Source organism: Eptatretus burgeri, chromosome 3 (genome assembly GCF_056783735.1).
Source record: "Eptatretus burgeri isolate ZD-2024b chromosome 3, Ebu_testis_v1, whole genome shotgun sequence".
Lineage (NCBI taxonomy): Eukaryota > Metazoa > Chordata > Myxini > Myxiniformes > Myxinidae > Eptatretus > Eptatretus burgeri.
The window spans coordinates 49,375,370-49,519,548 of record NC_140963.1 but is presented as its reverse complement, the minus strand read 5'-3'; the positions used below and the strand labels follow the sequence as shown (position 1 = coordinate 49,519,548).

At 46.0% G+C, this 144,179-nt stretch overlaps 2 protein-coding genes across 3 annotated transcripts in view; both read right to left on the bottom strand.

Moving 5' to 3' along the window:
- The window catches only part of LOC147029840 (mucin-13-like), a 77,852-nt gene extending 73,630 nt beyond the window's left edge, over window positions 1–4,222 (bottom strand). Inside the window, exon 1 of the mRNA XM_085873219.1 lies at window positions 4,203–4,222. The gene's annotated coding sequence lies outside the window, so the exon portion shown is untranslated. The remainder of the gene's footprint in view (window positions 1–4,202) is intronic.
- Window positions 4,223–71,674: 67,452 nt separating this feature from the next.
- LOC147029839 (protein HEG homolog 1-like) lies at window positions 71,675–143,683 on the bottom strand. Of its 2 annotated transcripts, none has more exons than XM_085873218.1 (13): window positions 143,564–143,683; window positions 130,194–130,333; window positions 120,898–121,182; window positions 114,746–114,871; window positions 109,850–109,956; window positions 106,802–106,860; window positions 102,186–102,286; window positions 95,833–95,970; window positions 95,692–95,734; window positions 95,413–95,450; window positions 85,360–85,444; window positions 81,047–81,161; window positions 71,675–78,714 (listed from the first exon to the last, which is right to left on the bottom strand). In XM_085873218.1, exons 2-12 carry the CDS (start codon window positions 130,264–130,266, stop codon window positions 81,050–81,052), a joined length of 1,167 nt encoding a protein of 388 aa, XP_085729344.1. In that variant the 5' UTR covers window positions 130,267–130,333; window positions 143,564–143,683; the 3' UTR covers window positions 71,675–78,714; window positions 81,047–81,049. The 2 variants fall into 2 exon arrangements, with proteins under 2 accessions (XP_085729344.1, XP_085729343.1); XM_085873217.1 differs by having other exon boundaries at window positions 81,068–81,161; window positions 143,564–143,681.
- Window positions 143,684–144,179: the final 496 nt, after the last annotated feature.

Genomic DNA, 144,179 nt, shown 5'->3' with positions numbered 1-144,179 from the left:
AAAAATCCTCCAAGTACCGCGGCAGTCTCCTGATCCGCCCCGGGCGGACAGCGCCACCAGACGGCCCAGGCTCAGACGCCTCCTGGCTAGGTTGAGGTGACACCCTCGCCGGACCTCGCCCCATCTGCAACATCAAGCGCCCCCGGCCGACAAGCTTGCTCGTCTCCCTAGGGCAGGACTGCATCAGGTAAACATCCCGAGTCCGCTAGCCCCGTGGGCGCCGGCACGTCTGGCCTTGGCGCTGCAACGCCCGGCCCCGGGGACATCAGAGGTGGGGGCTCCATGTCGCTCGGCACGGGGGTTGACGCTGAACAGTGATCATACATCTGGTCCACGTGTCGCTTCCACACCTTTCCATCATCAGTCCGAACCAGGCAATTTGCCGGTCCGAGCATCACCGACACCACGACCGACACCCATTCGGAATCGTAGTGATAATCACGCACCATCATTCGCTGCCCCACAACAAAACTGCGCACCAGTGTTGGGCACGACACCGCCCCAGCCACCGACCTCCCAGGTCGCAGAAAATCCAGCCTAGACCTTAATGCACATCGACACAGACGAATGGCAGGGGTATCATTAGTAGTCGGATGAACAGCATTTCTACACTGCAAGAAGAATACATCAATCACTGTCTGCAAAGATGCCCCCTCCCGCGCAGGGCAAGTTTTAACATTTCAACAAATGATTCAGCTTGCCCATTCGTTGCTGGATGGTATGGCGCGGACTTCAGATGTTTTATACCGTTGTGGCGCATGAAATTATCGATGGCGATGCGCCATACCAATAAACGAGTGCAGCTGCGTCTTGTCGCGGGGTGGAGGCATGTGTTGAATCGCCTCCACCTTCCGAGGGCCTTTCAACAGCCCCTCCGGCGTGATGATGTACCCGAGGTATTCCAACCGCTGCTTGAAGAACTCGCACTTGTCTCTGTTCAAGCGCAGGCCGCACGCTTCCAGCTTCGTCAGCACTTGGGCACTGTTCGCCAGGTGCTCATCCGCCGTCTTCCCCGCAATGAGCATGTCGTCCAGATAGGTTTGAGCGGGCAGACCGATGCACACCTGATCCATGGCTTTCTGCCACAAGGTCAGGGCCGATACGATCCCAAAACAGTGCCGGGTGTATCGATAAAGTCCTTTACATGTGTTGATCGTCAACAGACCGCTACTCTTGGGCTCCATCTCCAGATAAAAATATGCATCACGTAGATCAAGCTTCGTAAAGTACTGACTCCCCGCCAAACGTGCATATATCTCATCAATCGATGGCAGCGGGTACTGCTCCACGCTGAGCCCGGGGTTAACCGTGGTCTTGAAGTCCCCACACAATCGGACGTCCCCATTCCGTTTCAGCACCGTGACGACCGGAGTAGCCCAGTCTGAGTACGGTACCCGTTCGATCACTCCACAGGCTTCCAGTCGATCCAGCTCACCTTTGACCTTGTCCCGCAGGGCATACGGAACCGGTCTGGGTTTACAAAAAGGAGGCACCGCCCCCTCCTTCATGAAGAGCTTGGCCCGCATGTCCTTGAGCTTCCAAAGGTCATCGCAAAACAACCCTCGATGCTTTTGAAGCACCTTTTCCAACTGATCCTTTAATCAGCTTGGAGTGGTTTGTACAAGGTGAACGGCTACCCAGTCTAGCCTGATGCGGTCAGCCAGTCCCGACCAAGGAGAAACGCCCCACACCCCCCTCACCACATACAACTTGAGCGCGGCGTCCTGGCCTTGGTAGACTACAGATACGTCTGCCATCCCCACTGGCATTATCTTCTCGCTGGTGTACGTGTACAGCGTGAGATCTGACCTGATAAGCTTCAGGCCGTTGAGTCTCCGTGCGGTCTGTTCGCCTATGATCAACACAGCCGCTCCTGTATCAATCTGAAATATGATCGGCGTCTTGTTCACCTCGATCTCCACCGTCATCGGTCGTGTCGCCGCAGGACCAATCGAAAACAGGCTTATCATCGACTGCAGGTCCCACCCCGGGTCGCCGGGTTCACTTCGCCCAGTCTGCCGGTCGCGCTCTGGGTCGTCCTGCACCCCGCCGTCCATGACCTTAACGGTGGCTAATGCCACCCGGCACACACACTTCAGATGGCCCACCTTGCGACAATGTAAACATACGCTGTCTTTATATGGGCACACACGCCGCAGGTGTCTACCTCCACACCCCCAGCATACCCGCGTGTCCATCTCGCCGCCCGGCCGGCCGCGTTGCGACGTCTAGCCATGGTCCGCACCGAAGGATGCTCGTGCTGCCAGAAGCGCACGGGACATCGCGTGGACTCCCGGGTCACCTGGCATGGTCTAGCCGCAATGGCTCGTACATCCCTGAGGGTCCGTTCGAAAGCGACGGCAGTTTCTACGCCGTGCTGAACGTAATGTCCTTGTACTTCTGCCGTAGTATCGCCGAAACCATTTTCGAGTCTTGCAATCCAGAAATAAAACGATCTTTGAGCCTGGCCGGACGTTCATCCGCCGTGAACTTGCAGGCGACCGCTAGATGTTTCACCCGCGCGATGAAATCCGCGCCGCGCTCCCCCGGGCTCGTCACCAGGTGATCGAACTCGTACCGCGTCAGCTGTGATGACTTTTCCGGCGTTGTGTGCGCCTTCATCTTCTGCACAATGTCACCGAACGACAGCCCGGCGCCTCTCGGCTTGTCCGGTGCAACCAGGTCACCCAACAGGCGGTAATTGTCCGGTGACAGCAACGCAAGCAAGATTGACTTCTTCGTGCCCTCCTCCACCATGCTGTTCGCGTCAAAATAGCACTCCAATTGCTCCAAAAACAACTCGGTCATCGCCGATGAAAACAGGCACTTTGCCATGCGCGGTGACCCGATTCTCATCCATCGTCGCCAACTGTGGTATCCGCGATTCAGACAGACAGACAGACACGAGAGCGAAGTAGTAACTCTGCTTTATTGCCTGAGCGAATGCACACAACGAACACCCCTAGCGGGCGAGTTATGATATACCCTCAACCACGTGACTACAAGCGCCCCAAGGCACCCAGCCCCCATACAACACAGTGCCAGATCTAAAACAGGCAAAAGATAACTCTTACCCATAAATATAACATACATCATCTGCAACGACACGCATTACATTTTCAAATTTATAATCGGGATTTTAAGGTTACTTATTGACTGGCCCTCGTATATATCTACCATATAAAACACAACATGTGTTTATGTATTTGTTTGTGTGATCTGTCCCCCTTCAAAAAGACGATTTAAGAAGGGGTCTAAAGACCAATCTTTCAACATGACTGTGTGTTCACTGCGGTCTATTATTTCAGGATTAAAAAAACACTCGAAAAACATTTTCTATTAAAGAGTAATTACGTCTCTTCTTTTGGAAATGTAGACGGTGACTTGCAACCGGGCCTCAATGGCGGTGTACAGAAGCTTAAAAAAAATTACAAAAATAAACCTTGCCAAAAGGTGACCACGTGTGACTTCTTTAAGGTCACACTGAGGTGAACAGAGCTGCTATCCACCAGGAGCGACTCCTTGAGGAATATCTGCCTACGAGAGATTCCGATGAGAATCGTTCTATAGAGTAACCATGAAAAATATGTATTTGCCTCATAATGTCACCAAATGACGTCATAATGTCTCAAGCTTGACATATCTAGAAAGCACTCATCGAGGTGTTCAATTTGAGGTACTCCACGATATGGTTCCTAAAACTTGAAAATTTGACCTTGGGGTCAAATATGTTTGACCTCAGGCGCTAACCATGAAGGTCAAGGCCAATCGCCACCAAAAACTAATCAGCTGAGTGCCAGACCATATACTACATTCCCATAAAGTTTGGAGACGATTAGATTAAAATTGCTCAAAAATAAGGGTTTCGTCGACTCCCCTGATTTGCGACAAAGTGACCTTGACCTTTGACCTTGACCTTCAAAATTTAATGTGCTGAAAGGGACCTCTATAGGCCTCTGATATGCGAAGTTACAAAAATTTCCAATGATAACTGTGCTCTGCAGAATTTTTTATACGTGATTACAGACAAACAAAAAAAAAACAAAAAAAACATACAAGCTGACTAACATATCTTGCAAAAACTTGGTTTTGGCAAGATAATAAATACAAGGCGCAGGGAGGTGAAATTTGCTGCACGTGACGCATAAAAAAAAACATTTTAAAAAATGCGTGCAGAGTAAAACGAGTGTTCATTTACGTACGTGTGATGTCGAATAAATAAAGAAGGTAACATGGAATAGGCAAAGCCGAGAAGCGAACGTAGAATTCTTCTTAAATACATCAAATTAAAGTCTTTTTGCGATGATTTTTCAGACATTTGTTCATACAACTTGTTCACAACTGTGTACTTGCCAACTATACCGTGGTACATGCCGCACAGCTGATGATTTTGATAGATCTGAGGTCAGTCAGGTGCATAGCAGCCGATGCTGCAATTTCCGGCTACTTCGGCCTGGATTCGGGATCAGCGATCAAATAATGTAAATCACGATTAAAAATTATTTTTACCTCAACATTACCTTCACAACAACAACTACACCGCCTAGAACAGGATCTCATCTGTAAAAATAAATATTACCTCAACATTACCTTCACAACTACATCGCCGAGAACAGGATGTCATCTGAAAAAAAAAAATTTCCTCAATATTACCTTCACAACAATAACTACACCGCCGAGAACAGGATCTCATCTGAAAAAAAAAAAATCCTCAACATTACCTTCACAACGACAACTACACCGCCTAGAACAAGATCTCATCTAAAAAAACATATTACCTCAACATTACCTTCACAACAACGACACCGCCAAGAACAAGATCTCATCTAAAAAAAACTAGTATTACCTCAATATTACCTTCACAACAACTACACCGCCAAGAACAGGATCTCATCGAAAAAAAACTAGTATTACCTCAACATTACCTTCACAACAACGACACCGCCAAGAACAAGATCTCATCTAAAAAAAACTAGTATTACCTCAACATTACCTTCACAACAACTACACCGCCAAGAACAGGATCTCATCGAAAAAAAACTAGTATTACCTCAATATTACCTTCACAACAACTACACCGCCAAGAACAGGATCTCATCGAAAAAAAACTAATATTACCTCAAGATTACCTTCACAACAACTACACCGCCAAGAACAGGATCTCATCGAAAAAAACTAATATTACCTCAACATTACCTTCACAACAACGACACCGCCAAGAACAAGATCTCATCTAAAAAAAACTAATATTACCTCAACATTACCTTCACAACAACTACACCGCTAAGAACAAGATCTCATCTAAAAAAAACTAATATTACCTCAACATTACCTTCACAACAACTACACCGCTAAGAACAGGATCTCATCTAAAAAAATTAATACTAGAAGCGAACGTAGAATTCTTCTTGCATTCCCTTCTGACTTTACCTATAACTTGTTCACAACTGTGTACGCAATTTCTGGTTACTTCGGCCTGGATTCGGGATCAGCGATCAAATAATGTAAATCACGATTAAGAATTAGTTATTGATGATGCGGGAGATATTGGTTCACGAAAAAATATTTTCACGAAAAAAATAAGTGACCACTATATTCGTTATTGTTGTGTGTCTGTCTGTCTGTCTGTCTGTCTGTCTGTCTGTCTGTTGGGTCGTCGATAAAGTCGAAAAAAAAATGTTTGTTTTTTTTTGATCGACCCTTATTATCACTTTTTCCGTCAATATGTTTGTCTGTCTGTATGTTGGGTAGTCGATAAAGTCTAAAAATTTTTTTTTTTTTTTGATCTACCCTAATTCTCACTTTTTCCGTTGATATGTTTGTCTGCATGTCTGTCTGTCTGTATGTCTGTCTATTCGTTCCAGTGCTCCGATAATACAATGGCGATTTCAATGAAACTTGGTTGGTAGGTTCATACCATGACCTAGTTGTGTGCAAATGAACACACAAATGCAAATGAATGGTGGACACCACCGTTGCCTAGCAACGGGACTTTGAAAATTTTGAAAAAATCATAAAAAATTAATTTTTTCGAAAATCAAAAATCGGGCCACGAGCGACTGTGGACAGTACATTCAGCCATATTGTCAAAAATTTCCAGCCGGATCCTATCAAAACTGTCGGAGAAGATAGACTTTGAATGAACCCTGGTCGAAAAAAAAAAAAAAAGGAAGTTCGTTATATCTCAGAGACGATGAGTCAGATATACATGAAACTGGTATGGTAGGTTCATGGCATGTCTAGTTATGCGTGAGAAAGAATCATTGCTATGGACCCCTCCATTGCCTTGCAACGGCTGAAAAACCTCTAAATGTGGGGGTATTTTAACGAAAAAACAATCTGCAGCATTAACCCATGCGGCAGGGACACGAGGAGCCCGTCCGGTCGTTCCACGCCCGCATCAAGGGGCAGGCGGACACGTGCAAGTATGAAATGAAGTGCACCAAGGCAGGGTGCGATCAGGTCAACGACTTCACGGAAGAGATATTGCGCAACGTGGTTGCCCGTGGCATCGCGGACCAAGCAATACAACTTGACCTACTCGGTGAGAAGAACCAGGACATGCCATTAAAGGACATGATAGAGTATATCGAGGCCAAAGAGTCTGGAAAACGCTCGGCATCGCGCCTGCTTGATACTCAGAGCACGGACGCGATCAGTAGTTCGTATCGGCGGGGAAAGCTGTGATGTACTGGATAGAAGATGCTTAGCAGGCAGACACGAGCGGGGGAACAGTCGAGCCGGGCTGTGTTGCACAAGCGCGAGCGCGGGCGTACTTTGCCCGCGGCTCTCCTTTATTCCGTATTCAGCACACTCACAAGCCGGGCGACTCCAGCATTACTACAACGCCTCAGGCGGCGCGTACACCTTATATCCCTGGCAGACACGATGACCACCACGACCACTCCTCCCCTCATCATGCCCCGCCCTGCATGCCCGCAGGCTATACCACACTCCTCCCTCCTAAAAGTATGATTATTAAATGATCACCATCATAATAAGCATAAACAACACGAAGGACTTCGGTATAATAGTCAACAAAGCACAAAAAATGAAAACAGCGAAGTATAACAGCACACCACATCATATAATGCATGAAAGTGAGCTAATGGAGCTGCCCCGGCCAGATTCCGAAGACACAGCACCTCCCAAATTCTGGCCGCGTTACCGATATGAAGCAGCAAGGCGAAAAGCACAGCAGCCCTACACAGCGGAAACGCCCCCAGGCGGCTCATGCTGACATGGTCCTCGGCGAGGCCGTGGCGATCTCCCGAGCAAACCTCCCCCGGCACCATCAAACGCCTCCGGCCCACTCCCCCCAGGCAGACCCGACGAAGATAAACATTCCGAGGCCGGAAGCCCGCTGTCTGGAAGCCGTGGCGCCAGCGCCAGCCTTGATCGACCTTGCCTGGGGGCGCTGAACAGCGCCGCTGGCTGTATGCACTTAATGCTCCAAAACAACCCACGCACCATAATCAGTTGAGACACCAATGCCCGTCTAAACGGCCTTGAGCGAACACAGAGAGCTGCGCTCGCAACCAGAGGTGGGGGTAACGCCGATCAGCGCACCAGTCTTGGTTCCGAGTCGATCTCCGAGACCCACACGGCAGCTAGACGGTAGCAATTCCATTTAAACCACACTTCAATCATAGGCTCGTTATAAATCACTACGAACATCATTCGAACCATTGCAAACTCATTTTTCCGTACAGCGCGTTCTTTTGATAAAATCCCAGCACATGACAAAGCAACTACCCGCGGCCCGGGACAACGGAAGGCCAACCCAACCTTTTTATTCGCCACCACCGCTCCCAAAGCCACCACATCACATTGATCATAATACAAATCCCATTGATTGATCTCCGCCAAACTCACTCTCACACGGGAACTGCTGGCATTTATTTCAACAACGTTAAACTGCATCACTAGAGCAAGGAAAAACACATATGCAATGAACAGCAACCCACAACCCACATCACGAGTCCGTCTCTTGGTTGTCGACTCGATGTTGTGACTCGCGACTTCCTTTAACGCCACGGGCTCACCGCAACCTGTCGAAGCTGCCCGAACAACACCGGCACGCCTTGCCTCACGAACGCTGCCGAAACGCGAGAACTCATCGCGAGAGCTGATACGGCTCTCGCCGCTCCCGAACCGTACATCACCGCCGCAGGCAGCAACGAACGGCCGCTCCCGTTGCATCGACGCGGCTCCCGCTGCCAGAACCTCACCCTCGGTACTCGACGAAGGCATCGAAGAGAGCACCGGCACACCTGGAGGTACGAACCGGAGATCCAGCCCGAGGTGCGCCAGCCAGTCCCGACCCAAAAGGACGGGCCCCTCCCCTCGCCCCACGAACACCGAGAGTAGGGCGCTTCGCCCCCGGTAAAGCACCGAGACGTCGGGCGCTGCAAGCGGCGCAACCGCTTCGCCGGTGTACGCGCGCGATGCGCAGGCAGCACGAGTGGACTCAACTCGACACCCGATCAGTGCCCCGATCACTTCGACATTCACTGGCATCGGTCCTGTCACCGTAGGACCAACTGAAACCAGGCTCAACATGGGCAGCATCTCCCGCTCCGGGTCGCTGGAATCTCCGTGCTCAGGCTGCAAAACTCGACCCGGGGCGTCACCGTGCACACCATGCACTGAACACCATACCGGCGGTAGGCCTTGACCCGGGACAGAAGGATCGCTTCGCACACCGCCATCTATAACTGTAACGATGGGCGATGACCCTCGGCCCACACACCGTAGACGACCTCGAGTGCTCAGACCGCCGTCCGAGTGATTGCATTGCAACGCTCGCCCACGACCCGCGCCGCAGACCGTGCGCGTGGCCGTGCGTGCCTGGCCCATCGCGCTGACCCCCGGACCATCTGCTGTGCCCCGACCATCGAGACCCCGGACATTCTTCAGAGCTCGCGCGACGTCCCACGCCGCGTTCGAGCCGAACCGCGTGTCCTCGTTCTTTAGCCGTGGCTCTGCAGAAATCATTCCCCCGATCTGACGTGCCTCAATAAAACGAACACTGAGCGCGGCCGTTGCCCACTCGACGTGGCCGAAGTCGATTCCGACGAAGGCGGGCACGCGTTCGTGCGCCGTGCACCGACCTTCTGCCATGCTCGTGCTGGCGAGACCCTTGGCTCCGTAGCCTGGAACCGCACGGGGTATTTGCCGCCCTGCACACGCCGATCCGAAGATCCTCGTCAGCCAACTGTGATGTACTGGATAGAAGATGCTTAGCAGGCAGACACGAGCGGGGGAACAGTCGAGCCGGGCTGTGTTGCACAAGCGCGAGCGCGGGCGTACTTTGCCCGCGGCTCTCCTTTATTCCGTATTCAGCACACTCACGAGCCGGGCGACTCCAGCATTACTACAACGCCTCAGGCGGCGCGCACACCTTATATCCCTGGCAGACACGATGACCACCACGACCACTCCTCCCCTCATCATGCCCCGCCCTGCATGCCCGCAGGCTATACCGCAGACAGGACGTCCGCGCCAGAGTAGGAGCCAGGCCGGAAAAACGGAAGGCCAAGCCCGAAGGAGTATGCATCTACTGCGGCGAGGTGGGCCACGGCAAAACGCCTCAATGGCGCGCCAGACGCGCCGAGTGCCCCGGATACGGTAAAAAGTGCCGGAAGTGTGACCGCCAGAATCACCTCGACAAGGCGTGCCTGGGCGGCCGATCGGCAAGACCCCCATCTAAGGAGACCGACGGGATGTACGACGAACAGACGGCAGCCTTCGTCGAGCTATGCACGGTCACCATGGCCAGCACAGAGGACAAAATACGCACGCTTCCCCTCGCTCACCACCTGTACGATGATATGTGCGATAAGTGGATGAAACGCATATCCGACCCGCAGTCATACGTCAACCTCGCTCTCACCAACAAGCGCGAGGATTACAAAGCGCTGGGTTTTAACCTCCTGAAACACACCCGCGCGGTAACCCTACCCGCTATGGCAGACACGGGGTGCCAGAGCTGCCTGATCGGCATTAAAGTCGTCCAACAAATGGGCCTGAGTACCGAGGACCTCATACCTGTATCCATGACCATGAAGGCCGCAAACAACAAAGGAATTCGTATCCTCGGAGCCGTGGTAGTCAGATTCGCCGGTAACAGTGACGACACTCGGAGATTGGAGACGCGCCAAATCGCGTACGTGACGGACTCTTCAGACCGCATATTCCTCTCCCGCGCGGCCTGCATGGACCTGGCAATGATCTCGGACAGATTCCCGACACTCGTAGAGGTGAATCTGACGACCTCGGAATTGTGCGACTGCCCGCGACGCGCGGAGCCGCCGACCAAGCCGACCGCACTCCCCATGCCAGCGACCGAGGCCAACAGAGAGGCACTACAGTCACATTTACTCAGGATGTATGCTCAGAGCACATTCAACACGTGCCCACACCAGCCACGACCGAGAATGACCGGCCCACCACTACGTCTTATGCTCAGTGAGAACGCGACACCGGTTGCCCATCACACTCCCATCTCCGTGGCCATACATTGGCAAGATGAGGTAAAAGCAGGCCTCGACCAGGACGTTCGGCTCGGCGTGTTGCAGGAAGTACCCGTCGGCACGCCGGTGACATGGTGTCACCGCATGGTAATTTGCGCGAAAAAGAATGGCAAGCCGCGACGCACCGTCGACTTTCAAGCCTTGAACAAGCATGCGTTCCGCGAGACCCACCACACCCAATCCCCGTTCCACCAGGCGAGACGCGTACCTAACGGGAAGCGCAAGACTATTCGACGCATGGAACGGTTACCATAGCGTCCGCCTACACGAGGACGACCGCCACAAGACGACCTTCATCACTCCATGGGGGCGCTACCGGTACCTATCTGCCCCACAAGGGTATATGGCATCGGGGGACGGTTACTCACGACGATACGATGAGATCGTCGCGGACATTGATAACAAGACCAAGTGCGTAGATGACGCGCTACTATGGTCAGACACGATTGAGGGGAGCTACTTCCAGGCGGTCCAATGGCTGGATATATGCGGCCGGAATGGAATCATCCTCAACCCGGAGAAGTTTGTCTTCAGCGCACCCACGGTGGACTTCGCGGGCTTCACCATCACCATGACCGACGTGCGACCGTGCAGCCGCTACCTGGAAGCAATCCACGATTTCCCACAACCACGTAACATCACCGACGTCAGATCGTGGTTCGGGCTTGTCAACCAGGTGGCATACGCCTTTAGTATGGCCGAACGAATGCAGCCATTCCGGAAGCTCCTGAAAAGTGGAGAACGCTTCCAGTGGTCCATGGAGTTTGAGGACATATTCCGCGAGTCGAAAGACGTGATCGTACAAGAAATCGAACACGGTGTCCGCATATTTGACAAAACTAAGCCAACATGCATCGCCACGGACTGGTCGAAGGAGGGAATCGGATTCTGGTTGCTTCAAAAGCACTGCCGATGCGTGCCAGTTAGACCATTCTGCTGCACTGATGGATGGAAAATAACCCTGGTCGGCAGCAGATTTACACACGCGGCAGAATCCAGATACGCGCCCATAGAGGGCGAGGCTCTCGCAGTCGCGGACGCCTTGGACAAGGCGCGCTACTTCGTACTGGGCTGCGAGAACCTGATCGTTGCGGTAGACCACAAACCACTGCTGAAACTCCTTTCGGACACAGCACTTGACGACATACCCAACCCCCGCCTCAGGAACCTCAAGGAGAAGACCCTGCGTTATCGCTTCCGCATCATACATATCCCGGGCATGAAGAACAAGGCGGCAGATGCCATGTCGCGCAGGCCGGTTGGCACCACGCGACCTCCACTCATGAACCTTCCAGATGACAATGCCACCATAGCAACCCACCTCCAACCAAGCACGCACACCGACGTCCTGTCCCTCCTACGCCAAACTGAGCCGGAGTATGACGATGACGTCGAGGAGGATAACCTGGCATGGTGTTCCGCGGGCCTCGAATCATTGCGATCAGTAACATGGGATCGCATCAGGGAAGCCACCAGCAGCGATGGCGATATGCACATATTGGAGGGAATGACAATGAACGGCATCCCCGACTCAAAAATCGAGATGCCAGAGACAATTCGCGACTATCACCAGTACCGCGAGAACATTACATCGACAGATGGAGTGATCCTATACAAGGACCGAGTAGTCATACCACCCTCACTCCGCGGCGATGTGCTGAGCGCCCTACACGCTGCCCACCAGGGCGTATCAATGATGACCGCCCGCGCAGAATCCTCTGTATTCTGGCCAGGCATGTCGGCCGACATCAGCGCCACTCGGAAAAACTGCGAACACTGCCACCGGATGGCACCATCACAGCCTGGAGCATCACCAACTCCACCTATTCCGGTCGTTTACCCCTTTCAGGCAGTGTGCTCGGACTTCTTTGTACACAGGGGTGCACACTACCTTGTGACGGTGGACAGATACTCGAACTGGCCGATCATCTCAAAGTCGACGGGTGGCGCCGCCGGACTCATAAACCACTTACGTCGCGCCTTCGTGATGTACGGGACACCAGAAGAGCTCGCGTCGGATGGGGGACCGGAGTTCACCTCCACCGAGACCAGGTCATTCCTGCACAGATGGGGCGTACACCACCGCTTGTCATCGGTGGCCTTCCCTCACAGCAACTGTCGCGCGGAGATTGGAGTTAAGACAATGAAACGACTCATCACGGACAACACCAGCCCGTAGGGAGAACTTGACACTGACGCTGTGCAGAGAGCGATACTACAATATCATAACACGCCTGACCCTGACACGAAGATCTCCCCGGCAATGTGTGTCTTCGGCCGCCCGATACGCGATTTCATCCCAATTATCCCCGGGAAGTACAGACCGCACGACACTTGGCATGAGACCCTGAAAGCGAGGGAGGAGGCCCTCCGCAAATGTCATATCCGCACAGCCGACACCTGGGCAGAACACACCAAACGCCTTCCGCCACTTGCTTTAGGGGACCTAGTCCACGTACAGAACCAGACAGGATTCCACCCCAAAAAAATGGGACAAGACAGGCAGCATCGTGGAGGTACGCCAACACGACCAATACGTGATCAAGATCGACGGCTCGGGCAGAGTCACACTTCGGAACAAGAAATTCCTGCGCAAGTTTAGCCCAGTTTGCAATGACCAGCTGCCACCCTGGTCTATCTATGATGATCTAGCAACCCGCATCACTGTACCTGCACCCGTTGTAACACCGCAACTGCCTGACCTCGACAGCGAACCCGTGACATCTGCGACGCCAACGGGGCCCACGCCGGCACTGACGTCAGTATGCACACCCCAGCGCAAGACGACACCCGTTTCAGACACGCCAGCAGCACCAGGACGAGGCACACCGAGGCACGCGATCCTTCAGACGCCACCATCGGCCCCTGAAACCCTGAGAGCCCCATCCCCACTGGGGCCCGATGTGACACCACCAGCACCAGCAATAGGTCAACGCCGATCCACCAGAGCGACCAGCGTGCCTGCCTGGCACAAGGACTACTCCATGGAATAGTCACACGATGGGCGATATAAACTTTTGTTCATTCATTAAACTTAATATTTTCTCAGCCTTTATCTATTAACATAATAAAGACTTGGAGGGAGATAGAGAACATTGTACTTTACGGTACTTCTACATATCGACGGTCCCCTGTGCCAGTGCGCATGCGCAGCCTGAGCCGGAGCCAGGGATGTTGTGGGTGTTTCAACCTGTTCAATACTTGTTTGATTATTGTCGTTCCACGCTAATAAAGTGGTCGAACAAATTGAACTCTGTTCTTATTTAATATGCAACAAATGAATAATGATGAAATGAAAGGGGATATGCAACAAATGGAATAAATGAAAATGCATATAGAATGGAAAATAAAATAGATGGAGTAAATAAACAAATGGAAACAAGCACGAATGAAATAAAAACAAATGCGTGCAGGATGAATAATCACATGAATGCGAATATACAACAGGTGAAGAACGGAATGAAAGGAATGTGGGGTGAGATACAGCAAATAGGCCGTGGCCTGCAGGCAGGCAAAATGGCATTGGCGTGCAGCGAAACGCGGACCGCGAGCGAGAAAATGGCGATGCCACGTGCTGGGGCGAACGAGCTGAGGGGGAGTGCAGCGGCTGTCAGGCCCGCAATGGAGGCGGGTGAGGACGAAGTAATTCGGGGGACGTGTTGGGCGAGACTTGGAAAGGTGACGGAGAGAGCAGCAGTGACGGTGACCGAGACATGTACGATAACAAGGGAAGAGACAGAAATAACAGAGACGCGGGAGATGGGAATGATAGAGGAGAGACTACACGATAAAGACGGGGTTAAGGACGAGCACACACACATTGAGGTAGTGGAGGACAATGGGGGCGAGCTAGCAGAACGTGTTGGGACCCGGTGCAAGCAGCTGGATGGCCTCCTCCAGGAACGAGGGGACGGAGTATGCCCCCTTGAGGCGATTCACGACCAGGTGAGTTCGGTCGAGCTTTGCAGAGTTGAGGGGGCGAGTGCTGTAAACGGGTGCACGCGAGGCTTGGGGGGTGTGGAGGCCCCGGAACCCCTTGTGGAAACAGAGACCACGCGAACCCTCAGTGTGGTTACGAGTGTGGTCCCGGTGTGTGTGGTGTCGAGGTGTGTGTACACGAGTGTGGTAAAATGCGTGCTGAAAAGCACGCATAGCGGGGATGAAAGGCGTTGTGTGAGAGCGACCGCGTGTGTGGATGAGACCCCGTGTATAAAAGAGACCCCGTGTGTGGATGAAACCCCGTGCGGGAGTGAAACCCCGGGTGTGAGTGGAGTGCTTGCGAGTGTGCCAGAATGCGTGCTTCCCAGCACTCCGTGTGTGGATGAAACACCGGGCGTGAGTGAAACCCCGTGTGAGGATGAAGCACCGCGTGTCAGAGAGGCCGTGTGTGTGAGTGAAACGGTCTGTGTGGATGAAGCACCGTGTGTGAGTGTCCCTGCGTGTGTGAGTAGTATGGTGGGTGTGAAGGAAAAGGTCCGTGAGAGTGAAGCATGGTGTGTAAGAGGAACAGCGTGTGTGAGGTCGCTGTATGTGAGGGAGATGACGGTCGGCATGCGCGAACATGCAGCCGCGTCTCCGAGTGTGAATGTAATGGAATGGTGTGTCAGCGTCGTAACACGCAGGAGTGCGTGTGTTGAATGGAGATGACGACGACGACAGATGGACAAGGGCCGAGTAGCGGCCGTAGTTGTATTGGGAACTGCACCGGGTTTGCACGGCAGTGAGTGCGAGGTTCGTGCCGTGCAGCGCACGAGGCCGCCGCGTGCTCGCTTGCAGGAGTGAAACCCAGTCCGGAAACGCCCGGGGTGAATGTTGCCGATCCCGCGACGGACAAGAGGTAGGCTGGTAATGGATTCGGAATGGATGGGTTCTCCAGGCGGGCGTGTGTGTGAAACTCTATGTGGCCTGCGCAGGGTGATCTGTTCGCAGAGCGCACTGCGCAGGTTACGGAGGGGCAGAGCACATGTGCTCGCGTGGGGAGCCCCTCAAAACACGAGGTTTGCTTTGAATGCACAGGGTGACGTCATGGCTGCACGTGTGGTTGGAATCCGGCAGGAGGGTGAATCCCTGCCGCATGGTACCGTCCGAGACGGGACGAGGTGCGCGAAGCGCGAACGGCCGCCATGACGTCACGCCGAAGGTGCGCGGCTGTGAATTGCCACGCTGGTGCGCAGGTTGTGAGTTGCCGCGCTGGTGATGCACAATTGAAAAAAAAAAGCAAGCCTCGTTTCGGGTGAACAGGATTCCCAGGCAATGGGTGGAAGACCCCCTTACATGGGGCACAGGATACCACTAGTTAGGGGGATGGGTTAGTAATAGCTAGACCGGTCTCTTGGGGCAGGTAAGTCCTCATGGGGCCCGTGGAATGGATTAGTTAGAGGGATTTAGTTCAGATTTAGGATGGGAAATGATTTTTTTGACATTTTGGAGACGGTGACAGACTTTGAATGTGTAGAGGGGACGTAGCTTAGCTACGCAATGTTAAAAGGAACGTGCTACTCATTAAGGGATGACGAGGGAGCACGAGGTAGTTAGGGGATGTAGTGAGAGAATGGAAGAGTTCAGTGGTGTGAGTTGGGAAATGAAATGGAAAATGTACTTGTTGAGTGAGTGAGGCCAGCAGGTCTGTGTGTATGGAGTGATTGTGGAATGCATGGTGCGATGAGTGATTGGGGGGAGGAGTGATTCCCGCCCAAGGGACCCCGGGGTCAGTGTAGGGTGAGTTAGCGGGTTCGACAAATTGACAAAATGGAAGTCGTTTTGCTGTTGGTGGGGAAGTAGGCTCGAAACCCGCTTGAGGGGTGTCGGAGCCCTGTTGATGGGTTGGGAGCGTGGCTGCGAAAGGTGAGTATCGCTGAGTGGGTACCCCGGGCACCGGGCCAGTCGGCCAGGGTAGGCCAAGGGCCCATGGGGGCTGGGATAGCGTAGTGGGCACGGGTGACCCGCTGATGCGGGGCCCGGGGGCGCATAGGCCGCGTGGGCACGGGAGACCCTCGGAAAGGGGCCCGGGGTGCCAGCCTGCCACGTGAGCGTGGAGGGGGAGTTGCCAGGGAGGGCACTCCCCATTTTCGGGAGCAGGTAGGCTCGGAGGCAGTGTAGTGCCCGGGGGTGCCATTGTCAGAGAATCGGCAGAGGGTAGTTCCTGCCAAGGGAGCCACGCGTCCCAGCCACGAAGCCGTCTGAGGGCACGGAAGGAAAATTCGAGGGCAAGGCCCGAAATTGTGAGGACACCAACACAGGCGACGGGAATGTTGGTTGGTAGAACCGATAGTTTAAGCGAGAGGCGCTTGTTGAAAGCCCCGGGGTAGTTTAAGGAATAAATGGTTAGGGTAGAATAGGAAGTGTACCCCTCCACACCATCCATCCCTTCGCTCTCGTTGTGGGCCGCTGGACCCACTTTGCGGAAAGATCGCTGAAGTTTTTGGAGGCCATTCTGAGGCTTGAATTGGGCCCGACACAGGACGCTAGCTCTCCCTTGTTCCCCTCCAGGAAGGGAACGTAGGCGTTGGGAGTCGGCGAGATGACAGGATAGGTTAGCCGAACAAAGACAGTAAAGGGAGTTAGGAGACGGAATTATAGTGGGGAAGTAAAAATAAAAAATAAATAAAAAATAAGTTGGGGCTAAATTGGGTTTTGACAAATTAAGGGGGTGGGTATGGACAGAGACAGGCAAAGGCGATAGGTTGGGAGGGAGACAGTAAGGTAGGTCCGAGCCCCCCTTCCGAGTGGCCAGCACCACCGCACTCCCTTCACCAACCTCCATCTCAAGGTAAGGTGCCGGCCAACTTCATCTGCTGGCTGTGTTTACTTCAAGGCCTGTGCCGGCCACTTCATCTGCTGGCTGTTTTACTGCAAGGCCTGTGCCGGTCAGCTTCACTGCCGGCTGTTTTTGTTACAGCGGCCTTGTCATGCCATGCCTTGCCTGCCTGCCTTTGCCTTGGCCCATGCCCACCAGCCTCCGTTCTGTTTTGCATCCCCCCTCCCCCGTTCATTGCCATATGCGCCAGGATCATCGCGCAAATTTGGAGGGACTGCTCTGATGGCAGCTGCAACACGGGACTGCACCAGCGGCCTGTGCACCGTGCGTTTGTTTTCATCCATCCATCCACCGTTCATTGCTTGTTGTGTTGCTTGAATCAGCACCATCCGTGTGCCGCAGGGATTGCCCAGTAGGCAGCCGCACCTGGAGACTGCATTTGTGCAGCCCATGCACCGTTGTGGTTCACTGCGTTCATTTCAAAGGGGGAGGCCTTGGACTGCGTGTGATAGCCGGCCACACTCCCTGTCACCTGCATTGTTGCATGAGCCAGAGACTGCGTGTGAGCAGCCTGGCTCCCTGCTGTGACTTTTCTTTTTCCGCAGAGTCTATAGATCCTGGGCCATGGTTTAGTGTAAATTTTGTAAGTTAAGTTGTTAAGTTGTAATTGTACATGAGTGCGCCCCCGCATGTGAGTCTTAGCGCCGGCAATTTATTTGTCGTCTTGATGAGTGGGTTTGTTTAGTTAGTTACTCAGCCCGTAGGTTATTTATTTTGGGGACACGAATACACTGAATGTCGCACTCAGGGATCCGAAGGTAAATCGTATTCGGGGAGAACTACACATGATGGCACACGAAAATTCGACGACTCGGGACGAGTCTGTAAAGAGGAAAGGGGGTAGTGTTACGGCTGTGGAAATTCGCAGAACACCATAAAGGACCTCAGATCAGTTATGATGCGAAGTTTATGTTCAGATAGGTCCCCATCGTTGTTTAAAGGGAACTTGTTCGTGTTCACTGGGATGCGACCCTTTGAGATAGCCGTTTTTCTTTTCCTATCGTTATTTTGAACCTCAGCCCAACCAACCACAACCGCAACGCCAAGCACACCACAAACCCCCGTTGATAAAGAACCATCGCCACCAACTTCGCGATGACGCCACCACTCTCAAACCCTCCCCACAGAAACCACCACCATCTTCGCCACTACCCCCGCTGACGAGTGCCGTCCTCCACGGTCCATGCTGCAACGGTTCCCGTGGGGGAAACCATCGAGAACACAAGAAGGAGCTCCGATTGTGCGCGGCTTTTCCCGCCTGATTCTCCCTCCTCGGATTCCTGCCTATCTTCCCCGCACTTGGTGAGGGGAAGGCGATCCGAGCCGGAGTTCAAAGGTCATGTGAAGGAGGGGTCTGATTTTGGGGGAATAATTCCTTGGACCTGGGCCAAAACTGACTCCCTCATCCCCCGCACAGCACGGGGGGGGGGGGGGAGGAGGGAAAGCAAGAGGGCACGCCGCCCTTCGAGAGGCTTCCAGCAGAAGCTCGAAGGGAGGCAGAGTCAAAAACGAGGCGGAGCAAAGGGCGGAGCCCCGCTCCACAAAAGGCGGACAGCACTCGTCCTTAAAAGGAAGTGGAGAAAAAGGGTCGAAAAAGTCATCGTGGGTGGTGGTCGTGTGTCGTGTTTGAGTTGGGAGCTGGCCTTTTCTCTCGACGATCTCTCCCGTCTTGTCCGGACGAGATCTCTCTCTTTCTCCTTCTCTCGGTCCTGCGCTCGTGGTCCGGCGAGCGACCTGTCGGAGGAGGCGAGGACGGTAGGCGCAGCAGAGCCGGCTGAGTGGCGTGAGCCTGCGCGTCCATGTGGGAAACGCCGGAGAGAGCTCACCGACCATGCCAGGGGCCCGAGGTCAGGCGCGGCTACGCAAGGCCGTGGGAAGTAGACGTCGCGACCTGCCCACCGTCGTGCCACGAGGGCGCGGGTAAAACACTTCGGTCTCGTGGGCCTGGCCGATCACCCGGGTCCCACGCCACGAACGGTCCACGGACCCTGTCTGCCACCCATTGTCTTTGCGGGTGGCGATTTCTTTGCTTTTGTCTGCATGGTGTGGCGCCGTCTGAATAAGTAAACCTGTTGTTAAGTGACTGTGCATGGACATTGCATTTATTCGGTGGTATTGCTTTTATTGCTTTGTTGACTGTACCTCCGTGCTTTCTATTGTTGACTGTACCTACATGCTTGCTTTTGTTGACTGTACATACGTGTATGCTATTGCATCATTGCTTTGGCTGTATATACGTGTGGTTTTGAATAAATGTGCCTGTTGAACTGTTCCCCGTTTGTTGCGTCCTTTCCCCATAGAAAGTGCCATCTTAATTCACGAAATAAATTAGTGGAGGGTTTAAACACCCGGTAAAGAAGAATCACATCCGGCGAGGTTGGGCGATAAAATCCGCTTGGTTATCGCTGCAGCACGGAACGGACTGCTTAAGTGGTTCGTATCCCAAACCGACCGGTGCCGAGGTACGGTCACCCGGTCGACTGCCCGCACAGGTACTTAGGTAGATCGAGTTTGGCAAGAAACCCCATCTTGCGCAGGTAGACAATTGGCATGATCGTGGTGAGGTTAAACCCCCACCCGTGACTGGCTTCTGGCGTTGTTCCAGAAAGTCACGACTGAATTGTCCGACCAGTGGGCGACGCGGTTGCGATTGGAGTTACGCAAGCGCTCACACGCCAGCGGGCGCGAATTCGCAAATAAATAAATAAATAAATATATATATATATATATATATATATATATATATATACACACACACACACATATACATATACGAGGTGTGTTCAAAAAGTATCCGACCTTTGTTCATAAAAAATACTCGTATCCAGACAAAACAAACTTACACTAATCTCCCTCAAAGTAGTCCCCTTGGGCTGCCACACACTTCTCCCAATGGTTCTGCCACTGTCGGAAGCAGCGCTGGAACGCCTCTTTTGGGATGGCGCGCAGCTGGTCCATTGCATTCCGCATGATGTCTTCTCTGGACTGAAATCTGGTCCCTTTCAGGGGCATTTTCAGCTTTGGGAAAAGCCAGAAGTCACACGGAGCCATGTCGGGAGAGTAGTGAGCCTGATGAAGCGCAGGTGTGTTGTGTTTGGCCAGGAAACTCTGCATCAAATGTGAAGAATGGGCGGGTGCGTTATCGTGATGGAGCTGCCAATTGACCGCTGCCCACAGGTCCGGCCGTTTCCGTCGCACAGCATCACGAAGGCGATGCAGTACCTCTTGGTAGTACTCTTTGGTGATGGTTGTGCCATGTGGTGCGTACTCGTGATGAAGCACGCCACTGGAGTCAAAGAAGATGATCAGCATGACTGACATTGCTGCGGACCTTCCTTGCTTTTTTTGGCCTCGGGGATGTTGGATGCTTCCATTGTGATGACTGGAACTTGGTTTCTGGGTCGTACCCATAAACCCAGGTCTCATCGCCAGTGATCACTGTGTTGAAGAAGTTGGGATCGCTGTTCACAGTCTCCAGCATGTCCTGTGCGATCTCCAAACGGAGTTGCTTCTGCTCGATCGTTAGCAGCTTTGGCACGAACTTCGCTGAGATTCTCCTTAAGCCCAAATCCTCAGTCACAATGGAATGAACGGATCCAATGCTGACACCCGCCTCGTCTGCAAGTTCTCTGATCGTGATTCGACGATGCTACATCAGCAGGGTCCTCACTTGGTCAATAACGATCACATTTCGGGATGTTGAGGGCCAACCAGAGCGTGCTTCACTTTCCACTGATGTGCGACCATCTTTGAAGCGGTTGTACCACTCTTTTATCTGTGTGGTGCCCATTGCTTCGTTCCCGAAGGCCTGTTGAATGTTGCGGATCGTTTCCACTTGGGAATCGCAAAGCTTCACACAAAATTTGATGCAGTAGTGTTGTTCAAGTTTTTCCACAATTTTGACAAAAACGAAAATCCGACGGCTTTCACTTACACTTTCTCACTCATCGGCGGTCTGTCGGAGACTGTCAGCTGCTGCAGGAGGGAAATATTCACGCATATGAATGAGGTTCGCCTACATACGTGCACCAAACCATGCCTCCCTAGCTTCATTTGTTAACGCACAAAAAATTAAGGTTGGATACTTTTTGAACACACCTCGTATATATACGTATAGGTATATGTATATATGTATATATATATATATATATATATATATATATATATATATATATATATATATATATATATATATAATTATGTGTGTGTATGCCCTGGTTAGAAAAGGTGTACCATATCCCTGTGTGTCGTAAGAGGCGACCAGGGTTGCGTCAGGAAGGGCATCCGGCGTAAAAACCTATGCCAAATCATTATGCGGACAACAAAACGAATTTCCATACCGGATCGGTCGAGGCCTGGGTGACCAACACAGCCAACGTTACCGGTGGTCAGCAGGGTACCAGTGGAAATTGTGCTACTGCTGGGCAAAGACGAAAGAGGAGAAGGAGACGGGGAAGGCGAGTCCGGAGGCAGTGGGAGAGGGGGAAGGGTGGAAGTGTGGAGGTGAGAGTTGGAACTCTGAATGTTGGGACGATGACTGGTAAAGGGCGAGAGTTGGCTGATATGATGGAGAGAAGAAAGGTGGACATACTGTGTGTACAAGAGACCAAGTGGATGGGGAGTAAGGCGAGGAGCATTGGAGGTGGTTTCAAACTGTTCTACCATGGTGTGGATGGGAGGAGAAATGGTGTCAGGTAATCCTGAAGGAAGATTATGTCAAGAGGGTATTGGAGGTGAGGAGAGTGTCTGACCGAGTGATGAGTGTGAAGTTGGAAATTGAAGGGGTGATGATGAATGTCATCAGTGCATATGCCCCACATATGGGGTGTGAGATGGAATATAAAGAAGATTTCTGGAGTGAGTTAGATGAAGTGGTGGAGATTGTATCCAAGGATGAAAGAGTGGTGATTGGAGCAGATTTCAATGGACATGTTGGGGAAGGGAATAAAGAGGATGAGGAGGTGATGGGGAGGTACGGTCTCAACAAGAGAAATGTGGAAGGGCAAATGGTGGTAGAGTTTGCAAAAAGAATGGAAATGGCAGTGGTAAACACGTATTTCAAGAAGGAGGAACACAGGGTGACATACAAGAGTGGAGGAAAGTGCACACAGGTGGATTACATCTTAAGTAGGAGATGCAACCTGAAAGAGATTAGTGACTGTAAGGTTGTGGCAGGGGAGAGTGTAGCTCGACAGCATCGATTGGTGGTCTGTAGGATGACTTTTGAGGTGAGGTTGAGGAAGAGAGTGAGGGCTGAACCAAGGACCAGATGGTGGAAGCTGAAGGAGGAAGACTGTTGCGTGAAATTTAGGGAGGAGGTGAGACTGGCGTTGGATGGTGGTAAAGATGGGTGGGATGATTGGGCAACGACAGCAGAAGTTGTGAGGGAGATAGCTAGGAAGGTACTTGGTGTGACATCTGGACAGAGGAAGGAAGATAAGGAAACTTGGTGGTGGAACGAGGAAGTACAGGAAAGTATAAGGAAGAAGGGGTTGGCGAAAAAGAAGTGGGATAGTCAGAAAGATGAAGAAAGTAGGCAAGAGTACAAGGAGTGGCGTCGAAAAGCAAAAAGAGAGGTGGCAAAGGCTAAGAAAAAGGCATATGACGAGCTGTATGAGAAGTTGGATACAAAAGAAGGGGAAAAGGATTTATACCGATTGGCAAGACAGAGGGACCGAGCTGGGAAGGATGTGCTGCAGGTTAGGGTGATAAAGGACGCAAATGGGAATGTGCTGACGAGCGAGGAGAGTGTGTTGAGAAGGTGGATGGAGTACTTTGAGGAGCTGATGAATGAAGAAAATGAGAGGGAGAGAAGGTTGGAAGAGGTGGAGATAGTGAATCTGGAAGTGGGGTGGATCAGTAAGGATGAAGTGAGGACTGCTATGAAGAAGATGAAAAGTGGAAAGGCAGTTGGCCCAGATGGTATACCAGTGGAGGCATGGAAGTGCTTAGGAGAGATGGCAGTGGGGTTGTTAACCAGATTGTTTAATAAAATCTTGGAAAGTGAGAGGATGCCGGAGGAGTGGAGATTAAGTGTACTGGTTCCGATTTTCAAGAATAAGGGTGATGTGCAGAGCTGTGGAAATTACAGAGGGATAAAGTTGTTAAGCCACACCATGAAGTTGTGGGAAAAAGTCGTGGAAGCTCGGTTGAGAGGAGAGGTGACGATCTGTGAGCAGCAATATGGGTTTATGCCAGGAAAGAGCACCACTGATGCGATGTTTGCTTTGAGAATGTTGATGGAGAAGTATAGGGAAGGCCAGAAAGAGTTACATTGTGTGTTTGTGGATTTAGAGAAGGCTTATGATAGGGTGCCAAGAGAGGAGTTGTGGCATTGTATGAGGAAGTCGGGAGTGTTGGAGAAGTATGTGAGGATCGTGCAGGATATGTATGAGGACAGTGTGACAGCGGTGAGGTGTGCGGTAGGAATGACGGACCGGTTTAAGGTAAAAGTGGGATTGCACCAAGGATCGAGTCTGAGCCCTTTCCTGTTTGCAATGGTGATGGACAGGTTGACGGACGAGATCAGACTGGAGTCTCCATGGACTATGATGTTCGCGGATGACATCATGATCTGTAGGGAGAGTAGGGAGCAGGCTGAATCGAGCCTTGAGAGGTGGAGGTACGCACTGGAGAGAAGGGGAATGTTAGTCAGTAGGAGTAAGACGGAGTACCTGTGCGTAAATGAGAGGGAGGGTGGTGGTATGGTGCGGTTGCAAGGAGTTGAGGTGGGGAAGGTGGATGGGTTTAAATACTTGGGATCAACTGTCCAAAGTAACGGAGAGTGTGGGAGAGAAGTGAAAAAGAGAGTGCAGGCAGGATGGAGTGGGTGGAGAAGAGTTGCAGGAGTGATTTGTGACAGAAGGGTAGCTGCAAGAGTGAAGGGGAAAGTATATAAGACGGTAGTGAGACCAGCAATGTTGTATGGTTTGGAGGCGGTGGCGCTAACAAAAAGACAGGAAGCGGAGCTGGAGGTGGCAGAGTTAAAGATGCTGCGATTCTCGTTGGGAGTGACGAGGATGGATAGGATAAGAAATGAGTGTATTAGAGGGACAGCGCTGGTAGGACGGTTTGGAGACAAAGTGAGAGAGGTGAGATTGAGATGGTTTGGACATGTGCACAGGAGGGAAACGGAGTATATCGGGAGAAGGATGTTGAAGATGGAGCCGCCAGGCAGGAGGAGAAGAGGAAGGCCAAAGAAGAGGTTCATGGATGCGGTGAGGGCGGACATGCGGGTGGTTGGAGTGTCAATGGAAGATGTGGAGGATAGAGCGAAATGGAGACGGTTGGTCCGCTGTGGCGACCCCTAACGGGAGCAAGCCGAAAGAGGAAGAAGAAGAGATATATATATATATATATATATATATATATATATATATATATATATATATATATATATATATCGGTATATATATATATATATATATATATATATATATATATATATATATATATATATATATATATATCGGTATATATATATATATATATATATATATATATATATATATATATATATCGGTATATATATATATATATATATATATATATATATATATATATATATATATATATATATATATATATATCGGTTATGGCTGTGGAAATTCGCAGACCACCATAAAGGTCGTCAGATCAGTTATGCCGCTAAGTTTATATTCAGATAGATTTCCCCACCGTTGTTTGGAGAGGATTCCTCGTGTTCACCGGGCTGTGACCCTTTGAAGCAGGTTTTTCTTTTGCTGTCGTTATTTTGGACCGACCATATCTCGACCACCATTACAGCAACCAACTTCGCCCCCCAAAACAACCACAATGTCAACAACAACCAAATCACCACAACCACGATCACAACCACCACCAACCACGCCACCATCAACACAACCACAATCGCTACCATCACCAACCACCACCAAACCACCCCCAAGAATCGTTCCCAAATGACCACAACGCCAACCATGCTACAATCACCACAACAATTACGCCACCACCTAACCATCTTCGCCGCTACCCCAGCTATCGATCACCTCCTCCACAAACCATGCTACAACCCTTTCCGCGTCGAAAACCGTCCGAGAACGCCAAGGAAAAAGAACAAGATTTCTCGGTGGCACACGGATTTTCCCGCCTCTTTTTTTCTCCGCATTTGGTGTGAGGGGAAGGGCGAGTCAGCTCGCTCGCGATTGGTGCATACGAGGAATGAGGTGTTGGGAACTGAGAAACGCCCCTTTTCGAGAAGCTTCTCAAAAAAGCTCGAAGGGAGGCGGAGCCGAAAACGGGGAGGAGCGAAGCGCTGAGCCCCAGGGGATATAAGGCGGACAAGACGCGAGCTTCGGGGAGAGTTGGTGTTCGTGTGGGCCGTCGCTGGGGTGGTCTTTTTCGTCTGTCGCTGGTGTGGTTCAAGCTCGTGTGGTTAAAGCTGGTGCGGTTCAAGCTCGTGTGGTTTGGGGCTTTGGTGGTTTCGCCTTCTGGGGTGGACGTCGATGAGGTGCTGCCTTTCCCTCTGGGTGCAAAGTCAAGAGGGTTGTGTGCGGAGGACCAGCTATGCCGCGCAATCGGGAGGAGAGTGCTGGAGAGAGCTTGCCGACCACCGAGGCACCTCGAGAGTGCAGGTAACCAGCGTCGGTCTCGTGGGGCCCATTCGGTCAGCCAGGCTCCACGTTTATAAAAGGTCCATGGACCCTGTCTGCCATCCTCGTCTTTGGGGATGGCCTTTTCTTTTGGGCTTTTGAATGAATGTTGTGGTGCCGTCTGCCAAGTAAAGACTGTTTAAGTACATGTACAGTTATTGCTTATATTCGGTTGTATTGCTTTTTTTTCTATTTGTCTGTATACGTGCTTGCCTTTTGTTTCTATTTGCCTGCATACGTGTTGTATAAATAAATGTGCTTGGTTTGAATGTATCCCGTTCGTTGCGTCCTCCTTCCCTTATTGAAAATTCCATCTTGCATCGCGGAATAAATAGTGGTGTTTTAAAGACCCGTTCAATAGAATAGGATCTGGCGAGGTCGGTGATAATACCCGCTCGGTTATCACTGCAGAACGGAACGGACCGCTTAAGCGGTTCGTGTCCCAAGCCGACCAGTGTCAAGGTACGGTCGCCCGGTCGGCTGCCCACACAGGTACTTAGGTATATCAAATTTGGCGAGTGACCCTATCTTGCGCGGTGGACAATTGGCACGGCCGTGGTGAGGTTGAAGACCCACCCGTGACAGGGTTCCGGCGTTAGCTCCGGAAAGTCACGACTGAATTGTCCGTCTGGTGGGCGACGGGTTGCGATTAGAGGTACGTGGCCGATCGCACGCCGGCGGGCGTAAATTCGCAACAATATATATATATATATATATATGTATATATATATATATGTATATATATATATATATATATATATATATATATATATATATATATATATATGTGTATATATATGTGTATATATATATATATACATATATATATATATATATATTTATATATATATATATATATATATATATATATTTGTATATATATATATATATATATATATATATATATATATATATATATATATATATATATATCTTCTTCTTCTTTCGGCTAGCTCCCGTTAGGGGTCGCCACAGCGGATCAACCGTCTCCATTTCGCTCGATCCTCCATATCTATCCACATTTTTGTATACCTTGTCGAGGCTCATGTGAGAGTGAACACACAATGCACAGCAAAGGGGGGGGGGCATGAGACAAGAGGGGCAGGAGTGGGAAGGACAAAACAGTGGGGAACAGAGACATTAGGAGATCTGTGGAAGGGAGAGAGATGGGACAGGGAACATGGGGAATACAAGATGGACATGACAGGGACTTTCAGGAAGGAAAGCAGGGAATTTGAAGGAGGTGGGCTTGGGTGGATTATCAGGGGTAGAAAAGATCGAGGATTTGGATGGGGGATGATAAGAGGTGGTGGTGAACAGCTGTTTTGAAAGCCTGGAGGGAAGAATGGGAATGAATAGAGTGAGGGAGTTTATTCCAAAGGCGGGGAAAAAAGAGGAATGAAAGAGTGAAGGTGAGCAGTGATTCGTGATTTTGGTAGTTTTACCAGAAGGGGGTTGTTGGCGGACCTTGAGCACCCTGCGGAAATGTGGTGGGGACAAATCGCAGAGAGAGCAGGGGGGCGAGGCTGGAGAAGAGACGGTAGAAGACAGAAAGACCACCGACCAACCTGTGGTGATTGAGTGAGAGGCCCAAAGACTCAGCCTCATTGCGGGAGATGCCAATGATCCGAAATTCCTTGGTTTCTACAGCGTGAAGCCGAGAAAGGTGGGAGGCAGGAGCACCAGCCCAGAGGGGAGAGCAGTACTCCATCAGGCTGTGGACAAAAGCTTTGTAAGTGGTCAGGAGCTCAGGTGGGCCGAGGAAGGACTTTGCACGACGGAGGATTCCCACTCGGCGACTGGCTTTGGAGGCGAGGTTTGAAATGTGGCTTTCCCAGGAAAGGTCATGGCAGATAGTGAGACTCAGAAGCTTGAAAGAAAGGACTTCTTCCAGAGTATTGTTGAGAAAGTGGATGGGGGGGGGGGGAGGGTTCTAAACGGTCCTTTCGGAGAGACATAGTGAGAGTGTGAGATTTGTCTGGATTGAAAGACATGTTCCACGTGTTGGACCAGTTTGTGATTTTATCCAGATCTGCAGTGAGCGAAGAAGCTGCTGCTTGCCGGTCTGAGGGATGACCGATGGTACGGCAGAGGGTGGAGTCATCAGCAAAGAGATATAGAGGATTTTCCAGAGTCGGAGAGATTATTGATGAAAACCAGAAAAAGAACAGGGCCCAGAACGCTACCTTGAGGAACTCCAGCCTGGACAGGAAGAGGGGATGAAAGAACTCTATTTCGGGCCACACGTTCGTTGACTGTGACAAGAGAGCAAGTCTGCAAGCCATGAGTGCAGGTCAGGTCAGGTATGGGAGCATGTGCCAGAACAGCGCGTCGCTGCGTCCACTTTCCGCCGGTACTCCAGGGGCCTCCGTCTGGCCATCCCCCAGGCAGATGCCAGGCCCATCCCCATCTCCTTGAGATGATGGTCAACCTGATGATGATGATGATGATGATGATGATGGTTAGGTGTCGTCCACCAGACGGCGGTCTCCTTGGGTTAACCTGAGGCGGTCCCTTCGGGTGGGTGCCTGGAATGAGTGCAGATGGCCTTGGATACCATCGGAAGAGAGTTTGGTGAGCAGGGCAGGGGTGCCAGACCATGTCAAAAGCACATGATATGTCCAGGGATACGGTTAACTCAATGTTGCATGAGTTAACATTTCCTTGAGCAAATAAACATATCGTCGTCATTGTTCTCAATTGCTTTGACATTGCTCCTTACTTTGGGGAAGAAAACTGATATGTATTCCTCAGTTGGCATATTTTGCCAGTTTATGGCCGATTCGACCCGATCTGGTGATCTGGGTGGCTCTGGATCCAGAATGATGAGGAAGTCTTCCCCATTCGCTTCAAATAGGTCAGTTCCCAGCTTGATCAAATGGGTGATGGTTATTTCATGAGGTTCGAGTGGTACTTTCTGCTGTAGAGTCTGGCTTCTTGGCAAGCTTGGCATATTCCAACAAACTTAGCAATGTCCTCGTTGATTTTTAGCCAGTACACAGAGTTACGTGCTGGACGTCTGGACTTCTCCACTCTGAGGTGTCCCAGATGAAGTTGGCTGAGTATGTCAGCATGCATTAACTCAGGTATGAAGACTTGTCTTCATTTGAAAATGACACCATTAGAAACTCCGTGTTCATCTCTGTTCAGCCAATATGGTTGCAAGTCTTGAAGGAGTTCCCTTATGGTTTCCGGCCATCCAGCATGGATTACTTGCTGTAGTGTTTTCAGAACAGGGTCACGTGTTGGCTCCTGCTGCAGTGCATTTTGCTTGCTGCATGAAAAATGGACTAAGTCTATGTTCTGGGTATCTGGGCCATCCTTAAGGGTAATGTTGTTGACCTGCAAGTCAAGGCAAGGGGTATATTATCTCGCTTATCTGGGTTAGGTAACCTGCTCAGTGCATCAGTGAGTATCATGGATGCCCTTGGCCTGCACTTGATGGAGAAACTGTAGTCTTGAATCATGATCAGGAGTTTTTGAAGATGTGGCGGGGTGCTTGTCAATGGTTTGTTGCAGTTCATCTCGAATGGCTTGTGAGCTGTATGGACGTAAGTCACTACCAAATCAGTAAATATGGAACCATGCAACCCCAAATACGACTGCTCGGGTTTCCCTCTCAATGTTCCAATCGTTGGCTTGGGCAGTGGATAAGCTCTAATGCAAATACAACTGGTTTTCCTTCTATTAGAAGACATGCCTTAAACCCTTTCTGAGATGCATCAATTTCCAGGGTGGTCGGCCTTTCGGGATTGTAGTATTGCAGGAATGAGTCAGTGGAAATTGAGTGCTTGATAGTATAGAATGCTGCACAATGGTCTTCTTGCCATGGGTATGGCACATTCTTGCACAGCAATTTTCACAGAGGTGCAGATCTATCAGAAAAATTGGGTACGTATGCTGAGACCTAGTTCATGAGCCCAATAAACTTCTGGAGGTCTTTCTTATATCGGGCAGTCGGAATTGCATAGATATCATCTAATCATGCGGAGTCTGGGTGTATGCCAGCATTGGAGTACACTGAGCAAAAGAAGTTGATTTGGTTCATTTTGATTCGACACTTCTTGCTGTTGAAATCTAATCCTTCCTGCTCAACTGGTTCTTGAAGGCATAGTAGGTTCGTGCCATGCTCTTCCTTGGTTTAACCGGAGACAGCGATGTCATGAGCAATTCCTAAACACTAGGGAAGTTGTTCGATGATGTTAACCATTCCCTGCTGGTAGATGTCTTGATTCACAGATAGCCCAAAGGGATGTCGCTGAAAACAATATCGACCAAATGGTGTGTGAAAGGTTGTCAGCTGCTGTGATTTTTCATCTGGGTGAACTGACCAATAACCCGCTTTCACATCCAGCTTGGAGAAGAATTTGGCCTTAATGAATGCTGGGTTGAACTCTTCCAAAGTAGGTAACCTGCGTGAATATCTTTTGAGACTGTTGTTGAGATGCTTGGGGTGCAGACATATCCTCAACGAACAGTCTTTCTTGACGCTTGCAGTGAGGGAACTACACTAATCTGTATGGTGCGTGACATGTGGTACGACACTATCTTGTTCCATATTGTTCCATCTTGTCAAGCTCTGCTTTCAGCTTGGGCTTGAGTTGTATGCTACATTTGCAAGGAGCATCAATGCCTGGCTTGGCATCCTCTTTGATGTTGAGATGAGCTGTAGTCTCGAAGCTTCTGAGTGTGCCAAACTGTTTTGGGAACATTGTTTGATGTCATCTCCAGAATTAAGTGGTGAGTTCGGTGCCAGGTGTGATCTCTGGTGGGGTGTCACTTGAGGTGATCGTTGCAGGGACAGTGGAAGTGGTGGGTTTGCTTTTTGATCCATTAGTTCAATGGTGAACTGATGGTATGCATCGTAACCACCTTGAGCTTCCTGCATGTGTGTAAGCTGGCTATCGCTGAGTAGAACTTCTCTTTTGACCACTCGGAGTTCTTATCTCTGCACATGATGTGTCCACACTCGAGGAACCTTATCTCAGACCTATTGTAGACTCTGAGCCTTGCTCTGACCGATTGAGTAAATGTCTTCCAGTGATTGCTATGCATCTGCTTGAAAGTTTTGAGAGGAAGGCTGTTTGCACTGGCACCAGTGTCAATCTTCATCTGAAGATGTTTTTGGCTGAGGAGGTCAAAGACAGATGACACCTAATGTGGTGAAAGCTTCATCTGCTCTTGGGTGCCATGCAGAGATCAAAGATGGCTATGGAGTAGAAGAAACCTTCCTGTGGCTGTTCATCATCGTATCCCTCTGGTTAGGCAGTCCCATTGCATTTGACTATATCCCTCATGGTGTCCGTACGCCTTGCCACTTTCACGGTTCTTTGACTTGTTGCCTCCTCTATGCAGTTTCATTTTGCAGAGATACGAGTCACGCTTCCTTTTTGGCGATTTCTCTTCTGCTTCTACCATTTTCTTCTGCTTTGATCTTTGGCAGTATTTCGCACAGTGGCCCTTCGAGCTGCATGGCTTTTAATGTGTCAATGTAGGTCGGGCACCTGCGCTGCTGGTGCATAAGACCACAATTTGTACATGCATTGTGGGTCTGCTGGATAGAATCCACTGTGGCACTGCCGTCTGCAAGGGTTTGAAGACATTTCTTACTGGCAGCTACTATACGGCCTCATAGTTGCGACCCTCAGCAAGGAGCTCATCAATCGTGAAGCCTGTTGGTTTGTCAAGCAGATCTTTTTGAAACGCATCAAACTGAGTGGAGGCAATCATTAGCTCCAGAACATGTTCATCGAGTTCTGCAGGCTGGAAGTCACAATGTGTAGCTCTGTCAAGGCATCCTATGACAGAAACTCATCCAATGCTTCGCTAGACTTTTCACTGTATCACATCGGCTCTAACCTATTGATGTAAAAATTTACCTTAATCTGTAGTTGGTTCTCAACTAACATCCATAATTTGTTCGGATAATTTTGATCATCATCTGTTAATCAAGATAGATTTATTCTTCTGAGCTCTTCATTGCCAACAGCTGCTTTCATTTTCACTGCTGTTTTCTTCTGATCAGTTACAACATTATCCACCAGACACAGAGACGTTCACTGCTTAAAAAGCTAAATTTTTTCTGTCAAATCAGATGCATTCCAATGTATTTCTAGATATTTTGTCATGGTGAGTTGATGTGTCATCCATCCATCCATTGGGACAGTACTCTATGCAGAGCGTTGGTGTTGCCTAAGCAGTCTCCTTGGCTATTGGGCACAATTCTGGACAGGTCACCACTCCGACACAGGATACCGCAAGCTGGCACTCATTTTGCCAACCTCTGAAGGATGACAGGTCGAGTTAACCCCACCTGGTGTTAAGTCAACGGCCAGGGGGGATTTGAACTCAGGATCCGAGGATCCCAAGCCCACCACCCTAACCATCAAGCCAACACCAGGCATGAGTTGGTGTTCGTATTGACAGAAACTAGCAATGAACCATATAGCATATATAGTACAGCAATATGTTGGCAGTACTAAGGAAGAACAGTCAAGAAAACACAATGAGAGTGTCAGTGATGCTCTCACTATCATTGCGAGTTGATCTGGACGAACATGAGGTAGAGTTACGGCATTCAAAATTCACGGTGCTCGGTGTGTCTTGGATTTGGGTTTCTCCTCGGTGGCGGTGGCCCCACGTGTTTTGGACTCGATGTCAGCCTCGGCACCATTAAGCATACACAGTACAGGGGTGGGTTTCAGCCATTGTCCCATGGCGGTTTCTGCACAGCGTACGGATGACCTAGTACCACTGATATGCCATGCAGGTAAGGTTACCACAATCCACATCTATCTTGGCGTAATGTTTGCGGGCCTACATGTTGGCGTTCCACTTGAAGAGTTCAACTCCCAAAACTTTTTGTTGTTTTGGAGTTTCTTAGGTTCAGTTCTGCTGCATGTCCTCTCTGTTACAGTATGTCCTTTCACTGTAGCCACCATGAAATGATAAGTACTAAGGCGAATAAGACAGTAATGGACAAAGGCAGACAGAGTCTCTGAGTGGTATACTTCTGAGCCCAGGAGTCACAAAGCAATCTGCCAATGGACCTACATCCGGCTATGTATAAAGGTGCATAACAGTTGCATGAAGTTATATTATGAGTTATCACAGAATTAGATGACTATTTTACATTTTCACCCAGGGACCTATCAATGCTAACCTAGTGAGCTGTTGAGCCTCAATGTTAACAGCTCGTGGGCCCGAAGAAGAACATGTTAATGTGGTGCCGCAGTGCAAATGAGTAATCACAGACTTGGACGGATATTTTACAAGTTAGGAGGAATTCTGACATTGCAGCTTAAACAAAAACATCGGCCTATAGCTACATTTTCAATATCATCGTGCAATTTAACTTTTCTGCATTTCGAAAAATCCACAGTTTAATAAGGCTGAAGATGACTCCTCATAAAGAGTGTTAAGAGGAAGGGAAGAAAGAGGGTAAGGGGTTAATGGGACATATGAATCAGGGTTGGGGAGAGGAGAGGGGTGTGTGGAACATGAAAGGAAGGGAGTCGAGGAGTGAAAACATTGTATTGACAATATCTGAAGAGGACTCTCACCAAGACTATCTTCCATGCTTCCAAAAATTAAACCTCTGATGAACCTTATCAGTTACATGAAGGCAGGAACTTTGTGGTAACCTCCAAAATGTTTAAAGAAGCTTTTTAAAATTATCCTTCAGTGAGAGGCATCTCAAAGAACTCCCAAGGATAATGATAATGAACAATATAACTTACAGTACAATACCATGGATTGAACACCATCTCATATATATATATATATATATATATATATTCACTGTAAAAAAAAATGTTAAATATATGATACAAACATGTGATTCATAACACTGATTATGCAATGTTCAAATTAAAAGATATGTAATCATATGTATCATTTTTTAATTGACAAAAAGAATCTCACCTTTTTTTTTTTTGCTTGTACCTAAACAGTGCACAATCAGGCTGGCCTCTATGCTGGACTGACAAGCCAAGGCACAAGATAAGAAGTAAATGAAATATCACTCACAGAGTGAAACTTGGCGAAGCTAAATGGCACTCGGTAGAGCACATACCTCCGTCAGGCTGAACAGTTTACATTTTGTATCCCACTGATGGGCTGGATCTGAATCCGGACCTTAACCAAAATCAAAACGGCTTGTTCTCACCAACTCATCCACCAAGTTTTGTCATAACTCATTCACAACCTTTTGAGATCTCATGCGATAAATATTTTTTGGCCCCATCTCTCATTGGTGAAGAATCACTTACAAATTTGTATCTGACTTCCGGATTTGAATCTTCACCAAAACTGAAACAATTCGTCCTAGTCACACACCCAACCTGTCCACAAACTTTCTGTAGAATCCATACATAATAAGCTTTTGAGATATTGTGCTACATATCGTGTTTGGTCGCATCTCTCAATGGTGAAGAATCAGTAAAAATTAAATAATTTTCGTATCCAGATCTGGATTCGGATCTTCACCAAAATTGAATTAATTCTTCCTTGTAGTATTCCCAACCTGTCCACCAAGTTTTGTCGAAATCCATCAATAACCTTTTGAGATATTGTGATATATCGTTTTTGGCCCCATCTCTCAATGGTGAAGAATCACTTTATAAATTCTCAGAATCAGATCCGAATTCGGATCTCCACCAAAATTAAGCCTTTCTGTCCTTGGCTGGCCACCTACATACACAAAAAAATTCAGAACAATTGCTTGAAAACTGTGGTCAAAAATCGTGTGACAAACGGACAGACAAAGAGACCGATCTGGACAAACGCGGCGACAGACCAACATACTTGGAAAAAAATTATTTCGCCAAGTTATAAGAAAAAGGAAACCCTACCTCGTTGTCTGTTTTTTGTTTAATCTTTTCAAAATCTTCTGATGTCTTGTCATTCATTACACTGGTGAAGTTGTCATTCCAATGCAGCATACTTGTAAATACCTTCACTGTGAGTACATCATCAGAAAAATATAAACAACTTTGTTTAATCTTCATCATTGTCTGTTTCACGACACAAAATGTGTATTCCATTTGTCTTGCATATAAATTAGTCTGAGATACTGTTTACTATAATCCCACACCTTCCTCTAATCACACACCTTATAATCACACACCGAGCAGTTTCCAATGGCCCGATATTGGAGTTCTTTCTTATACATGTGACATTGGATGGCCAAATTCGGTCAAGTGGATACCTGTTCTGCTAACCTCTGAAATGGTTTGTCGAGGAGCTGAAATGCACCACAGAAGCAAATGAGTAACACCGCCTTGATTAGCTATAATAAATGTCAGTGTGTGTCAGTCAGTCAGTGTGTTTGCGTGCGTGTGCGTGTGCGTGTGCGTGTGCGTCTCCTCCCTAACACCAAAAACTATAACACCTAGTGGCCCCAAACTTTGCACACATACAAAGGGAACTCCATGGGAGTGCATGAATGAAAACTGAGTATTTGGGTAAATTTTAACTCCCCTTTTGAAGATAAAACCTTCCTTTTGAAGTGCTAGCCAAGATATTGCTGTGGATTCTTGCCATTCCGGCGTGCGGACAACCGCCTTTAGCTAATTGCGGCCGCGCGCCTGCCGAATGTAGCAACCCAGTCGCAGCTTCCAGATCAACGCCGAAATCCAGCTACGGGTGTGTTTTTAATCACACCACAACCTTGTCAATGCTCTGCCCGCGCGCTGCATGGTGGATCGCCGGATTGTCGATTTACCTAATTATTCGCGCGGTCAGACTACCGAGAGGTTGTACCTCGACGGGACCTGTACGGACACGAGCCGCTGTAAGCAGCACGCTCCGTTTGCGATTGCCGAGCGGTTATTATCGCCAAGCCCCGTCGGACCTGATTATCTTTTCAGCTATTAAAAACCAGCTATTATTCCGAACGCAATTACGGCAGCTCAATGGAGGAAAGGATGCAACGAGCAGGTGAATATTCAACAAAAGGGGACATTTATTTATAACACATGCACTCATGCAGTCAATGAAGCAATGGGGGGGGGGGCGGGGAGGGGGAGGGATGGGGAAAGGACGCGAGCAAACCAAAGAACTACAGCTGTATCTATTTACTATGCACATACACTTAACCACAATTCTACTTATAGGACAAGGCGCCACAACTTTCATGAAAAAAACCCCAGAAAAGGAAAGGCAGAACAGGGCCCATAGGCCTTTAATGTTCCGCAGAGCTGTGGAGACTGAAGGAGCTCCGCGAGACCATGAAGGTTACCTGCCACCCTCGTGGTGACTCGCTGGGCGACCCTCGATGTTTCGTCAACACGGCAGTTGGTGTAACGGTGACTTGGTTGGTCCAGGCCTTGCCGTGCGGCCTGGTTGATCGGGCCTAGCCGACGACACCTCAGAGGAGCGAACGGGCCTTGCTCTTTTAAGAGCCCGCATGCACCTCAGCGTTGCTCGGACCGTCTCGGGGCCGGCTCCTTTAGAGTTTATGCTCTTTTAAGAGCTCGCTTGCTCCTCAGCGTTGCTCGGACCGTCTCTTGGCCAGCTGGCGACCTCTCTCTGGCTGCAACCCGACCAACAGCCCTGCACTGGATTCGAACCTCTCCCGGACTCCAATCTTCGCTGAGCTCCGACGACCAACAGCCCTGCACTGGACTCGAACCTCTCCCAGACTCCAATCTCCGCTGCGCTCCGACGACCAAAAGCCCTGCACTGGACTCGAACCTCTCCCGGACTCCGAACGAACTGGCCTCTGGCGCTCTCCACCCCGAGTTCAGCTCGACTGCACTCCGACTTGGCGTTCCAGCGCGCCCTTTTATGGGGTACGGGGGTGCATTTGGTCTTTTACCTTCGACCTTTTACCCCCCGCTGGCTCCGCCCCTTTTGTCACTTTGATCCGATCTCGCTGTCAACACGGACCACGCGGACGTGGGGGAAATCATCGGCCCTCGCCCCAACAAGGGAGTCCCCGCGTCTGTCGGCGGAGATGTTGTTCGTTGGGATTCGCCGTTGCTGGCGAAAAGATGGCAGCGTTTGTGGAGATGAAGGTGAGGAGATGTTGGCGGTTGTGGCGATGTTGTGAGGAGATGTTGTTTTCGTTGTGGAGATGATGGTGAGGAGATGTGGTCGTCGTTGTGGAGATGTTTAAAATAAAGATAGAAAAGAATAATACTACCTCAAGATTCACAGCCCGGTGCACGAATAAATCCCTTTAGACATCGGTGGGGGAAATCTTACCTGGAACACACACTTACCGACATAACTGATATCTGGGAAACCTGAATGGTGTTCTGTGAATTTCCACATCCGTAACAATATGAACCAGATGTCTACAACGGTGACCCGATGCTGTTCCAATCCAGGCACTGCTCCTTCCAGATCATGGTCAACCAGACTCGGAACCATGTAACATAGAGATGCACTTTCCTTGCGAAATACACCAGAGGTGAAGTGAGACAACTCATTGACTGATTATAATAGACACCACTGCGTTTCCGATCTCGAGGTCGCCTATCAAGAAGCTTGGAAGGAGCTCGACTGGACGTTTGGGAATACCACAAGGATTACCACTCAAGTAATTGAGAAGCTCACTCGTTTCTCAAAATTCAAAGCGGATGAGAACTGCCGGTTTCTGGAACTTGCAGATCTGTGTACAGACACAGTTGCACAAATGCATGCTTTTTCTGACCTCAATATCCTCAACTATGCGCACATTCTACACCTGATTCTTGAAAAGCTACCAACTCATATCCACAACAAATGGAGAAAGTGCACCTCAAAATACAAAATGACGAATGGCAATTCCCCACCATTTACCGATTCTTGAGAGAAAAGGCAATGCTCCATAATGATCCCACGTTATACCCATCTTGCCAACAGAATTCTCAGATGACAGAAAAAGGGAGAACATACAGACATCTCAATTCCCCCTTTTGTATCTTGGCGACGTCTAAACCTATGAATTGGGAACCGTGATTACCACTCACAAGAAACTGTCAGTATCTTGACATGCCAGGTCGTCATCTGTCTGAGTGCATCTTATTTAGAAGGAAATTCATCTGAGAGAGAGAGAGGGACTTCCTCAAAACCAAAGGTCTCTGCTTCAAGTTTGGTGACAACCATAGATTTAAGGACTGCAACACTGAAGTGCAGCGCAAGAAATGCAAAAGCAAAGAGCACGCCAATATTTGTTGCATGAAATTCCAAGACGAGATGACAGGGAGATCCAGAATGAGAAACATGCGGAAAACTCCAAAACCATGGAGGGAAACACAAAATGCACCAGGCATTTGTTATGTCCCTTAGCATGATCTTATTCCAAGATTGTGCTATGCAAGATCTATCACCAATTTCGCCCCTCAAACTCCATATTTGGGTATGCAGTACTTGACGACCAGTCTAATGCCTATCTGGCAGATCTATAGCTATTTGATTCATGAAATCTCCATGGTCCGACATTACCCTATGAGCTATACACCTGCGGCGGATGGAGAGTCACAGCCAAAGGAAGATATGCAAACAGCCTGAAAGTGGAGACCGAAGATGGGGAAAGGGAATGACTGCTGACGATTATCGAGAATCCCCAGATCCCTGGTGATGGGAGCGAGATCCCATTTCCTGACCTATGTTTACAGTTTCCCCACCTCAGATCAATGGAGGTCAAAGTTCCAGAGCCAAAGGAGGATGTCAACATAATCCTCCTCATCGGTTGAAACTGTCCAGAACCCCTCAAAGTCAGAGAATCTCAAAATTGGCTGAGAGGAACACCATGGGCCGAGAGCACGGACCTTGGATGAACCATCTCTGGCCAAGTCTGCATGAGTGGGGCAGAAGGTAAAGCTCACACCTCGGTTAACCACATCATCCACTGATCATACCCTGCAACACACCGGATGGAAATATGTGAAAATCACATCTATGTGAAAGATATTCTCTCTACACCTTGCCAAAACAATGCGACCATAAATTATACCGACAGGACAACTTGGAGGCGATGTCTGTTGATGACTAACGCTTCATCCATATCACAACATGAGGTGCCCATACCAACTCAGAATTGAACCTCGAGTTTCCCTTACCCTTCAAGAAAGGGTGAATTAATCTACCCAATAACTACTCTCAGGTTCAAGGTAGACTCAACAGGCTTTCAACAACTCTTTGGTGAAAACCGGAAATGATGTCAGGCTACATTGCATTCTTGGAGAAGATATTTGCCAGAGGCCATGCCATCCCAGTACCAGGAAAAACATCTGATCATCCCACAGGTAACGGTGGGATCATTTTGCTTTTCAGCACCACAAGTAATCTGACATCAGAATCGCTTTTGACGCCAATGCAGAGTTCGATAGGACTTCTTCAAACGGGTCACTTCCTCAAGCACACGACCAGATGGACAGCCTACTTGGGATTCTCCTCAGGTGGGTGAAGGAGCCATAATATGAGATGTGGAACAGATGTTTCATAACTTCCATGTCAACCTGGAACATCAAGATTTCGACACTTCTTATGGTTCAAAGAAAATGACCCGAAAAAGCCCATTACTGAGTGAACCCAGAACGAATGTTCGCTGATTCGGCAATGTCTCAACAACTGCTGTAGTGATATTCAGCCCGAGAATGGGCGTGGGTGGATGCAGTGTCACTCATAGCATCAATATGCGAGTTCATCCATCACATCTACTATGTCAACGATGGGCTCACGTCTCTGCCAGATTCACAAATGGCAATCAGCCTCATTGAATGCACCAGGGGCACTTTAGCCACAAAGAAGCTACACTTCCACAAGATTGCCTCTAACAGCAAAGAGTTAATGAACGCTCTTCCAGACGAAGTGAGAGCAAGAGAACTGAAGAGCCTGGGCCTCAACCATGAAGAGCTGCCCACACAGAGATCCTTCTTCATAAAGGATGCCATCACCTTCCAAGTAATCCTTCAGGACATACCTTTCTCATGGCAAGGAGTTCTGTCAGTTGCAAGCTCAATTTACAACCCAAAAGAGCTTTCAGCCCCCGTCATCAATGAAGGCAAAATTATACACTGTGAACTGATGGCTGAGATGAGAAAGGAACCGTATGTCCCTGGCAACATATGGGACAGGCCACTCCCAGAAACATGCCTCCCCAGATGGATCCGCTGGTGCAACTCTTGACACCATATCATGAATATCCGCATTCCATGATGTTATCAGCCATTCAACATGGGCCCAGTTAAGCGAAGGGACCCCATGTCTTCCCTAACTTTCACCACATCTTCTTTGATGCCCATAACCTCGCGATTGGAGCTGTTGCTTACCATCAAATAATCAATGAGAATGAACAGTCACATGTGTCCCTTCTACTAGCCAAAGCAAGAGTCACACCTTCACACACTATCCTCTCCACAAATGTCACAAACAACCCAGACCGCTCAACCTCCGGAGAAAACGGACAAGATTTAGGTTGTGAATGTTTCTAATGCTTCTCCACCTGGATATCTCTCAGATGGACAGTTGCAACATTAATCATTAAGGTAAAGATCTTGAAGTTTGGAAGGGAGGATGCTACTGATCTCAGGCAATCAGATAAATAGATTGAGGGTAAACCTTTCAGACAGGCAACAGTAGAAAAACTATGGAGTACAGACAAAGTCCTTCTCCACAACGTACAAAAAAGGCCTTTCAGCAAATAAATAGTCAGCCTCAAAGCATATCAGAGTATTGACCAGACCACACACAACACTATGAAGAGAGGACCGCTCTCCACTTGAGTCCATTCCTTGGCAAAGACGGGATTATCCGAAATGGAGGTAGACTTCAATGAGCCGACCTTGGTCTTAGAGATTGTCATCCAGTACTCCTTCCAAAAGACAGTCATGTCTCCAAGCGTATCATTGAACACTTGCATCAGGAAGCACAACACCCAGGATGACACATGACTTAAAGGCCCTGTCACACCTTGACGTTTTAACCAGCATATGCCGACGTATGAAAAATTCTTCTAAAACGCTGGCACACGTCGAATACGTTATGGGTAAGTTTTGTGTACGTTACGAGCACGCTGAAGCACGCTGGCATACGTCGTAGTACGCCAAGCTCGTCGACAAATTTTAAGCATGCTCAAAATTTTCTGACGTGCTCGGCGTATGACTCGCACGTTCCGCATACGCTGGCCATAAGTTGTAGGCATGTTATGCGATTGTTGACACACATCGACACACGTTACTTGTAAGTTACTCATAAGTCGAAATACGTCGAGGTAATGTCTCGCGAACCCGAAACTTATTTCTAACCTATGAGTAACGTGCTATGAACCTATGTGTAATGTATCTCCAACGCATATTGACGTATTTGACGTCTTCCAGACGACCACAGAACTTACTGAACGTGTTTCTAACTGACAGCTACCGTATAATGGCGTATTGGCAGCGTTTAGAGGAATTGGTATATAAAAATGGGGTTCACAGGAGGAACCCGTCAGTGTTCCAGACTCCGTGGTGAGTACATGTCCATGTCAGTAGTATCAGTAGTAGGTCCATGTCAGTAGTAGTAGGTGAGCATGATGGGGAGGGTGTGGGTGATGATGGATCCTCCTTGCGTCCACGGCCACGGCCAGGAGACTTCTTTGCAGCACTCTTTGAAGTTTTCTTCGGCATGATGGTGATGTTGACACCTCGATGTCTAGCTTGGTTATGATTAAAATCGTCGAGCGGCAGCGATTTACATCGTTGAGCGGCAGCCTATTAATAGGCTTCGCCACGTGATCGTCGGCGATACGCTGCCGCACGCTATGCATAAGTTAGACTATCGTTGGGCATAGGTTGTGAACGCCGACAACACGCAAAGCATTCGTTGTATAAGTTATCTATAAGTTATCGAAACGTTCTGTGTACGTTACTAATACGTTATGCATACGTCCAACTCGTTATGAATACGCCCAAAACTGAAAAAAAACATCAATAGATCAGTGTACGCCAGCGTTTTACATACATTTAGATACGTTGCCAGATGCTGCCTAAAATGTCAAGGTGTGACAGGGCCCTTAGCAGCAGTACGGGCTGGGGGCTATGAGTTACTTCGAAACCATGACCTCGTTGGAAGAGTCATCAGTTGATGCATCTTTTTCCGAAAACTAAGAGGCAAGCTTCTCACCCAATTCATGTTTGATCTTCCGGAGGACAGACTCAAAGCCACACCCCCCTTTACCAACGCTACCCCCCCACCCCCCTTTGCCCATGGACTGTCTTTGCTCAAAAAACACGGCGTGGTACAATAGATTGGAAAAGATGGGCCATGGTCTCCTCTTTCCTGTGCACCATAGCTGTGCATATTGAGGTTATTGATGCCATGCATACGTCAGCTTTTATCACAGCTCAACTTTCATTTCATTGATTGACTTTGTGGGTGTGACCGGGGAAACAAATTTATCAGAGCCAAAGGCGAGTGAAACCAAGAACATATAGCAAGGTACTTGTCAAAAAAGGATTTTACATGAGTTTTAACCTACCCAAAGCATCTCACTTTGGCGGAGTGTGGGAGAGACAAAATTGAACCGTTCGGCATATTCTCGACTCAATGTTCACCTAGCCGGGGAAAACATCAGCTCACTCACAATGTACTTACCACCTTTATGGCTGAAGTAAGTGCTGTCACAAACTCTCAATCCATCATGATGATCTCTTCAGATGCCAATGATCCTCAGGCTCTCACTTCTGTCATGCTTTTGACCATGAAAACGAAACCTCTTGAAACACCACCTGGCGACTTAAGAAAGACTTGCATGGTGACGATACTGGCGATGCGCTCAGTACCTTGCCTTTCAGTTCTGGCTATGATGGCAAAAGGAGTACCTCCAGAGCCTACAATTTAGCCAAAAGTGGAATGAATCACGTGACATCTCAAAGGGAGATATGATTCTCCTTTGGCACAAGGAACTTTGTTGGAACAACTGGTCACTTGCTCAAGTTATGAAGATCTACCCTATTGACAATGGAAGAGTCCATATGGCAAATAAGGTAATTGGCAGATATTGTACCATTGATTGTACACATTGGATCTATCAGAGACCAAATTCAGAAATGGTGCTTCTGGAAAAGGCACCTACTTTCAAGCCGACTCTCACTAATGGTCTTGCAGGAACTTTGGTTGTTGGTTATTCAATAAAAATTTACTGCGTTAGTTTATAGGCAGGGAGTGTAACGGTCCTTAGAATTATTTTATTAACATGATTCAAAACCTCCTTTTGAAACCAGCTGTTTTGCATACAATGCCTTCCGAAATTAAAATGTGAAGATTGGCGGAGCAGAGGTTGGAAATCACGCAGCTAGGTGAAGTTTTGTCTCGAGATAATACTGGTTGTGATCCTGTTTGAAGGGAGTGCTGTGTTGTGAGATTTGACAGCCGAGAGACTTTTACGAGCCACCTGGATCCTGTCCTGCTGTGACAATCTTTGCTACTCAACGTTTGTTAAAGAGCAGGTTTTGGGTCGCTGATGACTTCGTGTGATTCGAAGGTTGTAAGCACATTAATAATCGTTGGGCAATTATTTTCTTACATTTGAAACACAAAATATGCTAAAATTAACTTTTCAGTCAAAACTTTTGTCAGTGATCGAAAAACAGGCCGGAATTTACCGAAGATGCTATGACGTCACGTTCTCCGAAAACTTCGTGAACATTCGGAAACAGCGTGTAAACAATGGCGAGATGCGAATCAGAGAGTGATTTCAGCGGCGATGAAATTGAGTGTTTTCATTCCGATATTGCCGAGGACGAGTCGGAGGATGATGGGAATTTATACTATGGAGTTTCTGGCCCTGAGCCATATAAATTTGAGCCACTTGCAAGTGCCAGAAAACGGCCTATTTCGTGTACAAGTGGCAGGACTGACTGTCAGCTCAGGGAGGACGGAAACATCCCGTGGAGCAGAAGGGTGAAAGCTCGCTTGATCTTGATTTTCAGTACGAATACAGACCGTGAAAGCATGGCGTCGGGATCCTTTTGACTTTTTGGGTTTTTAGCAAGAGGTGTCAGAAAAGTGACAACAGGGATAACTGGCTTGTGGTGGCCAAGCATCAATAGCGACGTCGCTTTTTGATCCTTCGATGTCGGCTCTTCCTATCATTGCGAAGCAGAATTCGCCAAGCGTTGGATTGTTCACCCACTAACAGGGAACATGAGCTCGCAAGAAAAAGGTAAGTTTTAGTGCAATTTGAGCTTTTATTCGTTCAGTTATGAATGTTTCAAGTTGAGGGCACCTGGCGCGTATGGCCGTGGGCGCCTTGGCTAGATGTAGGCCACGGCACTTTTTCCACAAAGATGAGGTTTAAAAATCATTTTTCATCAAAATAAAGGTTATCATCACATGCCTGACTTGTTAAGCTTTCGGATTATGTAAAGATTGTTCATGGATGGCTGAATATTACGGTTTTATGACTGACAAAATAATTTTAAATAATGCCGTGAATTCCTGTGGTGAATTGAGATTTTTGCTTCGCTCGACGTTGCGGGTTCGTTTTAAAGTCAATTCAAATTCTGTTTTCGGTTTTTGCAGTCGCTTAGGATGATGAACACTCGGTAGTTGTGAAGTTTGTAAAATTCCGATATTTTATAAGGTTTATGTTCGATGGCACGCAGGGCCTTGGGCGCCTTGACGAGATGTTAGGCCGCAGCGCTTTTTCCACAAAGATATTGTTTAAAAGTTTAAAAGGCAGGGAAAATTCGCCCGTTTTGTTTGTACAAATGTTATCCACTGCCAGCGAATGTTTGATTCCTTTGGGAATCGGTGGGAGCAATTATCCGTTTTCCAGCCATTTTCGCAAAACATGACTACACACGTACGAGGCATGATGTACAAATATCCAAATAACTTTGTTCTACAATAATTCAAAATAAAAAGGATAATATAGACAGTTGCAAGCTCAAAAAAAGGGAAAGAACGGCCCGCCGAACTGGGCACTTCTTCAATGAGCGAGTGAGCGACCGCTTTGTTTTGGAGAACGTGACGTCACCATCCATATATGGCACGCGGCTGTTTTTTCAACAGCCTCGAGAAATAACAACTTCGGAGTTAAATTTCATTAATTTTCCCAATAATTAGGCAACCACAATAGTTTGCATCGAACTATTTAATGCACATATAAACATACTGATAAATTTTCAGAACATGTTTGGTGACCCACAACCTGCTCTTTAATCATTTCTTGTTTTCACCTCCCACAGAATCATAGTTAAGTGAACAATAACACATGATTGTGTCTGCTTGATTGTAGTCTTGGTGGTGGGCGATCATTGCAATTTTACTTTCAAAACAGTTCTCATGATTTAACGTCATTGATGGGGGATTATGGGAGGTGTGAGATGGTGGTGGGTATTGTGGGGGTGATGGTTGCTGGGGGATTGTGGGGGATGGTGGAGGGGGGTTTACGGTGGTGGTGGGAATTGTGGGGGTGATGGTTGATGGGGGGTTGTGGAGGGGGGAGTAGTGCTGGAGTTGGAGGTGAAGGGGGGGGGAGACTGAAAGTTTAAGCAACTGAGGTCAAATCCAATGGGAGGAGTAGATGATGATACATACAAACATAATACTTTCTCTCCACTATAAAGAGATGGTGGTTCATTTGATTTGTAGAAATTTGTGATGATAGTTGATAGTTATTACCTTCACTGAGAGAAGAGGGTATTGCATTTGGGTCAGTTTCAGGTCAGGTCAGGTATGGGAGCATGTGCCAGAACAGCGCGTCGCTGCGTCCACTTTCCGCCGGTACCCAGTGGCCTCCGTCTGGCCATCCCCCAGGCAGATGCCAGGCCCAGCCCCATCTCCTTGAGATGATGGTCAACCTGTTGCAACCATGAGGCACGTGGTCGGCCCACTGGCCTCCTCCACTCATGAGACTCCCTCGCTGAGAGAATCTGGTGAGCAGGATCAGCGTCAGGAAAACGAGCCACATGTCCATACAGCCGCAACTTACACTCACGGACTATGCAGGTAACAAATCTCATCCGAGTCTCTCTCAGCAACCGCTCGTTGGACACAAAATCCGACCAGCGATAGCCAAGGATTCTCCGAAGAGACCTGGTACCAAAGGAATTAAGTCTCCGTCTCAGATCCTTGGTCAGAGTCCAAGTCTCGCACCCATAGAGCAAGACTGGAAGTAACAAGGACCTGAAGACTCGGACTTTCATCCTCCCGCACAGGTATCGGCAGCGCCACACCCCATGATCCAGTGAATCCATGACTCCCCAGGCCCGACCCAGACGTCTATTGACCTCTGACTCGCAGCCAGCAGAGACATGAATGTCATTGCCAAGGTAAGTGAATCTCTCCACGACCTCAACATCCTCACCACAAACCTCACCTCACCTCAACATCCTCAGTTTGTTTTTTCTCTATTTGTCTGTTTGTCAGTCTGTCTGTCCGCACAGAACTTTCGTATTTTTCTCTGCAACTGCTTGTCGGATTGAGACGAAATTTGAACCATTGGTGCGACTAATCATGTAGAATGTTCGAATGATAATTACGACATCATAGGTCATGTGCTGTGGCAGCCATATTGGAAAAACAGAAAATCTTTGGACCTCTGTATCTCTGAAACCGCACCAAGGAAAAAATTTAAACTTGGCACATTGCAAGTCCTCGTCTCATGGGGAATTAATGTGATTTTTTTTTAAAATGACATCAAAGGTGCCCTCGTTATGACATCATAATTGCATATGTAGAACACCATACAAGTTGCCACTGACTAACCAGACATAATCTGCCGAACAGTAACTTTCCTCGCTCAAAACGTCTCTGACTCCCATGTATCTCTCCCTGGTTACTCCATCCTCCGGTATGACAGACCTGAGCCTTGTACTGGTGGAGGAGTTGCTCTCTTCATCAAAGACTCCATTCCTCACTCTCCATGCACTGCCCTCACTCCCCCACACCCCCATAAATACCTCTGGCTATGGCTTACCTCCATTCCCACCTCATGTTTAAATGTATGCTGTACCGTCCACCAAACAGTGATGACTCCATTTACACCTCACTATCCGAAAACATGGACCAACTTCTATCTTCTCATCCAAACTCTCTCTTCCTCATATGTGGCAACTTGAATTGTCATCATGCCAGTTGGCTGGGTGTGGGTACCTCTCTCACCTGTAATGGCACTTGAGCAAAAGACTTCTGTGACTCAATGGGACTGACACAATCAGTCAACTTCCAGATGCGGATCTCAACCAATGGTACTCCATCTCTTCTGGATGTGATTTTGACAAATTTCCCTGAAAATATCTGTTCTTCCTCCACTCCAATCGGTTCTTCTGACCACATGCTTGTCAAAGTGGACATCTCTCTGGCTGTTATCAGAGAACCACCTCAGTGCCGTTGAGTCTGGCATTTCACTCAGGCCGACTGGCAGCTTTTCCAAGCAGCCATCAGACTTCGAGAATGGTCTCCCATCGCTACTTTCTCCAACATCAACTCGTCCTGGGAATTCTTTCAAAGAATCTATCTCTCTATATCTCTCTATATCTCTCTATATCTCTCTATATCTCTCTATATATCTCCATATATCTCTATATATCTCTATATATCTCTATATATCTCTATATATCTCTATATATCTCTATATATCTCTATATATCTCTATATATCTCTATATATATATATATATCTATATATATATATATATATATATATATATATATATATATCTCTATATATCTCTCTCTCTCTCTCTCTCTCTCTCTCTCTCTCTCTCTCTCTCTCTCTCTCTCTCTCTCTCTCTCTCTCTCTCTCTCTCTCTCTCTCTCTCGTATTTATCCCCTCTCGTTTTCAGTTGTCTGACCCTTCCTCCCGCACATGGTTCACTCAAGCTTGTGGTGAGACAATTGGCCTGAAACAACTTGCTTTGCCTCATGGAAAGCAAACCCAACTGAGCTTCCATAAAGCTCGGAACAAGTTTGTGTCTCGCCTCAGGAGAGCCAGAAAACAACATCTTTCTAATCTCAAGTCTGAACTCTCAAACCTCTCTCCCTCCTCCAAATCCTGGTGGAGTCCAATCAAATATGTTTCTGGTGTATGTTCCACCTCCATCCCCTCCCTTACCTCAAATGGCTGCACTGCTGACACCCCACATGAAAAGGCTGAATGCCTAAACTCGGTGTTTGCATCTAAATCTTGTGTCCGACACCCATCGATTTCTGGACCCACCTTACCCAGTTGCACCCAACTGTCCCTGGACTATGTGGCCTCTTCTTCTGAAAAAGTGGAGAGCTTGCTGTCAAACCTCGACTCAGATTCTGTAACTGAACGAGACGGCATCAGCCCATGTGTCCTAAAAAGCTGCTCCTCCACTCTTGCTCACCCTCTCTCTGTTCCATTCACCCTCTCATTTTCTCAGTCATCTGCCATCTGCTTGGAAATCAGCAAACATTACCGCCCTGCATAAAAAGGTGCAAAAACAGATCCCTGCAACTACAGACCAATCAGCCTTCTCCCAATCATCAGCAAGGTTATGGAATCCATCATCGCTTCAAACATGAAATCCTTCCTCTTCTCCAATGGCTTGATTTCCGATCATCAATTTGGTTTCGGACCAGGTCACTCTACCCTGGATATGCTGCTTCTGCTCTCCCAACAATAGATGGAGGTCCTCAATGCCAGACATGAAATCAGAGCCATTTCCCTGGACATATCACGTGCTTTTGACATGGTCTGGCACCCTGCCATGCTCAACAAACTCTCTTCCTATGGTATCTAAGGCCTTCTCCACTCATGGCTCACAGACTTCCTCTCCTGTCGCAGTCAACGTGTGGCTTTAAAATGAGTTCTCTCATCCCCTCTTCCTGTCCAGGCTGGTGTTTCCTCAAGGTAGCGTTCTGGGCCCTGTTCTTTTTCTGGTTTTCATTAATGATCTCTCCAACTATCTGGGAAATCCTCTTTATCTCTTCGCTGATGACTCTACCCTCTGCCGTACCATCTGTTATCCTTCAGACCGGCAAGCAGTAAGTTCTTCGCTCCCTGCAGATATGGATAAATCACAAATTGGTCCAACATGTGGAACATGTCTTTCAATCCGGACAAATCTCACACTCTCACTTTGTCTCTCCGAAAGGAACGTTTGGACCCCCCCCCTCCACCCATCTATTTTCTCAATAATCCTCTGGAAGAAGTCCATTCTTTCAAGCTTCTGGGTCTCACTATCTGCTATGATCTTTCCTAGTAAAGCCACATTTCCAACCTGGTCTCCAAAGCCAATCACCGACGGAATCCTCCATCGTGCAAAGTCCTTCCTTGGCCCACCTCAGCTCCTGACCACATACAAAGCTTTCATACACAGCCTGATGAAGTACTGCTCTCCCCTCAGGGCTGGTGCTCCTGGCTCTCACCTTTCTCAGCTTCACGTTGTGGAAACCAAGGCACTTCGGGCCATTGGTATGTCCCGTGATGTGGCTGAGTCTTCGGGTCTCTCACTCTCTCACCGCTGGCAGGTCGGTTGTCTTTCTGTCTTCTACCGTCTCCTACCCGGTCTTGCCCCCCTGCTCTGTCTGCTTCCCCCCCCATATTTCCACAGGGCTCTCAAGGTCCACCAGCAATCCCCTTCTGGTAAAACTACCAAAATCACGACTCACTGCTCACCTTCACTCTTTCATTCCTCTTTTCCCCACCGAAGGAACAAACTCCCATACTCTCTTCAATCCCATTCTTCCCTGCAGGCCTTCAAAACAGCCTTTCACCACCACCTCTTATCTTCCCCCATCCAAATCCTCAATCTTTTCTACCCCCGTTAATCCACCCCAAACCCACCTCCTTCAAATTCCCTGCTTTCCTTCCTGAAAGTCCCTGTAATGTCCATCTTGTATTCCGCGTATTCCCTCCCACACCCCTCTCCCTTCCACAGATCTCCTAATGTCTCTGTTCCCCACTGTTTGTCCTTCCCTCTCCCACCCCTCTTGTCTCATGCCCCCCTTGCTGTGCGTTGTGTGTTAGCTCTCATACGAGCCTCGACAATGTATACAAAAAACCCCCAAAAAACCCACATCTGATGACTATGAAAAATTTTGAGAGTCATCTCAGGATAAAATGGTCCACAGAAAAAAAAAAAAATCATGACGTCATCGGTCACGTGATTCGGCAGCCATATTTAAAAAAAGAACCCCTTCAAAAATCTTCTTCTCTGAAGTGGCTGAACAAATCGAGGGTCAAACTTTACACGTATGACCGCCTGTCCATGAGGAACAAAAGGTTCATGCATATGATATCAGAGGTCACATGGTTTGGCAGCGAGATTGGAATTACGATAAAACCTATAAAAATACACCACTCAAAATACGTTCTGGCAAGGGTCTGCAATCTCCGATTGCTCTTCTGCTTGTTTTCAGGTGCTTTTGTGGTGACTGCCGGTCAATGGCAACAGGTGTTTGATTCACCACTCAAATTGCCCATGTTGTACATATTTTAGTAGCTTAAGTAACTGAAGTGGTGTCCAGTTATGGCGTTACAGTTTCGAGCGATGGCGGTTTCTTCTTCTTTATTGTGGTTCTGGAATCTTCTCTCAATTGTGGTGGATAACCACAAGATCTAGCCATCTCCGTTGATTGATAGTGCTGAATATTACACTTATATATTTTGTAGCCTTTCAGTGCGGTAAAATAATTTTCTCATGAAGTGATTTCGGGTTAATTCGGCAGCAAAGGGGTTTGAATACTTACGCAGCTGATAATCTGATTTTCTCTGTTCATCTAACTTATTCATCTTTCATCTGCATTTTTTTTTTTTAGCTTTATCACTTTGGAGTATTTTGTAAAGACTCTTTATATTCAGTTTGATTTGAAAGCATCACGAAATAATCTCAGGTGGCATCAAAATGTGAAAACTTAGGAGGGGGGTGAATACTTTTGCAGGCCACTTTCAGCAAAAAATGTCATAATATCCATTTCGTCTTCTCTTCTTCTGTGGTTGAAAGAGTTGTCCATCTCAGTGTTGTGTCGTAGAAGTTGAAGGGATTCTTTAGACCTCATCTTTCAAACCTACTTTCCTTTGTTCAATCCCCTCCAACCCAAACCGTCTATTTTACACCTGATCATTCTTTTCGCATCAATTCCACCCACTCCTTTCCTTTTCTCAAACATTTTTATACGACTATTTTTTATAACATGCGACTACCCATTCATTCCCTTGCATATGTAATAAGTATATTGGCACTCAGTGAAAGCTACCAATCCTGATATTGCCTCTCAAATCAAAAATCAAATTTCTGTTGAATGGGAAATATAAGAAAGAAATCAGTCAAATAGAAATATTTTGTTGACATCTGTTATAAAGTTGGTTCCACTATAACCGCCAATTAATTTTTTTTATATTGATGTGCTTTCTTATTTAGCCTGGATTCAACATTGCTTTGTTAAAAAAGGGGCAAAGACTCAATCTTCCACCCCCCTCCCACACACACACACACACAGTGCCCCCTCCATTTTTTGGGAAAAAGAAATCGAGTTGGTTATGCTTTTCCATTTCCACTCCGCAGTGTACACAATCTTGGCGATTTTGGATTCCCCAAATTACAAACCATTATTTTATGCCTTGGTGAAGTGTTTCTCAACAGAGCTTCAGTTGGTTATTCTTGACAGAGCAACAGGTCTTCACAGAACGAAACGCTTGTGAAGTATCGGGCACATTCAAAATGGAGTTACTCGTCCAACAAAAATGCAAACACATTTGTGGTACCCGAAACAGAACAACTCATGTACGACCTCGCCTACTGCTTTGTCAGAGCTCATTTTTATTCCCAATCCCTCTCACATATTAACCCCTACCCTCACCTGTCCGAAAACCTCCAACATGTTACAGATTTCTAACCGACAACCTGAATACATGAACACTCTGTGTGCCAACACATCCTGTAAACGGCTCCGACACATGCAAGCTGGAGCCAAACAAGTTCTGTAATTGTTTTAACAATGGCTATACATGACAACACATCACCAACATCCAATCCAGCGAGGAATCCTCGTCACAATGCAATGATGTGATTCGTTCTCAGACATATACGTTTCATTTTTGGGCGTCAGAAACTTGTGCAACAACACTCACAAATCCTGAGAATCTACCTGAAAATATCACCAGCATCTCATAAACAATAAAATACCCGATACGCAGTTCCACTTACCCGATATGCAGTTTCCGTTTGCCAATCTGTAACCCACTGGGCATTCACACCAATATGCACTTTTTTGTTGATTCATGTTGCAAACAGCTGGTGGTGGGCAAGGATTCGACGAGCAAGTCTGGACAACTGAAGACACCAAAACACACCAATTACTGTGAGTTTGAAAACTTCATGTAAATATTTAATTCAATGATATCACAAAAGGTTTGTATAAATAGACTGTGCAAGGGACTTCCCACCCCACTCCAAGCAGTGCCAACGAAACCCGCGAAGGAGCACGAAGTCGGGGCACCGCCGCGCTGCCACATTTGCGGCTCATCACAAAGACACGGGTAGGACCCACCCGGTCTCGCGGACCTGACCGCTCTTTCAGGTCCCACGCAAATATTGGCCCACAGGCCCCGTCTGCCCCCTTGTCTTTGAGGGTGGCCTTTTCTTTTGTTTCTGTGTAAACGTGTGTGTGTGTGGCGCCAGTCTGGTGAAGTAAAACTGTTAAGTGTTGCCGTGTGTCAGTCTCAGTCGGTAGTATCTCTGCGTCATTGTTTCTTTTGTTACATCTGCTTCTTGTGCATAATCGTATATGTGTGCTCTCCGTGTGCCGCGGAATAAATGTGCATCATGTTGAACTGTTTTCCCGTTTCGCTTCGTCTTTTCTTTAATTGAATCTCCATCTTGCTTCACGTAAAGGGTTGGTAGTGGGCTTAATACACCCGATAATTAATCAGAACCGTCGAGGCTGACGATAACACCGCTCGGTTATCCCGATAGTACGGAACGGGTCGCTTAAGCGGCCTGTGTCCGGGGTCGACCTGCGGCAAGGTGCGATCGCCCAGTCTACCCTCTGCGTGGGTACTTAGGTAGGTCGAGTTTGGCGAACAACCCTATCCCACGCGGGGGGCCGATTGGCACGATCGTGGTGAGGCCGAAAGGTCCACCCGTGACTTGCTCCCGGCGTTAGTCCGAGAGGGTCACGACAGAATTGTCCGTCCGGTGGGCGACGTGCCGCGATTCGAGTCACCTGGCCGTTCGCACGCCGGCGGGCGCGAATTCGCAACAATATATAATCTCTGCCCTGGCCCAAGCACATCTGTGCTTGGTGAACAGCAAGCTAATGCTCAAGCAGTACAGCAGGGAGGTATGCTGCAATGCCTAAAGACCAATGAAAATTTGGTTCAATGGACCAATGGGCCCACTAGTAATTCTAAATGGTTCTAAAGGGTAATTCCAAAGGGTAATTCTAAAGGGTCCGAAAGGATTCCAAAATATAATTCTAAACGTTTCTAAATGGTAATTATAAACGTTTCTGAAGGGTATTTCTCAAGGGTTCTAAAATATAATTCTAAACGTTTCTAAATGGTAATTCTAAAGGGTTTTAAAGGGTAGTTAAGGGGTTCCAAAGGGTAATTCTAGGAGGTTCTTAAGGGTAATTATGGAGGGTTCTAAAGGGTAATTCCAACGGTTTCTAAAGGGTAATTCTAAAGGGTAATTCTAAAGGGTAATGCCAACGATTTCTAAAGGGTAATTCTAACGGTTTTTAAAGGGTAATTCTAAAGGTTTCTAAAGGGTAATTCCAACGGTTTCTAAAGGGTAATTCCAACGGTTTCTAAAGGGTATTTCTAAAGGGTTCTAAAGGGTAATTAAGGGGTTCCAAAGGGTAATTCTAGGGGGTTCTTAAGGGTAATTATGGGGGGTTCTAAAGGGTAATTCCAAGGGTTTCTCAAGGGTAATTCTAAAGGTTTTTAAAGGGTAATTCTAATAGTACAGCTGATAATCTCTCATATCATAAGAATTGTGCAAATTATGACTAAAGCATGAAATTTCTACCAGTGTTAGTACATGCCATAAGCTTCATTTTCAGATCGGGAGGTAAGGCAGATTTGACCTCTGAGGACCGTGAGAGGTCAATGACCTCAAAGTATCAAAATATTGATGTTTGGCTTCATTGGTTAATGGTAAACATGTTTATGATGTACAAACCATGCATTTGTGTTCCAATAAAAGTGTCTACATATTACACACAGCGTTGGTAATTATTTACAGGTGTCGAGCTTTGACCTCTGAGGACCGTGAGAGGTCAATGACCTAAAAATATCAAAATATTGATGTTTGGCGTCATTGGTTAATGGTAAACATGTTTATGATGTACAAACCATGCATTTGTGTTCCAATAAAAGTGTCTACATATTCCACACAGTGTTGGTAGTTATTTACAGATGTCTACCTTTGACCTACTGGTCCTTGACATGAGAGACATCATGGACACCCCAGTGGCAGAAACTGTGAGGAAGATTGAGTCCCTTGGTGAGGAGCAGTACACAAAGTTTGTTGAAGAAAGACTGGAACTATGCACGAAGCCAGTTACAGAAACACTGCCCAAGAACAAGTTGCCACTCTTCAGTCGGCCACAGACCAAGACGCAGTCAAAGCAGCAGATCCAACTCGCCGCAGTGAAGAGTGACTGTAGTCTCTTCTCGAGGCTGTATATTGCCTGCCAATCACATGATGGGGATCTGGACCAGTTCTTCTGCCACGAGAACCAGGCAGCCCCACCAGCATTATCAACAGGAGGAAGACTGCGCCTTGGAGTCAAAGCAGATCGACTACATTGCCTGAAATCAGACCAACCCGAAACCACAAGCGCACCTGGGGTTGATGCCACAATCCTTGACGGAGCAGCTATTGTTCAAATGCTCAATCCTGTAACGGCAAAGACCCTTGAAGAGTATGTGAGCTCAGTCTTTGCACCTTACATCTCCACTCAACTCGAAAAGGTCAACAGACTTGACCTCATCTGGGATGTATATCTACCTGACAGCCTGAAAGGCACGACCAGACAGAGGAGGGGCAAGGGTGTCAGGAAGAGAGTGGCTCCCTCTACAGTCATGCCTAAGAACTGGAAGGACTTCCTTTGTGTGGATCAAAACAAGACTGAGCTCTTTGGTTTCCTGTCACGAGAGGCCATTCGTCTTCCAGTAGCAGATGGCAAGGAAATGTATGCAACATGTGGAACTGAGGTCCTGTGCTCTCCTGCCGAGTCCGACTTGACCAGCCTCGCCCCATGTTCACACGAGGAGGCGGATACTCGCCTGCTTCTACATGTGGCAGATGCTGTGCAGAAGGGGATCAGGAAGGTAGCCATACGCACTGTGGATACTGATGTTGTGGTACTGGCTGTGGCTTTCTTCAACAACATCAATCCTGACGAGCTGTGGATAGCTCTTGGTACTGGATCCAGCTTCCGGTACATAGCTGTTCACCAACTGGCTGCCGCCATGAACCCAAGACAATGTGCTACTCTCCCCATCTTCCATGCCCTCACAGGGTGCGACACTGTGTCTTCTTTCACTGGCAGAGGGAAGAAGACTGCCTGGGAGATTTGGAGAGTGTTCCCACAGGTGACTGATGCCTTTGAAGAACTCTTATGCATGCCAAGTGATGTCAGTGAGGAGTCAATGTCACTGCTGGAGCGCTTCGTGGTGCTGATGTATGACCGTACCAGTGACACCATGTAAGTGAACGATGCTAGGAAACAGGTCTTCGCACACAAGTCGAGGGCTCTAGAAAACATTCCCCCAATGCAGGCAGCACTCCAGCAGCACATCAAGTGTGCATCTCTCCAGGGCAACTGCTGGAACCAAACTCTGGTCCTGAATCCAGAGTTACCAATCCCATCTGACTAGGGCTGGACAAAGGAGGCCTCAGGGTGGCAGCCTCTTTGGACGACACTGCCAGAGGCATCAAAATCTTGCCACGAACTTATCCACTGTCGTGATCCACTGTCGTGATCCACCAAGGCTGCACTCAAGTGCACTGCATTATGTGCATGTTCGGGAGACTGTTTGGTGCAATCAGACACCTTTATATTTATGCGTCTATATGGATAATGTGTGTGTATTACATGTACCGGAATGTACTATACATGTGTCTGAGGTAACTGACCTGACTGTAGTTTAAGCTGATAGACTATGTTCAGTGCACATTGAAAATTAAGGTTGCACAGATGATCTTACAACACGATTTCATGCAAGCTGTTCTGGACACCACAATAACCTAAATGTGTATTTCAACAAATTTGTTTTCTGAGGTCACTGACCTCATTTAAAGCACTTGTTCAATCATGGTTGCATCCTGTGCTTATGTATAAAGGCTCTCCAGAAGATAAAGGGACCAACACATGGCAACATACCTTTTTAATGATTCCCAAAACAGACAAACTGCACCAGAATTGTGAAAAAAATGACAATTTCAATGTCATTGACCTCTCACTATCCTCAGAGGTCAAATCTGACTTACCTCCCGATCTTAAAATGAAGCTTATGGTATGTACTAACACTGGTAAAAATTTCATGCTTTAGTCAAAATTTGCACAATTGTTATGATTATCTGCTGCACTATAAAGACTTTTAAAGGGTATTATAATGGGTTTAGTTTGTTTTTGACTTTGTCTATTTCATATTAAAAATGCCAAACTGAATCGCTTCCTTCGGACACAGCTCGGCCTTCATCTGCAGCTTGATGGAACACTGATCTCCCCTTTGGGCTGACTCCCTGCCTCACGTCTTGCTCATCTTGATGCTGTGGAAGCAAAGTCCTTCAAGATCATTGGAATCTCCTGTGATGAAGTCTGTCCCGCAGTCCGTCAATCCGTAAACACTTGCAACTTCATCTCTGAAACTACATGCATGATTTCAACGAAACTTGATCACAACCTTCACCACCTGGTATGTACTCAAGCTTGTTCACGACATTGAAAAAAATTAATAATAATAATGATAATAATAATAATGATCGGGCTCTCAAGGTGTCTCCGGGGAAGAGGGGTGACAGGGGGTTACCCCCCAAAATAGGTATGTTTTCTTAGAAACTACACACATAATTTTGATGAAACTTGACCACAACCTTCATCACTCATGGTGTACCAAAGATTGTTCACACCATTAAAAAAAAAAATCAGGGTGTAATGGGGTCTATGGGGGGGGAGGGGGTTGTCCCCCAAAATAGGTATTTGGCTTTCTTCTCAGAAACCACACACACAATTCCGATGAAACTTGATCACATCTTCATCACCCGTGATTTATTAAAGTTTATCAAGCCATTGAGAAAATCAGGGCCAGAACATTGGATCATCGGTACATTTTGTGACGTTGACTTCCTCCTCAGTATCACTATTCTACCAAGTGAGCACCCAAGGGTATTGCCCCTATTTGTTTTTTGAATCAAGTCCACACCCTCATTGATTTGTTTGGTTGGTCTGGAGTTGTGGTGCAGGCATGATGGGCCGAATGGCCTCCTCCATCACTAGAGCACTTAATTATTCCCATTCCCTCTCACATATTCACCCTACCTTTTCTCACCTATATTGGTGGAGATGATAGAAATTTCCTGGTTTACTTGATAATAATGAACCACCATGGCACAATGAAACTGTTACACAAAAATGACGTCACCAAATTGTGGACATGGCATAAAACTTGTAAACAACAAAAAATAAAATACATGAATAATAAACACACCTGGGGTGGTTGAGGTGATGGAAGTCTTTTTCTCAGTTGTTGAAGTGTTGGTCGATGTCACATCTGCAGTGGATCCTGTAGTAGTATTTGTGGTGGGGATTTCAGGAGTAGTTGTTGGAGGTTGTGTTGTGTGATTCGTTGTTGAAGGAGTTGAAGTTTGGTTTGTTTCACTTGTGGTTCCCATAGTAGTATTTGTTGTGGGGATTTCAGGAGTAGTTGTTGGAGATTGTGTTGTGGTATGACCTGAAGTTTGGGTAGTAGTAGTTGTAGATTGTGTTTTGGTAGGAGTTGAAGTTTGGGTAATAGTAGTAGTTGTAGATTGTGTTTTGGTAGGAGTTGAAGTTTGGGTAGTAATAGTTGTTGGAGATTGTGTTTTGGTAGGAGTTGAAGTTTGGGTCGTAATAGTAGTTGTAGATTGTGTTTTGGTAGGAGTTGAAGTTTGGGTAGTAGTAGTTGTTGGTGATTGTGTTTTGGTAGGTGTTGAAGTTTGGGTAGTAATAGTTGTTGTAGATTGTGTTTTGGTAGGAGTTGAAGTTTGGGTAGTACTAGTTGTTGTAGATTGTGTTTTGGTAGGAGTTGAAGTTTGGGTAGTAATAGGTGTTGGAGATTGTGTTGCGGTAGGAGTTGAAGTTTGGGTAGTAATAGGTGTTGGAGATTGTGTTGTGGTAGGAGTTGAAGTTTGGGTAGTAATAGTTGTTGGAGATTGTGTTTTGGTAGGAGTTGAAGTTTGGGTAGTAATAGTTGTTGTAGATTGTGTTTTGGTAGGAGTTGAAGTTTGGGTAGTAATAGTTGTTGTAGATTGTGTTGTGGTAGGAGTTGAAGTTTGGGTAGTAATAGTTGTTGGAGATTGTGTTTTGGTAGGAGTTGAAGTTTGGGTAGTAATAGTTGTTGTAGATTGTGTTTTGGTAGGAGTTGAAGTTTGGGTAGTACTAGTTGTTGAAGATTGTGTTTTGGTAGGAGTTGAAGTTTGGGTAGTAATAGGTGTTGGAGATTGTGTTGTGGTAGGAGTTGAAGTTTGGGTAGTAATAGTTGTTGGAGATTGTGTTGTGGTAGGAGTTGAAGTTTGGGTAGTAATAGTTGTTGTAGATTGTGTTTTGGTAGGAGTTGAAGTTTGGGTAGTACTAGTTGTTGAAGATTGTGTTTTGGTAGGAGTTGAAGTTTGGGTAGTAATAGGTGTTGGAGATTGTGTTGTGGTAGGAGTTGAAGTTTGGGTAGTAATAGTTGTTGGAGATTGTGTTGTGGTATAACCTGAAGTTTGGGTCGTAGTAGTTGTTGTAGATTGTGTTGCGGTAGGAGTTGAAGTTTGGGTAGTAATAGGTGTTGGAGATTGTGTTGTGGTATGACCTGAAGTTTGGGTTGTTTTACTCATGGTTCCCGTAGTAGTAGCAGTATTAGTTGTTTTTGTTGGAATTTCTGTCAGGCAGAGGAAATGGTAATGTTTGTGATAACAAACAAAAATGTAATTCACAATTGTGAGTCATTCATGTATTGTTATGTAGAGTTCCACTCGGCTGTCACAAGGAATGGATTGAGGGATTTAGCGAAATGACATGACATGCTCAAGGATAAAGGGGAATTTGGATTTGAATGTTCAAGACATCAAAGTATCCTCAACTTGTGTAAATTGTCGAATAATATAATGTGGTCAAATGGTCAATACAAACACCACACAAAGGAGGAGTTTCAGGAGAGCTTTTATTAAGTCGACGTGGCATACTGGTCGGGGACCGAATGTCTGGGAATTGCAAATATAAAACTTAACATTGAGAATAAATGGGAATATTTACTCATCTATATATAATTCCAGCAATCTGTGTGTGTGTGTGTCTGTGTGTGTCTGTGTGTGTCTGTGTGTGTGTGTCTGTGTGTGTGTGTGTGTGTGTGTGTGTGTGTGTCTGTGTGTGTGTGTGGCTGTGTGTGTGTGTGTCTGTGTGTGTGTGTGTGTGTGTGTCTGTGTGTGTCTGTGTGTGTGTGTCTGTGTGTGTGTGTGTCTGTGTGTGTGTGTGTGTGTCTGTGTGTGTGTGTGTGTGTGTGTGTGTGTGTCTGTGTGTGTGTGTCTGTGTGTGTCTGTCTGTGTGTGTGTGTGTGTGTGTGTGTGTGTGTCTGTGTGTGTGTCTGTGTGTGTGTCTGTGTGTCTGTGTGTGTGTCTGTGTGTGTCTGTGTGTGTCTGTCTGTGTGTGTGTGTGTGTCTGTGTGTGTCTGTCTGTGTGTGTGTGTGTGTGTGTCTGTTTATCTGCGACCGCCGTACGGCCACGCACTAGTCAATCTAGAATTCCAGCAATCTCTGTGCGTCTGTCTGTCTGTGACCACTGTTCCTCGACAACCACCAGTCCGATCTAATTGAAACCTGCCAGGTATATTGCTGGGGACCCGACGATGTGCCTTTTCAAGGTTTGATATTAATCAGACAAGTGGTTCCCAAGTTATGGCCATTTATTTACCAACCAATGACAGGACACGGTGCTATGACGTCACAATATATTTTTTAAATTTTGCACGTATGTACGGGCACGTGAGAGCGAAGGAACGGCCTGTGTGGTTGTTGTTTCTGGCACGTGGTTGGAAAGTTTTTTCTTTGCACGTACAGCCACGCACATACGGGCACGCACTAGTGTTTAGAGTCCTGATTTGACCTCTTCCTGTTTCCCATTGCAAATAATTCATCAGATGTCATCCATAACCTTGTGTATCCTAATCCTCTGTGTTGTGTTGAATTTTGTGCACCCATCATTTTGATCAGCTTTTCCCTGAGGAAAAAATAAATACAGCAAGATGCAGACTGCCTTTTATCTTTTACATGTGGACAATAATAATAATTATTATAACAATAATAAATAATAAGAGATAAAAATTACCTCCACAAACACCAAGATTCAGCTACATCTTACCTCCTCGAACATTGACTTGGACACAGCGATACCTCCTCTACCATAACTTGAACTGACCGCAACTCATTAGCCCTCAAAACTGCACGAGCCCGAACCTAGTACCATCCATAGTGCAGATCGGAAGATCTACAGGATGACCTTCACTTCTGCAGAGATGATGATGATGATGATGATGATGATGATGATGATGATGATGATGATGATGATGATGATGATGATGATGATGCCTCCACCACAAGCTTCACCCACATTTTTATTTGTAATGACTTCCACAAGAGAAATGCACCAATATATTTTAACTTATTCACATCACAAGCTCAGATGCTCAGGAGCTACATTTCAATAATAGATACTTCGATTCATTGTGCCATTCTTCAGGGAAAATATGTGCTGCAAAACAATCATAGCAAGAAATATACAAAGTGGTTCACCATTTAAATAACTAGTGCGGGCCGTAGGTGCGTGCCCATGGGTGCGTGCCCGTAGGTGCGTGCCAGTATGTGCAGCTTTGTTCCTTCGCTCTCGTAAACGACGACTGGATTGGGGCATTATTTCAATTGGATCGGACCAACCGTATCATAAATGGCCATAACTTGGGAAACACCTGGGAAACATACTCAGGTCTCCAGCGTCAATTGTGACGTCATGTCAAACGAAGAAGAAGAATTGTGACGCCCCTCTCTCTCGCCCCCCAAGTCTCGCCCTCCTCTCTCGCCCCTCTTTCTCACCCCCACTCTCTCCCCTCCTCTCTCCCCCTTTCTTGAATTGTGACGCCCCTCTCTCTCACCCCCCTCTCTTGCCCCCTCTTTCCTCCCTCCTCTCTCGCCCCTCTCTCTGTAAATGTATTCACAAATGTCTAAAAAGCACAACAATTAATTCAAACCTTGGGAAAAAACAGCTTTCAAACCCTTGGGAAACAGCTGTTTCCCTTGGGAAAATTCAAACCTTGGGATTAATTAATAATTTGAACAATTAATTCAAACCTTGGGAAAAAACAGCTTTCAAACCTTGGGAAACATTTGGGAAACAGCTGAAACGGATGAAGAACGATATCAAACCTTGAAAAGGCACATACTCAAGTCCCCAGCGTCGATTGTGACATCATACCAAACGAAGAAGAAGAAGAATTGTGACGTCAATCGTGCAAAAAAAATTTTTTGTGACGTCATAGCACCGTGTCATGTTATTGGTCATTATTGGTTGACAGACAATATTTCGGTCGTTATTGGTTGACAGTCATTGGTCATTGTATCACATTATTCTTTTTATTACTGCCAATTATCGTGCTATTATTATTATTATTATTATTATTAATATGCTGTTATCATTATTCTGAGACATCTTTAGGAAAAAATGGCATGATAAGGTGGAACGACACTTCAGCTGCGATATATACACCTTTCCAACACTGAAAAAAAGCAATAAAATGGCCGTAACTTGGGAACCGCTCGTCCGATTAATATCAAACCTCGAAAAGGCACATCCGCGGGTCCCCGGCAATATTCCTGGCAAGTTTCAATCAAATTGGACCGGCGGTCGTCGAGAAACGGCGGTCGCAGACAGACAGACAGACAGACAGACACACACACTGCTGGAATTATAGATAGATAAATATGACGTTTCCTTTCAAGGACATTTAAAGCAGGAGGCCAGCCCATAACGCCTGTGCAGTGGTTGCCAACCTGTGGTTGACTTGTCCATGTTCTCTCCTTTTTAAATGCTGAGCATCAAGAAAGGAAACAGCACGGAACCAAATTGTAAGTCTGCGGGTGTATTACGAGACCAGGGTTCAAATTACCGGCCTCCCAGACTCAGAGGAGACACTAACTACGACACTACCAAGTCTGGTTAAAATGGTAACTTCACCAATACAGGTAAGGTGGTCGAGTCAGCTGAGAAGGCACAGTTGGACAACAAGCAGAGCATGAACAAACAGGAAGATATGGCGATGGAGTTAGGAATAAACAAATAGGAAAGGAGAACATCAACCTGAAAGTAAATGGGTTGGAGTAGGTTATGTGTGGTAAGGGTGGGGGTAAGACAAGATCACAGGTCAGGTAGGGAAAGGACAATTTTTGTAGTTGTTTTGTTTTCTAAGCAGTCAATCATAACAATTCGGAGAATTGAACAATCACGTTTATTTTATGATTATTTTTTCTTCATGTCAGTGCTCTTGGAATTGCTAATCCTCATTCTCACAAGAAAGTCACCACACCATAGAATCTTGGATGTGACTGTGTTCGTCATTTGTTTCAGCATATTTAAAAATAATATTAATAATAAGATACACCGCATGTTATTTTACTCACCCTCCATAGCTGCAAAAAGAACGAAGCAGAGGAAAAGAGAAAATAATCTCAAGGAAACACCTCGGTGTACCATTTTGTCGTGCAACAGAGCAATCTGCTTTTCTTTTTGTCAAAGCTTCCAGGTAAGTGCGAACGCTCACCTGGTGGGGTAATATATGGCAGTGTGGTAAATGATTCACATATAATGTCTTTTAAGTTACTCAAGTTAAGTCAATATAATATACAAAGAAGTTTGATGGACTAAACACTTTTGTGAAAATTTTGCATCACAATTATTTTAAAATATCTCACAACTATTAACTCTTAAGTATATATATATATATATATGAGGAACAATAATTTTAAGTTATTGTGGAGGCATTTTTTTCTGATTGTGGTTATTAACTATTGTATTAAAACAAAAGTAGACTTTGATCTGTCTTTGTGCAGGTGTACTGTGAACCTTGCGGTGTACTGCCACTCCCTGTAATATAAAGTTTCCATTTGGAATGACGTGTTGGAGGAAACAGCTTCAAACTGACACTGCACTCGGTAGAGCGTGTACCTCCACCAGGCTGAACAGTTTACGTTTTGTATCCCACTGATAGACTGGACCTGGATCTGGACCCGAACCAAAATCAAATCAGCTTGTTCTTGCCACTTGACCAACTCATTCACCTCGTTTTGTCAAAACTCTTCCACAATTTTTTGAAACATCATGCTATATATCGTTTTTGGCCTTATCTCTCAATGGTGATGAATCACTTTTTAATTAAGTAATTCTCGTGTCCAGATCCGGATTCGGATCTTCACTAAAATCGAACCAATTTGTCGTGGTCACACACCGAGCATGTCGACCAAGTTTCATCCGAATCAGTCCACAAATTCTTGAGATATCGTGCTATGTATCGGTTTAGCCCAATCTCTCAGTGGTGAAGAATCACTTAAAAAATTATCAGATCTGGATGAGGATCTTCACCAGAATTGAATGAATTCTTCCTTGTCACACACCCATGTCCACAAAATTTCATCTGAATCCGTCCACAACTTTTTGAGATTCTGCACACAGACAAACAAACAGACAGAAAGGGGTGAAAACATAACCTCCTTCACCTTCGTTGGCTGAGGTAACATACAAACAAACAGACAAACAAACTAACAAACAGTCATAGACAAGTATTTACAAAATCGTCAACTTGACCTCTGACCTTGTCTCATAAAATCTGTCTCCAGAGAAGGTAGCGACGCAAACCAGAAGTTTCTATGATGATTCTGTACCAAACCATCAAAAATCGTAACGTCGACCGAAGCAAAAATCTCCATTTCTCCACGCAATTATTTTATATTATTTTATCAAAGTCACAAAACCGTAATATTCGGCCATCCACCAACAATCTTTACATAATCCGACGGCTCAGCGAGTCAGGCATGCGACGATAACCTTTATTGGGATAAAAATGACTTTTAAACACCATATTTATCGAAAACACCGTCAGCGCGCACACGCAAAACCTTTACGACTCAATGACGCATATGCTCGAGCGCACTGCACCACGTGACGAGCCGTGACACAGCGAGTGAAATATTTTTTATACAATCTTAAAACGTCTCCAAAACAACCGATTTTTACCAGAATTTCGACAACCGAGTGTAAAGCGTCCTAAGAGATCGCAAAAACCGAAGACAAAATTAAAATCGAAGTTAAGCCGAACTCGTAATGTCGACCGAAGCAAAAATACTCCATTTCTCCACATTAATTTATGGAATTATGTTTGACCTCACTGTGACCTTGACCTTTGACCGATTTTTACCAAAATCTAATCAGCGCGAGCCATCACCCTCCTGAATCACGTGGTGTAATTTGACATTGGAAGCTTCTTCCGTTCTCGAGTAATCGTGCCTACAAACAAACACAAACAAACAAACACACAAACAGAGGACGGAAGTCATCAATATACTTACGAAATCTTTAGATTTCGTTCGTAACAAACAGCCAGAAACTGGTGAAAACATAACATCATTCACCTTCGGTGGTGGAGATAATTTATTTTGCTATTTGTTTGAGGTTTAGCCTTTTTCGTGGTGGATTGACTGGTCGATGATGGGAAAGTTCTGCATGAGAGAAAGCAGACTTAAAAGGTTGAGATACCACCAAGAGTCAAAGTGAATGAGATCCATGTAGAGTTTCTGAGTCATTCTGACATAATGAATAGAGCAGGTGTCAAGTTGCTCGAAACAGTGGATGAAATGGTCTTCACGACAGGATTTATTAGGCAACTAAAGGCTGTAAAAAGGGGATTGCTGCTCACAAGAGTGGCTTTCAATGAAGATGGTGTGCAAACTGGCAAGGTTGCAGAGAAAGGTTTTGTTATAGATGTTGCAACACAATTTGTTTCGATCCTGGTCTTGGAGAATACAAATTTAGCTTGTTTCATCAAAACCCATGGAAGAAGTGGCCTGTGCAGATCTTTTGAGCCTAAAAACCGTGTTGCCATCTGTTCCAGTCACGATAATGAAAGGGTGAAGAAGAGATTGTTGCATAAAGAAACGACAAGAGCACTCGGTAGAGCGCATACCTCTGCCACATAATGCCTGATCCACGAGAACATATCGAGCCCAATACATATCTGAAATATTATGCTTTACAGTACTACATCGTTTTTGGCCCGATCTCTCAATGGTGAAGAATCACTTTAAAAATTAAATAATCCTAGTATCCAGATCCCGATTCAGATTTTTACCAAAATAGAACCAATTAGTCCTTGCCACACACCGAACCTGTCCGCCAAGTTTCATCTGGATCCGTCTCAACTTTTTGAGATATCGTGCTATATATTAGTTTAGCCCTATCTCAATGGTGAATAATCACTTTTAAAATTCTGGTACCTAGATCCAGATTCGGGTCTTCACCAACATTGAATCAATTCTTTCTTGTCACACATCCATAATGTCCATCAAGGTTCGTTCGAATCTGTCCACAACTTTTTGAGATATCGTGCTTTATATCGATTTTCGACACATCTCTCCATGGTGAGGAATCACTTTAAAAAGTCTCGTAGCTGTATCCGAATCTTCACCAAAACCTAATCAGTTCGTCGATGCTGACCTCAAAAATAATTGGCTCGTTGAATTCAGTGACCTGAAGTATAAATCCTCTTCAAATTTCAAGTCAATGGGGATGAAAATTGAGGATTTTAGAAATGACAACTTAGTTGTTGACCTTTGGCCTATATTGACCTGTTGACCTCAAAAACAATACGCTTCTTCCTTATGTCAAACTCGACCATGTGATAAAGTTCTTGATCTTCCACAAAATTTCATCTGAATCCATCCACAACTTTTTGAGATATCCTGCATACAGACAAACAAACAAACAGACACACAAACAAATAAGAAAAAGACATCATGCAGAGCATGATACTTTCAAAATCCCCCCTCCCTCTCCAGAGGTTGCCACGGATACATCAATTGTCCATTTTATAAAGATTAAAATTGACAATCTTAATCAAAGATCAGGTCAATTGGATGAAAATTGATTATTTTTCAGATTGAAATTGATGAATTTAGAAATTTGACCTCGAGTTGACCTTTGACCTTCAGACCTCAAAATAGTTGTTTCCAAATTTAGGGATGCACTATACAATTGCTATTTAATTTTCACTTTAAATCGGATGAAAATTGACGATTTTTCAGTTGAATATTGATTATTTTAGTTTGACCTTGAGTTGACCTTTGACCTTTTGATCAAAAAATAGTTAGTTTCCCAGTTCAGTGACTTAAGAGGCAAATCCTGTTCAAATTTCAAGCGAATCAGATGTAAAATGACGATTTTAGGAATTTGACCTTTGACCTCAAAATCAATAGGTTTTTTCAGTTTAGACTACCTCTACAACTTGGGAAAGTTTTGTGACGATCAGTTTGGAATTGTGATGTGTTGGCGATTGACAGACAAACAAACAAACGAACAGGATCACAAGAAGACATCATGCATTCTTCCAAAATTTATAAAACAAATTTGACCTCAAAAATAATTGGTGGTTGAATTAAATGACCAAATATGCAATTCCTCTTCAAATTCGAAGTGAATCGGATGAAAATTGACAATTTTAGAAATGCGGCCTATGTTGACCTTTTAGCCAAGGTGGACCTTCAAAATATTAGGTGGTTGAATTCAGTGACATGAATGATATATCCTCTTCAAGTTTCAAGTTAATTGGATTAAAATTGAGGATTTTAGGCATTTGGCCTATGTTGACCTTTTGGTCGATGTTGACCTCACAAATAATTGGCTATTTTAAATCAGTGACTTGAAATATATAGTCGTCAAATTTTAAGTCAATTGGATGAAAATTGAGGATTTTAGAAATACCACCTTGGTTGATAACTTTGGGTCTGTGTTAACCTTTTGATTGAAGTTAACCTCCAAAATTCTTAGCTGGTTGAATTCAGTGACCTGAAGTATAAATCCTCTTCAAATTTCAAGTCAATGGGGATGAAAATTGAGGATTTTAGAAATCACACCTTAGTTGTTGACCTTTGGCCTATGTTGACCCCTATGATTTCAAAAACAACAAGCTTCTTCTCTATGTCAAACTCGACCATGTGGTAAAGTTTCGTGAAGATCGGTTTAAAATTGTGACCTGAAGGCGATAAACAGATAGGCAAACAGACAATCAGACAGACAGACAGAATAACAAAATCGACTAACCAATATACTTGAAAAATCTTCGATTTTGCAACTAACAAGAAGATGTCATGCAGAGGACAATACTTGCAAAATCAATAGAACAAATTTGACATCAGAAATAATTGGTGGTTGAATTAAATGAACTGATAGGCAACTCCTCTTCAAATTCCAAGTTAATCGGATGAAAATTGACAATTTTATAAATACGGCCTATGTTGACCTTTTGGTCGATGTTGACCTCTCAAAATAATTGGTGGTTGAATTCTGTGACCTGAAATATAAATCCTCTTCAAATTTCAAGTCAATCAGATGAAAATTGAGGACTTTATAAATACCACCTAAGTTATTGACCTTTTGGTCTATGTTGACCTCAAAAATAATTGGTGGTTGAATTCAATGACCAAATATGCAAATCCCTTCAAATTTCAAATGAATTGGATGAAATTTAACAATTTTAGGATTTGGCCTATGTTGACCTTTTGGCCTTTGTGGACCTCAAAATAATTGGCGAGTTGAATTTAGTGACCTGAAATATAAATCCTATTCAAATTTCAAGTCAATTGGATGAAATTTGAGGATTTCAGAAATACCGCTTTAGTTGTTGACCTTTGGCCTATGTTGACCTTTTGACCTCAAAAACAACAGACTTCTTTCTAATGACAAACTCAACCATGTGGTGAAGTTTCGTGAAAATTGTGACCTGAAGGCGGCAAACAGACAAACAGACAGACAGACAATCCAGTAGGCGGCGATTGCGACAATCGTGGGTGTCGAGAAATGGTGTTTGTATGATCATGTAAAAATGCACTTATTGACCTTTGTCCGCTGACCTAGTGGAGATAGGTCATTATGCAAATGAGCAAACTTGTACTACTCATCGGGGAGTATTCACGTGCAAAAATTTCTTTGGATCGGTTGAGCCGTTTTGCCGGTAGGGGGACTTGAACAGACATTTTGACCAAAAAATGCACTTATTGACCTTTGACCCTTGAACTAATCGAGATAGGTCATTATGAAAACGAGCAAAGTTGTAGTACTCATTACGGTCTATAAGCATGTAAAGTTTCATTCGATTCGGTTCAATCGTCTTGGAGCTAGTGTACTTTGAAGTTTCAGCAGGAATGCTCAATGGCCCTCAGACACCCTAGTTGAGAGGGTTGCCATTTGGAAACTATAGGATATAGAGCAAAATGGATGTCATATAGTGGATAAGGAATCACCTTAAGATTATGCATATCAAATCTCATCCAGTTCCATCTTCTGATAACTACTCGGTATCCATTTGAATGAAAAGTACCGAAAATGCGGTTTGAAATCAGAAATCCCCAAAGTTCAAGGGGGTGCTTGTGGGTGAACAAAGATGTAAATCGAAAATCCGGCTCAATCGTTTGTGCACAATGTATTCCAGACGATTAGTGTGAATTTTCATGACCATCCGACCATAACCCGAGGAGGAGTAGCATTTGGCGCGAAGGCACCTCCAGCTCTCGCATATTATCGATGTTTGCTCTAATTGACCTTTGACCCCTGACCTAAGCGAAATCGGTCATTATGTCCTGAGGCAAAGTTGTAGTACTCATTGAGTACCATGAACCTGCAAAGTTTCATTCGTATCGATGCACTCATCTGGTCGCTCGGGGGGGCCTTCAATTTTCGCGCATACCCTAATTGTAGGGGGCGCTGCGGGTAAAGTATTCCATATATCACAAAAACCAGAATATATTTGATGTAGATCATTCCTTTTGAAAGATGCTCTATCACCTGGAGATCATTCGTGCCAAATTTCATAACCCTACGTGGGATAATGGCTTTCAGAATTGATTTTGCGTGAACGGTACCGATTTTGAAGGTTTTTCGGTTGTTGCCAGGGAACCAAAGCGTCCCGAGCAACCATCACAATTTCCAAAGGACGAGGTCATAAGATGTAACTACCACCCGAGTTTGGTCAAAATCGGCCCATGCTTACTACCAATAATGCTGATGACAAACAAACAAACAAACATCCAAACAAACAGACAATGACTGACAATAAGGGTCACCTATTTTGGCAACCCAAGAAAACAGAATAACAAAATCGATTAAACTAATATACTTGAAAAATCTTTGATTTTGCAACTAACAAACAGAGAGAGAGAGAGAGAGAGAGAGAGAGAGAGAGACAGAGACAGAGACAGAGAGACAGAGAGACAGAGAGAGAGAGAGAGAGAGAGAGAGAGAGAGAGAGACAGAGAGAGAGACACAGACAGAGACAGAGACAGAGACAGAGACAGAGAGAGAGACAGAGAGAGAGACAGAGAGAGAGACAGAGAGAGAGACAGAGAGAGAGACAGAGACAGAGACAGAGAGAGAGACAGAGAGAGAGACAGAGAGAGAGACAGAGACAGAGACAGAGAGAGAGACAGAGACAGAGACAGAGAGAGAGACAGAGACAGAGACAGAGACAGAGACAGAGACAGAGACAGAGACAGAGACAGAGACAGAGACAGAGACAGAGACAGAGACAGAGACAGAGACAGAGAGAGAGAGAGAGAGAGAGAGAGAGAGAGAGAGAGAGAGAGAGAGAGAGAGAGAGAGAGAGAGAGAGAGAGAGAGAGGAAAACATCATCTCCTTCACCTTCGGTGGCAGAGGTAAAGAGCTCATTGTGCCTGTGGCACACCATGTGCCTGTGGGCAAACACCATACCATGTACCTTTCATTGCAAGGCAGCCGTCGCAGTTGAAGCCTTAGCCTTGACGTCACTGCTAGGATCATCTACAAACTGCAAAGTTGCTTCATGTTGAGTGGAGGAGAACTGAGCAAGAGGTGCCTTTAACAGTCCCTGCTCGCAAGAGTGGATTGCAATGAAGATGGTGTGCAAACCGGCAAGGTTGTATAGAAAGGTTTCATCATCAATGTTGAAACACAATTTGTGTTTTGAACCTGGTCTTGTTGCAAACAAATTTTGCTCATTTCATCAAAACCAATGGAAAAAGTGGCCTGTGCAGGTCTTTTGAGACCGAATGCTGTGCTGCCGTGTTTTCCAGAGGTACATGTAATCCAGCTACTCGGAGGCTGGGGTTGGTGGATCGCTTGAAGATGAGAGCCCTGTGTTGTGCCGTGCTAATAGAGGTTGCAAAGCTGCCTGGCTGATTCGGCGGCACCCAACCCCGATTGTCAGGTCAGGCCAGATCACATCTGTGACTTGCTATGGGTATTATGTAAAACCTGTAACGAACCTGTTCATGGTCGAGTGTCAGCAACTAAATCAGCTCCCACAACCAGGTCCCCTTGATGTGCAGGATGTATGGACATGGACATCCAGCAGGACTAAAAACAAAACCTGTCAAAGGGCGGAGGAGCTCGGCCAACGGCCATCCATATCTGGTGCCAACTGCATCTGTGGATGTCCTCCTGCAATTGGTTACCTTCCCTTGGAGGTTGGTGGTAGGATTTGCACTCCAGTCACCACAAAACACACTGTAGTGTGTGGTGGGGGTGGTGCCGAGGTGTCGTCCACCAGACGGCGGTCTCCTCGGGTTAACCTGAGGTGGTCCCTTCAGGTAGGTGCCTGGAATATCCTATCCCTAAGAGATGGGGACGAGCCATGCATCTGCTTGAGGGATGGCCATACGGAGGCCGCTGGAGTACCGAGGGAAAGTGGACGCAGCAACGCACTGTGGCGCATGCTCCCAATGCATGTATGTACACCCTTCAGATCCCTTAGACGATTTTTAGACCCTTTAGACTCCTTAGACCCTCCAGACTCCTTTCCACCCTTCAAACTTTTAGACACTTTAGACATTTAGATGTTTAGACCTTCACACCTTCAATATTCTTTAGACCCCTTTTAGACGTTATAAGACCCTTTCGACCCCTTTGATCTTTTTAAGACCCTCGAGATACTTCCAATATTTTCGACCCCTTTAGATCTTTACACTTTAGATATTTACAACTTTTTCCTTTAGACCATTTAGAGTTTAGACTTTTAATTTGCAACCAACGACCTTTCATTGAGTACATACTTGCATTTATTTGCCACACAAAATACACCACACAAAACAGGTCCTGTCGAGGGTCTGCAATCTCTGATTGCTCTTTTGAGTTATTCTTGTAAAAACAACAATATTCCTCATCGTGAAGAAGCTGTGCAGATAGATAAACACATAAACAATAATTTTGTTGTTGTGGGTCCATGATAGGATGATGCTCTTGGGGATTAAGTAAGGTGGACCATTGCATACTGAAAGGGTTACCAAGATCTTTATTAAATTCCCCAAATCCATTAAAACGTTTCCTCTGAAGGTAAATCACACCGAATCAGTGGGACAAATAGTCGTTACTTTGGCAGCTTTGGCATACACGTACATCAGTTGCGACCTCCATGGTGATCAAGTGGCATTCTCTTGTGACACTTATGTTCAAAACTTATTATTATTATTATTACTATTGTTAACAAATATCACAATTAATGATGCACATCTATACAAAGGCTGGCACAGTGCCCCTGCCCATTATGACAGCGATTTGGGATTTGTCTCGGGTGCTGTACATTTTGCCAAAAACACGGTGTGATCTTTAACGTCCAGCATCTAATGTTAGTAGACGGGACATGGACCCAGATTAATGTCCATCAGAAGAACGGCACATTATGATGCAACACCCTCCCTGCTGAACACCAATCTGACAGTTTATAGTTGGTTCAAGAATCGAACCGAGGTTAAACAGCTAAACGTTCTATAGTTCGACACCATCATGTCAAATTGTTCAATATCATTAACCAGTATTTCCCTATCATATCAACATTGTTTCCCTCCTTTTAAATTGCACCTTATGGTTCAACCCTTTGAACAAGACTTCAGTGACATTCTCACTTCCAGATAAGCTTGGTGAAATTCTTATGCGGTATTTTGAACAAAGAACAGTTCACTTACAATGTATGCAAATATGACAATTTCACCCACCCTCCACCATCACCCCCCGCACATGTACTTTTCCTTCTCTCCCCTTACCCCACAACCTCCCAAACCACTTTACCTTCTCTTCCCTGTTAATTTCACACACCATACCATGCAGTTTTCTTCCCATCATCCTCAGTGATTGGTCTTTGGTTGCAACAAGGAAAGCCATTCACATCAGATCAGGAGTGTGCTCCATTACCAATCAGCTTGCCAAACCAGTCATTCCTTATCAACCGTTTCGTTGGAGTGCTTAAGCCACTTGGAAACACTCCACAAGCTAATTTGTAATGGAACATACCCCAGATCATGTACCATGCTCAAGACAGTGTCAGTTCTACCGAAGCAGTTTCTTTGACTGGGGTTACAATTCTGGATGGGTTGCCACTCCGACAGACGAATTGAGATTTTCCAGGGTACTTTCATTTACCTGATGAAAGTTACCGGAGTGGTTGGCCCTGTGAGCCGAGCAGTGATAACTGAAACGTTGTGCGCTTAACACAATAAACCAGGTTGGAAAACTATAGGATACTGCATTATAGATTTACACACTGGCTCGTACATATCAAGAAAAAGGTTGAGTTGGATTTTTACCTTTCCCAATTTCATAGTCATTATAGAAAGGATACCAATTTCATCAGTCACCATGCCAATTGGCTGGGTGTTGGTTCTTCTTCAACCACGAACAGCATTGCTGTAAAGGTCTTCAGTGATGCCATGGGCCTCATCCAATCATTAAACTTTCCAACCTGGATTTCTCCCAATGGCACGTCCTCTATTCCAGACTCGGTCATGATGAATTTTCCTACCAGTGTCTCTTCTGCTAAAATAGCTCCATCTGACATCTCTCTGGATATTGTCAGGGAGGTGCCTCAGTGCTGGCGAGTCTGGCAGTTCACTCAAGCTGACTGGCAGGGACTGCAAGCTGCCCTCTCATGTCAAGATGGTCCTTCATTTCCACCTCTCCTGATATTAGTACTACCTGGGAATTCTTCCACATAAGCATACTATCCCTTATCTACAGATGTATACCATCTTGTCTGCAGTTATCACATCTATCCTCTTGCTTCTGTTGCACAGAATCCTGTAGTGAGGTAATTGTATTCAAACAACTTGCCTTCTCTTCCTGAAAGTGAAATCTGACCGAAGGGCAACCTCAGATCATTCCACAAAGCTCAGAAGTGTGTCCACTGTCAGGAAAACCAGAAAATAAGATCTGGCCAACCTCAAGGCTGAACTCTCAAACTGATCTCCTCCTTCAAAAACCTGGCAGCACATTGTCGAGTCTGTCTCTGGTGTATGCTCCCCCTGCATTCCTCCCCTCTCTTCAAATGGTACCACAGCTGACTGCTCATGAGAAGGCCATACACCTCAATTCTGTGTTTTTTACGTCCCCACTGAAGGTGGATTGAGGTTCTGTATTCACTCCTGTTTATCTGTTTGTTTGTTTATTTGTTTGTGAGCAGGATATCTCAAAACGTTGTGGATTGATTCGGATGAAATTCGATGAATAGGTTGGATGTGCAACAGGGACAAATTGATTAGATTTGGGTGAGAATCCGGACACTATAATTTTTTTAAGTGATTCTTCACCAATGAGAGATGGGAGCAAAAACTATATATCGCATGATATTTCAAAATGTTGCGGACGGATTATGACAAAACTTGCGGGATGAGTTGGGGAGGTGACAAGAATAAGCTGATGAGATTTCGGTTAAGGCTCAGATGCTGATTCAGCCTATCAGTGGGCAACAAAAACGTAAACTGTTCAGCCTGGTGGAGGTTTGCGCTCTACTGAATGCTGTTCTCGTGTCCAAATATTGTGTACCTAACCCCTCACTCCCTACACCGACCCTACTCTTTGATACCAACTGCTCCTGGAAACGATGTTTTCTATTTGAGGAAGTCAAGAGGTTTCTGGCAGATATAGACTCTGATTCTATCACAAGCCCAGACAGCATCGGTGAATGTGTCCGAAAAAAACCTGCTCAACTGCTCCTACTCGTCCTCTTTCTGCTCTGTTAACTCCATCATTCGCTTTGTGTCAGTTTTAGTCTGCCTAGAAATTTTCCAACATCACTGCAATATACAAACATTGTTCAAAAATGGATCCTCTTAGCTACAGGACTATTTGCTTGCTTCCAATTATAAGCAAGCTCATGGGATCTATCATTGGAGTTGACATCAAATCCTTCCTTTTCTTTAAAGGACTGAGCTCAGATAAGCAATTCAGTTTCAGACCCGGTCATTCTACCTTGGGCAGGTTGCTTCTATTCTCCCAACAATGGATATAAGCCCTCAATCTCAGACATGAGATCAGGGCCATCACTGTGAACATATCTGGAGCATTTGATACAGTCTGGCACCATGCCTTGATCTCCAAACTCTCTGCTTTTGGCATCCACGGCCACTTCTTTTCATGGATCACGACTTCCTCTACTCCCATATTCAGCGTGTAACTCTTAATGGGATCCTCTCATCTCCTCTCCCTGTCATAGTTGGAGTGCCCCAAGGCAGTGTCTTTGGCCTGGCCTTGTTCCTCATCTTCATCAATGATCTTTCTGATTCCCTAAAAAAATCCTGCCTTTCACTTAGCTGATGATTCCACCCTCTGCCATATAATCTCATCCTTCAGACAAACAGGCTGCAGCCGATTCCCTCTCTGCAGAACTTGATGGAATCAGGAGCTGGACTAACACTAAGGATATGTCTTACAATCCTGACAAATCCTATGCACTCACCATATCACTTTGAAAGGACCGTCTGGCAAACCCTCTCATCCACTTCCTGAACAAACCACTTGAAGAGGTTAAGTCACTCAAATGTTTGGCCCTCATCGTTAGCCATAATCTTTTTTGGGCAGACCATATTTACAAGATGGCTTCCAAAGCCAGATGCTGACTGGGCATCGTTGATCATGCAAGATTCCTTCAAGACCTTCATTCGCAGCTTGGTGGAGTATTGCTCTCCCCTTTGGGCTAGTGGCCCTGCTTCACGCTTTGCCCTTATTGATGCTGTGGAAAGTAAGGGTTTCAAAATCATTTGGATCTCCCACGACGAACCCGAGTGTCTCGGCCTGTTACATTCACATCACAGACAGATTGGTTGTCTGTATTCTACTGCCTCCTTTGTGGTCTTGCACCCTCTGCACTCTCTGCACTCTCTCTCTCTCCCCCTTGGCTCTGTCCCTCACAGGTTTCGGCAGGGTGCAAACGGTCTCCCAGAAACCCCCTTCTTGCGAAACTCCTAAAATCGACGCTCACCGTTCATCTCCACTCATTTGCTCCTCTTTTTTTCCTCTCACCTGTGGAACCAACTTCCTCAGACTGTTTAGTACCATTCTTCCCTCCATGGCTTCAAGACAGCTGTTTACCATAAACCTCATGTAATCCTCAATCCATACTCATGATCTATTATACCTCAAATTACCCCATTCCCAAGCACTCCTTTTTCCAGGTTATTGTGATTTTCCCCCCTCTTCCTTACGTCTTTTTATCCCGCCCCTTCCTGAAGGGAGGGAGCGAGATATTGTAATCATCCGGTTTGTTTGTTGGATTCGCTATATATGCTAGATATACCTTATTGTTGGGTTTTCCGTCTGTCTGTCTGTGTATGTGTGTCTACAACGCGAGGCTCCACAGCATGAACCAGCGAACCGATTTCGATGAAACTTTGCCAACAGGTGCCATATGGTCTGGGAATATGCGCATTTGAATTTTGTTGCCGAGCAACCACCCGTTGCTGTGCAGCGGCTGAAAAACCGAGTACAGTATTTTCAATACTTGTCCTTTAGTTTTGTATGTAGAGAAACGAGACTTCGGAATTAAACACTTCGAGATATTTAGAAAATTTTACTCGAGCCGATTTTTGATTGAGGTTTTATTTTTCAAATGGTAGTCCTTCAAAAATCGGGTGTCTGTTTACCGTCATTTTTTATGAGGGGCTTCGGAAAGTGGGCGGAACTTAGGGAAAGTGGATGTGGTTGATGAAAAGTGGGAGTGGCGTAGGAAAGTGGGAGTGGCGTAGGAAAGTGGGAGTGGCGTAGGAAAGTGGGAGTGGCGTAGGAAAGTGGGCATGGCTTATGAAAAATATTGTGTGGCTCAGGAGGTGTGGTCAAACAAGAGCAATCCATCCATCCATTAGGACCATACTCTGAGCAGAGCGTTGGTGCCGCCGAAGCAGTCTCCTTGGCTATTGGGAACAATCCTGGACGGGTCGCCACGCCGACACAGTATACCAGCATGCTGGCACTCATTTTGCCGACCTCAGAAGGATGACAGGCAGAGTCAACCCCACCTGGTGTTAATTCAACAGCTGAGCGGGATTTGAACTCAGGACCCTAGGATCCCAAGCCCACTACCCTAACCATTAAGCCAACACCAGGCATAAACAAGAGCAATGAGAGAAGTTTATTGGGTTTTCCGTGTGTGTGTGTGTGTGTGTGTGTGTGTGTGTGTGTGTGTGTGTCTGCAATGCGAGGCTCCACAGCACAAACCAGCAAACTCATTATTTTTCAAATGGTAGTCCTTCAAAAATAGGGTGTCTATTTACCGTCATTTTTTATGAGGAGTGCCAGTTGGCAAAATACGCAATAGGAAAAATCTTGCCAGGCAGAGGAACAATCGTATGTGAACCAATAAGTCTTGGCAATGAATCTTCATCGGTGGATCGGTCAGAATGAAAAGCATTGTATCCAGCACTTTGATCCTAGCAAATCCCTCGTCGCCTACCGGCTTGGCTGTTTGTTTGTCTGTTAGCAACTTTACGGCAAAACAGCTTTAGCAAACACTATCAAATTTAATCCACAGGTGGGCAATGAACCTTGGACGACCCCATTAACGTTTGGGTCCAATTGGATCAAAAGTCAAGGTCAAGGTCACAAAAAGATCAAAATCGTTTTTCGCTCATAACTTCGTCAAAAATGATCTGATTTACTTCAAACTAAGCTTATAGTGAACCTTATTCTATTTGTCACTTATAATCCTACCCATTCCTATCGTGAAAAATGCATATTTGTGAAGATCGGTAGGGTCCGAAGTTTTGGGGATCATGGTCATCCGTCAAAATAACCCTGATGTTGGCGCAGTGGTTAGGGCAGCGGCTTGGGATCCAAAAGGTCCTGAGTTCAAGCCCCGTTGGGCCACTGAATTAATACACCAGGGAGTTGACTCAGCCTGTCATCCTTCCGAGGTCGGTGAAATGAGTACCAGTATACTGGGCCGGTGTATACCCCGGTTAAAATAGGTGTACCATATCCCTGTGTCGTAAGAGGCGACCAGGGTTGCGTCAGGAAGGGCATCCGGCGTAAAACATGTGCCAAATCACTATGCGGATCATACGGATGATCCGCTGTGGCGACCCCTAGGGGGAGCAGCCGAAAGAAGAAGAAGAGGGTCATCGGTCAAAATTACAAATTTTCCATTAAAACTAAAACATGGTTACGAAAATACAACTTTATGGGAAAACGGCTAGCTCAAACAGTCAAATTGTATCCACAGGTGAGTAATTAACCTCGGACGACCCCATTAACTTTTGGGTCCAATTAGGTCAAAGGTCAAGGTCAGGTCACACAAAGGTCAAAATCTTTTTCGCTCATAACTTCGTCAAAAATGGTTTAATTGACTTCAACCTAAGACTAAAATATTCCTTATTCTATTCCTTATAATCAACATTCAGGTTAAGGATGTATCAAATTTAAATGTGATCCCCAAAATAACTTTATGCCTTAAATGGGCGGGATTTGTTGTGCCTGGCACCACTTATTGTTTGTTTGTTGTTGGTTGGTTTGTTCCTTTTCTGTTTCATCCCTGCTTTCCTCCTTGCTCTTCTTGCTGCGTTTCATTCAGCTTGTTCATCCCATGAGTTTTGTTTCCACTCCCTTTGATCGCACTCTCACTTCTGCTCTGCTGTTGGTGTTTCCCTCTTTTCATTTTGCTCCCACTCTTCCACGATCCTCGATTATGTATCCAAAAAAACACCAACAAAAAAATATCATCCAAAGAATAATTTATCCTCCGACGGATTTTACTTTGATTTTGATTCATCTCTCCGTACATTCCTCCCCCACCCTCCCCTCCTCAGACTATAACAAACTAAACAGATTTTAAAATTTGAACTTAAAATATTTTGATCGTTTACCATTGCATAACAAAGAGAATGCGTTCAATCGAAACGCAGCAGTTTTGCTCGTACAGAATAACAAATTAAATGCATCTTCACTTTTAAATTTTTTTTGTTTAATAATTATCACACTCCTTTTTGAAGGATGGGTTTGAGAAACTTTGCTTTCTGCTTGGTCGATCTCCATCCATGAGAAGGGAATTGTTCTGTGGAATACAAGATCATCAGTAAGTAACAATAAGGTACTAGATAAATTTAAAGGCCCAGTCACACCTTGACGTTTTCGCCAACGTATGCCGATTTTTGAATTTTTTTTCTAAAACGCTGGCACACGTTGAATACGTTATGGGTAAGTTTTGATAACATTGAGAGCACGCTGAAAAACACTTCCATACGTCGTTGTACGCTGGCTTTAAACGTTGTACTTTTTGGTTGTTCTCAAATTTTTTCATGCTTGAAATTTCACGACGTATGCCGGCGTATGACTCACACGTTCCGCTACGCTGGCCACAAGTTGTATGCACGGTCTGCGATCGTTGACAGACGTCAACACATGCTACTTGTAAGTTAATCATAAGTTGAGACACGCCGAGGTAATGTTCAGCGTACCCGAAACTTATTTCTAACCTGTGATTAACGTGTTGTTGGCACGTTACGCGATCGTTGCCACACGTCGACAGACGTTACTTTTAAGTTACTCATAGGCTGAAAGACGTCGGTATAATGGATCGTCCTTGCATCAGCGTCCACGGCCACGACCAGGACACTTATTTGCAGCATTCTTCAAACTTTTCTTCGGCATGACGAGGATGTTCACACTTCGATGTCGAGCTTGGCTATGATTCCAATTGTCCATCGGCAGCGTCTATTTAAAGTAGTCGAGTTTGAGCATTTTAACACGTTCAGAAGAAACGCTTCAAATTTCAAAACCCCAGCGTCAAAAAACAAAGGCGAGTGACAGCAATTTAAATCGTTCATTGTAAACAATGAAAATAGCTGAGTGGTACCGTTTAAAAGTCGTTGAGTGTAAAAAAAATCCAATTGTTGAGCGCAAGCGTCTACTTTCAATAGTGGAGATACAGCCATTTAAATCGTTGAGTGGCAGCCTATGAATAGCAAACCCCACGTCACCGGCAAAGATAAACTGCCGCACGATATGGATAAGTTAGGCTATCGTTGGGCATAGTTTGTGAACGCCGGCTTCACGATAATTATTCATTGGTATATCGTATCTATAAGTAATCAAAGTGCTCTATGCACATTATTAGTTCATTGTGCATTTGTCCAACCCGTTATGAATAGACCTAAATCGTAAAAACAAGCTATAGCTCATTGTTGAAAAAGCCCCATAAAAAAATTAGCCGCGAAGAACTTCGAACAATGGTGAAAAGATGTCTCCTACCCGTGGACACGCGGACGCAAGGACGATCCATCATAACCCGCACCCTCCCCCTCACACTCACCTACTACTGCCAACATGAACAAACTACTACTAATACTAATACTAATACTGATACTGATACTGATATTGCTGACATGGACATCGACTCAAAAAGGACTTGAAAACACTGTTGGGTTCCCCTTTTATGAGCAGCATTTTTATATACCAATTCCCAAAACCGCTGGGAACATGTCTTTATATGGCAGTTGTAAGCTAGAAACACGTTCATTTATTTTTTTTTGTCGACCGGAAGACGTCATTGGAATACGTCTACATACGTCGATGTGTGTTGGGACTACGTAAAGAATTGGTTCAAAGCACATCAAACATAAGTTAGAAATAAGTTTCGCGTAAAAAAGGCATTACCGCGACGTGCTTCGACTTATGAGTAGCTTATAAGTAGCGTTTGTGGACGTGTGTAAGCGTCCACATATCGTGTGTAAAACTTATCCCCATCGCATGCGGAATGTGTGTCATACGCCGAGTGCGTCCAAAAATTTTGAACATGTTTAAAATTTCTTGACGTACTCTACTTACTACGACGTATGATAGCGTACTTTAGCGTTCTACTCACGTATACCAAACTTACTCATATCGTATTTGACGTGCCCCAACGTTTTAGACACATTTTTCTTAGGTCGGCATACGCTGGCAAGATCGCCAAGGTGTGACCGCGTTGTTGACACTTCCATTTCTACGGCAGTTATGATTCGAATCGTTGTGCGTCAGCCTTTTAATAGGTTACGTCACGACATCGTCGACGATGCGTGCAACGCGCTATGCCGAAGTTAGACTATCGTTGGGCATCGGTTGTGTAGGCCGACAACAGGTTCAGCATTCGTTGGTATAAGTTATCTATAACACAACGAAACGTTCTGTGTCCATTACCAATGCGTTATACATAAGACGAAGTCGCTATGAATAAGTCCGAATCTTTAAAAAAAAAACCTCAAAAGTTCAACGTAAGCCAGCGTTTTACATACATTTTAATACGTTGCCATCGCTGGCTAAAACGTCAAGGTGTGACCGGGCCTTAAGGTCCTGGATAATGGTGAAGCAAACGTCTTCAGTAGTTTAACCCTTCATTCAACTCTCACTTGTTAGCTTTGTGAACGCACCCTTGGAATGACAGAAGGACTATTTTTAGAGAACCCTGCATTATGCTTCCAGCCTTGGTTAGAATATGTATTTTCCGGTTCCTTCTTCTTTACACTGCAGGTAAAGGAGAAATGGCAAAACATGTTCAAATGCATTTGTTGCGTGAAGTGGAAGTTTTCAACTTTGTTTATAAACTTTTCCTCAACATGTGAGATTTTTCATGCAATGTTGACACAAATCATGAAATAAGCAAAATGTAATCTGTTTGTATGTGCATCACATATCACAAGATTTCTGATCTCATGAGATTGTGAATTCAATAATAAAAAAAGAGAATAGTCTCAAGTGGGACAGACACTCGTGTCCCGATGGAGGGCGGTCGTAGTTGGGGTGCATTCGATGATCAAGTTAATTTTCAGTTTGATTAGATGGAAAATTATGGGCCCATGTGGGCTGAAAGGCCTGATAACATGATTGCATTAGCGCAGTCAAAACAATGTATGATGAGTGTGTCCTGAATTAATAAAAACGTTGCATTAGTTTTTGTCCAGTGAAAGCACTCTCAAACCCTTTTAGACCTTCAAGGGGTGTAAAGGGTCTGAGAGTCTAAATGGCTGAAGAGGTCTAAAGGGTGGAAGGGTCTAAATGAGTTTAAACTGGTTATAGGTTCATAATTAATTGGACTAAAAGAGTCATAACAAGACTAAAAAGTTCTTAAAATGGTCTGAAGGGGTCTAAAAGGGTGTAAAGAACTAAAGGGAATATAGGGAGTTAAAGGGTCACAAGGGGTCAAAAGGCTGAAAGGGTCTATGGGATATAAGGGGTCTAAAGGGGCAAAATAATCTACAGTGTTTATAGGGTCGAAAACTTGAAAGGGTCTAAAGTGTTGAAAGTGTCGAAAGGGTCTTAAAAGGTTTAAGGTCTAAAGAATATAACTAATCTAAAGGTCAAAAGGGTATACAGGTGTAGGGGGTCTATAAAGTAAGTCTATAGAGGGTTTAAAGCCCTGTTCTTCGTTGTACAGCCTGCGAGCCACTGGTTCCCCCTGGTGGCTTAAAGTGCGGCCCCTTGTGTGTGGGCGATAATATACAAATATGAAAACACCATCATAATCCACCATAAATGCTATCAAAATGACAATGTTTTTAAATGAATGGTCAACATGAAGCATAAAAGTAACATAACTACATCAGTAGATGGCAGTATACAAACAATTATGCTTCCAGCCCAGTAAAACCACAACGAAGAAGAGTACGTGGAGGCGGGGTCTAATAGCAGCCAATATGGAGTCCTGCAGGTGGTGTGGCAGCTCTCACACTGATGTCTTATTGGCAAAAGTGGCTCCCCTCTAAAAATAGAGAAGATCACTGATTTAAAGAGTCATAAGTGGTCTAAAGGTCTGAAGGGTTTGAATGTATAAAGGGTACATTCCAAAAATAGGGTCTAACAGGTCTAAAGGATGAAAGTGTCGAAAGGCATCTAAAGTGTCTTAAAAGATATAAAAGGGTGTTGAAAGGTCTGAGGTTTTAAAAGGTCTAAAATGACATAATATGTATAAAGGTTGATGGGGACTTAAAGGGTGAAAGAGTATGTCCCAGCAGCAGTTAGGTTTTTTTAAAGGGGCTAAAGTGGTCTAAAGGGTTTGAGATATCTGAAGGGCATAAGGGTCTAAAGTGTTGAAGGGGTCTTAAAAAGTCTAGGGTATAAAAGGATCTAAAAGGGTTTAAAGGAATCTAAAGGATGTAAACGTCTAAAGGGTCTTAAAAGGTCGAAGTGGTTTAAAGGGTTGAAAGAGTCAATGGGTCAAAGCAGTCAAATGGGTCTAGAGGTCTAAAGTTTCTTAATGGCTTTAAGAGGTCTAATAGTCTAAAGCAGGGGTTCACAAACCCAAGGTCGTGACCCAAACTTGAAAAGCTCCCCTCAAAATGTCTGTTTTTGAGGAGGGTTTTCATGTCGAAAGCATTTTCTCTGACAATTTTTATCATAGAGACCGGCACCAGTTGGGTCGCGAGGCGAATGCGATTTCAAATTTTGGGTTGTGGACAAAAAAGTTTGGGAACCAATAGTCGAAATGGTCGATAGGGTCTAAAGGTCCATAAGGTACATTCCAGTAATTGTTTGGGTCTGAAGGATCTCCAGGGTCTTAATGGGTCTATAGGATATTAAGGGGTCTAAAGGGTGTAAAGTTTTGACAGGGTCTAAATATATGTATATATAATAAAAAGGGTAAACTAAAATGGACGAAAAAAAGACTGAAAAAGGACTGATCTGCCACCTCCACCCAAATCTGTCTTCAAAGCAAGAGATTATTAATGGAATTAAGAGGTGGGATTAAATTAGAATTAAGATCAAGTGAAATTCGGAATTTAAATGAAGAGGTTTAAATTTGTGATCGCAGATGTCTAGTTCAATTTTGTCTTAATCATAATTTAATTTAACCTCTTGATTAAATTTGAACCTCATAATGTCATGAATGCCCCTCTTGCTTTGAAGAACAGGAAAGAAAGGGGAGGGGGAGGACAAGGGACAGTCCTTTCAGTGCTTTTTTTAGTCTCTTTTAGTCCCTTTAAGACCCTATCGACACTTTAGAGCCCTTTATACCTCTTAAGATCCCATAGACCCTACTATTGGAATGTACCCTTTGGAACTTTATACCCTGTTGAACATTGAGACAATTAGCCCCCTTAAGACCTTTTTAGACACTTTAAACACTGTAGATCCCTTGACCCTTGAGCTTCTTTAAACCTTTTAGGCCTTTAAAGACCCTTTAGATATTTACATCCTTTTGACCCCTTTAGACCTTTTTTTTTTAGACCTGGTAGACCCATTTGACCCTTTAGACCCGCTAGACCCCAACTATCTTTGGAATGTATATTTTGGACTTTTTGATCCCTGAGACCAGTGGTTCCCAAACTTTTTTGTCCATGACCCAAAATTTGAAATCACATTTGCCTCACAACCCAAATGATACTGGTACCTCGTGTACCTATGATAAAAATTGTCAGAGAAAATGCTTTTGACATGAAACCCCCCCCTCAAAAACTGAGATTTTGAGGGGGGGAGGGGGTCTCAAGTTTGTGTCATGACTCTGGGTTTGGGAACCCCTGCCTTAGACACCCATACACCTTTCGAGCCTTATGACCCTTGAAACACATATAAACCCTATAGACTCCTTACACTGGTGGACCTTTTGAGCTTTAGACTCCTTAGACACCGTTAAGATCCTTTCAACACTTTAGACCCCAAAACCCTTTCGATCTATTAGACCCTTTAGACCTCTTAGACCCTAACTACGATTGGAATGTACTTTTTTGGTCCTATAGACCCCATAGACCTTAAGACCACTTAACACCTTTAGACCATTTAAACACTTTGAACCCTTAGAACTTTTAACACCATTTTTAGACCGTTTTAGATCCTAACTGCATTTTGAATGTACTCTTTGCACCTTGAGACCCCACAGACTTCAAAACTCCTTATGACCCTCTAAACCACTATAGATGCCTTACACCTGTAGACCCTTTTGACATTTAGACTGTTTATTCTCTTTAGACCCCTTTAGACCTTTTAAGACCCTTTTGAGATTTTCAACAATTTAGACCCTTCCACCCTTGAGGCCCTTTTGACCTGATAGAATCCTAACTACTATTGAAATGTACCCTTCAAACCCATTCAATGCCATAAATCCTTTAGATCTTTAGACCCCTTTAAACTCCTATAGACCTGTTGGACCTTTACACCCTTTCAACCTCTTAGATCTGCAGACCCTTTTAGACCTTCAGACCATTTAGACCCCTTTAGATCTGTAAAGACCCTTTCAACACTTCAGACCCACTTTGACCTTTACAGACTTTAAACCCTTACACCCTTTAGACCTCTAAGACCCTTTTTGGGACAAAAATGGTTTCAAGGTCCTTTCACTGGACAAAGACAAATGGAATGTTTTTCATCAATTCAGCAACCGCTCATCCTACATTTTTTTGACTGCGTGAATACAATCGTGCTATCAGGCCTTTCAGTGATCATGGGTCCATAATCTTCCATCTAACCAAACTGAAAATGAACTTTATCATCGAATGCACCCCAACTACGACCGCCCTCCATCGGAGATGAGCTAACAAAGTCCCACTTGGGACTATTCATTTTCAATGTTATCAAAATAGCACATGTTAAACATGGAGAACAAGAAATACCATCAATTTAGATCAACAAAATACACAAGAGGGTTAATGAAGGCATTTGTTGAATGTGTACTTTGATGTAAGCTTTATGTATGTAGATCCATTTCAGTGTTTATAAAGCATTGACTTACCAACAGCCAACAATGATGAGTATAATGAGTACCAGGATGATAAAACCAAGGACCACACTGATAATCACCACTTCTAAGAGAGAAGCTGCAAGCACACATTAAGTGACGTCATTTTTTACATATGTAGAACATGAAATTGTGATTGAAATGATGGCTGTATTAGAGAGAAATTGACACTTATTGTCATGGGTCTGATCCAGATTTCACCCCTCCTCCCTTCTCCCTCCCACCACCACTTCTTAGCTCCATGCCTTCCCACTACCCAGGATCCTTTCTCCTCCTCGAGTTATAAATGCAATTCCATATCCCATTCCTAGCCCATCAAGTTAAAAACTGGTTGGGAGTTAGAAGTCAAAATATTGTTACGGTTGTGGAAATTCGCATTACACCATAAAGAGTCCTCAGGTGAGATATCTCGATAAGTCCATGTGTAGTTAGCCCAAACCCGTTGTATAGAGGGAATATGTGTGATTCATCCGGGCTGCGACGCTTTGAGTTAGCCATTTTTTCTTTCTCTATTGTTATTTTCGACCATTAAGCCGCCAACAACGCAAACAGCCACGACCTTTACCTTCACAACTCCATCCCGAAAACATCGCTTCACCGCCATTCCCAAACGACACCATAACCATCAAACCACCATAGAAAACCCTCCACCACCTTTGCCTTTCTCCTTCACAACCAACAACCGCACCACCTGTGAACACTGAACGTCGGGCTGTCTAGGGCCCGTCCGGCGATTGGTGCCAAACGCACCGAGCCGCGAGCGCGAATGGCGGCCTTTCCTAGGGAGAAATTCGGATCCAAAATGATTCACGCCCACTTCCCCTCCATCCAATGGGCGAGCGCGAGGCGGCTTGGCCCCGCCTCCAAGCGCGTGTATGTGAAGTCCGTTTATGCAAATATGTGGATCAAGGGAGGTTCACGCCCCTTTTTGCCCGACCAATGGCTGAACAGAGGGTGGCGTGGCCCCGCCTATTTGCATATCGGCTCCTCCTGAGACCTATAAAGATACGAGCGCAAGGCGACTCGTGCAGGGTGAGTGGAAGAGGGTGAGTTGAGCTGGGAGGAGTTCAGGAAGAGTTGGAGAGAAGTTGCGGAGGAGTTGCAGGGAAGACGGTGGACGGCGACGAGGTTGCGGTGTGGGGGTCGCTCGACTCGTCGCGGGATCCAGGCCAGCCAGCCATACCCCTCTCCCTGAGCATCAGCGGTTTCCCCCCCCCCCCATTCGCGCTGAGATAGTGTCGAGGGGGCCCCCGTTCCTCCCCCACCCTAAACGTGGTGCCAACAAGACCGCTCGTGCGGAGCACGCCGGAGAGGACTCGCCGACCACGCCAGGGCACAGAGTCGGGGCGCAGTGGCGCGAACATTGCGGCTTGCCCGCCATCGCGTCACAAGGATGCGAGTAAGACCTCCCCGGTCTCGTGGACCTGGCCGATCCTCCAGGATCCACGTACATTTGGTCTACGGACCTGTCTGCCTCCTCGCCTATGAGGGTGGCTTTCTTTTTCCTTTGCTTTTTGTGTAAATGCTTGTGGTGGTGCCGTCTGTTAAGTAAAACTGTGTAAGTGTTGCCGTGTGTCGGTCTTAGTCAGTAGTATCTTTCTTTTACCGTTTCTTTCTGTGCTTGAATACGTGCCTTTTATTATTGTTACTGTGACTGAATACGTGCCTTCTGTGCTGTCTGCGTGTGTGAAATAAATGTGCTTGTTCAATTGTTCCCACTTTGCTTCGTCTCCATCCTTTTGTTGATTCTTCATCCTGCATCGCGTAAGAGATTGGTAGTGGGTGTAAGTTCCTGGTAACTAATCTGAACCGTTGAAGTCGACGATAACTCCGCTCAGTTATCTCTGCAGTACGGAACGAACCGCTTCAGCGGTTCATGTCCGAAGTCGACCTGCGGCGATGTACGATCGCCCAATTAACCATCCGCGTAGGTACTTAGGTAGGTCGAGTTTGGCCAACAACCCTATCCTACGTGGTTGGCCGATTGTGGTGAGGTCGAAAGACCCACCCGTGACTAGCTCCCGGCGTTGTTCCGAGAGGGTCACGACTGAATTGTCCGTCTGGTGGGCGACGTGTCGCGATTCGAGTTACGTGGCCGATCGCACGCCGGCGGGCGCGAATTCGCAACAATATGTTGCATCTCTACCTGTTCCTTGACCCCATCGGAAACCGGTGGTGTACCAGCTAAGACGTTTTGAGAGATGAGCATGACAGCTTGTTAACAAGCACTCAACAAGCACTTAACAAGCACCCCAGAAAGTGCTTCTTGTTTGCAGGCCATGCAAGTTGGTCATACAATGAGGTAACTGGTCATACAATGATAAAACTGTATACTGTATAGTCCCACAACCGTATATTCATACAATGTTCACTGTATGTTCATACAACTGCAACTGTATACTCATACAATATATAGCAATGCCATACAATGAGGCAACTGCCCTGTGTAAATCCCAGGCAAATGTCGTGACTGTTGCTATTGCTCGTACAACATTTCCCTGAAGCTCACCTCACAAACAGGTGTACATTTTATGGGGATTTTAGCCTGTGAGTAACTTATTTCACTCAAATAGTCCCATAATCAGCATTGAATAAATCACATTTTCCCGAATGAAAAAGTTTCCCCTGATTTACGAAAAGCACTGTATATCACACATCCAAGTTTTCACAATATTTACACAGGCTTTCTGGAGTTTGGATTCAAACTCGACACTCCATGCGTTATATATTGGCTTTGAGTTCTAGTTCTATTAAAGATGATAGGTTAACAATTCAACATTGAGAATCCGTGCTTCCCAAGCCATGGTCTCCCACCGGCCAAGCGTCCATAGCGACATCGCTTTTTGATCCTTCGATGTCGGCTCTTCCTATCATTGCGAAGCAGAATTCGCCAAGCGTTGGATTGTTCACCCACTAACAGGGAACGTGACCTGGACATTTTGAGGTATGTTGGGATGTTTTCGGACTTTGTATCGTCATTTTGAGTGTTTAAATAAATTGCGGCTTCATGGCCTGGAGCGCCACGCCTCAGATAGTGTTAGGCCGCAATGGCTCAGGCCCCTTTAGCGACCAAAATAGTTTCTTTCACCTTTCTAACTTATATCGCCGGATGCCTGATATTATTACCTGCACGATGATGTGTGTGTTTAATTTTTGTGACTTTACACCGTCGAGTTATAAGCCAATAAAAGATTTCGCGGTCTGGTATGCTGATTGAGATGGTGGAGCTTGTGCAGGATGACGTGGTTTCACTCTACCGGCTCGCACGAACGAACAGAAAGATATTTTGTAATTCTGTTTTCATATTTCACAGTCGATAACAGTGGCCTAAATCCCAACGTTGAAAACCAGGTGAAAATCGAAGGAAAGTGGGTATTTTGGCGACTAAATTAGCTTTGAATACTTGGGAAACAAAATAAAATGCACTGATTCACTCGCTTTTGCGGCGGTTAATGTAAATCATTTTTTTTAATCGGTACTTGGATTTAGGGGAGGTATAGACCTACAAAACAAGAGGTATCATTCGGTCGTCAGACTTATGAGGATTAAATTATAGATTTTATTATTATAGATCTATTTTTCTATATAACTTATATTATTATAGATCTATATAAATTATAGATCTATTTTTCATTCAACTTAAAAGGTAGCTGTTGAAAAATATGCAAAATTTACCTAAGCGGTTCAGACAAACGAACGGAAAATTATTTTTGAATTCTGTTCTCGGATTATACAGTATCTATAGGGGAGTAATGAGAATACCTCGAAAATCCGATTTAAAAAGGCTTAGGCTTTGTAGCTTAGCCGCGGCTTGCAATTTTTACTAGGAAAAATAACGTTCCGGAAGGAATTTCTCTTCCGCCATCATCCGAATAATTTTCCGTTTGCACGAGGACAAAGACGAAGGATAGACCGACAGAATAAGGTGTCTCATTAAACTGTGTGATTTAGAATGATTAAAATAGAGATTTTAAATGCAGCGTTGAAAATAAAATAAAGAGGATTGTCAGATTCTTCTTCACCATGTCAACCCCGCAACGGTTCTGGGCCCCTTTAGCGACCAAAATGGTTTATTTCACCTTTCTAACTTGTATTGCACTATACTTAACAAAACGTACGGTCATACACTATACTTAAACAAAGGCACGCGGTTTCAAAGTTGTGTTTTTTTTTTTTTGCACGTACAGGCACGCACTAGTGGAAATGATGAACGTCTTTACAAATCAACAAACTATGGACAAAAATTGGAAAGAAGAGAGTGCACGTCTGGACGGCAACATCTTAATCCCTCGTCTCCTGGTCTTGTGGTTTGTGAGAGGTAAAGAATTACATAAATGTTCACATTACAACTGATTTTAGCTCATTCCGTTGGTGAACCCTTTTGATGGGATGCAGATCAAGAACACAATCTTTAACGACGACGCTAACTATGAACCAATAATATCATAATCATCTCACTCAACTTGATTAATTCAATGCAGATTAAATAAAATGATGAATATTAATAATCCCAGGTAATAAAATACCAGGGTATCTGACCCTAACCAAAAGTAATAAAAGTAATAAGCGCATAGCCGGGAACTAACGAGTAATGGAATGCTAAATTGGGAGCTCAGATGATAAATTAAGAACTGAACTCGTATCGGCGCTCTTTTAGTAATACATGTGCTATGCAAAGCTTATCACATGTCAACATTGTGCCTGGAGGTATAGTGACCTAGCCAAAAGTATGTTGACCTTAAAAATGCCCTGTTATGCAAAATAACCCTTATAATTCACATGTCAAAATTTATTCAACTGAAATGTAATTCCCTTCTCGTTTCATAGAGTATATGGATATCAGAAAGTTTTTCGCGACAGCATCAAGTAGAACATCCCCGACCACTCTCCTGGAGCAATCAAGTTCCCAGAAAGAGGTGGACTATTCAAAGGAGAAGATAGCAGAAAAGGGTGCATGTGTGAGTATTTGGCCTAATTTCCCAGATCAGCCTTTTCAACCTCATGATGTCAGTTGTATCCCAGTCCAAATATTGCCAAACAGAAAGTTGAAGTTTCAACAACAGTGGTTCAAAGATTTTCCGTGGCTTCATTTTGATCAGAGCATTGGCCGTGTACTCTGTCACACCTGTACGGATGCTTTTCGTGAAAAACTTACCAAACTTGCCCGCTGTGCAGAAGACGCATTTGTCTCAAAAGGGCTTTCGGAACTGGAAAAAGGCTACAGAAAAATTCAGACAACACGAACGATCAAACACACATAGGCTTGCCTCTGAAAATCTGAAATGTTGCAGAAGTCAACCTGGTGTCCATGTGCAGCTGAGCAGAAAACTGCTAGAAGAGCAAAGATCTGCACGGTCAGCACTTCTGAAGATTATCACCTCACTGCAATATTTAGCCCGACAAGGTTTTGCAATTTGTGGGAAGGATGCCTCTGAAGGGAATTTCAAAATGCTCTTACAGTTGCGGGCCGAGGATGATGTAAACCTCAAGACGTGGCTGTCAAGGAAGACGACGTTCACAAGTGGAGAAATTCAGAACAAAATTCTACAGTTGATGAGTCATGCCATCCTCAGAAATATCTGCAGTAACGTGAATGAAATGTCCACTCAGTTCGGACTCGTAACTGATGGAACGCAAGATATTCAGGGTAATGAGCAGGAGTCGGTGTGTGTGCGCTATGTGACGGATTCCTTTGATGTTCAAGAAGATCTCATCGGCCTCAACCAAGTATCGTCAACAACAGGAGTATCACTTTGTAAGATGCTTCAGGATGTCCTAATTTGGTGTCAACTCCCTATTGAACACCTTAGAGCGCAGACTTACGATGGGGCAAGCAACATGTCCGGAAAGTACAAGGGCTGTGAAGCACAGCTTAAAAAACTCCAACCGCTGGCCAATTATGTTCACTGTGGAGCTCATGTCACCCAACTCATTAAATCCAAAGCCCTACAAACTGCGCCGTTCATAAGAGACGCCCTTGATTATGTCCAGGTACTCAGCAACATCGACAACTCTGGAAAATTCAAAAGCATCTGTACTTGAATATCCACGCTGACGATGCTGACACTCCTTGCCCTACACGCCTGAGGCCAATTTGCCCGACGCGTTGGTTAACTCGTTCTCCTGCCGTGAAATCGATGTTGGATAACTATGAAGCGGTGCTGGATGCCCTTCAACAAGCAAGTGATGACTTTGGTACAAATACGGCATCGCGAGCCAACGGTATTTGAAGCTGTCTTTCATCAGGAAAGTGTGTTCTCTGTCTGTTTGCTTCATTGCCCGTTCTCCAGTCCCTTGAATACCTCAATAAGGCACTTCAGGGTTCACAAGTTACCGTCTCTGGTATGCTTACTGCTGCAAAGGTAACTGCACAGAATCTCCAATCTCTCTGTAACGACCAGACGTTTAAGGAGGTTTTCGAAGCAGCACAACAGAAGCTCCAGCAGTGCCAACTAGATCCAGTGACCCTCCCTTGTAAGCGCAAGCTTCCGAAGAGACTTGATAGAGGCATGCAGGAATAAACTGCCAATTCTGCAGAGGAGGTATACAGAGTTGAATTTTTGAAAGTTATCGACAGCGCATCCGAGAACTTGAACGAGTACTTCACATCAACCGACCTCATGGCGTATACGGACTTGGGTCAAATGCTCATGTCTGGGTCATTCAAACCACAAATAGTCCGCAAACATCCCAAACTGTCGGATTCCCTCGAGCAAGACGGCTTCTTTCGTAACCAGTTCAGTGGTTCATCCGTTGAGGATTACCATAAGATATTTGTAGACATGGTGCCAGAAGTCCGTCGAATGTTCCCACAGGTAGAATGTTTGCTTAGGCTTCTATTGGTTTCCCCAGCAAGTTCATGCGAAGCTGAATGGTAATTCAGCGCACTCAGACGTATGAAGACTTGGTTACGTTCCACAATGACCCAACAACGCCTCAACCATCTCATGATCTGTCATGTTCACCGAGATCGTCAAACTGCACTTGACCCCCAAGACATTGCTACAAAGTTTTTAACTGGATCGGCAGACAAGAGGGTTCATATTTTTGGCAAGTTTTAAGGAAAGTTGACCGCACTCGTGTAATATCAATTTGTATGTCAGTCTAGTTTTCAGTTTATGTTTAGTGAATCAGTTCAAGGGTCGTGAGGAGGCTTGATAAACAATTCAATATATATATATATATATATATATATATATATATATATATATATATATATATATATATATATATATATATATATATATATATATATATATACATTTCTTTGATGAAACTTGAAACTTTGAAATGTGTATGATTGATGTTTAATTAATTTTGCTCCGTCTGCTTACATTTGATAAAGAGATGGTCGATAGATGGTCAGATTAATTTAAGGTATTTGTGTGATCAAAAGGCAGCATGTCAACGAGCATATAAAATCAAGCATTTGCAAGGGTAGACTTGCTGTGTCCACGCCGGCACAAAGTGGGCTTCGTGGTCTGGACATGCAATGCCCCCCCCCACCCCCCACTTTTCAAAAGAAATCAATGCCCATGTGTGTGTATATATACATATATATATATATATATATATATATATATATATATATATATATATATATATATATATATATATATGCATTAACATGCCTGATGTTAAGTCAGGAGCACTGACGCGAAGTGGGTAGGCAATCTCGACGGTTTCCAGTCCCAGAGCCTGGCAGGGTATGGATATGGCCACTGTGGCCCAAAAGAGGAGCAGGATTCGGGCCACAGCGCGTCCTTTTCCGGTCATCACCTCACCCTTCGCCAGCGGTTCAAAAAGGAGCAGCGTGGAGCCGTTAGAATCTATTCGCTGGCTCTTGTCTCGCCTCCGCTTCGATCCCTGTCTCGCTATTGGTGTGCGATTGCCAAAACGCGCTTATTCTTATTTGAGAGCTTGATCCGGGGCGACTGCTGAGACTCCCTGTGGTGTTGTCGATGTTCCGCCACCCCCGTGCAGCCAGATGGGCCAGTGTGGAGCGCACGATGCCACAAGCCCCAGAAAAGTGATTAAACAAGAGATAACGCGCCATATCACGAGGTGGTAATGCTCAGGCGGAGCATCCCACGGAGGTACTCACTATACATACAGACCTTCACACAGTAAGGTTCGGGATCTTTCTCCTTACGCATCTATTCTCCTCTCTTTATCCACTCCTCTATCCCGTCTTCTTTGGACGCACAAAGAACATCATTACTGACTCGCAATCCCATTTTCATCTGGCACGACACCGCACCTCCCACATTGCACTACACCACACCTCCCACTCCCACACCTTAGACACAACCAGTATTCCTCCCACCTACCTCTCCCCAAGCATTCTGGGTTGTGTTGGTCTGCCAAGCACACCATGTATTAAGAGGTAATTTATCCTCACCTGCTTTCTTTCTCTCTGGCTATCTAATCTTCCTCGGGTGTGGGTGTGTGTGTGTGTGTGTGTGTGTGTGTGATGGCACATGTCCTAGCATAAATTAAGATTGTAGAAGATATAACGGGATAACTCTGCTCTATTTCTGCTTTTGTAAGATTGCTTGTCTTTTGCTGCACCCCACAAACTGCTTGCTATCTTCTGCTGCACATAAAAATAAACCCCATTCAGTGTGCCACATACTTTTCCTCACTCTCATGTAAATAAATGTTTTGTATAGAAATGTTATCAGCTCGTTTTCATGTTTTCTTTCGTTGGTCCACTCTCGTTTAGCTGGGACGTTATCTCCCAACTGTTTCCTATGGCTCGCACTGTTTCCTCGCCGGCATTTGAGCTGGTAAGGTGATCCAGTTTGAACAAGTGCATACCGAGGGTGTTTCCCCTGGTAATTAGATCACGTGACCTTTATGTAAACGGTATTTATTAGATGGAGGACCCTCAGTCACGTGGTCGAGTTATTGGTGTTCACGGTCGATTAGCGACCCGCCGCATCACAAAGTTATTCGTGTGCAACAGCGTGCGATTCCGGAGAGTCTTGTGGGAACCTCCCAAGGTAGCTCACCCCTCGTGGTCTTCGCCCCCGAGCCCAGGTCCGCAACAATATATATATATATATATATATATATATATATATATATATATATATATATATATATATATATATATATATGGGGCAGTCAATAAGTAACCTTAAAATGGTGATATAAATTCGAGAATGTAATGCGTGTTGTTGTGGACTACATGTTATATCTTTGGGTAAGAGTTATGTTTTGCCTGTTTTAGATCTGGCAACATTGAGCGTATGACGTCATTAGAGCAGTTCCAAGATGGCGGCTCCCTTAGAAGTATGCACCAGGGAGGAGCAACATTCTGTCATCCATTTCTAGGGACGTGAGGGTGTGAATCCCACTGAAATCCATCGCAGAATGAAAATGCGATATGGTGACGCATGTTTAGCTCTGCAGCAGGTGTACGACTGGGACAGGAAGTTTAAAAGTAGGACAGGAAGACTGCCTGACTCACTCACCTATGGACACTGCTTGATCGCATCAGCTCACCTGACTAAAGTCCAGGTGAGCTAAAAACGAGGAGAACTACAGAAAAATGAGGGTCCAAAAATTTGTTTGGCACGAGGCTCACAAAAGATTAATCTTGCCCTGGCAAGGGAAGATGACCACAGTCTACTGGGTGAATGAAAATATCAATTGAACCGAAACGTTGATCAAAATTAATTTCCTTTGCAAAGATATTATTACAATCACTGTTTTTGACTTTACATTTCAAGCAAGACAGACGGCACAACTCCTCTTTCGAAGAATGACATGCTCAATGATGGAACCCCGATTGTCTGTGCTTCACCACGACAACTCGGTTGTTTGGTTTTGACTCAATCAAGAAGCTTAACAGCTCAGAAGTGAGCATCCTTCACCCAAACTGTGGCTCATCTTCTCATCTAATGCTTATCAGCATCACAGCCACACCCCCGGCCAAGGATGCTGCTTGCAGCATTGTGCTGTATAAGAAGGAGGAGGATCTTTCGCTCAAATACGAAACACACCACAAAGTCCAATGTGAAGAAAATCAAGAACACTCACCGTCATTGCAGTTTATCCCAGAGTATCCAAATGGACACCTGCAGACATGTTAAAATCGTTAATATTTACATACTACATGGTTTTTACCTCTTTATCTACCAGGATCTATCTACTTGCCTTGTGTGTTAGTCCATACTTCACAAACATGTTCACTGACACAAACACACAGAATAGCCCTGCCATGTAATCTGCATTTACCAACATAATGCAACACAAAAGACAAATACGTGGGCAAATAATACGAGGACCCACAACGAAGAATGAAGAATGAATACATACGGTTCACATTTTTTGTTCACTGCTTTTTGACCTGGCTCACAAACTGAAAGGGAAGAGTGTAGAAAAGGAATTATAACTGCATTAGAATTGAAAATAAGGACGTGGTTTGTGAGAAAAGTGGTATCGTGGTGCGGTTGTTACCTATACAGTTCACATTGCTGTATGTACTGGGGACGTAGCCATCACTGCAGTCACAGGAGACTATCCCATCTTTGTATGAACAATCTGTAGTTTTCTTGTCGCATGTTGGCAGACTACACGTGTCTTCGTATGGTGTTGCTAAAATCAAAATAATGTGAACATTTCATCATTAGGCATATCAAACAAACCTTCATCATTTCATTACTTGAAAAATCACTCACTTTTTCATCATTTGCTGTGAAAGTCAATCTTGGTAAATATTTCATAGTTTAAACTCTCACACTAATCTATACTAATAAATGTCAGTGTGCATGTGAGTGTGTGTGTGTGTGTGTCAGTGTGTGTATTTTCTCCATAACTCCAAAACTATGAAACCTATCAGCCTGAAACTTTGCATGCATACGATGGGAACTCCATGGAAGTGCATAAGTGAAAATTGGGTGTTTGGACTAATTAACCCCCCCCCCCTTTTGAAGGTAATTAGCAGCCTTATTTAATTATATCCTTTATCAGGCGATCCTCGGCTACCTCGCTTCATAAGGCGTTTCCATCTATGTATGTGTCCGGGTGAGTGCTCGTCTACGGACACGCAAGGGCGGGCACTCGTCTCTGGACTTGTCTTGGCGGGCGTTTTTCTGCGGGCGCATCCGGGAGGCTGCTCGTCTCCGGACGCGTAAGGGCAGGCGCTCGTCTCCGGACTCGTCTGGACGGGCGCTCGTCTCCGGACGCGTAAGGGCAGGTGCTCGTCGCGGGACGCGTAAGGGCAGACGCTCGTCTCCGGACACGTCCGGGCGGGCGTTCGTCTCCGGACACGTCCGGGCGGGCGTTCGTCTCCGGACACGTCCGGGCAGGCGTTCGTCTCCGGACACGTCCGGGCAGGCGTTCGTCTCCGGACACGTCCGGGCGGGCGCTCGTCTCCGGACTCGTCTGGACGGGCGCTCGTCTCCGGACGCGTAAGGGCAGGTGCTCGTCGCGGGACGCGTAAGGGCAGACGCTCGTCTCCGGACACGTCCGGGCGGGCGTTCGTCTCCGGACACGTCCGGGCGGGCGTTCGTCTCCGGACACGTCCGGGCAGGCGTTCGTCTCCGGACACGTCCGGGCAGGCGTTCGTCTCCGGACACGTCCGGGCAGGCGTTCGTCTCCGGACACGTCCGGGCAGGCGTTCGTCTCCGGACACGTCCGGGCAGGCGTTCGTCTCCGGACACGTCCGGGCAGGCGTTCGTCTCCGGACACGTCCGGGCAGGCGTTCGTCTCCGGACACGTCCGGGCAGGCGTTCGTCTCCGGACACGTCCGGGCAGGCGTTCGTCTCCGGACACGTCCGGGCAGGCGTTCGTCTCCGGACACGTCCGGGCAGGCGTTCGTCTCCGGACACGTCCGGGCAGGCGTTCGTCTCCGGACACGTCCGGGCAGGCGTTCGTCTCCGGACACGTCCGGGCAGGCGCTCGTCTCCGGACACGTCCGGGCAGGCGTTCGTCTCCGGACACGTCCGGGCAGGCGCTCGTCTCCGGACTCGTCTGGACGGGCGCTCGTCTCCGGACGCGTAAGGGCAGGTGCTCGTCGCGGGACGCGTAAGGGCAGACGCTCGTCTCCGGACACGTCCGGGCGGGCGTTCGTCTCCGGACACGTCCGGGCGGGCGTTCGTCTCCGGACACGTCCGGGCGGGCGTTCGTCTCCGGACACGTCCGGGCAGGCGTTCGTCTCCGGACACGTCCGGGCAGGCGTTCGTCTCCGGACACGTCCGGGCAGGCGTTCGTCTCCGGACACGTCCGGGCAGGCGTTCGTCTCCGGACACGTCCGGGCAGGCGTTCGTCTCCGGACACGTCCGGGCAGGCGTTCGTCTCCGGACACGTCCGGGCAGGCGTTCGTCTCCGGACACGTCCGGGCAGGCGTTCGTCTCCGGACACGTCCGGGCAGGCGTTCGTCTCCGGACACGTCCGGGCAGGCGTTCGTCTCCGGACACGTCCGGGCAGGCGTTCGTCTCCGGACACGTCCGGGCAGGCGTTCGTCTCCGGACACGTCCGGGCAGGCGTTCGTCTCCGGACACGTCCGGGCAGGCGTTCGTCTCCGGACACGTCCGGGCAGGCGCTCGTCTCCGGACACGTCCGGGCAGGCGTTCGTCTCCGGACACGTCCGGGCGGGCGCTCGTCTCCGGACTCGTCCGGACGGGCGCTCGTCTCCGGACGCGTAAGGGCAGGTGCTCGTCGCGGGACGCGTAAGGGCAGACGCTCGTCTCCGGACACGTCCGGGCGGGCGTTCGTCTCCGGACACGTCCGGGCGGGCGTTCGTCTCCGGACACGTCCGGGCGGGCGTTCGTCTCCGGACACGTCCGGGCAGGCGTTCGTCTCCGGACACGTCCGGGCAGGCGTTCGTCTCCGGACACGTCCGGGCAGGCGTTCGTCTCCGGACACGTCCGGGCAGGCGTTCGTCTCCGGACACGTCCGGGCAGGCGTTCGTCTCCGGACACGTCCGGGCAGGCGTTCGTCTCCGGACACGTCCGGGCAGGCGTTCGTCTCCGGACACGTCCGGGCAGGCGTTCGTCTCCGGACACGTCCGGGCAGGCGTTCGTCTCCGGACACGTCCGGGCAGGCGTTCGTCTCCGGACACGTCCGGGCAGGCGTTCGTCTACGGACACGTCCGGGCAGGCGTTCGTCTCCGGACACGTCCGGGCAGGCGTTCGTCTCCGGACACGTCCGGGCAGGCGTTCGTCTCCGGACACGTCCGGGCAGGCGTTCGTCTCCGGACACGTCCGGGCAGGCGTTCGTCTCCGGACACGTCCGGGCAGGCGTTCGTCTCCGGACACGTCCGGGCAGGCGTTCGTCTCCGGACACGTCCGGGCAGGCGCTCGTCTCCGGACACGTCCGGGCAGGCGCTCGTCTCCGGACACGTCCGGGCAGGCGCTCGTCTCCGGACACGTCCGGGCAGGCGCTCGTCTCCGGACACGTCCGGGCAGGCGCTCGTCTCCGGACACGTCCGGGCAGGCGCTCGTCTCCGGACACGTCCGGGCAGGCGCTCGTCTCCGGACACGTCCGGGCAGGCGCTCGTCTCCGGACACGTCCGGGCAGGCGCTCGTCTCCGGACACGTCCGGGCAGGCGCTCGTCTCCGGACACGTCCGGGCAGGCGCTCGTCTCCGGACACGTCCGGGCAGGCGCTCGTCTCCGGACACGTCCGGGCAGGCGCTCGTCTCCGGACACGTCCGGGCAGGCGCTCGTCTCCGGACACGTCCGGGCAGGCGCTCTTCTCCGGACACGTCCGGGCAGGCGCTCGTCTCCGGACACGTCCGGGCAGGCGCTCGTCTCCGGACACGTCCGGGCAGGCGCTCGTCTCCGGACACGTCCGGGCAGGCGCTCGTCTCCGGACACGTCCGGGCAGGCGCTCGTCTCCGGACACGTCCGGGCAGGCGCTCGTCTCCGGACACGTCCGGGCAGGCGCTCGTCTCCGGACACGTCCGGGCAGGCGCTCGTCTCCGGACACGTCCGGGCAGGCGCTCGTCTCCGGACACGTCCGGGCAGGCGCTCGTCTCCGGACACGTCCGGGCAGGCGCTCGTCTCCGGACACGTCCGGGCAGGCGCTCGTCTCCGGACACGTCCGGGCAGGCGCTCGTCTCCGGACACGTCCGGGCAGGCGCTCGTCTCCGGACACGTCCGGGCAGGCGCTCGTCTCCGGACACGTCCGGGCAGGCGCTCGTCTCCGGACACGTCCGGGCAGGCGCTCGTCTCCGGACACGTCCGGGCAGGCGCTCGTCTCCGGACACGTCCGGGCAGGCGCTCGTCTCCGGACACGTCCGGGCAGGCGCTCGTCTCCGGACACGTCCGGGCAGGCGCTCGTCTCCGGACACGTCCGGGCAGGCGCTCGTCTCCGGACACGTCCGGGCAGGCGCTCGTCTCCGGACACGTCCGGGCAGGCGCTCGTCTCCGGACACGTCCGGGCAGGCGCTCGTCTCCGGACACGTCCGGGCAGGCGCTCGTCTCCGGACACGTCCGGGCAGGCGCTCGTCTCCGGACACGTCCGGGCAGGCGCTCGTCTCCGGACACGTCCGGGCAGGCGCTCGTCTCCGGACACGTCCGGGCAGGCGCTCGTCTCCGGACACGTCCGGGCAGGCGCTCGTCTCCGGACACGTCCGGGCAGGCGCTCGTCTCCGGACACGTCCGGGCAGGCGCTCGTCTCCGGACACGTCCGGGCAGGCGCTCGTCTCCGGACACGTCCGGGCAGGCGTTCGTCTCCGGACACGTCCGGGCAGGCGTTCGTCTCCGGACACGTCCGGGCAGGCGTTCGTCTCCGGACACGTCCGGGCAGGCGTTCGTCTCCGGACACGTCCGGGCAGGCGTTCGTCTCCGGACACGTCCGGGCAGGCGTTCGTCTCCGGACACGTCCGGGCAGGCGTTCGTCTCCGGACACGTCCGGGCAGGCGTTCGTCTCCGGACACGTCCGGGCAGGCGTTCGTCTCCGGACACGTCCGGGCAGGCGTTTACCTCCGGACACGTCCGGGCAGCCGTTTACCTCCGGACACGTCCGGGCAGCCATTTGTCTTCACACGTGTCTGGGCGGGCATTTGTCTCCGGAAGTGTCCTGATTGGCGTTTGTCTCCGGATGTGTGCAGACGGTATTTATCTCCAGACATGTCCCGGCGGGTGTTCGTCTCCCGACGCGTCCGGGCAGGCGTTTGTCTCCATACACGTCCGGGTGGTATTTGGCTCCGGACACATCTGGGCGGTATTTACAGTATGACTGGTAGAAAATGGATTTCAGACATTATTTTGTTTCCATCTTCACTGTTATTTTATGCAGAAGCATTTTGATGAGACAGTATGAATTGTAATTTATGCTCCACCACATGTCTGCCCTCCCTTCCTCTCACCTATCACTGCTTTCCCTTCCCCCACCCCACCTCACTCTCCCTCCCTCCCTGCCCCACCCCTCCTCTCAATTTCCCACCCCTCCTCTCTCTTTCCCATCCCCTCCCCTCTCTCTCCTACCTCTTCTTTTCTCCCTCTCAGTATTCCCATCAGCGAAATGACTGGTGGTATTTGCGAGTCTGTCCAATAAGAGAACTGTTTAATTGGGTGTCTGTCACCATTTTTCTCAGAGATGGCTGTCGTCAAACTTTCAGAGGTTCATCAGTGAGTGCTGTGGGCTGTTTTATGGAAAATGTTTTGAAAAGTTTGAAAGAAAGCAGTGGATTTTTATTATCTTGCCAAAACGAAGTTTTGCAAGATATGTGAGTCAGCTTGTATGTTTTTTTTTTTTTTTTGTTTGTCTGTAATCACGTATAAAAAAATTCTGCAGAGCACAGTTATCATCGGAAATTTTTGTAACTTCGCATATCAGAGGCCTATAGAGGTCCCTTTCAGTGCACAAAATTTTGAAGGTCAAGGTCAAAGGTCAAGGTCACTTTGGCGCAAATCAGGGGAGTCGACGAAACCCTTATTTTTTGAGTAATTTTGATCGGATCGTCTTCAAACTTCATGGGAATATAGTTCATGGTCTGGCACTCAGCTGATTAATTTTTGGTGGCGATTGGCCTTGACCTTCATATGTTTGTTTTTTTTTTTTTTGTTTTTTTGGTCTGTAATCATGTATAAAATCACTCTGCAGAGCACAGTTATCATCGGAAATTTTTGTAACTTCGCATATCAGAGGCCTATAGAGGTCCCTTTCAGCGCATAAAATTTTGAAGGTCAAGGTCAAAGGTCAAGGTCACTTTGTCGCAAATCAGGGGAGTCGACGAAACCCTTATTTTTTGAGTAATTTTGATCGGATCGTCTCCAAACTTCATGGGAATATAGTTCATGGTCTGGCGCTCAGCTGATTAATTTTTGGTGGCGATTGGCCTTGACCTTCATGGTAAGCGCCTCAGGTCAAACATATTTGACCCCAAGGTCAAATTTTCAAGTTTTAGGAACCATATCGTGTAGTACCTCAAATTGAACACCTCGATGAGTGCTTTCTAGATATGTCAAGCTTGAGACATTATGATGTCATTTGGTGACGTTATGAGGCAAAAGCATATTTTTCATGGTTACTCTGTCGAACGATTCTCATCGGAATCTCTCGTAGGCCGATATTCCTCAAGGAGTCGCTCTTGGTGGATAGCAGCTCTGTTCACCTCAGTGTGACCTTAAAGAAGTCACACGTGGTCACCTTTTGGCAAGATACGGGTTTATTTTTTATTCGCTGTGTTGTGCCCAAGCCTTTCAGCTTTGTTCACTTCCAGTTTAGTTGTACTGTCCCAATACTTTTGATCATATTGTGTTTGCATTCAGCACCTGTTCTCTTTGCAAAATTGTGAACCTTTGAAAACTATAGTCTTCAACATTTATTTTCTAACGTGAATCTGGGATTAAACATGCTTACCGCTGTCATTCATTTCTTTAAGCAAGGTATTGAAGTATGAATCATTCATTGTTGATTCTTTACTAAACATGCAGGAAGTCAAAACTTTGACACTCCCTTCGCTGCAATAGAGAAGAAAACATTTTAACTGGAAGCATCATTCTTTTTCGATAAACAAATGGTAGTTCACACATAACTTTCAATAATGGGAAGTTAACACATGATGATCATTTGAAAATCAAAAACATCAAATATTTAATTGGGGTTTGCGCATCACATTAATATAACAATACCATTCCTTTCACATCATAAAGCACATAGGGTTGCCAAGACTGTTTCATTGGCAAGGAGTACAGTCCTGGACAGGTTAGCACCCCAACACAGGTTACCACAAATGGTTATTACCCCAGTACACTGGTACTCATTTTGCCAACTTCAGAAGATTGACAGGCTGAGTCATTCACACCTGGTGTTAATTCAACAGTTGATATCACAACCATTCCTTACCACATCACAACAGCCCGTAAATTGACCGATGGGGATAAAGCAGCACGAGTCGCTATATGTGAGATGCTGCAGCAGAAGATGGAGGCAAACCCAAACTGGATTCACGATGTGCGGTTAAGTGACGAGGCACACTTTCACGTCAATGGTGCGGTCAATTTACACAACAACATTTTTTGGGGAAGTCAATGCCCAGATGAGGTTGAAGAGAAGTTGCTTAAGGGTTGGAAAGTCACTGCTTTTGTCGCTGTCAGTTACAGAGGTGTGTTTGGGCCATATTGGTTTGAAGACAAAAACGGAAGAACGGTTACCATCAATCAAGAATGATACCGGTCGATTGTCAATGCATTTTACGAAAACTTAAAGCAATCGATGAGCATTGCAGCCCTCCGGCGACAGTGGTTCATGCAAGTCGGTGCTACACCACATCTAGCCAACGAAACAATTGCCTTTCTGGTCAAATATTCGGACAACGAGTTCTCAGTTTTGCGTTTGGAAAATGAATGATCTCCACACAGCGCCGACCTCAATCCGCTGGATTATTTTCCTCTGGGGAGCTTGTAAGGATGACGTCTCCAAGGAACACCCCAGATCTGAACCTGATCTGAAGGCAGCAGTTGAGGTTTATGTGCAGATAGTAACCATTAAAACTTGTAGAAACGTCATTGAAAACTTTGCAATCCGTGTGAATTCTTGTTGTGTGCGTGGGGGGTGCTCACAATGAACACCTCAACTATAAGCGCATTAACGCATAATGAGTTTCATTTCTCCATGATTCGGTTTTCATTTTCTGAGTTAATTTTTTGTTTTATTACTCAATGCTTTGGTTAATAAAGTTTTGATAAAGTGGTTAACCTTTTATTGATACACCCTGTATATGTGGGAAAATTACGCACCCAGACCAGGAATCGAACCCAGGTCGGAAGACTCTCTTGTGGACAGGCTGTCGCTGCTCCTATGGTTGACAATGAGTGTCCCAGAAGCAGCGGCGGAAAGAGTGGCACCTCTAGATGTGGGAGAATTGTGTGCTCAGCCTGTGGGTTGCACAGATAACTCAGATGGCAGAGCAATTCCATGGTTCACCAGAGGACCTGGGTTCAATTCCTTGTCTGGGTGTATAATTTTCCGACATATCCATCTTCAATATAACAGTGTTCCTTTCAGAGGTGACATCCAGTTTTGAGTGGATCTGACAGAAGGAGACCAGGATAGTGAAAAACAGTGGCACCGACATTTGGAAGCCTGTTCGGAGCTGTGCTGTAAGCCATCTTGAGGGGAAAATTCCTGTGAAGATGTTCGTGTTAGTTTTGGAAGAAATGCAACACGGGTTTGACCACTGCAGTTTTGACACAGTTGTGCCTTGACTTTGTTTTGCAAAGTTTGATTAAAACTCCAAAGTACTTTCATTCTTTTAGACTCCACAGTAAAATAATTCCAGGTTTTAAAAAAAACCCAAACAAACTTTTGTGTCTGAGTCTTTAATGAGCAAGTGAGAGTCTACCAGGCAAAATATTTGGTGGATCCTGGTAGGGTTGGCCTGTTCCCCAACAATAGGACAAAACCACGATCCTTTCCTGAGTCTTGTACCCACATATGACAAACACTGAAGTACTTCATCCCTTCCTGCACTACATCACGCCATAGGTCTGTACATCTACAGATGGCATTGCAAATGACCATGCAGTCACCATCCTCATCCTCAACCTTCAGTTCATCCTCCCATACTAACAGTTGGCTCAAAAGGGCATCTGCCATGCCATTATGATACCCAGGGCAATATCTCACATCAGTCAAAAGTTGCGAACTGTGCAACCCATCTCTGCTCTATTGCTCCCAACTTATTAGTGTGAAGGTGACAAAGGGGGTTATTGGCTGTGACCACTGTAAACTTAGAGCCTAAAAGAGGTCCAAAGCTTTTCCTTTTTTTCCCAACATGGCTGCCACACCACGTGATATATGATGTCAAAATTATCATTAAAACAGTCTCCATGAGTAGTCACTTCTTTGGTGAAAGTTTCGCCTTGATCCAACATGCGGTTGCAGAGAAAAACACTCATGTTATGTGCGGACAAACAAACAAATGAAAAATCACCCATTGAGCGACACTTGGAAAAACAGAACAAAGTAGAACGGCACTCAGTCGAGGACATACCTCCACCAGGCTGAACAGTTTATGTTTTGATGGGCTGGATCTGAACCAAAATCCAATCCGCTTGTTCTTGTCACCGAACCAACTCATCCACCTCGTTTTGTCAATACTCATTCACAACTTTTTGAGACATCGCGATATATATATATATATCTTTTGGACCCATCTCTCAATTTTAGAAATCAGGCCAATCTTGATCTTTTGACGTTTAAAATAATTGGTGGTTGATTCAGTGACCTGATATGCAAATCCTCTTCAAATTTCAAGTCAATCGGATGGAAATTGACAATTTTAGAAATTCGGCCTATGTTGACCTTTTGGCCAACATTGCCATAAAAAAATTAATCGCTGGTTGAATTCAATATCCTGATAAGCAAATCCTCTTCAAATTTCAAGTCAATTAAATGGAAACTGACAATTTTAGAAATTTGGCCCATGTTGACCTTTTGTCCTGTGTTGACCTCAAAAACAATAGGTGGTTGAATTCAGTGACCTGATATGCAAATGCTCTTCAAATTTCAAGTCAATCGGATGAAAATTGAGGATTTTAGAAATCATAGCTAGGTTGTTTACCTTTGGCCTATGACCTTTTGACCTCAAAAATAAATAGGATTCTATCGGACCACCAACTCCACTATTTTGTGAAGTTTCATCAAGATCAGTTTGAAATGTGACCTGTAGGCGATTAAAGGTGAGCGGACAGATAAACAGAAGCGAACAATATACTTATCAAAAAAATTTTTTGTTTTTTTTTGCCAAATAACAAACAGAAACAGACAAACTGACCCAAATGTAATACCTTCTCCTCTGACAAGGGTAACAAGAGAAACGCAAAAGGCATATTCATAAACAGATCTTGAGGAAGGACGTGACGATGGCAAAATTGATGAACTAACAGGATACATTTTGGAAACAGTTAAAATGTCACATGTCAATGACAAGTGACATCAGTGAAAACAAGTTTGGAACACGATGAAGCTCTCTCGGTGGAGTAGGCAATTAGGAGACTTCAATAAGGCTTAATTAGCACTCTACCTGGAATCCCAAGGGAATTTGAATTGCTTCTAATTTGAAAATAAAATGTCAATTTAAAAGATATACCTCTTGAAATTTTATTTTTATTTTTAATTTTACTACAGAGTGATGAAGCATGATTGGCAACAACAATGCACAGTTTCCTTACATGTAAATTGATAAATAACATATCCCCTTCAAAGGATGTATTGTTTTTTGCAGGTAAAGAGTTAGATTCTTCACCAAATTCAGAGTGAAACTGAGAGTGTGAAAGTGGTTTGTTACATAAGTAGCCATCCTCCTCCTCATCCTCCTCCTCCTCCTCCTCCTCCTCATGCAGCAGAAGGCTGTGGGAAGCATCATTGGCTGAGGGCGCAGCTGTGTCGCTGATGAAGTGCTCCCATTACCAATACAGTGGTACTTATTTCACCGATCTCGGAAGAATGATAGGCTGAGTCAACCCTACCTAGTGTTAATTCAACGAGTTACAGGGGGTCAAACTCAGGACCCTCAGGTCCCAAGCCAGTCACCCTAACCACAAAGCCAACACCAGGCTTATGCACCCCTTTTGTAAATTACACAAAGAACCTTGGTGCAGGAGGAAGCCATTCGGCCAATATGCCTGCATTGCAGCTACCCCAGTGTCATCACCTGTCCACACACAAGCTTCCTCCCATCCACGCAAGCCAATATCCCCACACTCCTCTATCTACAATGCATCCAGGTACAAATCTAATTTACACTTAAACCTATCACCCCCCCCCCACAACTGCCATGTCGTTTTTGGGGTGACCATTCTTTGCATGCAACTTAATCATGTAAACTATATTGATTTACATTATCAATTGATCTGTATGTAAACTATATTGATCCTTTGCTTGAGGTCAAAGGATTGGCAGGTGGAAATGACAGTTTCATGTTAAGCCAAGAGAGAACAAAATTTTCACTTTAAAATTCCAATGAAACTTACGCGACCTCCAGAACTTCAACACCAATATAATAACTGATGTTTCCAAAAACAGTTTCAAACTGGAAAAAGAGAGAAAGGCATTCAGGTGAATTCATTGTTATAAGAATTTTCATATTTAAAACCTTTACTTGAAAATTGATATCGTACTTTAAATAACCATAGAAATAGTTCAATACAAAAATCAAGATTTATTACTCAGCAGTATCTACTATACTAAAAAGATAGAATATGTTTGTATGTGTGTTTGTTCGTCCTTTATTGGCGGCCGAACCGTTGGATGGAATGAGATGAAACTTGGCATGAGTGATCCTTGGAACATGAGAACAGACATAGGGGGGTCAAGTTCAAGGTCAAAGGTCACTGGGTCAAAGGTCACGGGGTCAAAGGTCACTGGGTCACTTCAATTTCTCAATTTCATCCGATCGAGACGGGACCAACGCCATTCGACAGATAATCAAAATTAAATGACAGTTGTTTGACGACATTCACTTCCGAATTCCGGTTTTCGAATTATGACGTCATAAATTGACTAAAACGTCAATTTTCATGTTTGTTTGTCCTTTATAGATGGCCAAACTGTTGGATGGAATGAGATGAAACTTGACAGGAGTGATCCTTGGGACATGAGAACGGACATAGGGGGGTCAAGTTCAAGGTCAAAGGTCACGGGATAAATGTCACCGGGTAACTTCAATCCTTACTATAATTCATGGAGCAGTGTTTGTATGTTTGTTTGTCGCGCTGCTCCGACAGTTATGGGCCGATTACATCCAGAATTGGATCAGGATGACCCAATTCGTGGAAAGGGGTGTTTTTTTGTCTTTGCCAGTGGTCTTGGGGGGGGGAGGGCGAGGGACACAAATTATCCACGTAAATGTGTATCGTGTAGTGCCGCTTCCAAATAAGGGAGGGTATTACAAGTCTTCACCATTTACAGTACAGTATTCCTGTCCCCACATTTTCCAGTGCAGTGACGTGTTTTGAATTGTAAGCAGTCGGTATGTTTTCACTTCATGCACATAACTTCATGGGTGTTTTGCTTTTTTTGCCGACACAAACCTGTCAGTTGCCTATACACCACCCAAATAAAGGTATGCGGCAGAAGAACGTGTTGCATGTTTGGAACAAGATCGCCCATTGGGCAGGTACTCTGCTCATTTATACTAAATGCTCAAATAAAAGTTAACAAACTGGCTTGTTTAACATGAACTGCAGCAACAGAATACAAATTCAACTGTCATGTCAACCGGTCTGACTAACATCATCCATCAGTCCATCACGCCAAAGGTTCAAGACCCACACGGATGGTCAAACAGTCATTGTACAAGACACTGCGAGTGGACAGCATTCGTGCACCTCCATGCACGTTCTCACAGCGGGAAGCACTGATAATAATTAGGGTACCAAGCCCACAAGACTGGGTAACCTATTGTTTTTCTTCTGTTTATTATTATTAGGGTACCAAGCCAACACAACTGGGTAACCTATTGTTTTTCTTCTGTTTATTATTATTAGGGTACCAAGCCGACAAGACTGGGTAACCTATTGTTTTTCTTCTGTTTATTATTATTATGGTACCAAGCCCACAAGACTGGGTAACCTATTGTTTTTCTTCTGTTTATTATTATTAGGGTACCAAGCCTACAAGACTGGGTAACCTATTGTTTTTCTTCTGTTTATTATTATTAGGGTACCAAGCCAACACAACTGGGTAACCTATTGTTTTTCTTCTGTTTATTATTATTTGGGTACCAAGCCGACAAGGCTGGAAAACCTATTGTTTTTCTTCTGTTTATTGTTATTAGGGTACCAAGCCCACAAGACTGGGTAACCTATTGTTTTTCTTCTGTTTATTATTATTAGGGTACCAAGCCAACACAATTGGGTAACCTATTGTTTTTCTTCTGTTTATTATTATTAGGGTACCAAGCCAACACAACTGGGTAACCTATTGTTTTTCTTCTGTTTATTATTATTAGGGTACCAAGCCGACAAGGCTGGGTAACCTATTGTTTTTCTTCTGTTTATTATTATTAGGGTACCAAGCCTACAAGACTGGGTAACCTATTGTTTTTCTTCTGTTTATTATTATTAGGGTACCAAGCCAACACAACTGGGTAACCTATTGTTTTTCTTCTGTTTATTATTATTTGGGTTCCAAGCCTACAAGACTGGAAAACCTATTGTTTTTCTTCTGTTTATTATTACTAGTACGTGCCCGTACGTGCGTGCCCATACGCGCGTGGCCGTACATGCAAAAAAAAATTAAAAAAAATTGTGACGTCAATTGTGACCTCATAGCACCGTGTCCTGTCATTGGTTTGGTAAATAAATGGCCATAACTTGGGAACCACTTGTCCGATTAATATCAAATCTTGAAAAGGCACATACTCAGGTCCCCTGCAATACAGCTGAGAAGTTTCAATTAGATCGGACCAGTGGTTGTTGAGAAACAGCGGTCACAGACAGACACACAGATACACAGAGATAAGGAGGAGTGGATACTTATCCAACCAAGATATTCTAGTTTTGTATTTTTAATTAATTTTCTGAAATTTGTAGAATTTGTTTTTCATTTGGAAGTTGTGGGTTATGATGTGTAAATAAAGGTGGAAAAGGCTGATTTAATGCAATTTAGTTCCAGGCTATGAGGCAACAAAAGGTGAAAATTTTGAAAGGGGGTGTAGACTTTCTGTCGGCACTGTATTATTGATCACAGGTAAAAAGTATCCTTGGTGAAAGGGCACCCTTTCTATGGGAAAAAAAGCATATATTTCATGAGGATAAACAGTGATTTACATTAGAATTACAATAAGTCTCTTTTTTGCCACCCTCGACCCCCCCTCCTCCCAATCCTGAAATGCTTCTGTCACAGCAGCATTTGAGTATCAACTTTTAATTCACATAAAGAATCACAACTATATCCCCCTGCCTCTCTGCCCCCCTTTTTTTTTGCTTGTACCTAAACAGTGCACAATCAGTCTGGCCTCGATGCTGGACTGGCAAGCCGAGGCACAAGATAAGTAAATAAGAAAAAGGAAACCCTACCTTTTTGTCTGTTTTTTGTTGAATATTTTTAAAATCTTCTGTCGTCTTGTCATTCATTGCACTTGTGAACTTTTCATTCCAATGCAGCACACTTGTAAATACCTTCACTGTGAGTACATCATCAGAAAAATATAAACAACTTTGTTTAATCTTCATCATTGTCTGTTTCACTACACAAAATGTGTATTCCATTTATAGTGCATATTAGTTGGTCTGAGATACTGTTTCCTATAATCACACACCTCCAGGTAACAGTTTCCAATGGCCCGACGTTGGAGTTCTTTGTTATACATGTGAGGTTGGGCAGCCAAATAGGTCGAGTGGATACCTCTTCTGTTAATCTCACAAATAGTTTATCTGGGAGTCTAAATGCACCATGGAGGCTAAATAGTAACATCACCTTGATTATACACAAATAATTCATAATTGGTTGTACAATTTTTGAACAGCAATTAATTCCAGAAAATAATATACAGGATGTCCACAAATTACCATTCCAAGTTAAATACGTAATTTAAAAAATAATGAAATGTGATACAATGATGCAGTTTACTGCGTGTGAAAGAACATTTCTCAGAGTTTATGAACTTTTTTTTCCATTTCTGGATGTCTCCTGTGACGTTTGACCTCACATTTATTGAAAATGGCGTCCCCACAAGAAAAAGAGCAGTGTGTTGCCCGTTTTATAGAGATCAAATCAGCAATACATGTTCAATAAAGCTTCCGAACAACCTATGGAAGGCAGCCACCATTGAGAAAAACGATTCATGATTGCAACAGAAAGCAAATGGAGACTGGTAGCATTCTGCAGAGGAAGCACAAATGGTGAGGATGTTGGATACGTTCTGGTGTTGTTCGAGCGCAGTCCCATAAGTCCATTCAGTTTCAAATGACGATCTTGACAATTAAACTTTGAGAAATGTTCTTTCACATGCAGGCAAACCACATCATTGTATCCCATTTCATTTATTTATTACGTTATAAATTTGGAACGGTAATTTGTGGACACTTTGTCTAACCAATGTTAACTGCTAACAAGGAGCTGATACTCTTGGTCGCCCATGTTTTGGGTGGCATGAGGAATAGATTTGTGTGATATGAAAGCTAAATCTTGAATGGATTTTGAAATATCACCTACACAAGCCAAATTACCAAGATGGTTGCCACGGCAACATAATTCATCCAATTACAGCTGTGATCTCATGAGGTTGAGATAATGTCAGTCCTTCTTTCTTTCAGTCAAGTAATCAAGCAACGATCCATTAACATTTCTTTTGTTTTCTCCCTACTCCGAAGAAGCTCAATGGATCGTTTTGAGACTCGCTATGATGATTCATGATGTCGACGTGCAAAAACTAATGGAGCCCTTTTTAAATTTGCATCAAGGTGGTGAGAAAATTAACTAATCAACTCAAAAAGTAATCTATGTTTATATGTCCATCACATATTGGAGGTTCCATTCCCTCATCGCACAAGATGTTTCGTCCTTGTTCAATTTAAACCCCTTAATTTAATTTGATCTGAATCATAATTTTATTGAACCTGTTGATTAAATTTTAATCTTTTAATGGCATTAATGCTCTCTTGCTTTGAGGAACAGAAAGGAAAAGGGGAGGGGGGGCAAGGAGTTGGGGTGGGGTGGTGGTAGAGAGGGGACATTCCTTTCAGTCTTTTTTTTTTTAGTCCTTTTACCCTTTTAGTCCTCTTAAATATTCTCGATACTTTACACCTTCTATACCCCGTAAGGCTCTTTAGACCCTTCGACCCCAACTGCAATTGGAATGTACCCTTTTGATCTTTAGACCCCATTAAACCTTTTAAACTATTCGACCCCTTAAGACCATTAAGACCCCTTTAGACCGCTTCAATGCTTTAGGTCCTCTAGACCTGTCTGACTGCTTAGACCTCTTGACCCTTTGGAAGTTTAGACACTTTAAACCCCCCTAGATCTTTTAAGACTCTTTTAAGATAAGACATTTACATCCTTTAGATCCCTTGAGACCCGAACTACTATTAGAATGTACCCTTTTAACCTTTAGATCCCTTAGACTCGGTAGACCGTTAGGCCCCCTATGACCCGTTAAACCGCTATAGACAGACCACTATATACCCCATCAACCCTTTAAGACCCTTGCAAAACTTTAGACCCCTTTAGACCCTTAAGACCTCTAAGAACCTTGAGACCACTTTCGACCCTTTAAACACAAACTACTATTGGCACATATACCCTTTAGACATTTCGACCCTTTAAAACCTTAGACCTTTAAGACCCTTTTTAGACCCTTTAGACATTTACAACCTTTAGACCTGTTAGACCCCAACTACTTTTGGAATGTACCATTTAGACTTTTTCGTCCCCATAGACCTTTAGACCCATTATAACCCTTTAACCCCTTATATACGCTTACCCATTTTGGACCCTATCAACCCTTTAGACCATTTAGACCCTAACCATGATGGGAATGCACCCTTTAGATCCTTATATCCCATAGACCCTTTAGACCATAAGACCCCTTATGAACCTTTAATTCCCTATACACCCTTTAGCCCCCTTAGACCTGTAGACCCTTTTAGTCCTATTAAGACCTTTTTAGCACTTTTATAACACCTTCATGCTTTTTGATCCTTTTAGTTCTTTTAAGACCCTTTCAAAACTTTAGACCCCTTTAGGGGTTAAAAAGGTTTAAGGGTCCCTTCACTAGACAAAACCTAATGCAACGTTTTTCATCAATTCAGGACCGCTCTTCCTCCATAGTTTTTACTGAGCGAACACAATGGTGTTGTCAAGCATTTCAGCCCCCACAGGTGCATAATTTTCCATCAAATCAAACTAAAAATTAACTTTATCACCCAAGTATGACCGCCCTCCATCAGGAGATGAGCGTCTGCCCCACTTGGGACTATTCATTATTCCCATTGTTGATGCAAAATTTTATTCTGAAAGTCTCAGCCGGATTCGAGGCAGAAAAAATCACAGGAAGGAAAAAAAACAAAAACTTAAATGGTGGTTTAGTATGCTTGGGTAGGGGGGGGGGGTCGAAGAAACTCTGAGGTACATTAAAAGTTGAGGGTTCCAATTGCAGAAACAAACCCCACAACAGCTATAAGCATCCGCCTTTTCTATAGGGGGAGGCTTAAATATCCAGCTCACCGCCAAACTGAGGGTCAGCACAGTGGATGTGGAAAATTCTGAAATAAATTAACGGACTACAAAATAAAATTCCACCTGGTGGCCATCGATCACTTATTCTGCATGCCTCAACAATGTAATAGTTACATTCTCAAGGGAATTAGCACCACAAAAAAAATAATAAGTGATGTAAATTATTTAACTACACACAAAAATAAACTGTTTTCACTGGTACGTTGTAATTAGATTGTGTTGCGTTCTGTGATAAGCTGATTATAGTGTTCATTTGCTTGCTCGTCTTTACTTTTTTTTGGAAACATGATCAAGGCTGGTGGAAGAGCTGGAGAAGAATAGAAGGCAACAAAATGGAAAGGGGGAAACACCAACAGCAGAGTATAAGTGAAAGTGAGATCAAGAGGAGGAAGAGAAAAACACATGGGGGTGAACAAGCTGCACACAAGCTGAATGAAAGGGCAAAAAGAGGAAGAGGGAAAGCGGGGATGAAACAGAAAAGGAATAAATCAACCGATAACTATCAACGGAAAAGAGGAGGGGAGGGGGAAAACTCACAATAACCTGGAAAAATGGGATTGCTTGGGAATGCGGTCACCTGGGGTAGAAGAGATCATGAGTGTGGATGAGTCTTGGAGCCCTGGAGGGAAGAATAGGACTGAACAGACTGGGGAAGTTTGTTCCACAAGCGAGAGGAAAGAGGAACAAATGAGTAGAGGTGAACAGTGAACCTGGATTTTGGGAGTTTAAAAAGAAGAGGGTTACTGGCAGACTGTGCATGCCTTGCAGAAACTTAGAGAGACTGAGCCAAAAGAGGGCAGATGGTGGAAGACCAAAAGGGAGCTAGAAGAATACAGAGAGACCACCAACCTGTCTGCCAGGTGAAAGTAACAGATCTTGAGACTCAGCGTTGCCATGGAAAATCCCAATGATTTTGACATCCTGTAAACTGCTCCTACACATGCAAGCTGGAGAAAAACAAGTTCTGTAATCATCATAATATAATGCGTGTAAGCCTGGAACTTCAAACACACTTTTCTCCGAACATATTTTATTCATACTTCTGAAATCTTCACATTATGTGTTCCATGTATTTACGCAGGTGATCGCGGATTCAAAAAAAAATCGAATACAGATAGAATTTTCAGAGGGATTCGATGACGTCACAATCAGCAGTGTTTGGCGGCAAATCGACGACCGAGTCCCAGACGACGTGCTTTACTTAACCAAGTCCATGAGTTCAGGACATTTGTTCAACTCAGCATTTACGACTTTTATCCTGCCATGTTGTTAATCTGTTGATGGAGGAAATATAGAAATGATGAATATGTCAAATCGTTAGTGTTAGTCATCCGGCACTTTGTGTCAAGGCCAACAATCTAAAGCGACCGGTCTCAAACGCTACCATGGGCACCCAGACACGCCACCAATATGAACTGAGCTGTTGAATGCGGCGCAAAACATCCAAAGAAACTACCATAACCGAGTATTGTGATCCGTCCTGTCCCTCATACCCGTCGTAGATGGGTATCTGATAGTTGGTTTAACAATGGCTATAGCCTACATGACAGCACATCACCAACATCCACACCAGGAATCCTTGTCACAATGCAATGATGTGATTCATTCTCAGAGATATACGTTTCATTTTTGGGTGTCAGAAACTTGTGCAACAACACTCACAAATCCTGAGAATCTACCTGAAAATATCACGAGCATGTCATATAAAGAATAAAATAACGAGTTCCACTTACCCGATATGCAGTTTCCGTATGCAAAGTAGTAACCCACGAAGCATTCACACCAATATTCACTTTTGTGTTGATTCATGTTGCAATTAGCTAGCGGTGGGCAAGGATTCGACGAGCAAGTCTGGACAACTGAAGACACCAAAACACACCAACTACTGTGAGTTTATAAACTTCATGTAAATATTTAATTCAATGATCTCACAAAAGGTTTGTATAAATATACTGTGCAAGGAACTTTAGACACAAAGAAGACCCCATTTGCCTCACCAGGCCTCTAAACCCACTTTCTGTAACATATCACATCAAATACTACAAATTACTACCACCACTACTTTAACGGTCTCAATTATTCCCATCTTCTTTTGTGGTCAGTCCTGGAATGTTTGTTGCTCAAATATTTCACAAACTAGCAGGCCAGTCTTTTCTGTTGCTGAACATGGAAGATAATTGGTCTCAAGAATGTTGAACTGGTGACAAAGAAGTGTTAAAAAAGAATATTAATGAAGAGGGACAAAATAGTGTCATGAGCACACCAAGTTTGGAGAAAGAAAGATCTTCACCACAGGTCAAGACTAAGATTAAAAAAACAAAACAAACCCTGCCTGTAGCTTTGCCACTCTAAGATGCTCCAGTTTAATATAATGTTGACAGAAAAACAAGGAAACTGCAGCAAAGCACAGCAACGTATTCAAGAGAAAGTGCATTCAGACAAAGCAAAAGTTGAAAGACAAGCTGAGGAAACTGAAGAACATTGGAGTAATAAAGATATCAGTAAAATGGAAAGTTACAAACTCAACACAGACACATATATATATATATATATATATATATATATATATATATATATATATATATATACATATATATATATATATATATATCTATTATAATAGCAAGCTTGCACACTAAAAACTTGGCTCGCCGTCACACGATCCCTCTGAAACTGCTGTGGCACTTAGCGGACATGCCGACAATGTTTGGGAAGCCTTGGCGTTCCATAGTACCACTTGCATTTTGCACATTACCTTACTACTTGGTGCGTCCCGTGCATGTGCACGGGTATCACTAGTGTGTATATATATATATATATATATATATATATATATATATATATGTATATATATATATATATATATATATATATATATATATATATATATATATCTGTCTGTATATGTCTCTGTCTCTGTCTCTCTCAACAAGGTGCAAGGGATTAGCACAGTGCTACTGTGGAAGAAAAAGAATTATATTCATGTATTCTTAATTATATTCACTTGTTGAGTTGTTTATAGTCTGGTGTGTTGGCGCAGTGGTTAGGGCAGCGGCTTGGGATCCAAAAGGTCCTGAGTTCAAGCCCTGTTGGGCCATTGAATTAATACACCAGGGGGTTGACTCAGCCTGTCATCCCTTCCGAGGTCGGCGAAATGAGTACCAGTGTACTGGGCCGGTGTATACCTGGTTAAAATAGGTGTACCATATCCCTGTGTTGTAAGAGGCGACCAGGGTTGTCAGGAAGGGCATCCGGTGTAAAACATGTGCCAAATCACTATGCAGATCATACGGATGATCCGCTGTGGCGACCCCTAATGGGAGCAGCCGAAAGAAGAAGAAGAAGAAGAAGAAGAAGAAGAAGAAGAAGAAGAAGAAGAAGAAGAAGAAGAAGAAGAAGAAGAAGAAGAAGAAGAAGAAGAAGAAGAAGAAGAAGAAGAAGAAGAAGAAGAAGAAGAAGAAGAAGAAGAAGAAGAAGAAGAAGAAGAAGAAGAAGAAGAAGAAGAAGAAGAAGAAGAAGAAGAAGAAGAAGAAGAAGAAGAAGAAGAAGAAGAAGAAGAAGAAGAAGAAGAAGAAGAAGAAGAAGAAGAAGAAGAAGAAGAAGAAGAAGAAGAAGAAGAAGAAGAAGAAGAAGAAGAAGAAGAAGAAGAAGAAGAAGAAGAAGAAGAAGAAGAAGAAGAAGAAGAAGAAGAAGAAGAAGAAGAAGAAGAAGAAGAAGAAGAAGAAGAAGAAGAAGAAGAAGAAGAAGAAGAAGAAGAAGAAGAAGATTCACTTGTTGAGTTATTGCTGGTACTTTATAGATTTAATTTTTGTACTGCAGTTGGATTGGCTGTCACCCTGTCACTAATTTTTTCCGACAGACTTTTGACCAACATGTTGATAAAAAGAATATCGTACTATGAAAAAAGGTCTTGCTCGCTGCATATAAACAGGGTGTTCTGATTGATAACACTGCAAACTTTTGCCATGATTGTGTCATTCTCTCCCTCCCACCCAAAGTGGACACATATTGCAGTTTTGAGTTCTTTGGCCTACAGCTTATCAGCTAATCCCAGAGTAGAATTTGCCAAATGTCTCACCCTCCCTTTGGAATGTCAAATTGTGTATAAGAGGGATTACTTTGGGCTTCTGTTTCAGTGAAGTCCATTCGAATGTTTCAGTCAATCATTGAATGTTCTTCCTCCTTATATACGAAATTAAAGATTCTCCTTTGGTATGCTGATCCATCGTGTGGAAATTGAGTTCTTTTCCACCACACTACAAAAGTTTGGAAATGGTTTGTGTTTTATAACACCTTTATGGCTCTGTTGCTCGAAATCAAAGGAATCAGCACTCTGTTAGTACCGATGATTCAATGAATCTCGGGATGACAAAATGGCAAAGGTCTTTCAGTCGGAGAGTGGTCAATGCATGTAATGGTGTCCCTGGAAAGGTAACGGCAGCAGAAACACTCGAGAGGCTTCTATTTGAGTTCAATAATTACCTCGAAACATTATGGGGTACATGGATAATGGCAGGTCGATATGAATGGGTTTCCTTTTCTCCTTACAAGGTGGATAGCTTGCTTTCAAACCTCGAGTCAGATTCTGCAACCGGTCCAGACGGCATCAGCCCACGTGTCCTCAAAGCCTGCTCTTCTGCTCTTGCTCACCCTCTCTCTGTTCTATTCACCCTCTCATTTGCCCAAGGTCATCTGCCATCTGCTTGGAAATCTGCTAACATCACTGCCCTGCATAAAAAAGGTGCAAAAACAGATCCCTGTAACTACAGACCAATCAGCCTTCTCCCAATCATCAGCAAGGTGATGGAATCCATCATCGCCTCAGATATGAAATCCTTCCTCTTCTCCAATGGCTTGATTTCCAATCATCAATTTGGTTTCAGACCAGGTCACTCTACCCTGGATATGCTGCTTCTGCTCTCCCATCAATGGATGGAGGTCCTCAATGCCAGACAGGAAATCCGAGCCGTATCCCTGGACACATCACGTGCTTTTGACACAGTCTGGCACCCTGCACTACTCACCAAACTCTCTTCCCATGGTATCCAAGGCCATCTCCACTCATAGCTCGCAGACTTCCTCTCCTGTCGCAGTCAACGTGTGGCCCTCAATGGAGTTCTTTCATCCCCTCTTCCTGTGCAGGCTGGAGTTCCTCAAGGTAGCGTTCTGGGCCCTGTTCTTTTTCTGGTTTTCATCAATGATCTTTCGGACTCTCTGGAAAATCCTCTATTTCTCTTTGCCGACGACTCCACCCTCTGCCGTACCATCTGTCATCCCTCAGACCGGCAAGCAGCAGCTTCTTCACTCACTGCAGATCTGGATAAAAATCACAAAGTGGTCCAACACGTGGAACATGTCTTTCAATCCAGACAAATCTCACACTCTCACTATGTCTCTTTGAAAGGACCGTTTAGAAAACCCCCCCATCCACTTTCTCAACAATCCTCTGGAAGAAGTCTTTTCTTTCAAGCTTCTGGGTCTCACTATCTGCCATGACCTTTCCTGGGAAAGTCACATTTCCAACCTCACCTCAAAAGCCAGTCGCCGACTGGGAATCCTCCGTCGTGCAAAGTCCTTCCTCGGCCCTCTTGAGCTCCTGACCACTTACAAAGCTTTTGTCCATAGCCTGATGGAGTACTGCTCTCCCCTCTGGGCTGGTGCTCCTGCCTCCCACCTTTCTCGGATTCACGCTGTCGAAACCAGGGCATTTAAGATCATAGGCATCTCCCGCAATGAAGCTGAGTCTTTGGGCCTCTCACTCAATCACCGCAGGTTGGTCGGTGGTCTTTCTGTCTTCTACCGACTCCTCTCCAGCCTTGCCCCCCCTGCTCTCTCTGCAATTTGTCCCCACCACATTTCCACAGGGCGCTCAAGGTTCGCCAACAACCCCCTTCTGGTAAAACTACCAAAATCACGAATCACTGCTCATCTTCACTCTTTTTTCCCGCCTTTGGAATAAACTTCCTCACTCTATTCTTTCCCATTCTTCCCTCCAGGCTTTCAAAACAGCTGTTCATCACCACCTCTTATCTTCCCCCATCCAAATCCTCGATCTTTTCTACCCCCGATAATCCACCCAAGCCCACTTCCTTCAATTCCCCTGCTTTCCTTCCTGAAAGTCCCTGTAATGTCCATCTTCTCTTCGCCATGTTCCCCGTCCCATCCCCATCCCTTTCCCTTCCACAGTTCACCTAATGTGTCTGTTCCCCACTGTTTTGTCCCTTCCACTCCCGCCCCTCTTGTCTCATGCCCCCTTGCTGTGAGTTGTGCGTTCGCTCTCATACGAGCCTTGACCGAGGTATACAAAAAAAAAATGGGTGATAATACACAATGGTAGTGATTGTGATGATTCGATTTTGAAGATCTGGATACAGATACTAGAATTTTTTTATTTTTAAAAAAAAGTGATTCTTCACCATTGAGAGAGTGGGGGCCAAAACGATATTTCAAAAACTTGGTGGGTGAGTTGGGTCGGTGATAAGAATGAGCCGATTAGATTTGGGTTCCAGATCTGGCCTATCAGAATGGGATACAAAATGTAACCTGTTCAGCTGGCGGAGGTATGCACTCTCCCCAATGCCGTTCTTGCTAGTATTGGTAATGGAACACATATTGGTGAGTCGTTCGAGCGCATTACCCACGAGCCACGAGCCAAATCCATTCAGATTTGATTGATGATGTTGACAAAACAAAAAACTGAGAAATGTTCTTTCGCATGCAGCAAACCACGTCGTTGTCTCCAATTTCAATATTATTCGTTTTTTTGTTGTTGTTGCGGTTTGAATCGAGTCCGCAGCCTGATATTTGTTTTGGCAGGGATGTGTTCAATTATCTCGCAGTTAGCTAGCGCTTAACAAGCCAGCCATTCCTTGTCGAGGGTTTCAAATGGAGTCCTTGCTTGAGTGCTTAAGCCACTTGGCGAGCAATCTACAAGAAATTTGGTAAATGAACATACCGCTTGGAGTTGGTGTGGTGCAGCCATGATGTGCTGAATGGCCTCCTCCTCCGTCAGAGTTCCTTGTTGTTCCAAATACCTCTCATATCACATATTAATCCTACTCTCATCTCTCCACAAATCTCCAACACGTTTATTTAAACTCACTGGTGTGGGCCCGTTGGTCTAAATTTTCAATGGTCTTCACAAAATCAAAGGAATACGGACTTGAAGGATACTTGCCTGCTGCACTGCTACTGACTGTCTGGACATTTAATAGTTTGCCTTTCAGTAAGTTCCAGATGTGCTTGGAGCAGGGCGGGGACTTTCCGTTTGTTGTTATTATTGCCAAATGATACTACCATTATTATTGTTCTAAATATTAGCATTATTTAATATGTGGTTTGTTACAATGTTATCATGATTTTTTTTGTTATTTCTTTTGTAAATAGAATGCCATGCCACGGAAGGACCGAATAAGCTGTCCTTTTCACCTTAACATGGCGTGCGTTAAAAACATGGGGATTCTTCTGGGTTCTTTGTAGTTAAGTAGCTTAATCAACTTAGGAGATCATGTCGATAATTTCGGTGGATCAAACTCCACATCAGAATGCTCCAGTAGAACTTCACAGAAAAAAAAAAAAATCACACACACACACACACACACACACACACACACACACACACACACACACACACACACACACACACACACACACACACACACACACACACACACACACACACACACACACACGTCCATTTATAGTAGATAATCCTCGCTTGCATACTGTGTTATTAGTGGGGGTAATGGAAATTCCCTGTCTCACTGGATAATAATAAACAACCATAGCACAATTAAACTGTTGCACAAAATTGTGCCAGTCACTAAATTGTGGGCATGGCATAAAACTTGGAAACAAACAAAAAATACATGAGTAATATACACACCTGGGGTGGTTAAGGATGTTGAAGTTGTTGGCGGAGTTGAAGTTTGGTTTGTTTCACTCGTGGTTCCCATAGTAGTATCTGTTGTGGGGATTTCAGTAGGAGTTGTTGGAGTTTGTGTTGTTTCACTCGTGGTTCCTGAAGTAGTATTTGTTGTGGGGATTTCAGTAGGAGTTGTTGGAGTTTGTGTTGTTTCACTCGTGGTTCCTGAAGTAGTATTTGTTGTGGGGATTTCAGTAGGAGTTGTTGATGTTTGTGTTGTTTCACTCGTGGTTCCCGTAGTAGTACCTGTTGGAGAGTTTTGTGTATTCGTGTTCATCATATGAGGATTGGTTTGGGTTATTTTACCAGCTTGGGATAAAACACCTGTTGTTGAGTATTTTTTGCCTTGATATCCCAGGTGGTCAGGACGTGTATGTTTTTCACTTTCATGTTTTGTAAGGCAGAGGAAATGGTAATATTTGTGACAACAAACAAAAATGTAATTCACAATTGTGAGTCATTCATATATTGTTATGCGAAGTTCCACTCAGCTGTCACAAAGAATGGATTGAGGGATTTAGAAAAACGAGTGCATGCCCGTACATGCGTGGTTGTACGTGCAAACAAAACAAAACAAAAAACAATCGAGAAAGAATACAGTAAGTCGATAAATCGAGAAAAAAATGGAGAAAGAATACAGTACTCGTCACTATCCGGAAGTCCGGAAGTTAAGTCCTCACTGTCCGGAAGTTCACATATTGCAGTTACGATTATTCGCAATTGAGTTTTAATGGTCAATTATTCAATTAGCGCCAGCGTATTTTGCCTTTTCGCAATGTCATCGCAAGGAAAAACACAAAGAGAAGAGGGGAAAAAAAACTTACGTGCAAAAAAAAAAAAATTTACTTCCTGCTTCGGAGCATACCAGTTCACTCTGATGTAAAGGCCCTGCCACACCTTGACGTTTTAGCCAGCGTATGGCAACGTATCAAAATGTATGTAAAACGCTGGCGTACGCTGAACTATTGATGTATTTTAAATGTTTTTGGCATATTCATACCGAGTTGGACGTACGCATAACCTAATAGTAACGTACACAGAACGTTTCGATAACTTATACCAACGAATGCTTAGCATGTTGTCGGCATTCACAACGTATGCCCAACAATAGTCTAACGTATGCATAGCGTGCGGCAGCGTATCACCGACGATCACATGGTGTAGCCTATTAAAAGGCTGCCGCTCAACGTTTTAAGGCCCTGTCACACCTTGACGATTTAGCCACCGTATGCCGACATATGAAAAATTTGTCTAAAACGCTGGCACACGTCGAATACGTTATGGGTAAGTATTGTATACGTTCAGAGCACGCTGAAGCATGCTGGCATACGTCGTAGTACGCCGAGCTTGTCGGCAAATTTTAACATGCCCAAAATTTTTCGACGTATGCCAGCGTATGACTCACACGTTCCGCATACGCTGGCCATAAGTTGTAGGCATGTTATGCGATCGTTGACACACGTCGACACACGTTACTGGTAAGTTACTCATAAGTCTAAACGTGTCGAGGTAATGTTTACATGTTTTTTATAGGAAAAACAAAAAAACATGTTTTTTTTTCTTCGGCATGATGGTGATGTTGACACTTCGATTTCTAGTGCGGTTATAATATAATACTAGCTGAAACCCCGTCACAGACGGATTCCGTTCATTCACCCACACTCGAGGGACATGGACTGGACAGGGCCTACTTGTCCCCACCTACTCATCCCCTGCCCCTGCCCCATTCCCCCCCACCTTCAACTTGCTTAACCCCGCCCAAAAATGTAATTACCCCAGCCCCGCCTCTTCACTCCCCGCCCCACTTGCCCCCGCCCCCTGTCCACCCCCTCACACTCAACCCTGCCTAATTCACCCCATTCCCCCCCCCATCTCCCGCTTTCAATTTGCTTACCCCCGCCCAAAAATTTGCTTACCTTGCCCCCCGCCTCTTCACTCCCTGCCCCCGTCTCTTCATCTCCCGCCCCGCCTCTTCACTCCCTGCCCCCCCGTCTCAACGAAAAGTGTTTATTCTGCTTCAGAGTTGAAGTTTGACTATTGCCACTATGCACGATGCACTCTTACAGGTACCATGTTTCTTTCAGTCCAGGTCACAGTACCGAGAAAAACGTGACGCGACCGCTCGGAGCACAAAATTGGTCCTTCAGTATTAATATATAGAAGATTAAATGTCTATTGTTACATTTTTTGTGTCAAATTCACATTCTGAGGTAGTCAGCATGTGCAGAAGAGGGTTTTACATTGCAGACGCTATTTTCGAGGAGTGGAATTACACCTCTCAGCGGTAACGGTCTGTCGTCGACAGACGTAATGACGTCAGCGAATGACCGATGATGTCATGACGTCCCGACGCCTCTCAGCGGTGACGTCACACGTCACCATGTAAACGAATGTAAAACGAAAAGTGTTTATTCTGCTTCAGAGTTGAAAGTTGACCATTGCCACTATGTGCGATGCACTCTTACAGGTACGAAGTTTCTTTCAGTCCAGGTCACAGTACCGAGAAAAAACATGACGCGACCGCGAGGAGGAGCACAAAATTGATCCTTCAGTATTAATATATAGATAATATAATTAATAGGCTGCCGCTCAACGATTTAAATCACAACCGCACTAGAAATCTAAGTGTCAACATCACTGTCATGCCGAAGAAAAAAAAACAAAAAAACAAACAAACATGATTTTTTGTTTTTCCTTTAAAAAACATGTAAACATTACCTCGACGTGTTTTACCTCGACACACACACACACACACACACACACACACACACACACACACACACACACACACACACACACACACACACACACACACACACACACACAAATAGATTGCTGGAATTATAGATAGATGACATGCTTAAGGTGAAAGGGAAATTTGGATTGAAAAGTTCAAGAAATCAATGTATTCTCAACCTGTATAAATGTAAAGAAATTGTTGCGAATTCACGCCCGCCGGCGTGCGGACGGCCACGTAACTCGAATCGCGGCACGTCGCCCACCGGACGGACAATTCTGTCGTGACTCTCTCAGACTAACGCCGGGAACTAGTCACGGGTGGGCCTTTCGGCCTCACCACAATCGTGCCAATCGGCCCCCCGCGTGGGATAGGGTTGTTCGCCAAATTCAACCTACCTAAGTACCCACACGGAGGGTAGACCGGGCGATCGCACCTCGCCGCAGGTCGACTCCGGACACGGGCCACTGAAGCGACCCGTTCCGTACTATCGGGATAACCGAGCGGTGTTATATCGTCGACCTCGATGGTTCCGATTAATTATCGGGCGTATTTAGCCCACTACCAACCCTTTACGTGAAGTAAGATGCTGATTCAATTAAAGAAAAGACGAAGCGAAACGGGAAAACAGTTCAACATGAGGCACATTTATTCCGCGGCACATGGATAGCACACATATACAATTACAACAATTATGCACCAAAAGCAATTGCAACAAAAGAAACACAACAATGCAGAGATACTACCGACTACGCGAGCACACGGCAACACTTACACAGTTTTACTTTACAGACGGCGCCGACAACACATATACTCAAAAGCAAAAGAAAAAGGGCCACCCTCAACGAGAAGGGGGCAGACGGGGCTGTGGTCGCGAGACCGGGTGGAGCCTACCCGTCTTGTGATGAGCCGCAAATGCCGCAGCGGTGCCCCGACTCCGCGGGTTTCGTTGGCACTGCTTGGAATGGGGTGGGAACGGGGCCCCCTTTCCGCACTATCTCAGCGCAGGGGGGAGAAAAGGGGGGAATTGTTGATGCTCTGGGGAAAGAGGATAGCTGGCTTGCTTGGGTCCCGCGACGAGCGACTCCACTGCGACCTCGACCGCGCTCCCGGCTTCCCCTCTCTGCAGCTCCCCGACAGACTCCGAACCCTGACAGACTCCGACTCTCCTCCAGACCCGTCTTGACTGCTGCTGCCACACTCCGCCGCCGCCGCCACACCTCTCCAACTCGCCCGAGCCCAAAACTCTCTGCCGCTGCCACACCTCTCCAACTCGCCCGAGCCTAAAACTCACTAAATTCGCCCCGCGCTCGGCGCTTTATAGTACGGCAGGAGAACCCATATGCAAATTTCCGGATCAGGATGAGCTTGGGGGCGGAGCCACGCTCGCCCATTGGATGGAGGAAAAGTGGGCGTGAACCTCCCCTGATCCTCAAATTTGCATATATCGATTCTACTCTGACGCGCCTGGAGGGGGGGCCAAATCGCCCCGCGCTTGCTGATAGGACGGATCTGAAGTGGGCGTGTATCATTCCTGATCCGACTTCTCCTCGGAAAGGCCGCTTTTTGCACCTGCTGCTCGGCGCGCGCCCTGTACGAGTCCAGGACAGCCTGACGTTCGGTGCCCACAAGTGGTGTGGGAATGGCCGCAGAAGGAGAGGCGAAGGTGGTTGAGGGTCTAAAGTGGCGGTCCCTGGCCACGGTGACGCTTGGAATGGCGGTGATGCGATGGTTGCGGGATGGTGTGCTGTGAAGGTAAAGGTCGTGGCTGTTGGCGTTGTTGTTGTTGTGAAGCGGCGTTGCGGTCGGTGGTTGTTGTGTGATGGCGGTTGAGACGTGGTTAGTTCAAAATAAAGATAGAACAGAAAAACGGCTATCTTAATGGGTCGCAGCCCGAATGAATCACATTTATTCCCTCTAAACAACGGGTTTGGGGCTAACTACACATGTACTTACAGAGATATCTCACCTACGGGACGTGACCTGAATGGTGGTTTGCGAATTTCCTCAACCACTATATATATATATATATATATATATATATATATATATATATATCTATATATATATATATATATATATATATATATATATATATATATATATATATATATATATATATATATATATATATATATATATATATATATATATATCTCTTCTTCTTCTTCTTCTTTCGGCTGCTCCCGATAGGGGTCGCCACAGCGGATCATCGGTATGATCCGCATACTGATTTGGCACATGTTTTACGCCGGATGCCCTTCCTGACGCAACCCTGGTGCCTCTTACGACACAGGGATATGGTATACCTATTTTAACCGGGGTATACACCGGCCCAGTATACTGGTACTCATTTCGCCAACCTCGGAAGGATGACAGGCTGAGTAAACCCCCTGGTGTATTAATTCAGTGGACCAACGGGGCTTGAACTCAGGACCTTTTGGATCCCAAGCCGCTGCCCTAACCACTTCGCCAACACCAGGCTTAAATATATATATATATATATATATATATATATATATATATATATATATATATATATATATATACACACATATATATACAAACATATATATATATATACAAACATATACCGGGCGTATTGGCGTGCGCCTGTAATCCGGCTATTCGGAGGATCGCTTGAGGACGGGGTCTGTGCGATGTGAGAGGGTGTAGGGCAGCCCGGAATCACGGCGAAACTCAATCCTTATCCCTGTGTCGTAAGAGACGACCAGGGTTGCGTCAGGAAGAGCATCCGGCGTAAAACCTGTGCCAAATCAGTATGAGGATCATATCGGATGATCCACTGTGGCGACCCCTAACGGGAGTAGCCAAAAGAAGAACAACAACAGATATATAAAAAACATATTATATTGATCGATATATATATATATATATATATATATATATATATATATATATATATATATATATATATATATATATATATATATATATATATATATATATAAATAAAATACAACATATGCAGTGGATATATATATTTATTATGTAAGATACAGTATATATAAATATTTATTATGTAACATACAGTATATATATTTATTATGTAACATACAGTATATATATATATATATATATATATATATATATATATATATATATATATATATATATATATATAATAAATATAAAATGACCGTTTTTACAGCCATTTTTCCCTGCTGTGCAGGGGTTTGGCTTTTTCTTGAGGCAATGTATTATGGCCGGATGCCCTTCCTGACGCCAACCCTGGTCGCCACTTACGACACACAGGGATATGGTACACTTATTCTAACCGGGGCATACACCGGGACCAGTACACTGGCACTCATTTCGCCGACCTCGGAAGGATGACAGGCTGAGTCAACCCCTGGTGTTAATTCAGCAGCCAACGGGGCTTGAACTCAGGACCCTGGGATCCCAAGCCACCATCCTAACCACTAAGCCAACACCAGGCAACAAAAGCCGGCGTGCGAACGGCCACGTAACTCGAATCGCGGCACGTCGCCCACCGAACGGACAATCCCGTCGTGACCCTCTCGGACTAACGCCGGGAACTAGTCACGGGTGGGCCTTTCGGCCTCACCACGATCGTGCCAATCGGCCCCCCACGTGGGATAGGGTTGCTCGCCAAATTCGACCTACCTTAGTACCCACACGGAGGGTAGACCGGGCGATCGCACCTCGCCGCAGGTCGACTTCGGACACGGGCCACTTTAAGCGACCCGTTCCGTACTATCGGGATAACCGAGCGGTGTTATCGTCAACCTGGACGGTTCGATTAATTATCGGGCGTTTTAGCCCACGACCAACCCTTTACGTGAAGTAAGATGGAGATTCAATAAAGGAAAAGACGAAGCGAAACGGGAAAAACAGTTCAACATAATTCACATTTATTTCGCGATGAACGGAAAGCACACATATACAATTACACCAAAAGCAAATGTAAAAGAAGAAGAAACACACAATAATACACAAAAAGCAAATGTAAAAGCAAAACACAATGCAGAGCTAACCGACTACCGAGCACACGGCAACACTTATACAGTTTTACTTCACAGACAGCGCCGACAACACATATACTCAAAGCAAAAGAAAAGGACCACCCTCAAGGATGAGGGGGGCAGGCGGGCCTGGGGCCGAGACCGCGTCGGGCCTACCCGTCTGATGATGAGCTGCAAAATGGCGCTGGCGCCCCGACTCCGCGGGCCTCGCTGGGACTGCCTGGTATGGGGTGGGAACGGGGCCCCCTTCTCGCACTATCTCAGCGCGGGGGGAAACAGGAGGGGGTTGTTGATGCTCGGGGGAAGGAGGATATCTCCCTGTCTCGGGTCCCGCGACGAGCGTCTCCACCACGACCTCGGTCGCGTTGCCGGCCTCTCCCTCCGCAGCTCCCCGACTCTGACACGAGCACCCCCTCGACCGCCTTCGCCGCCGCCACCTCTCCAACTCTCCACAGCTCCGTCCAACTGCCTTCTCCGACTCCTCTCTTGACTGGCTCTTCCCAACTCAACTCCGAACTGCACTTGACTGACTACTACTGCTTCTTCTTCCCAACTCAACTCCAAACTCTTAACTGCCTTCTTGGCGAGCGAACGCGGCCCTTTATAGCCCCCCGTGGCTTCGCTCTTTCACCTTCGACCCTTTACCTCTGGCTGGCTCCCCATTGGACAGAAGAAAAGTGGGCGTGAATGCTTTTTGATCCGCGAATCTGCATATAGCGACCACACTCCAACGCACCTGGAGGCGGGGCCAAATCGCCCCACGCTCGCCGATAGGACGGAACAGAAGTGGGCGTGAGTCGTTTTTGATCCGTTTTCTTCGGAAAGGCTGTGCCTCTGCACCCGCTGCTCGGTGCGCGCCCTGCACGAGTCCAGTATCGGTGCCCACAAGCGGCGCGGGAATGACGGTGATGCGATGGTTGCGAGGGCGAGTTGTGACGGTAAAGGTCATGGCTGTGGTTGTGAAGCGGCGTTGCGGTTGGTGGTTGTTGTGTGATGGCTGTTGAGACGTGGTTGGTGGTGGTAGTAATGGCGGCTGGTCCAAAATAAAGATAGTAAAAGAAAAACGGCTATCTAGAGGGGTCGCAGCCCGAATGAATGACATTTATTCCCTCTAAACAACGGGTTTGGGCCTAACTACACATATACTTACAGAGATATCTCACCTAAGGGACCTGAATGGTGGTTTGCGAATTTCGTCAACCACAACACTACCCCCTCCCCTTTTTACACACTCGTCCCGAGTCGTCAAATTTTCGTGTGCCATCATGTGTAGTTTTCCCCTAGTACATTTTACCTACGGATCCCTGAGTGCGACATTCATGGTATTCGTGTCCCCAAAATAAATAACCTGAGGGCTGCGTAACTACCTAAACAAACTCACTCACACGGACGACTTAAATAAAATTGCCGGCGCTAAGACAGACATGCCGGGGGCGCACTCATATTTACAGTACATCTTAACCTTAACTTACAAATTTTACACTAAACCATGGCCCAGGATCAATGAACTCTGCAAAAAGAAAGCAGTTAGCAGGGAGCCAGGCTGCCCACATGCAGTCTCTGGCTCAAACAACGCAGGTGTTGGGGAACGTGGCCGGCTGCTCACACGCAGTCCAAGGCCTTCCCTTTTGAACTGAACGCAGTGAACCACAACGGTGCATGGGCTGCACAAACGCAGTCTCCGTGCCAGCTCAAGTGGCAAACGCAATGAACACAACGAATGGATGGATGAATGGTTTGAACTGAACGCAGTGAACGACAACGGTGCATGGGCTGCACAAACGCAGTCTCCGTGCCAGCTCAAGTGGCACACGCAATGAACACAACGAATGGATGGATGAATGGTTGGACGCAAACACGGTGCACGGGCCGCCACTGCAGGCCCGTGTTGTAGCTGCCAACAGGGCAGTTCTCGCAGCTTGCAACTTGGTTTACGAAAAAATAAAATAAAATTTGGCCCCATCTCTCAATTATGAAGAATCACTTTAGATATTAAAATAATTTTCAGATCCGGATTCAGATCTTCACCAAAATCGAATATATTGTCTTTGTCACACACCCAACCTGTCCACCAAATTTCATCAGAATCCGTCTCTAATCCTTTGAGATATCCTGTTCACAGACAAACAGACAGACAGACAGGGGTGAAAACATAACCTTGGTCACCTTTTGGTGGTGGAGGTATAAATCACTGAAATTAACAAAAACCTATCTATGTTAAATATCATTACATCATATTTGAAGTCGTTTTGTTTTCGAAGCAGTCAATCATAATAATGCCGAAAATTGAACAATCACGTTTATGTTATTATTATTTTTTCTTCATCTCAGTGCTCATGGAGTTGCTAATCCTCACTCTCGAAAGAAAGTCACCACACCATAGAATCTTAGATGTGATTGTGTTCCTCATTTGTTTCAGCATATTAAAAAAAAAAAAAAAAAAAAAAAAAAAAATAATAATAATAATAATAATAATAATAATAATAAGATACACCGCATGTTGTTTTACTCACCCTCCATAGCTGCAAAAAGAACGAAGCAGAGGAAAAGAGAAAATAATCTCAAGGAAACACCTCGGTGTACCATTTTGTCGTGCAACAGAGCAATCTGCTTTTCTTTTTGTCAAAGCTTCCAGGTAAGTGCGAACGCTCACCTGGTGGGGTAATATATGGCAGTGTGGTAAATGATTCACATATAATGTCTTTTATGTTACTCAAGTTAAGTCAATATAATATACAAAGAAGTTTGATGGACTAAACTTTTGTGAAAAATTGCATCACAATTATTTTAAAATATCTCACAACTAACTCTTAAGTATATATATATATATATATATATATATATATATATATATATATATATATATATATATATATATATATGAAGCACAATAATTTGAAGTTATTGTGGAGGCATTTTTTTCTGATTGTGGTTATTAAATATTGTATTAAAACAAAAATAGACTTTGATCTGTCTTTGTGCAGGTGTACTGTGAACCTTGCGATGTACTGCCACTCCCTGTAATATAAAGTTTCCATTTGGAATGACGTGTTGGAGGAAACAGCTTCAAAAAAAAAAAGTTAGTGTAAAGATAACCAACTATCCAGACCACTAGTAGATATTTCCCACCTCAAAATATGCAAACTTACTCCTGTGAGTTCACCATCTGGTTTCCTTCATAGCTCTGAAACAGTCTTTAAGTCTAATCCGTGACAATTCCACCCTCCACCATAACTACCCTCTTCCCCACTGGAATAAACCAAACTGCATAAACAATATTGTACTGTTACTCTGTCACGTTTTCAAATTCCAAAGTATTTCAAGCAAAGAATCTGTAACATTCTCGAAAATGTGGAAAGTTTTCTTCCATATGACATCGACCTGGTGCAAAAACATATGGGTTGTGTGCAAAGCTGTGTATCTGTTTATGTGGATTTAAGGTCTCACCTGTGATTTTGTGAACACAGGTGTTTAATATATACCAAAGCTCACAATGTGGCAATGGAAATTCGAAATGAAATTACTATGCAAATCAATGACATCCATTGTACTACCTCCAAATGACCTCCCACATATTGTACAATGTACAGTTCTTTCACATCACTGTTTGTTCAACGTTTTCTTTTGCCCTGAACAAGGTATCAGTTCAACTGGAGCTAATATTTTTATTTTGGGTCCTGTCCATCGTCCATCTAGACGCTCCACTCAATAATGACCGGATCGGTGCATTTCTTTCATATTTGGCACGTGAATGCAATAATATCTGGGCATGAAGAAATTAAATGATTTTGTCATCAGAACCAATTTAGAATTTAGAACCAATTTAGAATTCAGGGAATTTATGGAAAATACATTTTTGTTATGGAAGAGCAGTTGCAGGATTGTACATGCTTTTGGGGACCATTATTTATTTATTTATACACACTTTGTCATCTCCATTGAACCCAACTCCTGGATTATTTATTTACTTGCCGTTTACCCACCCTTTGGGTGGATGGAGTATGCGCATTATTTGCTGAATGAAGTACAATGCTGCAAATAAAACCTGATCGATGTTTAAAAATTTATGGGAAACTTGGTGGACAGGTTATGTGTGTGACAAGGACGAATTGATTAGATTTTGGTCAAGATCAGAATCCGGATACGATAATTTATCTAATTTTATAAGTGATTCTTCACCATTGAGGATGCGGCCAAAAACGATATATAGCACAACATTTCAAAAAGTTGTGGATGAGTTATGACAAAACTTGGTGGATGCATTGGGTAGGTGACAATAACAAGCTGATTAGATTTTGGTTCAGGTCTGGATTCAGATCTGACCAATCAGTGGAATACAAAACGTAAACTGTTCAGCCTGGCGAAGGTATGCGCTCTACTGAGTGCTATTCTTGCAAATTGTGTGTTACTCCCTGAAGATCTGTATTAAATCTACTCTAATCCAGATGTTCATCTTGATTTTATAGATTACTGTAAGGGACAATAAAGTGGCTGATTATCAAGAAAGGTGAAATTAAAATATGAAATAACCAATCATCAAGAAAAGTGAAATAAAAATGCAAAAAAACCAATCAGTAGCTGTTCAAACACAGCACGAAAAGCGGCCGCCGTAAACGAACGCACGGACAGACACCACCGTTCATAATACATAATACATGACTTCTCTTCCAAGGAGCTTCAACACAGAAAGAGACCATTTGGACCAAGTGTGCACAATAGTTGCCAACATATGACAGTTTGTGCAATCATTTTCCTTTCAAAATGTTGAGTCTCATCCAAGGAAGCAACATGTACCATTTTTAAAGTCTTTGATATAACTAGGGACTTGGCCAGGGTTTGAAACGCCAACCTCCTCGACTCAGAATGAACGCTTTAACTCTAAAGGATAACACACTGTAATCGAGTCCACCTTTTACGATGTCAGCTACCATGGCATAAGAAGAAGAGGAACCCCTTTTGAATCTACAGAAAAATAGGACTGCCAAGGTCGTTTTTTCCTTGGCTCGGGGGCACAATCCTGTATGGGTCGCCAGTACAATGCAGGATACTTAAATGGCCCACTCTTCCTAGTAAGTTGGTACTCATTTTGCTGACCTCAGAAGGATAACAGGCTATATCAACCCACTTGGTGTTATATTCACGGCTCAAATTCAGGATAATAAGATCTTAAGTCGGCCACCTTAACTGTTAAGCCAACCCCAGGCTTTCATATATATATATATATATATATATATATATATATATATATATATATATATATATATATATATATATATATATATATATATATATATATATATATATATATATATATATATATATATATATATATATATATATATATATATATATATATATATATGTATATATATATATGTATATATATATATATATATATATATATATATATATATATATATATATATATATGTATATATATATATATATATATATATATATATATATATATATATATATATATATATATATATATATATATATATATATATATATATATATATATATATATATATATATATATATATATATATATATATATATATATATATATATATATATATATATATATATATATATATATATATATATATATATATATATATATATATATATATATATATATATATATATATATATATATATATATATATATATATATATATATATAGTCATGCGCTGCTTAAAGCGCTGTCACACCTTGACGATTTAGCCAGCAATGAAAACGTATAAAAATGTATGTAAAACGTTGGCGTAAGCTGAAATTTTGATGGTTTTTTTTAAAGTTTTGGTCGTATTCATAACGTGTTGGTCGTATGCATAACATATTGTTGTGGTTGACGACATTCGCAAACCACCATTCAGGTCCCGTAGGTGAGATATCTCTGTAAGTATATGTGTAGTTAGGCCCAAACCCTTTGTTTAGAGGGAATAAATGTTATTCATTCGGGCTGCGACCCTTTTAGATAGCCGTTTTTCTTTTACTATCTTTATTTTGGACCAGCCGCCATTACTACCACCACAACCACCACCAACCACGTCTCAACAGCCATCACACAACAACCACCAACCGCAACGCCGCTTCACAACAACAACAACGCCAACAGCCACGACCCTTGCCATCACATCTCACTCTCGCAACCATCGCATCACCGCCATTCCCGCGCCGCTTGTGGGCACCGATCCTGGACTCGTACAGGGCGCGCACCGAGCAGCGGGTGCAAAAACACCAGCCTTTCCGAGAAATCGGATCAAGAACGATTCACGCCCACTTCTGTTCCGTCCTATCAGCGAGCGTGGGGCGATTTGGCCCCGCCTCCAGGTGCGTCGGAGTATAATCGCTATATGCAGATTCGCGGATCAAAAATCATTCACGCCCACTTTTCCTCTGTCCAATGGGGAGCCAGCCAGAGGTGAAGGGTCGAAGGTGAAGGAGCAAAGCCCCGGGGGCTATAAAGGGCCGCGTTCGCTCGCCGAAAAGGCAGTTGTTGAGGGAGTTTCTGAATCGGGAGAGAAAAAGAGTTTCTGAATCGCAGTTGGACGGAGTTGAGAAGAGTGGAGAGTGGGAGAGTTGGAGAGTTGTGGCGGCGGCGAAGGCAGTCGAGAGGGCGCTCGTGTCAGAGTCGGGGAGCTGCGGAGAGGGGAGGCCGGTAACGCGACCGAGGTCGCGGTGGAGTCGCTCGTCGCGGGACCCAAGCCAGCGAGATATCCTCATTCCCCCGAGCATCAACAACCCCCTCCTGTTTCCCCCCGCGCTGAGATAGTGTGAGAAGGGGGCTCCGTTCCCAACCCATTCCAGGCAGTGACAGCGAGGCCCGCGGAGTCGGGACGCCGCCGCCATTTTGCGGCTCATCACCAGACGGGTAGGCTCAACGCGGTCTCGGCCCCAGGCCCGTCTGCCCCCCTCATCGTTGAGAGTGGTCCCTTTTTCTTTTGCTTTGAGTATATGTGTTGTCGGCGCCGTCTGTGAAGTAAAACTGTATAAGTGTTGCCGTGTGCTCGGTAGTCGGTAGTAGATCTGCATTGTTACATTTGCTTTTTGTGCAGAATTGTTGTTTCTTCTACTTTTACATTTGCTTTTGGTGTATAATTGTATATGTGTGCTTTCCGTTTGCCGCGGAATAAATGTGCTTTATGTTGAACTGTTTTTCCCGTTTCGCTTCGTCTTTTCTTTTATTGAATCTCCATCTTACTTCACGTAAAGGGTTGGTCGTGGGCTAAATACGCCCAATAATTAATCGAACCATCGAGGTTGACGATAACACCGCTCGGTTATCCCGATAGTACGGAACGGGTCGCTTAAAGTGGCCCGTGTCCGAAGTCGACCTGGGGCGAGGTGCGATCGCCCGGTCTACCCTCCGTGTGGGTACTTAGGTAGGTCGAATTTGGCGAGCAACCCTATCCCACGCGGGGGGCTGATTGGCACGATCGTGGTGAGGCCGAAAGGCCCACCCGTGACTAGTTCCCGGCGTTAGTCCGAGAGGGTCACGACGGGATTGTCCGTCCGGTGAGCGACGTGCCGCGATTCGAGTTACGTGGCCGCTCGCACGCCGGCGGGCGCGAATCCGCAACACTGGTGTCAGGTCGTGAGATACAAACCCATCCCCCTCCTCGCGACACTGGTGTCGGAGAACGGGACAACGGGCTCTCCTGTCTCCAGCTAAATTCACGGGAATCGGTCCAGGGGTGAGAGGAGCGACCCCCGATTCCCTCCAAATTACGAGCGATTCAAATTAACCTTTTACGAGAAATAAGATGGCGTCTCAAGGCGAGCGGGAGCCGGGGGTATTAGAAATGTATATGTGTAGTAATGTAGAATCCATGGTCCAGGATGAAAACCCCATGCAGGAAATGTTGGTTGTGCAGGAACACGAACTCCCCCAACTGAACCCAGAGCCCGAAATAGGTGCGGCGGCGGCCGCGGTGTATGACACCCCCCCCTCCCCCTCTCCACCAAAACCCCCCGATCCTTGCCGAATCGGCTCAGCTGAGTGCACCCGACATGGCCCAGCTATGCGCCATGCTGGCAGGAATCAGTGGGGACATGCACGAAATGAAAACGAAAATGGATGCGAATACACAGCAAATGAACGAAATGGAAACAAACATGAAGGAAGAAATGAAAGAGCTGCGGGGTGAGACGCAGAACATGGGCCGAAGCCTGCAGGCGGGCATGAAGGCCGTTACCAGGGAGTTTAAAATGGCGACTCCACGTGTGGGAGCGAACGAGCTGGGAGGGAGTGCAACGGCTGTCGGGCCCGCGGTGGAGGCGGGTAAGGAAAAAATAATTCGGGGGACGTGTTGGGCGAGGGTCGTGACGGAAAAAGAGACAGTAACCGAGAGGGAAAAACTAATTGGGGTGACGGAGACGTGCACGAGGGAGATAACAAGGGAAGAGACGGAAATAATAGTTGAGACAAGGGAAGAGGTGACTGAGTTGGCAGAGACACGGGAGATGGGAACGATAGAGGGAAGACTACACGATGAAGACGGGGATAGAGACGCGCACACACACACACACACACACACACACACACACACACACACACACACACACACACACACACACACACACACACACACACACACACACACACACACACACACACACACACATACGGAGGTAGTGGAGGATAATGGGGGTGAGCTGGTGGACTGGGTGGAGACCCAGTGCGAGCAGCGGGATGGCCTCCTCCAGGAACGAGGGGAGGGAGTATGCCCCCTTGAGGCAAATCACGACCAGGTGGGTTCAGTCGTGCTTTGCGAGGTTGAGGGGACGGGTGCTGTGGACAGGTGCACGGAGAGCTTGGGGGGTATAGAGGCCCCGGAGACCCTTGTGGGAACACGAATCCCCAGTGTGGTTGTCCCTGTGTGTGTGGTGCAAGGTGTGAGTGCGTCCCCGTGTGTGGATGAAACCGCCAGTATGGATGAGACACCGCGGGCGAGTGCCCCCGCGTGTGTGAGTGAGACACCGCGGGCGAGTTCCCCCGCGTGTGTGAGTGAGACACCGCGGGCGAGTGCCCCCGCGTGTGTGTGGTGTAGTGGCAAGTGTGCCAAAGGGCGTGCTTCCCAGCATGCCGTGTGTGGATGAGGCACCGTGTGTGTGTCGCCGTGTGTGTGAGTGAAACGGCCAGTATGAGTGAGACACCGCGGGCGAGTGCCCCCGCGTGTGAGTGGTATGGTTTGTGTGAGGGAGATGGCATGCGTGAGTGAACGGCCGAGTGCAAGGGAGACCGTGTGTGTGAGAGAGCGGTATGTAAGGGAGATGTCGGTCGGCATGTGTGAACATGCAGCCGCGTCTCCCGGTGTGAGTTTAATGGTGAGGTGTGTTAGCGTCGTAACACGCGGGAGTGCGTGTGTTGAATGGCGACGGAGACTGCGACAGAGGAAAGAAAGCCGAGTAGCGGCTGTAGTTGTTTCGGGGACCGTGCCGGGTTCACCCAGCAGCGAGCACGAGGTCCGTGCTGTGCAACGCACGAGGCCCCCACGTGCTCGCTTGCGAGAGTGAAGTCCCGGTCCGGAAACGCACGCGGTGGATTTGCCGATCCCGCGGACGGACAAAGTTTAGGCAGGATTACGGATTTGGACCGGACGGGTTCTCCACGCGATCGTGTGTGTTAAGCTCCAATGGGCAAAGCACATGTGTTCGCGTGGGGAACCCCTCGAGACGTGGGGCTTGTATTTTTTTATGCGCACGGTGATGTCATGGCTGCACGTGGGGTTGGAATCCGGCAGGAGGGGTATCCCTGCCGGATGGTACCGTCCAAGGAGGGACGAGGTACACGTGCAGCTGCATGATGTCACGGGCAGGTGCAAAGTGTGCGAGCTGTGAGTTGCCGCGCTGGTGCTGCGCATGTGAAAAAAAAAAAAGAAGCAAGCCTCACTTTCGGGTGCACAGGATTCCCGGGCAAGGGGTGGAAGACCCCCTTACCAGGGCACAGGATGGAAACTAGTTGGGGGGGAAGGGTTAGCTTAGTTAGACCGACTTCATGGGGCAGGGGTAAGTCCTCATGGAGTCCGTGGAATGGATTAGTTAGAGGGATTGTAGCGAGATTTAGGTTGGGAAAGTAATTTTTGGAGGTTTGGAGACAGTGACTGACAGTGAGTGTGTAGAGGGGACGTAGCTTAGCTACGTAGTGTTAAAAGGAACGTGCTGTAGTTTAAGGGACGACGTGGGAGCACGAGTTAGTTAGGGGATGTAGTTAGAAGGATGGCAGAGTTCAGCGGTGAGTGTGTTGAAGAGTTGTTGGTAAGTGAAGTGGAAGCATGTGCTTGGTGAGTGAGTGAGGCCAGCGGGTCTGTGTGTATGGAGCGAATGGGGAATGCATGGTGCGATTAGTGATTGGGGGGAGGAGTGACTCCCGCCCAAGGGACCCCGGGGTCACTGTAGAGTGAGTTAGGGGGTTAGTTAAATTGAAAAATGGAGGTCGTTTTGTTGTTGGTGTGAATGTAGGCTCGAAACCCATTTGGAGGGGTGCAGGAGCTCTGTTGACAGGCTGGGAGCGTGGCTGCGAAAAGTGAGTATCGCTGAGTGGGTACCCCGGGCACCAGGCTAGTCGGCCGTGGTAGGCCAAGGGCCCATGGGGGGCCGGGATAGCGTAGTGGGCACGGGTGCGCCTGCTTGGTGCGGGGGCCCGGGGCGCCATTAGCCGCGTGGGCAGTGTTGTGGGCACGGATGACCCTCGGAAAGGGGCCCGGGAAGCCAGCCTGCCACGTGTGCGTTTCAGGGGAGGTGCCATGGGGGGCACTCCCCGGTGTTGGGGAGCTGGTAGGCTCGGAGGCAGTGTAGTGCCCGGGGGTGCCATAGCGGGAGATTCGGCAGAGGGTCGTGCCTGCCAAAGGGAGCCACGCGTCCCAGCCATGAGACCGTGTGAGGGCATGGAGAGAAAATTGGGGGGCGAGGCCCGAAATTGTGAGGACACCAACACAGGCGACGGGAATCTGGGTTGTTGGAACCAATAGTTTAAGCGAGAGGCGCTTGTTGAAAGCCCCGGGGTAGTTTAACAGTTAAACGGTTAGGGTATATAGGAAGTGTACCACTCCGCACCATCCATCCCCTCGCTCTCGTTGTGGGCCGCTGGACCCACTTTGGGTTAGATCGCTGAAGTCTGGGGAGGCCATCCTGAGGCTTGAATTGGGCCTCGACACAGGACGCTAGCTCTCCCTTATTCCCCTCCGGGAAGGGAACGCAGGGGTTGGGAGTTGGCTAGGTGACAGGATAGGTGAGCCGAACAAGGACAGTAAAGGGGGTTAGGGGACGATTGAAAGTGGGGAAGTAAAAATAAAAAAATAAGTTGGGGCTAAATTGGTTTTTGACAAATTAAGGGAGTGGGTATAGACAGTGACAGGCAAAGGCGATAGGTTGGGAGGGAGACCGTAGGGTAGGTCCGAGCTCGCCTTCCGAGTGGCCAGCACCACCGCACTCCCTCCACCAACCTCCACTGAACGGCAAAGGCTGGCCAGCTTCATCTGCTGGCTGCGTTGCTGCAAGGCAAAGGCCGGCCCACTTCATCGGCAGCTGTTGTTTTGCTGCAAGGCCTGTGCCGGCTGGATCGTCTGCAGCTGCTGTGCTGCAAGGCCTGTGCCGGTCGGATTGTCTGCAGCTGCTGTGCTTCAAGGCCTGTGCCGGCCAGTTCGTCTGCCGGCTGTGTTTGCCTGCAGCGGCCTTCTTCTGCGGGCTGTGTTTGCCTGATCACCTTTGCCATGCCATGCCCACTGCCCCTGTTCACCAGCCCCGTTCAATTTTTGCTTTGCCCCCCCCTGTTCATTGCCATGTGCGCCAGGATAAGAAAGCAAGTTTGCAAGCTGCGAGAACTGCCCTGTTGGCAGCTACAACACGGGCCTGCAGTGGCGGCCCGTGCACCATGTTTGTGTCCATCCATCCATCCGTTGTGTTCATTGCGTGTGCCACTTGAGCTGGCACGGAGACTGCGTTTGTGCAGCCCATGCACCGTTGTGGTTCACTGCGTTCAGTTAAAAAGGGAAGGCCTTGGACTGCGAGTGAGCAGCCGGCCACGTTCCCTGTCACCTGCATTGTTTGAGCCAGAGACTGCATGCGAGCAGCCTGGCTCCCTGCTAACTGCTTTCTTTTTGCAGAGTCCATTGATCCTGGGCCATGGTTTAGTGTAAAATTTGTAAGTTAAGGTTAAGATGTACTGTACATATGAGTGCGCCCCCGGCATGTCTGTCTTAGCGCCGGCAATTTTATTTAAGTCGTCCGTGTGAGTGAGTTTGTTTAGGTAGTTACTCAGCCCTCAGGTTATTTATTTTGGGGACACGAATACCATAAATGTCGCACTCAGGGATCCGTAGGTAAAATGTACTTGGGGAGAACTACACATGATGGCACACGAAAATTTGATGACTCGGGACGAGTCTGTAAAAAGGGGAGGGGGTAGTGTTGTGGTTGACGAAATTCGGAAACCACCATTCAGGTCCCGTAGGTGAGATATCTCTGTAAGTATATGTGTAGTTAGGCCCAAACCCGTTGTTTAGAGGGAATAAATGTTATTCATTCGGGCTGCGACCCTTTTAGATAGCCGTTTTTCTTTTACTATCTTTATTTTGGACCAGCCGCCATTACTACCACCACAACCACCACCAACCACGTCTCAACAGCCATCACACAACAACCACCAACCGCAACGCCGCTTCACAACAACAACAACGCCAACAGCCACGACCCTTGCCGTCACATCTCGCTCTCGCAACCATCGCATCACTGCCATTCCCGCGCCGCTTGTGGGCACCGATCCTGGACTCGTACAGGGCGCGCACCGAGCAGCGGGTGCAAAAACACCAGCCTTTCCGAGAAATCGGATCAAGAACGATTCACGCCCACTTCTGTTCCGTCCTATGAGCGAGCGTGGGGCGATTTGGCCCCGCCTCCAGGTGCGTCGGAGTATAATCGCTATATGCAGATTCGCGGATCAAAAATCATTCACGCCCACTTTTCCTCTGTCCAATGGGGAACCAGCCAGAGGTGAAGGGTCGAAGGTGAAGGAGCAAAGCCCCGGGGGCTATAAAGGGCCGCGTTCGCTCGCCGAAAAAGTAGTTGTTGAGGGAGTTTCTGAATCGGGAGAGAAAAAGAGTTTCTGAATCGCAGTTGGACGGAGTTGAGAAGAGTGGAGAGTGGGAGAGTTGGAGAGTTGTGGCGGCGGCGAAGGCAGTCGAGAGGGCGCTCGTGTCAGAGTCGGGGAGCTGCGGAGAGGGGAGGCCGGTAACGCGACCGAGGTCGCGGTGGAGTCGCTCGTCGCGGGACCCAAGCCAGCGAGATATCCTCATTCCCCCGAGCATCAACAACCCCCTCCTGTTTCCCCCCGCGCTGAGATAGTGTGAGAAGGGGGCCCCGTTCCCACCCCATTCCAGGCAGTGCCAGCGAGGCCCGCGGAGTCGAGACGCCGCCGCCATTTTGCGGCTCATCACCAGACGGGTAGGCTCGAAGCGGTCTCGGCCCCAGGCCCGTCTGCCCCCCTCATCGTTGAGGGTGGTCCCTTTTTCTTTTGCTTTGAGTATATGTGTTGTCGGCGCCGTCTGTGAAGTAAAACTGTATAAGTGTTGTCGTGTGCTCGGTAGTCGGTAGTAGATCTGCATTGTTACATTTGCTTTTTGTGCAGAATTGTTGTTTCTTCTACTTTTATGTTTGCTTTTGGTGTATAATTGTATATGTGTGCTTTCCGTTTGCCGCCGAATAAATGTGCTTTATGTTGAACTGTTTTTCCCGTTTCGCTTCGTCTTTTCTTTTATTGAATCTCCATCTTACTTCACGTAAAGGGTTGGTCGTGGGCTAAATACGCCCAATAATTAATCGAACCGTCGAGGTTGACGATAACACCGCTCGGTTATCCCGATAGTACGGAACGGGTCGCTTAAAGTGGCCCATGTCCGAAGTCGACCTGCGGCGAGGTGCGATCGCCCGGTCTACCCTCCGTGTGGGTACTTAGGTAGGTCGAATTTGGCGAGCAACCCTATCCCACGCGGGGGGCCGATTGGCACGATCGTGGTGAGGCCGAAAGGCCCACCCGTGACTAGTTCCCGGCGTTAGTCCGAGAGGGTCACGACGGGATTGTCCGTCCGGTGGGCGACGTGCCGCGATTCGAGTTACGTGGCCGCTCGCACGCCGGCGGGCGCGAATCAGCAACAATATTATTAACGGGAACAGAACGTTTCGTTGTCTTATAGATAACTTATACCAACGAATGCTTAGCCTGTTGTCGGCGTTCACAATCTATGCCCAACGATAGTTTAACTTAGGCATAGCGCGCTGCACGTATTGCCGACGAACTTGTGGCGTCGCCTGTTAAAAACCTGCCGCTCGCCGATTTAAATCATAACCGCCTGAAAATTGAAAGTGTCAACCATGCAGTCACACCTTGACGATTTAGCCAGCGTGTGCCGACCTATGAAAAATTTGCCGAACCAAGCTGGCACACGTCGAATACGTTATGGGTAAGTTGTGTATACGTTAAAAGCACGCTGAAAAACGATGAAGTATGCTATTCCTATTTCTTGGTACGTCTCGTACGTCGTGGAATTTCAAGCATGCTGAAAATTTTACGACGCACTCGCTGTATGGCTCACACGTTCCGCTACGCTGGGAATAAGTTGTAGGCACAATATGCGATCGTTGACACACGTCGAGACAAATTCCTTGTAAGTTACTCATAAGTCGAAACACGTCGAGGTAATGTTTAGCATTCCGTAAACTTATTTTTTCCGTCAAGGCACATTTTCTTTTTTTCTCCTTGGCTCCGTGAAGGCACGTGACGAAATATCTGAAGTTGTTGTTGTTGTTGTTGTTGTTGTTGTTGTTGTTTTTTTTTTTTTTTTTAGTGTATCACGAATTTTAAAATATATTCAGACATTTGCTTTTAAGTTTCGACGTCGACGTGACAATATCCTCAAACAGAAAATATTCACAGAGGAGGAACTAAGAATAAGACATGAGCAAACTGAAGAGGCAATCGGATGTGACGTAACGGCACGTGACGAAATATCGGGAGTTATTGTTGTTGTTTTTTTTTTTTAAACGCTGCCAATACGCCATTCTACGGTAGCTGTAAATTAGAAACACGTTCAGTAAGTTCTGTGGTCGTCCGGAAGACGTCAATCAAATACGTCTACATACGTCAATATGCGTTGGAGGTACTTTACACATAGGTTCAAAGCACGTTACTCATACGTTATAAATAAGTTTTGGGTACGCTAATCATTACCTCGACATGTTTCGACTTATGAGTAACTTACAAACTGTAACGTGTGTCGACGTGTCAACGATCGCATAACGTGCCTACAACTTGGCCAGCGTAGCGGAACGTGTGAGTCACACGCTGGCATGCATTGTAAAATTTCAAGCATGCTAAAATTTGAGGACAACCGCAAAGTACAACGATGAAAGCCAGCGTACTATGACGTATGGCAGTGGTTTTCAGCGTGCTCTTAACGTATACAAACTTACCCATAACGTATTCGACGTGTGCCGGCGTTTTAGACAAATTTTTCAGAAGTCGACATGCGCTGGCTAAATCGTCAAGGTGTGACTGGGCCTTTAACGACGTTCCGGGCAACGACGGATCTGCCAGCTCTGAAAAAAAAAAAAAAAATAGAAAAAAAATGTAACTGAAAAATTCCTATCGCCGAGTGATGTCGCCTCGTATAAAAATAGCACATACAATTATGTACGCTGTACAGTACATAATACTTCATAATGATAATAAACGACAGTGTGGCCCTGTTATAATGCGATCGTTGAGGTCCATAAAATGTCATCGCGAATAAAGCAGGGTCGTGCGAAATCGGGATTCAAGGAAATCGGCTTTAAAACTGAACCAATGTTTGCACGTTTACCTTCCAGCAAGTAAATTACCTTTGAATTGAAGAATTCCGCGAATAAATCGTTGTTCTTAGTCGACATTAAAACACAAATTTGTTTTCGTGAAGCTTTTCATGTTGTTAAAACAATCGCACTGTTCCGAAAATATATATCACAATTGACAGGAGCTCGTTTCTTCATTTATAAATTATAACATCGATGCAATGATTACGTATTTATAAAATCCAAACGCTAATTATTCACCTTTCTATAATCGATGCGAGAGGAGATTGTAGGCAGCCGCTAACAACACCGATGGCCGTCATGAACAGCACAAAGGTAAATCTAACGTGTCTTCCGTCTCTCTTGGATGTGTGTTACAATTGCCGACAGTATTCAGTACAGTAACATGCTGTACAGGTTTGTATCGGATGAGCAATAGGCTACACCATATAGCCGAGGTGTCTAGGTTTGTGTAAGTACGATGTTCGAAAACGAAAACGAAAAAAAAAATGACGTTCGCACAACGACGACGTCGCTTAACGACGCGTTTCTCAGAACGTAACCCCGTCGTTAAAGGCCCTGTCACACCTTGACGATTTAGCCAGCGTATGCCGACGTATGAAAAATTTGTCTAAAATGCTGGCACACGTCGAATACGTTATGTGTA

What these genes read in the sequence shown, in the direction of transcription:
- LOC147029839 (XM_085873217.1), bottom strand. Translation starts at nt 130,266, where the DNA reads ATGGTACACCGAGGTGTTTCCTTGAGATTATTTTCTCTTTTCCTCTGC. An exon ending in ATACGGAAACTGCATATCGG is followed by an intron (nt 109,957 to 114,745) that starts GTAAGTGGAACT and finishes ATGTACTCACAG; the next exon opens with TGAAGGTATTTACAAGTGTG. An exon ending in GTCCTTCTGTCATTCCAAGG is followed by an intron (nt 78,715 to 81,067) that starts GTGCGTTCACAA and finishes TGTATTCCACAG; the next exon opens with AACAATTCCCTTCTCATGGA.